Source organism: Falco rusticolus, chromosome 3 (assembly GCF_015220075.1).
Source record: "Falco rusticolus isolate bFalRus1 chromosome 3, bFalRus1.pri, whole genome shotgun sequence".
Classification (NCBI taxonomy): domain Eukaryota; kingdom Metazoa; phylum Chordata; class Aves; order Falconiformes; family Falconidae; genus Falco; species Falco rusticolus.
In genome coordinates, this window is record NC_051189.1 from 17358897 (window position 1) to 17480792 (window position 121896).

Sequence of the window (121896 nt, forward strand, 5' to 3'; positions counted from 1 at the left end):
CAAACTTGCAGAAGGAGAACATGAACGTACATTATATTCAATTACTTTCAAGGTAGGAATAACAAGTTAACAAGGCAAACCGAGCAGCCTGACATAATAATAAATTTAGTGCTGTTGGATCACCCAACATCAACCATTACCATGACATACTGAGGCATCAACACTCCTCTTACTGGCCAGCCTGGAAGTTAGACTTAGCTCTATCCTCCATAAGATAGTTACAAAAAAATATATCACTTTAATTCCATTTCAATGTGTCTAACATTATCAAGAGCTGAGCTGTAGAAGGGAGGCTCCAGTTCCCTTTCTCTGTATTGGAGGTGATCAGATTTCTGAAGGTTTGCTTCCCACTATGACCCTTCCTAATTTGTGACACCTCCCCCACTCAGCTGTGGTGTTTTTCCATGTTTGAAACTTCATGAAAGTTTTGGATTTTCAGCTGGTGTTTGGTTACTTGGCCACTTCTTACACACGAAAGAAGCTGGAGAGGTGGGAGAAGCCTGAGGGCTTTTGGCACTGAGCTGTGACATGAAAAATTTTGGTCATTTATGCATAACTGCAGTAGATGTGGGTCTCAGTTTCAGAGCAGGCTTCTCCTGGGGCTGCAGCATGGGAACAGAGTAAGAGAGGGTTTCTGTTAGTGCTGAGCCAATATCCCTGCACACAGCTAAAGAAAGCAGGTTTAATGAGCTCTCTTAAAAACTCAGTTTCCTCTTAGAAAAAAGTATTAACAGAAAAATTTCAGCCAGCCTTGAAGAGAAAATGCGTCTTAATAGTGCTACCATCTACACGCTCTGTCCTCCCAGAGAGCCCATAATGAAAGCTACAGGCATTTGTAACTATCGCACGTCCTGGTACAAGGACCCCTGAGTGGCCTTGATCGGCCCCATTTTGGACCTCTGACCTCTCCTGTGATCTGGTGACCGTATTAAACACAAATGGGGACACACCAGCTCCTGGTCTCGCTCTACTGACATAGGAAACCCTGTCTGATGATCACAGAATTGTAGAACAGCCCAGGTTGGAAAGGACCTTGAAACATCATCTGATCCAACCTTTTGTGGAAAAGGGAGCCTATATGAGATTATCTAGCACCCTGCCTAATCACATCTTGAAAACTTCCAGTGATCAAGACTCCACCACATCGCTGGGGAGGTTGTCCCAGTGTATGGTCGTTTTCACTGTAAAAGTTGTCTTTCTTATATTGAGATGAAACCTCTTCTGGTGCAACTTGTGCCCATGGGCCCTTGTCCTCTCTGTGTGGCTCCTTTGTGAAGAGAGCCTTCATCCTCTTTGTATTTTCCCTTTACATACTTGAGTACTGTGATAAGGTCCTCCACTAAGTCCTCTCTTCTCCAAGGTGAAAAGACCTAATTCCTTCCATCTTCTCACACAAGGCAGGTTCTCAAGCCCTTTGATCATCTTTGTGGCCCTATCCAGTCTGTCCGTGTCTTTTCTGAATTGTGAGGACCAGAACTGGTCACAGTAAATGATCTCCAAGTGCAGGTTCATCTTTAACTATTGTCCTTTTATTGTTACCCTGCTCTGACATTACCATCCATATCCAACTTTTCATACACAGACCACACAAGAATTGCAAATGGAGCTGAGGATTTGAAATAAGGTTCACTTGAAGGACTTTGGAAAGTTTGCAGAATTTGGGAAATATTCAGCAAGCAGTACCTAATCCCTCAGAAAGTTTTATGAACGATTATTATCCCTAGCTGTAAAATGACACTTCAGAATGAGAGCTGAAATGGCTGTAATTTTAATCTTAATGAGTGGTATTAAAAGATACACATAGACTTTTTGATTATTATTTTTATTTATAGTCGGCCTCATATGGTAACTTCTGATGAAGCTTCAGGATGCTCCTGATAATGCTTGAAAATACATTTGTCTCCACTGCAAAGCAGGAAGGGAGTGTTACTTGTGACAGCAGGAGAAAGCACAGAGGTGCATTTTGGCCATTTCATATAGCTGAATAATAAACTTTTATTCCATAAGAAAGTACCATTTAAAAATGTTCCTGAGAAACTATTTTTAACTTGCATGCCTTGAATGTAATGACAAAGATTCCATTTACTATAAAGCGGCAGAATCATGCACTTTATGAACATACACTGGTTTGAAAAAGATAATTTCTCTGGTCTGGTCAGTTCCATAATATTTTTGCTGCTGCAGCATCCTGTAATAAATCACTTCAGTAAGATTGAATGGCAGGTTTACTGCTTGTCCTTTTCTCCAACACAGAATTTGGTGTTTCAGAGCTGAGACTTTCCCTAATTAAAAGTTATTGATGTGACATAGAAATCTTGTTAACTAGGTATTTTTATAATAGATAAAAAAACTCAGTCACTTGTAACTTTGGCATTCCATTGTCCCCCAAATTGAGATGATTCCTCAGACTGCAAATTCAACCGTTTGCCTTCCAACCCTTTTGTGGCTTTCCCTAGCTCATTTAAGCTAACATCAGATGCCACAGACAACCCTTTTGTGCCTCTGCCTCTTTCATTTCACGCTTTGAGTCCTTGTTCCCCAGTATTCTCTCGACATCCAATTTCAAACTGCCACGGTGCTGCCAGAGTTATCAATGCAGCGAATATCAAGTAACAGACTCGTTAATCATGCTTATCTTTAATACATCAACATGTGGAATAGTGTGTGGGGGTCAGGTCGCCCTGTCTCCAGAAGGGTACAGTACCACTTGAAACAGAACCGAGAAAGGCAACAAGGGTGATCTCATCGCTTTAGTATGAGGAAAGGCTTTGAAAGACACCTCCGTCTGGAATGAAAACAACAGAGAGGGGATGTTGCAGAAGTCTGTAAAATTGTGAACATGGAGGAGGAAAGAAATGACTATTCATTACTTTTCATAATACATTGCACAGGTAGAACCCAATTAAATTACTAGGTAATAGGTTTAAAACAAAGAAAAGGACATACTGGTTAATAGAAGGGCAACTTCACAGCTGGGCTTCTTAAAGGAGGTCGAAAGTACAAACAAGCTCCAAAATGGAATAGATAAATTCACACAGTAATGCGCTGTCAGTAGGTATTAGACACAGTTATCTGGGTGAAGCTTCTGCCTAAGAGATCATCAAAGCAACTGTTTAAGGACATAATAATTATTTCAGGGTGGTTAATTTGGGCTAGCTCCACTCTGCCTCTGAAGGCCGAACACCCATCAGCACCCATCAGCAGTGGGAGTGCTTGGAGTGCTCCTGGAGCACAACTCAGAATTTACTTCAGCTGAAAGAAGTGCAGGTCCTGTCCAGCAGCGCCTGGGGACACAGACAGAAACAAAGTAAGTAAAGACGATCAAGAGGTTTGGTTCTGAAGTTCACTCTTGATGTGAACAGAGCACATGAAGGCTCACTGCTATACAGTTATGACCAAAGCACCTTGACTTCAGCGGGGTCACTTTCTTTGGAAGGGGAGAGTGGGAGAAAGATCACCTCTTCACATTAGTATGCAGATGGGGTAGAGGCATGAAATGCATTTAGTGCACCTAAATATAGGAAATGGCCTAAACATACAATAACACCATGAAGCACCCATGGGTTTGCTCATGGTGACCATGTGGAAAATGGCCTTTGATTGGAAAATGGGTTTGGCTCTCAAGGGTGGAAAATGGGTTTGACTTCCATGGCTGCCACCAAGGTTTCAAATTTTGTACCTGCAGGGACCAGTTTTCATGGTATATGTCCTCTCCTCCTGATCCAACAGCAGAAATTTTAAGGGTCATATATGAATATTCACTGGTTTACACTTGACTAAGGATTAGATTCAGGCTTTGAAATTCACTTCTTTTAAAGAAATGCAGCACATAAAAGCTGCCTTGCTTTGATACACCAGAAAAGGAGAAAGAAAACAGAGGAATGTGGAAATTCTGAAATTTGATCCTTTTTGGTGTGAATACATTCGAAGTTACCAGTGCCTAAGAACCAACCCCAGTCCATGCAGGGTGTCAGGGCACACTGCCCTTGACACTAACGCCTTTGTTCGGTCTGCCTGGTAGGTGACTGATGGAATGACACCAAGTATTTTTGCATGCCCTTTTCTGCACCTTTTGGTAGTACTGCTGGGTGTGAAAGGCCAGGTGACAGCTCAGCCTTGGAGGAGTTTCGCTGTTCTTGGGAGCCTTTTAGCTATCAGTGAAAGCTGCATACCTCAGATCATTGAAAAAGTGGGTCTTGACTTATTGTCAGCAGACAAATCTATAGTTTCAGTGGAATTAAATTTTTAAAAAACATCTGATTGTATCCTGTCCTTTCTGTGTCTGTTTCCCCATCTGCACAAGACACTTACATATCTTTTAATGCCTTTTTGGGTTGTGAAGTCCTGTGTCTAAGCGAAGCAGAGTGATTCCAGCATTGGAGGGATGGAGGGATGAACCAAACCTGACCCATCTGGCCTCCATGCTGCCCCTCAGCTGCTCATCCGTCGTCCCTTCTCATCATGTAATCTTGCTCAGAGATCCAAATGAGAAGAATGGCTGGGAAAACCAGGATATGTTTCAAAGGCTCATCAAATGATTGATGAAACTGCTTCGTCTAAACAATCCATTCAGAAGAGTGGGTTGATTTCTGAGTCATGATGTCTGCTGAGATGTATGAAGAACTTCAAACTATTCATTAATAAAGAATCGTCCGACCTGATAATTGAAGCCTTCACAAGACAGACAGCTCAAAGAAAACAATGAGAAGAGCAGCATGTCCTCAACAGGCACATATGTTTGAAAGGAAAATGTGAATAGCTTTATATTAAGACTAGTCGGAAATTTCAGTCTCTCCATTTGATGTCTAATCAGTGGGATTGCTCCAGCTCTTGACAGTTTTATTCTTTTGTCAGTTGTGTGAGTACATTCAGCCCTACAAATACACAAAACCAGGCCAAACAGGAGGAAACATGCAGTGTGACCCTGTCTTTCTACCTTTTCGGCTTCAGGTAGGAGAAAAAGCCTTCTTCCATCCTGTCAGAATGGTATTGTAATCCATTGTCTGAATAAATATATCCTCTGCTGGATATTCAACACTTGTAAGAAGAAGCCGAGGAAACTCATTTCCTCATGGTTAAAGACATCTGATGTTAACAAGCATCCACTCCCACAGTTACTGCACCCATGCTGTAACTTGCCAGACCGTAGAGAAAGACTTAATAGTTGTTGACTAACTCAAAGTTTTTTGAAGATTCATAATAAAAGTCTATGAAATGGAATGAACTCCTTCCAAGTGACTGTAAAAACCAGCAAAAAGGATGCAACCCCTTCCAATATTCAAAATCTGCACCTAGAGTATGTAATTCATCTGTGTAATGATGTGATCTCTGTTGCCTCTGCCAACGGAACGTCCTTTTCCAACTCTACACCTCTAATCTGAAGCACAGGGTTACCGTTGAGCTCTAGGGAACGTTTCTATGTATCTAATTCTGAAATGTAGATTTTAGACACACTACATGGATTTACTATGAAGGTTCCTGGGACAGTTTCATCTGGCTCAGTAAAGGTTTTTGGGAATCTTAATGTCTGTAAGTTTCTCACTTTTGCTAGTGCAGGATAGCTGGGAACTTAGTGTATCCATCATAGGCCATTAATTTCATAGGTTATTCCTGAACAAAACCCAATAATTTTTCTTTGAATAAAGCAATAACGTCATTAAAATCAATGTATTTTTGTATAAATGGTAACTTAGTGAAATAAGGTGGGAGCACCAGCAATAGCAGGGGTTGCTTCCACATGTGAAGCCTTACAAGGCTGGTGACAACAGGGAGGTGCTTTGCTCCCGACACTGGCACATCACACACAATCTCAGTACAACCCTTGGGGCAGCCTCTGCAGGGGTTTCTTGGGCAGCACAACCGATAGAGATGTGTAGACCAGGGGACCAAATGGAAACTCATCAAAATTCATCCCCCCCCCCAGCCACATACAACATGGAGGAAAAGACCTCAGCACCAAATAATCCGATCTACCAAATCACTTGCTAGTGCAGGCATTTCTAATATGGACTATGAAAAGTTTGCAAATGTCTTTATTTTTGCAACCACATTAATTCTTAGTTGTATGAAAGACTGAATGACCATAATGATGTTGTATAACCTCTTAATACCTTTTTTCCCCATCTGTAAACTCAAAATAGTAACACTAGAACTAACGTCAGATGTTGTGAGGCTAAATGAACCTCTGAGGCCTAGCTGTCATCAAAAGATAGCTTAGATCCACTGCCTTTGATGATACTGTGCTCATACTCATCGCTGGATCTATCCTGCTGACTGTTTTATCTGATCTCTTTGCTTTGTAGATGTTAGATATAAAATAAATGGGAAAATATTTTCAGACTGAAGGGTGAAGCCAGTATCAATTTTGCCAACTATTGCATAACCATGGAAGTGATAAACCCCTAAAAGATTATTAAAAAAAAACCCAAAAAACCCCAAAAAAACCCAAAAGCCAATGGATTTATTTACTTTTGTCATGTTTTTATTATTTAAATGCATAAATATTAAAACCAGCAAAGACTGTTAAATAATTTGTTGTGACAGTCTGAATGGAAGGAGATTAGATTCACAATACTTGTGACTCTTGGATGAAGCCTAACAGCATGTGTTCAAATAAATTAAGCCTTCCAGAAACACATGTGGTTCTGTTAAGATTTCCAGAGAGGCAGAAGAGTCTCAGGTCCACATTAAGATTTAGAATGGAAACTGCTTAAAGAAAATTTGATATTTTTTTCATTGCCAAATATGACCTACCTCAGCATCAAGGACTTTCAGAAAAATACATTGTAAAGCCACAGGAATTGGCAGCTGCAGGAATTTTAAATGACTGATGCTGACTTCTGGGTTGTTTGTGAACCATTAAGCAGATGCTTGCACTTTTAGTTCCATGAAGGCTTTCCAGTTTTGCTCCTGACTCTTCACACACATGATCTCTCTGACAGGGAGCATACAACCAAGACAGCATTCTTGGAGCAACACCAAGAACTCGTCCCTCATCAAATTCTATCCCTGTTTAAAAGCAAGTTGGTTTTATTTTTTCTCTATTTTATGAAAATAACCTCTGTCCTCAACATGGGGTGTGGATAAAAGAAGAGTAAAAAAAAGGAAGTAAAAAATCTTTTGGGAAGACAGATTAGTGCTATATCCTAACAGAAATGAAAAGCATACCCGTATATTTTATAACTTGCCCTGTGCCATGCTGGTGCAGATGGAGAAGATAACAGATCATTCATGACCCTTCTGCCTCATTCCCACCTCTGTTACAGCTACAGTGTAAGGGCAGTGGGACCATCTAGCATGAAAACAAGTGCTTTGCCACAGAAAGACTCACCTGAAATCAGAAGTGTCCTGATTTGGAGGCAAGGTCACACCTCCTGTTTCTCACTGTCAGCCCTGGGCTGGTTTTTGGCATGTTAACAAAGCATGGCTTTGTTATTCACTCCAACTGGTTGAAGATAGTTGCATGAGCAGGACATCCTGAGCTATTGAATGGTTGGCCCTTGCTCCAGTGAGCGGGACTGAAGAAGGCAAGAGGTACCTGCAAATTTTCCCCCTCTGAACTGGCTGACTGCGTGACTGTGGTGCCTCATATCAGGCACGGGCCAGTACAGTATGTGACAGATATTAGGTCCCATGCAAACAGAATGAAAAGACAGCACTGTATGGAAAGTGTATTCTAAATATCTTCTTATTTCGCTCTTGATCGGTCAGTGCTGCAGACTGCAAACATACCTATGTGAAGAACTCACTTCAGCCAGTGCTGAAACCGCATTCACTTGTTATCTTTGTATTTAGTGGTCTGGCTTAGCCCACACACAGATTACAAATTGTGTTATGTCACATGGCTGTTGTTGCTGATTGATCTTTGGTTCACCAATGCCACAAAACCTCTCCCTAACCTTCTTCTGCTGATCTATAGTGTGGAAGAACAAGCTGAAGGCGTATTCTCATTGGGAAATTAATTTTTATCTCATTATTCAAGAAGTCCTGTGCTTTTTCCATATCTTGCAAGGTCAGGAATAGCATGGTTTTTTTCTAAATATATGTTTGCCTCTGGCCAAGCCACCTCTTGGGGCTCCACATCATCAATCAAAACTTATGCCAGAAGTGGATTTTTAAATGGGTCTTTTATGTTAAGTTGTATAATTGTTAATAGGCTTGCAATGATGAGGTGGAAAAAAAAGGAAAAATTAATGTAAACCTGTTTAGAAATCTCTATTCCTTGCAGAATTTGCCTAATTTTTGGAATGCAGAGTAAATCCTTTCTGTCCACAGAAATGGAAAAAAAATTACCACGTGTTCAAATGGCTGTTGCAGGTGAAGGTTGGACTTCTCAGAATGACTGTCTGGCTCAGACAATAACCAAACAATGGAGATGGAACAAGTCCCCTCGGCTCTGCTGAACTGTAGTACCTGTCCAAGTTACTACAGTGAGGAGGTAGTAGGTCAAAATTCAGTGAAAGACAATACAGACCAACTAAGCACCAGATGAAAAAGCTTGTCACATTACTTTTGGACTGGTCATAGCTAGTAGCTTGCCCATAGACAGTTTATTGATAACCAAGTTTACTGATTGTCAAAATTTATACTTTATATGTACTTGATATGCCCACAGAACATCCTTGCATCTCAGTCTCTCTTGATAATCAATGAAGACAGGGACTTGTAAGGAAGGAGTCATTCTGTCTATTTAGACACCATTATAAAAAGAGACAAACTGCATATTAAATCTGCCTGGTCCACCCTGCTGACGCCAATGGGTGATGAGATGGTGCGGTTCAGGTGTAAACATGGGGAACAGAAGCCAATACCCACTCAGATAAATCTTGGCTGTGCTACCCAGTTAAAGCTCCTTAGCACACTATATATCTGGATCTTCAGGTGCTTAGGAGTATCCACTTATTTTGGATCAGCTGGTCTGCAAAAATAACAAAAGACTGGGTGATTTTCAAAGACCTGTCCAAAGACTGAAGAGTTCAACACAGGTCACACCAGAAGTTCCACACCCTTCAAAATGCTAAAGCCAAGTCTGTAAAGCTATTACCACAAGTTCATGCTGAATTTCAGCAGTACTGGTTATTAGGTTGAAAAGTACCTGGAAGATGAAAGTAATTTACTACTAATCATGCTCTGAAACCAAATTCGATTTCTGAAGGACTTTAAAAGCTTTTCTTTAAATTGGACTTTTCTTCCAGATTATGCACTTTAGTTTTACTTTTCGAAACGTGCACAACATAGTCCTGATTTAATTGCACAACCAATGCAGTCACATGCACAGATCACATATTTACTTGTGCAAGTGAGGCCTGATCTTGCAACCACTGAATGTGAATAAAAGGACCTATATGCCTCTTGTGGTGCACGATCAAGCTTATGGGGACCCATGAATGTGGCTTGTCATTTCTGCATTTTCCCCTACCACCATCACCAAGCTCCTAAGATTTACAGGATATATCTACACCTTGTTGTTTGGGGTTTTTTTCCCCATTGTAGGTGCTTCAATAAATTACTTTATAGTTCAGGCCAGCTGTCCTTTGGGTCTGTCCTCCTGCGTATTGCTAATCCCCAGGTATTTGGCATCACTCAGTGCCAAACACGGACAATACTGTGCTGCGCCACTCTCTCCAGCTCCTGAATCAAGAGTGTCACTCTTTAATTCAGCCCAAGACTACCTTCTTCCCTTCATCTTGTGTTTGAATCTCCAGAGCTTTTTGAAGCATGAAAGATGTTATGTTTAAAAAAACCCATCTTCCTCAATATTGTCTTTATTGCTGTATTTTGGTACGTCCTCCTCTTCCTATAAGAGGTAAAGCTATTTCACATGTATTATTTTAAACACCTGCTTCATGTGACCCCAAAATTCATTAAAGGAATAAAGTGGCAAGCAAACAGGCATCACACCAGGTTTTAGGTTTTTAAATTACATCAGGAAAATTCATACAATCTGGATACGCAGTGGTAAATTATCATTGCCTTCCCCTCATAATGTCTGTAGAGAAGAGATAGCTGTTTCAAAGATTTGGGGAAACTGTTATTACCAAATAATTTGATGAGGAGGCTTGCCCCATCCTCCTTGCCCCCAGGCTACCCTGCCTGGCACCGGGACTGCGAGAGTTGGCAAACACTAGCCCCTTCCTCGCCTGCGCAGCAAGTTTCAGGGGGGTTCCCAGTGTTTGCAGGCTTCAAGAGGTTCCACCTGTCATGGGAGAAAAGGACCTAAGCACCTCACATCTGTGCAGGACAGAGTACCACAGCCCTTTCCCGACTCGATTTGTGCTCCTCCTGCAGCTCCCATAGGATTTGACCTATCCATTCCTCTCCATGCTGTGTAAGCAGAAAGCAGCGTATGTCCGGGTGTCCTTGAACCTTCTCCTAACATATTGCGCAACCCTCGCATTACTGTGAGCCAGGAGGTACGTGATCTCTACACGTCTTGGGAAAACATTTGATCCTGCCCACATGCCCTGGCTGGCATGGTTAGTGGTGCCGATCTGCAGTCAAAGAGCACTTCGAGCTCCCTACCTGCGAGCAGTGGGGTGAGGTCGGGTGCCAAGGGGGGATGTCCTTCTGCAACCACCTTGGTGCAGGTCCAAGGGAGCTACACAGCTCATGTGTGGCAGCCTCCAGAAAAGCCTCTGAGCAGGAGAAAGTGCAGTCACGGATGCTGGGCTGTTCCTTTTGTTCATTAGATTCTCTGGGCTGAGAAAACCCAGATCAAACAATTATACAGTAAACACATGATGCCCGCTCTGCACTGCCCCAGACAGAGCTGTATGGGCTCTGAGGCTGGGTTTGGCCTGTTGTAAAGACAAGGATGGCCAGTGCCTTTGTGAAGCCAAGACCTTTGTATGTAAATTGGCTGCATTATGTCTTTTTCCAAGATGCATTTAGTCTTTAATATGTAAAAGAGACATCCCCCCTCCATGTCTCAAGACGGCAGGATGGGTTGAACAGCTGGTAAGGAATTCCGCTCTCAAGGACTATTAAGGCAGTAACATTTAAATGGCATAAAGGCCATTGAGTGCAGGCCAACAGAAGCTCATAGCTAGAGCCAAAAAAGCCTGTAAGAGATCAAAGGCTCGTTACCACCCCCTGCTCAGCTCCTGCCTCATTCTGCCACATTCGCTGTCTCTCTGGGCCATGCTCCTGGACACTGAGCGCTGCCCATGTGCTGGACACTGGGGACTTGGTGCCTCATTTTACTGTTGCAAAGTCTTAGTGGTTTGGTGCCGGAATTACTGGTGTTGCTGGGGGGTTGTGGACCTACACCAGCAACTGGACCCTGCAGGGGGTTGGGACAAGGCCATGCAAATTCCAGGGATGTTCATTGACAGCCGGCTGAACATGAGCCAGCAGTGTGCCAAAGTGGCCCAGAAGGCCAACAGCATCCTGGCTTGTATCCAAAACAGTTTGGCCAGCAGGACCAGGGCAGTGATTGTCCCCCTGTACTCGGCACTGCTGAGGCGGCACCTGGAACCCTGTGTTCAGTGTTGGGCCCCTCACTGCAGGGGGGACACGGAGGGGCTGGAGCGTGTCCAGAGACGGGCAACGGGGCTGGGGAAGGGGCTGGGGCACAAGTCTGATGGGGAGCGGCTGAGGGAGCTGGGGGTGTTCAGCCTGGAGAAAAGGAGGCTGAGGGGGGACCTTGTCGCTCTCTGCAGCTCCCTGACAGGGGGCTGTAGGCAGGTGGGGGTCGGTCTCTTCTCCCTAGGGAACAAGCGACAGGACAAGACAAAATGGCCTCAAGTAGCACCAGGGGAAGTTTAGATTAGATATTAGGAAAAATTTCTTCACTGCAAGGGTGGTCAAGCATTGGACCAGGCTGCCCAGGGAGGTGGTTGAGTCACCATCCCTGGAGGTATTTAAAAGATGTGTAGATGTGGCACTTAGGGACATAGTTTAGTGGTGGAGCTGGCTGTGCTGTTTATGTTTGGACTTGATGATCTGAAAGGTCTTTTCCAACCTAAACAATTCTATGGTTCCATGACCTTAGTGTTGGATTGGGACAGAAAATGCTATTACCAATTAAATTCCTATCTGTAGGTGTATTCTTGCAATTTCCCAGGGTGGTGGACTTGTATATCTAATGATATAGAATTATGCAGGACAGGTTTTGTAATAAAGGATCGTTTTTTCCCTCATTAATTCCTGTTTAGAAGACTCAGCTATCAGGATGGTGGAGGAAATTTTCCTTTAAACAGGGACTGAGCAGTAATGAGGGACTGGAAATTATTTAAGTAATGTAGTGAACATTAATTCCCTTCTTCTGTTCTGTGTTACAGATTATAGGTAGGCATGTAATCAGACATAAGGATAAAGAAATCACAGAGTTTGGGGAAATGAAGGATTAAGGCTTGGCTTGATTTAAGCCCATGTGAACAACTTCCTTTCAACATTTATTACTTGTCTTAAACACTGGGATTAGGTTGTGCTAAACACTGGGCAAAAAACCTAGACAAAAATCCCTGCCTGTATGAATTTACCATCTGGACATAAATGAGACCGAGCACAGGCCACATGCAGGCTCTCTTGTGCCAGTGTTCAGAGCTGAAGGTTTGGTCCTGGACTGTCTACGCTCAGGTTTTGACCTGGATTTCTAAAATTATTGGCTCTCACTGCATTTACAGAATCATAGAATCACAGCATCGTTTCATAGTAGGGGAGCCCAATTCTGAAAACTGTGCTACAAGTGTAAGGCTGTGGGAGATGCATAAGATAGGAATTACAATAAAACCAGGTTTAAAATGTCTTAAACAAAGGAGGTAGCATTTCATGGGAGATACATACACTTGTAATGGGAAATTATACACAGCACTTCCAAGTTCCATTAAGCTCCTTGAGCTGTTTTGTGTGCTGTGTGGTGCAGAACATGACTGAAGAGATCTGCAGCAGAGCATGGTCCTGTGTCCTGTGACCTGTCCTGGCTGCATGCTTTCCTCGGTCATTCGGAGGAAAAATAGATGTTCAAGCATAGTAATTAGAGAAAAAGCAAATGACTAAAAAATTTCAGATGATAAACGAATCTGTTGTTGACTTGTGCTAAAAATGCTTGCATTTATTCATGATTAACACATAGGACCATGAATCCTGGGTCATGCATGTGGTAGGCAGGGCCTAGTGTCATGTAAATAAATAAGCAATAATGCTCAAGTGACCTTTTGCCAGTGTATTAGGAGAGTATGTTGCTTGAGGTATAAATCATTGCAAAAGCTACTGAAATTTGCAAGCTAACACTGAACAGCTGTGGTTTTTCCACAATTAAGTCAAAGGCAATTAAAAACCACAGTAATCAAATATGAAGTTCTTATTTTAAATAAAGACAGACATAAGAAGTGTGTGTGGGGAAATAAAAATAGCAAGTAGCAAAATTCAATGTGCTCTGTAGCGTGGAGACATGCAGAAAGGATTGGGACTCATTTCTGAAATCCCTTATGCCAGTCATTTCCATGCAACGTGTATTGCGAAGGAACCAGAGAAACACCTTATCAAAAATGATAAAATAGCAACAAGACCACAATGTACAAGGAAACATAATCCAGAGCGCAATGCAGGGTAGAACTGGGGGGGTGACGGTAGCTGTGGTAGTTCCTTACAGAGAGGAATTCAGCCAGTTCAAAAATAGAAGTTGCCAGGCAAAACAGAAAGTCCTGGAGACAAGCAGGTGGCTGCAGCAGATTTTTGTTTGAAATGCTAAGGTGGGGGAAAATTACCATCTTCATCCAGCTTTTCTACTTCTTGAGATTCAGAAGGAGCCAGGAAAGCACGTGGAAATCTCTTGTCTTCCTACTGAGCAGCCCCTTTCATGGGAAAATGAAGATGACGTGCAATATTAACTATTGCCTCTTCTCCAATTAGTGCATTGATGTTCTCTTCAGTCCCACAGTTTGAGAGGTTACTTAGAGGACAGATACTCTTACAAATGTAATTTACTGTGTCAAAGCAGGTATTTTTTTAATTTTATTTTATTTTATTTTTTGGTTTCTCCAGGGCTCTGAAACACTGTTTTACATCCCTACTAATGCTTGCAGCCAGTTGCTTCTGGCAAGGAAGGGACCTTTTCCTAAAGTAACCAGATTATGTCAGAAATGGGAATAGGCAGAAGCAGACACACATCAGCCGGAGCAATCTAGCAATCATTCTCAAGGGGCCCTTAGCAAACAGCCTCAAAGCACTCTCAGTACAGGAATTTACTGGCAGTGTAACCAAATAAAGTGCAATGCATTGCAAGAAGAACAAAACATTTTTTGTTGATTATACGCTGCATGCAAACCAATAAACAAGATCAAAGTACATGCTTTTGTAGAGAATTAATTTTAAATGGGCTGGGCATAGACTTCTGTGTCAAAAATACCTCTGCTGTGATTAGATAGGGAAAGATATATCATACCTGTCTGGATAGCTGTAGTGCATGGATCTCCATCTGAGCTCCTCATCCTGAGCTTTTCCACTGTCAATGGAAAGAAAAACTAGGCAATTTAAAATATGATTTATGTAGTGTATTTTAGATACTGACTTTGGAGTGAGATAATGGAGTGAGATAACCCTAGTTGTAACCACTATTAAGTGAAGCCAGATAAATGTCTCTGACGTTCATTTCTCTACCTTTGATGAATCCTACCAGAGGAGTACTTCACCCTAAGAGACCTTGGCCTGTGCAGGCTGCCACTACTGCCCAGTAACTGTAACCCTCTACCCCATGTGGGGATGCTGGTTTATCTCAACCTACAGTATTTGACAGTCACCTGGGACAACCTCACTGATGGGCTAGGGCTAGTAGTGTCTGACCTTTGTCTGGGTACTCGCAGGCAGAGCACCTCCTGGGAGGATTATGATTATGGCTACCGACAGACCTATGCCCTTGGGTAGCACTTTCTGAAGCAGGTTTTTTTTCTGGACTTTGCATCTTCAGTGATGCCTGAGTACTACCCATTTCACTTCCTAGCTGTGATAAGGACTGCAAGAGCTGTACTTCGCAGAATACCTTACAGCATATTGCTAGGAGGACAGGCAGTCTAGTCTTTTCTCATCCTGCTACAACAGGTGTTGAACAGTAGTATATCAGTCTATAAAGATCTAATGCATCGATAAGATTCCCCCAGATCCTTTGGTCTTCAGTAGCACACTCGGGTATACTCTGGTATTTAGGTGACTAATTTCCACTTGGCTTCTGCTGTTGATCTATCCTGCTCTCCCTGTCTTCCTCCTGAAGCTTCTTGCCATATCTTTGTTTTTTCCACAGAATTTTTTAATTTTGAAAGTTTATATCTGCTCAAGGTGGATATGAAAAGTATGCAGTAGGCCTGAAATCAGAGTCTGGGGAGGATGTTCTTGATTCATGTCTGTCCTTCGAGCTCCTCAGGAATGGCAGTTTCCACCACTGGGAAACCCTAGCATTTCTGATCTTTCATTCCAAACTGGGGGAAAAAAAGGAAATCCAAAATTTTATACCAGTACAGACATTTTCAACTGCAGCTGTGTGCGCAGGAATTAAGGAGGAAAGTTTGAATTCTACTAAACAAATATTTTTCAAAAGAAAGTTGTTAGGAAATTTTCAGCCAAGCCTACCCCATTATTCAGTTCTGATTTTTTTACTTATTTCACTTGACAGGATACTGGCTTAAAAGAGATTATTTTGCCAGCATGCTGTTCTGTAACATTTGCTCATATTATTTGAGTAGCTTTTCCCCAGATAGCCCGTGGGTAGCTGGTATAAACAGTAACATATATATTGTGACTACCTTTCTAATTTCAAAGCAAGTTGAAGTTCATTTGCTACTGTGATTTCTGTTTGGCAAATGGCTTCTGGTCATAAACTATGATGTAAAAGATGGAATCACCTTCTGTGTTTGTGCAATTAAAAAGAAATGATCAGTCTTAAAAAGTCCTGTTGTAATGCCAGTAATGACCTTATGTGCACAATGAGGTAATGAGCATTTTCCCTGTAGTTCTTCTTATGCTAATGAGGTGACTTTGTTCTTGGTTTTGCCTTTTCTATGGCAAAGGTAGGAAATGCCAGATGCATCTCTGGTGTAAACCAATGCACCTAATAAAGGGACAGAGTTGATTAAGTGAATTTGAAGAGCTTTTCTCCAGCTGATAGAAAATATGGATATGAAGCACCAAAAAGAGCACAACAGGATGCAGAGGGATTTTACTCTGTGCATATGTTAGAGAAAACAATGAGTGCATATATTTGCATGCTCAGGAGGGGATTTTATATGGTGTGCACTTGAACGTGAGCTTCTTCAGTACCTTCTGGGTCCTACCTAAAATCAGCAGAGCACTACCAAGAAAGCCAGTCCCATAGGGACTGTGCAGCCATCACCTCACTTCACCTCTGTCCTGGCCTTCTAATATTTCCTCCGTGAGCAACAGCTGCACATCAGGGTAAGCTCTGCTCAGGCCAAGGCTCGACTGGCATCCTCCTCCCAAGCCCCCTGCAGAGGGATCTCACTGGCTAAATACCTTCAGCCTCTTCTCCCCTTCTTTTCTTTCTGAGCCTTAGGGGAGAAAATTGTCATTGTGACATCTGTAAGTGAAAAGAAAAATTGTGATACTTTATAGCTCATGTCCTTCATGTTTCTCAAAACACTCCAACAATCTGTAAGTTGGCATCTCATTTTTCTGAGTCAGAGGTCTCTGAGGCAGAAGGGGAAAATAAGGACTGTGGGGCAGTATCCATGTCAGTCTTTAGATGTCTGAAAGTCTGCAGGTTTAGTTTTAACTGCTTGCACATGCCTCCTCTATATCTATGGGCCACCCAACAAAACAATTCTTATCGAAGACTGGAACAGGACAGGACAGGACAGGAAAGGAAAGGAAAAGAAATTTCAGCTGGAAGGGATCTACAGTGATCATCTAGTCCAACTGCCTGACCAATTTGGGGCTTACTTAAAGTTAAAGCACAATGTTAAGGGCGTTATCCAAATGCCTCTTAAATACTGGCAGGCTTGGGGCATTGACCACCTCTCTAGGAAGCCTGTTCCAGTGTTTGGCCACCCTCTCGGTAAAGAAATGCTTCCTAATGTCTAGTCCAAACCTCCACTGGTGCAGCTTCGAACCATTCTTATGTGTCCTATCACTGGATCCTAGGGAGAAGAGATCAGCACCTCCCTCTCCACGTCCCCTCCTCAGGAAGCTGTAGAGAGCGATAAGGTCGCCCCTCAGCCTCCTTTTCTCCAGACTAGACAAGCCCAAAGTCCTTAGCTGCTCCTCATGGGACATTCCTTCCAGCCGTTTCATGAGCTTTGTTGCCCTTCTCTGGATACATTCAAGGACCTTCACACCTTTCTTAAATGGTAGGGGCCAGAACTGCCCACAGCACTCAAGGTGAGGCCACACCAGTGCTCAATACAGTAAGATAATCACCACTTTAGACATCTCCATTCAAACTAGTCACCCTAAGTTTCCTTTCCAGTCAGTGGAGAGAAGTAGAGTGTGATTCTTCATGTCTGTGATAGGGTGAGATGAACTGCACTTATTCCTCTCCATTGATCATAAAGGTAATTTAGTGATGACTAGCCTGTCTGTGTTTTAGAAGCTGATGTTCAGTGAGTCACACTGCAACCGTTGTGATAGATGTCAGTGTTTTCTCACATCACTTTTGATAAACCGTAAGACTACCGGCTGATCTGTGATGTACATCATGTCCAGACTCAGCTCCAAGGTACAAACAAGACTGATGTTGCTTGGCCTTAGGTGTAACATGTACTTCTTATCTCATGGATTCAGCAAACTTTAGAACTAAAAAGTTCTACAAAGTAGTTCACTACAATGGCGGTTTGTCAGCCTGAACTTGTGTAAAAGGGTGAGAAAACAAGATGAAAGAACTGGTTTTGTGGTCTTGGCATTAGTCAGCTTTATAAAGTTTTAGAACCAACTAGCCTTGACTAAGGAGGATAAAAAACAGGAAAAAAAGAACAACTGAATGAGAAACTGCTTTGCAGGCCGTTGTAGCTTCTGAAAGCCACGTCCATCCCACCCACCACATTCTGGTGTACATCTCTGAAGAGACACAGGTTTTTCCAAGTGAGGACCATTGCCAATCCCAGGTAGAAAATGTCCTGTTCTGAATTATCACAGGTTAGCAAGTTTACCCACTATTAGCTCCATCACCAGAACCTGCCTTCGATACTGCTGGTTGTTTTGGAAAACATTTGTAGGATTGGTGCAATGCATAGCCATGGTCTCTAGTTAGTATGAACACGTCATATTCCTTTTCTCTGTATTTTCAGGTTTATGATCTTGTATGATAAAACTAAAATGAAGTACTTTTCACTCATCATATATTCCAGTAAAGAAGACACAAATCATATCTCCTGAGTAAGAAGTGTATCTTACCTCAGCACAACCAGTCATCTTTAGCTGGGATGAATTACAGTCGTTCCATCTTTGCTGGTATAGCCACTGGGATGTACATCTTCTTGAGGAAGTTGTTCTCCAGTGCCCTTTGAGTCTCTCCTGATACTCTTAGTGCCACAGGAACCATTTATCCATGCCTGAAAGGGTCATTTTGATTTAACCAGAGGAAACAGGGAGATAAAATATTATAAATTCTTCCTGATAAAAAAAAAAAAAAAGATATTTCAGACATAACTTTAATGGAGTGGGAGGGTGGATGTGTTTAAAGTGTCATATCGATTTGGCTAAATTAATTGTTGAGATTGATATTTCTGGTATAATCAACCAGGAAAGATGAAATCAAACTGAGAAGCAGATACTGTATTCAGAAATCAATCCATTCATTTGCGTACAGGCCATGAGAGAAAGATTAAGGGGCAGACAGCTGCTTGATCATCATTTCAGTTTTCATCTATGACTTTTAAGTAATAAGGACTCCATTTCTTCTGGGTTAAGTCTTACACAGACATCAGCTTTGCAAGCCGGGCCAGCACAAATAAAACAGTAAAGTGAAATGTAAAGGAGGAATATGTTTGGCTTTTACAGCATTCTTGTGCTTCTCTGTGCAGGGCAGAATCAGCTCTACCTGAGCCATGCTGGGCTTGAAATCACATCCATTTCCATGAGAACTTTTATATAAGCAAAATTTCTGGTAATTGCAATATTGTCTTTTTCTTCGCTTAAGTTGAGCTGATTGAATTCATAGCTGAACAAGAAAACAAACAAGCATCACCCACCCACCCCCAAAAAAAAAAAAAATGGTGAGAGGAAGTAAAAAGCCCAGAAGAAATGGATTTTTAAGTGTTTGGTTCAGCCAAGTCTGAAAGTCATGTGCTGAGTGTCTGAGTGAATTGACATTTTCTCACAAGTCACATAAACCTTGTTTAGCAGGAGTAGCTCAAAACTGACTCACTGCCCGCTCTCTCATCTCACAGCGCTCATTAGCTGACACAGCCTGCCACCCCAGCCTCTCAGGCACTGTGTTTCTCTGCCACTCGGCTTTTACAAATCCACCGACAGTTTCTAGAGCACTTTTCAAACACCATACTACTTTTTCAGAAGTATGTGTGAGCTATAAATGACAAAACGTGTGTATTATGCCTCTGCACCAGGAAGGAGAGCTGCTTGTGCAGTCTTGCTTTCACAATCCACATTTTCCAGACATAGACCTTTTTGTTTTTCCTAGGATGACGCCTCTCTTTCTCTCTGCTCCTTTCTTGAGCATTTAATTGCCTTTCATCGAAACTCTCACTGATTTTCTTCCTTCTACCCTCAAAAACAAGAAAAAAAAAGGAGGTTGACATTTTTGATAGCTGATTTTTCTTGCTGAAGAACACAAGGCTGCAAACTCAGAGGAAAAAGTAAATTTCACAGATTTCAGCATCTCAGATACTGTTGACTGAAAGAAATTAAGTAATTTCTTACTTAAATTAAGTAAGAAATTAAGTAAGAAACTCAGAGCTATGACGGAGGTTTTATGGGTATTCTGTCCCCACCGAATTCTGAGCTGGAAAATTATAAGCTCTTGTGTCCATGGCAATACATGAGGGATTAATTTGGTCTTTCTTGTTAATTTATAATGTCATGTACAGTGGATGTCACATGACACAGACTGAAGTACACAGTTTGCTGAGATACAGACCCTGTGATTCGTGCAATTACCTGTCTCAGAGGCATGGCCCGTGCAATGCATGTTTGCAGGGAAGGACAACAGCCTTCTCCTTTTTCCACAAGCTCATGTGCCAAGAGAACAAGGATATCAGCATTGTAAACTACATCAAACGTGCTACAACAGAGCAACAAGGAGGAAGATGAAGGAGGAAAAAGAGTGAGCTCCAGAGTTGAGCAGTTCTCGAAGCCTGGGTCAAGTAGTGCCTGAGAAAACATGAAGGCACCTTGAGCAGTGGAGATAGGTGTGATGGTCCTGTGGAAGGTGCAAGTCAAGATCTCAAGGGGAATACAGTGGAGAGAGAGCTGGTGCAGACACCACACAGACGTCCTTGGGAAGACAAGCTTTCCTGTGCATGCCGTTGTCACATACATGGCAGGGAGCTGCGCGTCCCAGCTATGGAAACCCATGCTTAGAGGATGAAGTCCTTCCCTGAAAAACCCATTGTTACTTTGAAGTGTGGCCCAGTTTTCAAGCCCAGTTTCAAGAGCTAGAAAAATGGATTTTAACTTTACTCCTTCCATATTGTGTATTCTTAAAGAGCACTAAGCCATATTGTGGAGCATTTGTCACCTTGGAGTTTTCCACAAACCCATTGAGTCTCCCTGACACTCAGTATACAAATAGCCTCATGTGTATGATGTATGGTGTATGATGTATGACGTATGATGTAGGGATGGATGTATCATCTCTCCCTAGCCCACCCATCTCCAGGGAGAAGGGAAAAGATTTCTTCCCCGGCCATCCCACGTTTCGAGTTCATTGTGCTCTCTGTTTGAGTGTATCAACAAGCAGGTAGGCTTGGTGTGCATGTGTATGATCCCTGACTCTTCATAACTATACATCAAACCATCACTGGATTAAAAAGTGTAAGTTTTCTTGGGAGCACCATTTAAGCCCTTCTGGCTGAGGACATTCTAGACCTCATGTTTTGGTTTCCTGACAAAAGCAGCCATCAGCTACAAACATTGTGCTGAGGCACTAAGTCATTTTTCTTGTTTATATTATGTACCAGAAACGTATAGGGTCATATGTTTTCCTGTAAAGGTAGCAACACATTGATCACAGGTGATTTTATGGATGCTCTTGGCTCCTGCTCAATTTATCAATCACCCTCCTCGAGTTTATCAATGGGTGAATTGTCAGAGGTACTATCTGGGTTCATTTCATCTGGTTAAGTAGAATTCCATGCTGAAAGGGTGGTTATTGGTGTTTAAAAATAGTGGCATAATAGCAGTGTATGCTTTAATTAATATTCTTTGCCAACTCAACACCAACTGAGCAGTCTCTCCAAACCTACCCAGACCACACAGATGAAAGCTTGGTCCCATGCCACACTAGGGACATGAGCTGCAGCTCAGCCCATGCAGCAGAGCCAGTGCTCAGCTGTGCATTCCTGGTTCCTGCCAGGCTTTGTCAGCACAACAGCCACAGGGAAACACGCAGTAATTCTGAGAACTTCAATCATCACGTCTTCCTGTGAGAAAGAATAAACCAGGATCTTTTCTTTCATTTTCTCAGAAATAATTGGTACAAAGTTATATCCAGGAAGATCCTATTTAATAATGATTAATCCCAGTCACAGCCAATTTGGTCAGTTATATTAGAACAATACGTAAATGGATGCACAAGAAAATTATATGATTTCTTGTTTGGGGAGAAATTTGAACGTACTTTTTCTTCAATGCTAGATGAGTCTATCCAGTTTATAGTTTCATCAAGCCTCTTTTTCCATATGTTTTTTACTACCTGATGCTTTTCTGTCCTTCAGGAATCCCAGGTCCCACACACCAGGCAGAAAATCTGAAGAAAGAAAGATGTACCCTTGGTGGAAGAGGACCAGGTCAGGGAATACTTCAGCAAACTGGACATACATAATTCCATGGTTCTGAAGGGATGCACCCATGAGTGCTGGGGGAGCTGTCATATGTAATTGCAAGGCCACTCTCGATAATCTTTTATCAGTCATGGTGATTAGGAGAAGTGCAGGAAGACTGGAGGAAAGCAAATGTCACTCATCTGCAAGAAGGACAAGAAGGAGGACCCAGGGAACTACAGGCTAGTCAGCCTCACCTCGAACCCCAGGGAGGTGGTGGAGCAGCTAATCCTAGAAACCGTTTCCAGGCACATGAATATGATTCTTGGAGAATCTTTTTTAATAACAAGATAAAAAGCTAGGTGCAATTAATGTGAGCTGTTTCAGCCAGCTGCTGCCATAGGATCACATTAAATTGCACACATGACATTGTGGATTATATCACCTCCAAGAGAAATCTGGGTTGACTAGCTCAGAGGTAGAAATCTGTATCTCTGGGTATTAACACTCAGTTACTTGAACGCTGCCTTAAGTCTTAGGTGAGCTAGCAACACAGTGGGCAATCTCTGTGTGTCTACAGGATGCTCTAGAAAAGAGAAATATAGTGAGATGCAACACAGTATCACTGAGTAGTAGTGAAAGGTTTTCATGCCCAAGTACCTAATGTCAATATATGGAAGCTGCACTGCTGCCCTCATCCCAAGATCAGAATTTTTGCTGCCAAGGTTGTCTGTGCTTTATGGGATGCTCCCAGCACAGAGCAACGTTTGACATGGAAGAAGCTAGCAGCGCTCATTTGATTTTCTTGGCGAGTCTGGAGATTAGGGTTTCTCTTGGAGGACCAAGTGGAAGAAGCCTCTGATGGAACCAGAGGAAGTGGTCTGAGCCTGGATCCCCTCTGGAGCCGTGGATGATCCTTCTTTGCCTGCTTGGGGCTCAAAGAGCAGAGTCTGCCCTAGAGCCATGGTTAGGGAACACAGAGCAGGCTCTGAGGGACAAGGACTTTTGACACACAAACTTACTGAAGCTGAAAATGGTTTTTCACAATAGCTGATGCTTGCAATTTTCCACGTGCCAAGCACCAGAGGCAGCCGTTTTCCCTGTGGGTTGCAGATGTCAGATCACTTAGACACTTTAACAGAATTTCAGACATTAAGTATTATGAGCTCAGAAAAAAAAAAATTAAAAAAATTCTAAAGCAAAGTGAAAAGTTCAGAGGTGACAAGCCCACAGGGAAATAACAGTGGTGTGAGGATGAGACTCCCTGAAGTACCAGAAGCATTTGCAAGTCAGTGAGGAAGATTTATACTGGGGATTCTCCTCGTCTCTTAGGTCCATGGGAACATACTGCAATGTGAATACTGATGTGCTTGTTCTCAGAGCCTATGATTTAGAGGAAGTGTGCACTGGTCACTAGGCTTGCTCTGGCGAGACTGCAAACAAGGATGAAAAATAGGTATGAGCAAATTGTGGGTATTCAGCAGGGTGTTACTGAGAGAGAAATCATCTTTACATGCTCAGAAATGGAATCTAAACAAGACCTGAAAAAGTGCTGTGCTGGGATGGCTCAGGGAAGTTGCAAAGATTCCTTGCTATATTTCAGTGCTGTTGAAGAAATTATTTCTAAGGCTGCCTTTACAGCTTTGCAGGAGGTTCGTGATGGCAGAAGTAATTGGTGAGAAAACACTGGGGTCTGGGAAACTCTTGGCTACTTTCTGTTTCTTAGTGCATACTTGCAGTTCTCCACATCTGAGAATATGTATGGTGCTGTGTTCCCTGGGCACACGAGACTTCCAGGCAACTCCAGCAGCAGGGTCTGATCCGTCTCCAGAAGTGAACACCAAGTAGCAGCTCTAGTCCTTTTTCTAGTTGCCACAGGTTCACAACACGGCTCTGTGAAATGAACAGCTCAGCGACTGAAGTGACAGCTTCCTCACCCCAGGAATGAGCCTTGTCTGTGTCGCAGTCCAGTGAGGGATGGGTAGGTGGAAATCACAGTTGTGTGATTAACCATGGAATGACCCTTGACCAATATGTGAAGGAGAGCAGTTTCCAGGGCTGGAAAGATGCTCCCTTTCCTGGAGACCACGTGTTCAGCCTGTTCTGAGTGAAAGACCTGGGAAAAGCCCCACTCGTATCTCCTTACCACGCCTTTTAGAGGAACAGTGTGCATGTGCAAACCTACCCAGGCTACAGAGCGACCTGGCTTCCCTTATTATTAAAATAATTCTCATCACTGAGTCTAGTAATTACATTCAATTCCACATTGTAATGTTTGGAGTCACCCTCAGGCAGATGTAATATCCTAAATCCAATTAATTATGATCCCTTTCCTGGAGATAGACCATTTCTTTTAATGAAAGAGTCACATATAATTTTTATATAACAACCAATTCTTGGCCAGCTTGACAAAAGCACCTTAAAGAGGCTGCCACCATCACAGTCCTTGGCAGAGAGAGACAGAGGCAATGATCTCGCACTGGATTTATGGCAGCTGGAGATCCTTCAGATCTGGTACCTGATACCTGAGATACAGGTGTATGGAGATGTACTTCTCCCCTGTCTGAAGAACACTTTATGGAAATGCTTTTAGGTCATGGCTTCGACATTCAGTAAAAGCAAACCCAATAATATCAGGGTCCATAATAACAAGTGACCTTACAAATCCACTTGAAGCCTTACTTAAGACCATCATTCCTGTAAATATGATAATCATTACTCAAATATCCCTTTTTTCTGACAAAAGCAGTTTGATTTCAGGGCAATGTTCTTATTCCTAGGTACTACATATGCTGTCTCTCAGTCCTCAGTTGAAAGGGTTTATCTTTTACATATGTAAATAATCACTTAACGTGTCACATCATTGTTATAATTGGACAGGCAAAGATAACAAAGAAAACCCTAGAACCTTGTCATACAGGTTACATTAATTTCTTGTCAGATTAGGTAAAGCAGAATAACAAAAAAATATATTGTATATAGCAGGCATCCCTTCTTGCTCAGGACCTCACTGGGCAAGCCTCCAGCCACGGGAGGAGGGTAATTCCTATAACACGCTTGATGGTCCTTCAATCTTCACATCCCAGCCTCTCTTTTTGCTGTGTTTTCCTTTCAATTTAAAATATTGTTAACGTCCAGTTTGTTATCTTTAAATGTCTTGATATGAATGAATTCTAAATAAAGGGATTTCTGTCTACCCTTTAGGTCCTTTACTGAGAAATTTTGCATCTGTGATGCTTTGTCACTTGTTAGTCGCAGTATTACATATTTTCTTTTGCCTTGTCTTGCATTTATTTGTTTACAGTATCCCAGCAACAGCAATCAGGGGCCTGACTGAATTTACATCATTTCCTATTGTCATGGGGAGAGCAAAAATGACAAAGATATAAGGTAATATGTTGCCCAGTTGTTTAAGCAACACGGAGTCCGCATACAGAAAATGCATTAGTTTAGCTATATTCAAGCCCACAGAAATGGCTTTTTCTTATGAACCAAACGAGATTGCTTTATGACTGGGAAATTGGGCAAAAGGAAAAACTCAGATTTTATTTGCAACTACAGAAAAGAAAGAAACAAGATTTATACCTCAGGCTTCCCCAGATGAAGTGTTGCCATCATGGGGTTATTGCTCCATTTAGTGAGGGATGGGACAGGAACAGCTTCTTCCACCACTTTCCATGAGAAAGAGTAGTCCTGACTGAAGCATTAAGCCCAGGGAAAGTTTTATAGAGAAAGGTGCGTTTCACCTGTCTCCTCCCTGTCACATGCCCTGCTGTGGCTTAGGGACTGCACCACTCTTATTTACCCCTGTGGCGTTTGTGTGATATGATCCATGCATCACACTGAGACTTCAGGTGCTCAGCTCAGACTGAGACTTCAGAGATGTGGCAAGTCCCAGTCGCTGGGACGTTATGTGCTGCTGGTTCCCTTCATGGACCTCACTCACTCATCTTTAAGACTTCCATGGTGGGTCACTGCCGGGTCTCCCTTGATGTAATATCCCATTTTTTCCTTAAAAATCCTTTGTGTCTAACCCTTTAAACCTGAACTGATATGTAGCTATATCCTTTCAATATCCACTTCAAATTTCCTTCTAGCAAACATAGCATCCATTTGACAACCAGTACATGAATTTCTGCCACTAGTAGAAACCAGTTTCTCTTACACATTTCCTTTCTTCCAACCTCTGGCATATTTTTGTGCTGCATTGACACAGATAAGGGAACTGCAGTACTCTGTAGGAAACATGGGAAAATATTAATCTTATTAAACAAAAGAATACATTAAAACAGAAATAGACTGTTTGAAAAAGCTTCACTAGCTATGGTTAGTCGAGGTACAACCTCACACAGTGTAATGCTGCTGTAGTTCTACTGGATTTATAGCTGATTTACTTCGGATGGACTTATGTTACAGAAATAAGGATAAATGAGTGGAATTTTAAATGGATTCAACAATCTTCCATCGACCAATTTCTGATCCAAGCCTTTAATTTCTTTTCATTCACCACTCTTTGGATAGCTGAATCACTGCCTTGTATTGCACCAGAAGAGGGATCATGGAATAATTTATAACAATAATCAACCTTCCGCCCAGTCTGTCACAAGTAATCTACTATTAACAGGAGTGGGAGGCTGAGTTTCCATTGGGGGGGGATACTGCTATGGGGTACATTTTGTGTCTGATCCTCAAAGTTCACTTAATCGTGATCTGATCTGAGGTCAGGGTAAGACACAGAATTTAGATGATATGCAAATAAGCCACGTCTGCCCTTCACTTGATTTTTGAAGCGTCTGTGTTCTCTCTGAATCCTTACAGCAGCCTTTTTCTTGGTACCTCTTCTGCTCAGATTCTGCACGTGATAGTCCATAAGGTCACTCTCCATATAATGACACATAGGAGTAAAAAAAGTGTCATGATACAATAAGGCGTCTTCCACAATTTGATGTGTTGTGTGCATCTGTCCTGATGCTCTTATGCTCACCAGGCACCTTTCAACTGAAAAGTTTTAAGAACGGCTTTATAGAGCCGCTGAGATTAATGATGGGGAAAATAGTTTTCTTCCTTCTTCTGAGCTGGCTGCTGTACATGCCTGTGAAACACCTGACTCCCTCACCTTTCCCCAGGCAATACAGCTCAGCAGGTCACACCAGGCTAATTATTAAGGTGACTTTTGCAATTACCCTGCAAGGCCCCCGAGGTTTTCCTGCTGCCCTGTTCAGCATGGATGAGGTCTCAGCTGGAGCACTTGGGTCATCAGAGGCAGTGATACAGAAATATTAAAAAGGTCTTGAAATACACATCAGGTTCCTGTGAGGGAGAAAAGAGTAATCCCCATTTCCATCCCATGATGGGCAGGATAAGAAAAACCTTTCTGGGAGGTCAATAAATGAGGAGTGATCTACTTGCCTGCTCTGAAGGCAGGAAGGATCCTTCCAGTCGTACAATTGGCTTTATAAGCCTGTCTCCTATCACTTGTAATTTTGCTCAGGTGCAACTGAGCTGACATTTCCTAGCCTGGGAAATCTCCCTGGACCTGAGGTTTAGTGAAACTTTCAGCCCAAGCAGTGACAAAGTTTCAATTTCCACCACTTTTCTTGGCTCTATTGCTGACCTGGACTGGAAGGATTTGGTCTGGGAAAACTGCAGGTTTTGCTGTTCTCAGTCAACCACTCCAAACTGTAGGAGCTACTTTCAAAAACCCCAAACCTCTGTTTGTACATGTCCAGTAGAGACATCAATATTTTGTGGTTATCAAACAGAAAGGCTCTGTGCTCAGGGAAATGAGCTCAGCCCCTACCAGTTCTTGAAATAAGTGATGTCTGATCAGGTGTTAGAGAAGTTCCTTCTATTGCTACTTTGGAACTCTCACAAGATGCCTTTAATGTCTCACATGCAGCTTTCCACCCCCCAATAAACTACATGAAAAAGTGATGCTAGTGTGGCTACCTCTCTGAGAACTGGTATAGGACCTGTCTCAGTTCCTTATCTCTGCTAACTTTAAACACTCTCCTTGAATTTGGAAACTGAGATGAAGAACAAGCCTTTGCCATCTGCTTGATGTTAGTCTGCCAGGGTCACTGGATCAGTTGCCTTTGTGGCTGTAGAGCAGTACAAAGCCCCCACACCTTCATCTGCATCCTGCTGATACTTTCAGGGGCAGAGGACCATTCAGATCCTGGTAGAATTCCTGAGCAGGATCTGCTCCCTGTTGCCATTCATGGAAGCACCATCCAGCTTCTGGGCTGGTTTCATTATGAAATGGGCTTTTTTTCAATCAAACAACTATCTGCAGCGCAGTTTAATTTCTTTGCTAGTTAGCTTTAGTAATAGTAATTAGCAGATTGGAAGAGCATAATTGATTTCTGAAGCGTCTGCAGTTATTTTCCTGCTGATTACTTGAAGAACAGCAATGCCCTGAACCCCAGGCAGGATTACAAGAAACATCTGTGTCAGAACAGTTATGAAAATGACAATAATATCACTATATGAAGAAAAATAAACAGATTTCTCATATTCCCCAAAAGAGATTGATGGATAAATGCTATGATGGTAGAAGGATAATGGTATTTCCACTTGGCTGAATATGGGGATGGGATAGTTCCTCCTTTCTTTATAGTTATCTTGGATAGGGTCGTGCCCCAACGTTGGCTGAGAGGAGGCGATGCAGTCCATGTCAGGAAACAGAGATACCTGATGGGGCAGTTGTGCTGGGCCTGGGCTGTGACCTCAGCAGGATCAAAACACAGAAAATAAACACTGAGGCAGGAGAGTTCTGAGTGTTTTTGGAGAGTGCCTTGTGTAAAACTCCCCATTCCCTCAGACAAGTGAGATATGAGTGACAAGTGACAAGAGCAGACAAAGAGAGAAGGTCACCTGGGGCTGGAAGCCATCCCTCAGCTGCTGGAAAGGGACTTCTGTCTGGGAGCTGGTGCCAGGGAACACCACCTGATGAACATTAAAGCTCCGCAGAAGGCGTGCCATCACTCACTGCCCTGGGTGGCAGGTCCCAGCAGTGCCACCTGTGCATATCTCTAATTCACCTTGTTGTTACTGAAGTCTTCTCACTTCCCCAAGACTTCTAACACCAGGCAAAGCACGGATGGCAACGTGATGGGTTTATTTCAGCCAAGTCAAAGGATAGGTAGCTGCACCTCAAGTAGGAGAAAAGATTATAGAAGAGAAAGGCAGAATAAAGGAACCCAACCTCAGATCCTACCTGTGCAGAAATATTCCTCCCTGGTATTGGCTGAGATGCCCTACAGTTTTTCTCAGCTGGAGAGCAAAAAGCAATTCAGACATCACCAGTCACCTCCCTGCATGCTGCTGCTGTTCAGTGTTGAACCCTAAAGGGGTTCAACCCCTGAGGTCTTAGCCCTGACCAAACACCTTCCCCGTCCCTCCCAGGGTAGCTGTGGCTGAGCTCCCTTTTGCTCCTTTCACCTGTGATGGACCTCCTTTCCCAGCTGTGTTTGAATTTCACTTGCTGGTTCTTTCCTGTAACAGGGAAGCAGCCTTGGTGGCTCAAACTGTTGCTATATGGCACCATCTGCTCTGACACCTTCCCCTGTCATGTCTTTTGGAGACAGGCTTGGAGGTGTAACATGCAAAGGTAACAGGAGCTCCTTCATCCTCCCAGGTGGCCCCTCGGTTCTAGCATCTTCGTTGGCTGAGACCTTCCTTCTCCTGCAGTAAATCACCCTTTGTAAGATGCATTTATTGTGCATATACTCTAGGCAACCCAAGGTCCTACTGAGCTTTATCTCTTAACAGGGAGCAAGAACTACATCACTGATGCAGAGGATGGAGTTGTCTAAACTGCTCACTCCCACACCTGCCCGCACACCACTCATAGCGGGCTTGCTGGGAAGTCAGTATTTATTTATTTATTTATTGTGATGTGGGGTATGGAGGCAGCAGCTGAAGAGTTTTTCATTACTTTGGTCACTACCTGAGAGCAAAATATTTTCCTTGATTTAAATAACTATGAAGGACTCCATTGGCATATTTTCTGAGGGCCTCATGTTCTTTAAAGAGTTTTATCACCTCCCTGATATGATGTCAGATTTTACAGATGGAAAAAGGACTTGTAAGAATAAGTAATAATGAGGCCAACAGAGTTGTGAACTACATTGGAAGAGCATCGCCAGCAGGTAGCGAGAGGTGATCCTTCCCCTCTGCTCAGCACGAGTGAGGCATGTCTGGGTGCTGAACCCAGGGCCAGGCTCCCAGTGCAAGGGAGACATGGACATACTGGAACAAGTCCAGCAAAGAGCCATGAAGATAATTAAGGGACTGGAGCATCTCTCTGGAGCTGAGATTGTCCATCTTGGAGAAGGCAAGGCTTTGGAGATCTTATCCATAAGTACCTGATGGAGAGGGAGTAAGGAAGACAGAGTTGAGATGGTACCCAGTGGTACCCAGCGACAGAAGAAGACACAAAGAGCACAATTTGAAATGCAGGAATTTCAATCTTCATTTTACAAGGCCTTCCAGTTCCATGAACAGCACAGGGACTATTCGCTTCTGCATCCCCATAATAAATATGCTGAAAAAGACAACTCAAAACTAGGGCCATGTACCTGTTCAGAACACACAAGGTGAAGAAAAGCTGCAGTGTGACCATATATGAGGTCCCAAGAAGGGACACGATAATCACAGTTTAAAGTTTTCTTCAAAGGAATCACTAATGGCTGCTTAATGAGGGTACGTAGAGCCCGCTGTGAACAGTGTGAACAGATGTGAGTTGGCAGGCTACTGAGGTCCCTCCACACTGGCCCGTTCCTCCTGTGCCTGGGAGCAACCCATCCCTGTGCAGCAATTAGAGAATGCCCCTTCCTGAAAAAAACTACGGCCACCACCAAACTTCTCCTTTTCTTCAAAAATTAGTTCACAAAAATTAATTTCTGTAAAGCAAGTATGTTCCTTAAAATTACCAGCCACCCCAAAATCCTGTTTCCATCCCCTGTGCCCACCTCAGGCAGGCAGGTCACTGTGAACGGCCTTTCCTTACAAATTCTCAGTCCTTAAATGGTCTTGCAGGTACAAGTGTAAGCATACAGACTTGATATATTTTTTAATCTAGTTCCACCACAGTTAAATCAGCCACTCCCATTCCCAGTAGCCACACAGGGGCATTAAGTACAGCCTGCTATCCTAGCTACGTCCTCTTCAGCTCTTCAGACTTGACAATATGATGGGATATGGGAAGATGCTATTTGAATATACATCATAATTCAAGCAGTAGCAAAGTATACTGCATTCACACACACACACTCCTACTAAGGTATACTGTTATATAAAGACTTTAAAAAAATCTTCCTAAAATCCAAACTCTTCCTAGTTGTTTTCTCAAAAAATGAATTAAGGAAACTTACAAAACTTTTGCCAAACACAACCCTGTGAATTAAAATTCGTATCTTGTTGCGTACCACAAATTTGTGGCTCTGTAGCAATATTGCTTTTACGGTGCATGATTCTCTTCTTCCTGATACCCTCTCTGTGCTCCACATTCTCTACACTATCTTGCCTTCCCTTTCCTCAGGTGATATCTGCCTCAGCACCTTTCTTTCCATCCTGTTAGTATCTTTCCACTTGAGAGGTACCAACCACATTTCCTTCAGTGATGGTCTGATACACAGCTCATCAAACTGTGACAACTTTTCTCTGCTGTCGGTGCCTGTGAAGCTTCCTGCTTCTATTGCAGATCTGAAGAAGCTCTTGTGTGCCCCAAAACTTGCCTAATTCTTCCTTTTGCCCTGGCTGGTCTAAGAAGAGATGGTGTCTTAATTTACATACCTTGTCCTGTCTTAAAAAAAATTATATTCTTAATTTTTTTAAAGAAATGTTTACACAGGGATTTGCTTTAGGATGTCAGAGTGACTGAGCTCGGTGCTGGAGTCTGCAGTGTAGGGAGCGCCGCATTTGCATCACCAACATCCCCGTTAGGCCAGGTGGATTTAGAGTCCCTGCAGCACGGTAACTGCACTGCCGTAACAGCTTTTCTGCTAAAGGACTTGAAAAATATAACCACATATAACTCTGAATTACTTATTCTACAAACAGAAAATGAGAAAAAAAGGAACAAATGGTAACACTCTAGGTAGATAACTCACATTCTGCTCTTTAGTGAAACCGGTTGCTTTATGCTTTACCAGTCGGGTTATGGCAAGCCAATATATAAACCTGCAGGGAGCTATGATGAGATGAAAGACTTGTGGCATGAGTCTGTTCCATTTCAGTCAATAGTAAGAGGTGATCAGTGAAAGCACAGCACAGATTATGGATAAAAATTGACATTCTAATAAAAATGTAAGGAAAATGGTAGATGTGGTTGAAAATCACAAATGACATGCTAGAATCTTCTCTACCTCATTCATTTGGTCATATTCTGAATTTTTACTAATTTTCAAACTGAAATGTTACTTATTCTTTTGCCACAGCTGAGAAATTATTTAGACTCCTTTCCAGCTTTTGCAAAAGCCAGCACAATACGAAGGCAGTAGGTTTGTCTATTGGGCCCAGCGTTGCTCTGCTGAACTCTCTGGTTGTTAACCCAGCACCATCTCATAACCACGGTGGTTTGATAGCTAGGTCTGTTGAAACAGCTTGTTCTGGGTCCCTGCTGCAAAGCATTCAGGGAGGTTTCTCTCCACCATCGCTCCAAATCGCCCTAGTGTGTGCTGTACATTCCTTTTTCCAGCACTGAAATGCCCTTGACTAGGAAGGTTCAACTTTGCAGCTACTGACTGCTAAAAATGCTCTGTGGCATTGGCTGCCCCACCTCAGTATGTCCCTTAAGGTGTTATTTACATGCCACCCACTGCTTGAGAACTGCACCTGGTGACCCTGGATGCAAGAAATTGAGCTCCAGGGCTGCAGCAGTCACACTGCAGGAGTTTAGAGAAGCTTTTTTTTGTTTGTTTTGTTTTTAAAGAGAGATTTATTGGTTTGGGTTGGGTTTTTTTCCCCCCAGTCCTCATCTTCAGTCCTGCACAACAAAAGCTTGAAACTATGAAAACCGGAGCTACTAGCAGCTTTTTTATAATGGAGCATTTGATCACAGTGGCTCTATCTTAACTGTGTGTTCAGTTTCCTCCAACATACCAAGCTATCAGAAGCACATATATTTGATGAGAGGCAACAGAAGTTTTTTCCAAAGCTTTCAGCAGTAAAGTCACTTAACTCTCAATCTGCTGACTGCTTGAAGTCCAGCAATCTCAAGGCCCCCACACACATCCGAAACACAGCTCCCACTGTGTTCAGTGAGAGCAGAACTGCTTCCCCATGTGAAATGAGGGGCTACACACTGGCAGAGAGCCATTTCAGATTAATGTTTAAGCTGTGCTGTGGATGATTGACAGTGCAAACCATATCGTCTGTTTAGTAATTAGTTGAGCATGAATGCTCTGGCATGCCAATGTTTCAGGAGCTCTGTTCTGATGGCGGGTGTCACCATGACAGCTGTGCGAGGTGCGAGGAGGATGCTCTAGCTGCACACAGCTCGGCAGGTAACTTGCAGCTGCGCACATGCCATTCAGAGCTGCGCTCAGCTTGCTTCCCTTTCAGTGCAGTAGGTGAAGTAAAAACAACCCACAAGGAATCCTATGTAAAAGACCTTATGACCCTGGGATGGAAGGTAATTTGATGGATTAAAAAAAGGAGATCACCGCCATGCATTTTCATGTCAATAGCCCGGTGAAAGCTCTGGCTTAATGTAGTTATAAGCAGTGGGATCAAAGAGCTCTCACAGATGAAGTACTTGCAAGCTGCCTCAGGTTTCACTAACAAATTTGCCTTGCCCCCTCAAAAGCACTGACAGAACAATACTGCCTGTTTTTTCTGAGACAGGGATCATAATTTATTTAGTTCAGTTCCAAGAGAAACTGCCAGTGGTTTTGAAACGAAGGGAGAAGCTTGCATAAAGACCTGCAAAAATGCTATCAAAGCCAGAGAGCTGAGCTGAGTTGAAACCAGATCATGCAGGGGTGAGCTAGTGCTGAGTGAACTCTGATCCTGTCTGGTGCTGAGGAGCCTCGGCAGCCTCAGAGCCTGTCCTCCATCACACATCCCACAGGGCACCTTGGTCCAGCAGGTAAGTCTGCTCCTGTCATGCTCAAGCTGCTCTGAAACCTGGAGGTAGCAGGACCAGCTGTGGAATTTGGAGATGATTCCTCCTCTGTGCTCCTGCTGCAAAGTGAGATGCGCAGGAGCTGAGTTTCAGGTCTGGGTCTGATTTGCGCTGCCAAACCTACCTCTATGTAAAATGCACTTTCACTTATTTCCAAGCAGGCTGCATGTTTTCCAGTCCCAAGGACTGCAGAGATGTAATCCACCTGCTTTTATCCTTTGATTTGTAGCCAATAACTGAAGAAAGTCAGTAATAGAGGTTCCGTATATAACATGCTGTGGGTACTTTGCACCACACAAAGCAAGAGTGAGCCCCATTAAACCAGGCGTACATCTGCTTTTCATTGCTGGTGGAAGATGAGCTTGCTCTATTGGTATTTACGATGAAAGGAGAACGCACAAGGTTGCTTTCTTCCAAAGAGGGAATTACTTGTTTGCTCTGGCAGTACTGGGAATGGGTGGCACAGGGGAAAAGAGATGGGGTTTAGCTGATCATTTGGTGATGGGAAATGTTTAATTTTAGCAGTGAGTTGAAAGCTGATTTGGAAAGCTTGTTGTCTTGTGATCAGGAACTGCAGGAAAAGTCTTGTGCCCTTGAAGCATGCAGAGGAGAGGTCTGAAAGCAGGGAGTGACCGAAAGGTATTTAATGGGTAGGATTTGTAGTGCACACTCTGTTCATCCTTCAGCCCTGTCAGATGTGATCAATTAACAAAGCAAGGCATGATCAGCAGGGCTGGTTAAAAATTGATTTGATATTTCTCTCCCCAGGTGTCAATCCCCCAGCCTGCATGGGGGGTCCTGGGGATGCTCGTTGTGACTCTTGAGGAACCTCCTTGCAGGGGGAGCAAGATTAATGGGAGTAAATTTAGACTCAAACCCGACGCTTTTTGTGAAGCTACTGAAATGTAAGTGACGGCAGAAGTCAGTGTTTAGTTTTGTGTGCAGCAAGATAATTTTCTTGCCATGAATATATTAGCATATTTGAATACTAACCAAGTGGAACAACCTTTCAGGCAGATGTCAGACCTTTTTTATTCTGTTCCTAAAAAAGGTTTTGTGCTTGGCATAAGCAGTGGAGTGTCTGGAATCTGACACACACCCAGATGCCACAGGGAATCCAGTCAGCATCCCAGTGACTACAGGTGCAAGTGATTTACAGGTGCAGCTTCCCTTTTTGGGTCCAGTGGGAAGAACACCTTGGATGGCCTAACACCTGCTGGGAAGTAATTTGCCTGATGTAGTAAGAAATGGCTTTGGCAAGAGGGCATTCAGCTGTGCAAGATCTCGCAGTCTGGAGCGTGTTTGTGGTACAGGCCCCCAAGGACTGATGTAAGTACTCAGACTGGACCATGCCCCTTGTACAGCTCTGGGCACAGCTCTGCCACCGTCCCTGCCAGCTGCTGCTGGGTGGACAGCTGGCTTATTGATGGCTCATGGTCCAACCTGACACAGCAAGCCCCAGTTCTCATCAGTCTCTGCTTCCCTGTCCTTAAATCCAGCTAACTTCTCAAACCACTAAATAAGAATGGAAACACTAAAGCAAATCTATAAAATTTTAGCCTCAAAATTGGAGGTGATCTGGGGGAAAGTGAGGTTCTTGGAGATAAAGATGACTCTTAGTCAAGGGGCTGTGGGGGCTTTACGGCCACTGGAATTTTAGAGGGCTGTAGTGGAATTTGGACTACAAATATAGTTGTTGCCAAACTTTCCCTTTATAGCTGCCTGCAAAATCTTTCGTTTTATGAGCCAAAAAAAGGCTCTGACCAAAGCCTATGGAGTCAGTAAAAAGCGTTCAGCTTTTCCATCTTTTCTCTCCCCACCACAGATGTTATAGGGAAAAAATGCTGACAAAGCATCCCAGCTTCACTCTACAGGCTGAAAAACCTTTCATGTCAAAACTCCAACACATGGATGAGCTAATAAATTCCTATTTCTTCAGCACATGTGTTGACCCCTTACTGCACAGGTCTGTCCTAATGGGCAGTGAGCATCGCCAGTGAGAGATGTTGACCCAGGATCACATGGACAGCGCTGGAGAAGGCAGATATTCAACTCTGTTAAGGGTCTACCATGCTCCTGGGAGGGAAAAATCACAGTGCCTGGCTCTGAAACACATCCTCCATACCATCATGTTTTACACATCCAGTCAGTAAGTTATCCTCACAAATAGCTACTCCAGCTCCTCGTGCCCAGAACAGGAAGACCTGGCCCTGGTACATCAAAATCCACCCACACTCCCAGAGCTGTGAGCGAACCCTCTTTGTGGTCATAGCTGCTGCTGAGACATCTGCGTGAGCTGTACCCCATCAGGAATCAGTCAAAACAGAGCCTAGGACATGCAAACAATTGCCAAATAGAGATATTGAAGGAGGAGAAATGTGTGAACTGAGCAGAACAAGATGACTCTCATTAATCCTCTGATTAGCGGGTGGTTCTTATTATTACTGTTTGCTTAATATATTGACTTTACTGTATGATATCCACTGCAATTGTGTTCCAAGGCTCTAAAATAGCCTTTGAAGCTGCTATAGGGCAGCACTTTCACACAAGCTGTGCTTACCCATCTGCACTGTGGGTACCAGCTCTTGAGAGCTGTCAGTTTAAGGCAGAGCTGCTCTCTTGGGTGAAGCTATTCACACAGCACGAGCCAAGAACATAACGATGGTGTCAAGAGGCTGCAGGCTTTTGAAAAGTGCTTTGTTTAGTGTTTTGGTGAGGTTTTATTCTGACGGCTAATTAAAAGTTCATCACGTGCACCAAACACAGCCAATGTTTATTTGCTGTACAGTCATACTGACAGGCCAGTGCTTTGTCAGTATCTCAGAACTGTGTGCTTGTTTCTGGAATGGATTAACTATCACTTATCTGTCAGGAAAAAAAAAAAAAAAAGAGAAACATCACTAACAAATAAGTAAACAAAAAAATAAATCCTTGTCTCTCTTGACATGCCAACAGCCTTTGGAGTTGCTTTTGCATTTGGATCTTTTCCTAATATTTTCCTGAAATCTGGCATGTAAGTTGCAGTGCAGAGCTAAATGGCATGGACCAGCAGGCTCTGGGAATGACAAACCTATTTGGATTTCCTTGTGCTTGAAACCTGTCCCTTAGCCCAGCAGGGGCTTACAGCAGTAACCACTGCTGATGGATGCAAGGAGCTTTGATCAAGGATGAAAGTTTGAGAGGCAGGGCTTCCAAACGAGGCAGCAGGACCAGCTGTAGCCACTTAGGCTGCAGGTAACAAAAGTGGGTGAAGGCCTCCCTCTGAGGTGTGGTACTCCAGGGTGGTCAGCTGTCCTGCTTCAGGGACTGAGCACACACAGAGACCCTGCTGGATGAGAATGGTAACAAGTAACAAAGAACTGAAATAAAAGGAAACTGAGGAAGGCAACAGCAGTATGTCTGTACTGTTCAATCATCTCACCTAGCAATGTAGGTATCTGAAGAGTTCTTGATCTTTATTTCTAATATATTTATATATATCTTGCAGTAGCTCCCATCCTCTAGTGACTCTCAGTTTTGCCTATGAATGGATGCAAAATTTCTGTATGTGCCTGGGGCTGGACATGGAAACTGGAGATAGTTTCCTTCTCCAGTCTTCACTCCAGCTTCTGAGCCAGCAGTTGCATGCAGTGGATTTTCTGTTTTCTACCTGGCTCACTGGCAGGAGCTAGCTGCTTGCAAAAAAAGTACCAGCCACCAGCACAGCAAAAGGTGGAGGAACTGCTGGTAATGGTGTCCTCCTGTGCTGGCAGGTGAAGCACAGCCCTTTTGAAGAGCTGCAATGTGAAAAAAGTTCTGTGTTGTGATGAGCAGGTAATACTAAAAGAGGAGGGTGCTGGAATTAGCCTGTTAATTAGCTGTCAGCATCATCAGAGAGAGTTCAGCTAGGGCCACTCTTTGGTCAGTGGGAGAGAGGGAACAGCCAGAGATGTTTCTAGCTTGCTCTTAATGAAGGCGACCTCTGTTACTGCCGCACAGTCTTGGAGCCATGGCAGAGGCATCCAGGAAACGGATGCATAGTTTCTGCTAATTAATATAGCTCTGATTAGTCTCTGTTCCTGCTTGCAGAAGTGATTAAAAGAGATGCAGTCTGGAAGACTTTTTACAAATCATCTTTTCTTCATCAGAAGTATGTGAAAAGTTATTTGTTTGTTTTTGAGATGGAGACTTAATTAGAAAGTGGAAGGGAGAGGTGGTTGTCATGCACCAAATGTCTGGGAGCCTGGAACCAGATCTCAGGTTGAGATTTTCCCCGGTCACAAATAGCTGATAGAAAATATATAAATTAGTCTGGAAGGAGACAGCACTCTGCACTTTGGAGCCAAAGGCAAGCAGGCTATTCAGCCAAGCTCATAAATATCCCTTTTGGAGCTCACAGCCAGCACAAAAAAACCAATGAGCAGCTCCTCCTGGCAATCAAAAGCCGTTTTTGTGACTAACATGTGGAGGAAACTAATTCTTATAACACCTCATCAGGGGGGTTGTTTCTTCAAATGTAAAAGCCATTTTAAGGTAGTCATTAGTCACTATGAGATCAACCTGCTGGGTGCAGTGCAGTTTGCAGGATGGGAGTGAGGCATGGAAAATCCTGCAGGAAGCAGGACAGGGCAGACTCCTTCCAACCCTCCCCAGACACCGCTGGCTTCACAACCCCAACCAAGCCACCTTCCCAACAAACACCTCGGAAGCAGCAACTGCAATATCACAAGATATTTCTGTGCTTTGTGAAACAATTCAGTGCGCTGAGATGGAAGTTTGATTTATAATATCCCATGTAGGATGGATACAGCTGTCTAGCTACATGGAAAGCAGAGTGGTCATAGTTAAACATGAAGCTCTAGGGTACCTTTAGATGAGGAATAAGATTCAAAGGTCTGAGTAATGCCTTCCTTTTTCTGATAAGCCCTTAATATATCTTGGGCGCTGGTGAACATGTTCCTTTGTATTGAAGTCAGAGTGGAAACGGAGGACACTCGGCACTTACTGCAAGGTGCCAGGACTGGCTTAAGATGGTTTAATACATGCAGTGTAAAAAGGGAGACCCCCAGGTGTCGAACCTTCTGATAAACTAACTTCTGGAACTATGATCACATGAACATCAATCATAGTGCCTTCAAATCTTTTCTGAACAAGAAAGAAATCTCTTTACAGGTAATATGTCTTCAATTTGTCCAGAATCTTAACTTGCAAGAAAGTTTGTTGAGGGGGAAAAAAAACCCAAACCAAAATCCAACAAAACTAAACCCCAAACTAAATAAAAAGTATCCAACTCCTCAAACCCAGAAGATTCAGGCCATCTCATATTGGACTTAAAAACCACAAAGAATTAAGTTTGCAAAGAGGCACAGAGCTGTTGAATTTAGTTTCTCAGAATTATAATTGCAGGATAAAGATGTATACAGTCTATTTTGGAGCTTAGCTTTTTTCCCCTTTGCTTTGTAGGATAAATTGTTCTGCCAATCCACAAATTCAATACTCAATACAACATTAATGCAGCCTAGCTATCAACGGCCACTTTCAGTATGGTAATCCCACCAAAACTAATTGTGTTATCCACAATTTCTGCCAGTCATATTGCTATCTTCCCTTTTTGCTGTGTTAGCAAGAAGCTAAAAAAGTACAAAGACTAGGCTTTCAAAAAAGATATCCCTTCTTTACAGATTGAAAATTGGAGGATACATTTTCAAGAGCTTTTACTTTTATTACAATTTAGGCAATAGTTACGTGTCTCTACATGGGAATTTTTACAGATTTAGACAGTTACTGATGCTTTGTGTGGTTTGCAGGACAACTACTCTGTGGCCTCTCAAAAGGCAAAGAGGAGTCCATGGCAGAGGAGGAAATAGCATCAGATCTCTTTATTTGTGGTGCTTTTCTACACAGAGAATTCAAACACCAGCACCTGGCCTGACGCACGGTTACACCCCCGTGTAGGAAAGGACTGTTCTACCTCTGAGGTGAAGCCTGGTTTATCCTGAAAGCTTTAGTCTCCCTGAAACATTCCAGGGGTGCAGGCTGATTTTTTTTCGGTCAGTATCAATCCCCTTGGACTGACCTGCTGAACTGTCTATTTTGTGACGTTCCTGGCATTTTGGAGCAGGTATGGAGGTGGCAGCTGCGCCACTGCAACCACGGCTGTGCAATGGCTGCTCACTGACACCTCTGAGGGAGCTGTGGTTCAGCATGAGCAACCAAGGGTCCAGCTGCAGTGGGGTGCTAAAGGGCTGGGGCAGTCAGCAAATACATGCATTTCCATCTCTTCCCCCCAAAATAGAAAGAACTGCATATAAATGATAGCCAGCAAACCTTCTTTCTTCTGCAGAAACAAATTAGCACATCTCTGATGAGAAGGACAGCGTGAGTTGCTGGAGTTGCTCCCGTGTGTGAAAGGGTTCTTCTGATGTCCCTGCTTCCCTCCATGTCCTGCTCTTCTGGAGTCTGAGCAATTCAAGGACAAGATGCCGGGCTGGGCTGGTGCAGTGACTCAGAGCCTGCCAGCACCTCTTACAGTGGCTGCAGAGGTTCTTCCTAGTCTCCTGGCTTGTACTGGTGTGGGGAGAGAGGTGAGCATTCACCATGCTCGGAGTGTGATGTCTGCCAGCACAGGACCTGGAAACACTTGTCCATCAGCTAGGTTGTCAGAAAACCTCCACTTGGCAAAGCCCATTTATTTTGGGAGGGAGGCAGATGTGCTGCCTCATTCACAGCAGAAGCAAATCAGCCCTTTGCCAAGGTCATGCAGAGATGGGAGAGGGATGTACCTGCTGCCAAGGGGCCACACCGCAAAGAAAGGAAAACAGATCTCCAGAGAAGGTCTCTGAAGAAAGCGCTGCAGATGTGAGCGTAGCCGGTCTGGGGAGCCCATGTACTAGCCTGGTCCTGCATGCTGCCAGGACACACGTCGCCGTCTGAAATGCAGACTAATGGCACAGCACAGAGGAACTGACTGGGACCTGGTGAGTTTTGCAGAAAAGACTTTGTGGATGATGGTAAGCATCTCCTGGCTGGCACAGCAGGAACCTGGGCTTGAAACCTCCTCCTGCGGCACAGCCTCAGGGCTGCATCTTGCCAGAGCCAGGGCTGTGTGGGATGCTGCGGTTGTCCTGGCTCTGCTGGGTGGCTCAGCATCAGCAGGGGCTTGGTGAGAGCTTGGCTTACAGGGAAATCAAGTGCTACTTTTCTCTGTCTCACTTAATGGGCAGGGAGGGGGAGTTAGGAATTATGGGGCGTTTTCTCCAATCCTTTTTTTATGCTGTGGTAGTTCAGGCTCCCTAGTTGTGGTGGCAGTGGAAGTCTATGCTGGGGTTTTCCTGAGGGTTTGGTGATGGGCTGGGATGTTATGAGTAGGAAATAGCTGGTAATGGGTGCTGCACATGGCCCCATCCTTAACCCCTCGTGAGTCTGGTGATCATTTCACACTGTGGTATGCCCCAGGTGAGCACAAATAAACAGCTGGACTTCAGCAGCTGGGCTGGGGTAGCTTTTGCTTACACAGGTAAATGTTGTTTCTGTATTGCAGGCTTCCGTAGCAAGAGTCAGGATCAGCAAGTGTGTTCTTTGGGAGCTGCTACACTGTGCAGTGTGAGACAAGATTTTATTTTGTTCTAATTAGCTACTGGGTTTTAATTGCTATATGGTATGCAAAATTGTCAAAAAAGGTCAATAAGACCTTGTAAGACTCACCTTTTACTGTCATATACCTGATCATCAGGTAGCCAAATCAATGGTAACAGCTCCTTTCTGTTCCTACAGTAGGGAATCAGGCAAGATTGCAGCAACCCCCACTATGTACTGGTTACAGTCTGCTTCTACTGGCCAAGCTCAAAACTTCTGCTGCTGCTTAAGCATTTCATGCTCTTGCTTACCTGTAGTATTACCATGCCACTGTATGTTCCTGAACTGAGCTAATAGAAATGACAGAGAGATAAATTAATAGATATTTTGCTCAAGGACTTGCCATTCAGTAATCTGGTGGGGTTTTTAACTATTTTTCCCTTTTATGGGAGGCCCTGACAGAAAAGGTCCGATAGCAATTTTCTATCACTTTCCTTCTACTCTGTTAAAGCAAGTGGCTTCACATCTCTGTTCTTCAAAGGCAGCAATGTTTCTTCATTCTGGCTGATGTAATAATAATGTTTTATAAATAATTCATTTTAGTGTGCCTGGGAATATGCCTGGAGCTGAGATTTTCCCCCCCCCCCCCCCCCACAGAGAACCATTCCTCTTCTAGTGGTTCACATTGTAGATTAGGTGTTAGGTTCTTCTTTGGTTTTCCTGCTTAAAAGTAGACTTTCAATCTCCTTTCCTTGAATGTTCTTCAGCTGTATCACCAGAGCAAGGCAGAGGTCCATCTTCCTCTGTTGCCCCGTCTCTGCTGATGTGCTGTTTGGCATCTGCTGGTAGCATTATAAACCTGTACAATTCCTTTTGGTGCAAAGATTTGCCTAGTGATTGAAAATGCAGCACATCTACCTACAGCAGTGGCCACAGGTGTGGGTGACCACTATTTGCTTTGTGTCCTCATATGTCCTGTTGAAAGCAGCAAGGCTTTGGCACCAATGCATGTTTCCAAGCCAGAGCTGGCTTCAATATGGTCAGCATGATCCTCTGACACATCTGACCCCAGTCACCCACCTTGATGTGCCCGTATCGAATCAGCTACAACTGGAGCCTAGAGCAGGAAGGGGTGATCAATGCCCAACTTGCTCCACAACACTAAATCATGGATGGGAATCTGTTCCCACTCTGCTCCTTAAATGCCAGCAGGAGGTGAGTTTGTGTCTTAAAATCTGACACAGGGTACCTGAAATTGGGCATGCACTTGGAAATTATTACACCCCAAACACGAGTCTGTCTTCAACAGTTTAGGCATAGGTCTCTCCATCTTTCAAGTTTGCCCCCCAGAAGGATGACATCTGCTCCCATCCGAGAAGAATTTTGTATGCAAAAAGCAGTGTTTGTTGTTGCAAGCCAAATGTCTCAAAGCAGGACGTGCTTTTTTAGATCAGAAGTGGTAGGCTATTATTTCCAAATATTTGGGGGATTCCTGGCTAGCCTTCCCATTCCAAGAGTACAATCTTTTGTCCACAGATCTTGAATTTGCCAATGGTAGCACTCAGCTATTTAATGAGCTATTTGTGGTCAGAAACCAGCTGATAAAACTCCAAGTTCTACCAGCTGGCCTCAAAATTGAGCCAGTATAATTGTAGACTAATGTTGAGATAACTGCTCAGGACAAGGATCCCGTCTTCTTGTATGAAATAGGTAAGAGCCTTTGACAATAACAACAATCCTTGCTATAAACCTCACTCCTCACTGCCTATTAACCACAAAGCCCATGTCACCATAAATTCATTTAAGATGCAAAACCATAACATCTGTCATCTATATGAGTAGTCCAGCATTGAGTACTGCTATATTTCGTCTCTGTAATATTTACTGACAGCCCTACTTCTCCAGCTACTTTGCAGCCATCTGGAAGATGATGAAAAGGTATTTGATTTAGCTTTGTCCATATGACAATGCTGTCCAGCTCAGCCTACATTTGTTGAGCGTAATGATAGGCGGTTTGAGAGTTGTGGAAGAGTTATCTTGCTTGTGTTTCGGCTGTGTGGTACCCTTTTTAGCCCAGGCTGCAGGGCTATGCAGGGATAAAGGAATCTCTGTGTTCAGCAATACAAGGGGCTCAGGAATGATTGTGCTGCAGGGGACTGAAGACCCTAGGGGCAGCAGGAGGTGAAGGAGATGGCTCTTTGCACTGGGATGCAAGGAATGAAGGGACACAGGTCTTTGCATGGTCCCTGCTCATCCAGACTCAGACTAGGACTTGGAGGGAGATGTTGTTTAATCCATCTTGTCCTAAGAGAACTGCTGCCACTGCGTGCTTGTTGCTGGGGCCAGAGCCAAGGCTTGGGCCTGGAGCCGTGCAGGAGGACCCTCCGGCATGGGTTGGGTGCTCAAGCCACAGTCCTGGCAACAAGGGCAAACAAGCAGAGTAAGGACAGATGGACTCAGCAGCTGCCATGCAGGATCAGGCCTACTTCCCTGACACACTGGGAAAAAAATCAGAACCATTGCTTTTATGGCTGTCACAACATACTCTGGTTGTCATAATTTATCTCCCACCTTTTGCACCAAAATATTTTCTTTTGCTCTTATTGGAAGTTTTAAATTGCATTTACAATATTTATGGTGTGGTAAGACACATTAGGAGAAATAACGTTTTCTTTTCTGTTTCATACAGGCTTAGCTGCAAATAGGGAAAAATCGACAAACAAGTGGCTTCAGAGGAATGTGTCACACATGCTGTGTAAGCAGAGACTGTACCAGACGAGGGCACAGAGCAGAGTGATAGGAGACAGAGGGACTTGGGCACCTTTCCACATCGCTGCCTTGCACTGATACATTTGATGAGAGCAGATTCAACCATTTGTGTTCTGACTTCTTAGTCATATCAAATACACTTCTAAAGGTAAATAGCCTGAAAGCAAAAACCCAATGTGGCCCTTTGCCACATGTCTCGTTGTAAAGCAATTATTAACATACCCAAATAATTTAGTTATATTTATTGTATCCTTAGAATGTGAAATTCAGATGAAATACTAAGTCACAATCTGCTGGATGAGGTGGGGATGGGATGCTTTCAGCCTGCCTTTAGCCATCTGCCTCTACTGTCAGTGGAATGAGGCAGAGGCACTTTTAGAGCAATTCATCCCATCGAAACCAAGCTCTAAAATGCTTCTTAAACGTAAAATATTTACTCTGTGGAAGTTTCACTGAGATCCATTTTCAGAAAAATGCAATTACCTGTTTTGTAGGCCAGAGGGGATCACAGGAGCTCTTTGCATAGCCTTAACAGGCCAGGTACAAGCGGCCCACACAGGCTTCCCATAGAAGTGGCCTCTGAGAATGATGCAGATGCCTACATTTCTACTCCTGCACCCTGAGCTTGGCAGAACTATCAGCATTTCTAGGATTTCTTTTTCTTGCCTAAAATTTGCAAAGGGTACTCCCACTTTGTGTAAGTGGAGGGTGATAGAAAGCGTTTTCTCAAAGGTCACCTTTACAACATGTCTAACCATGGATGAGACTAGAGAAGATTGCTATAGCTACTTCAGATTCATAATCACTCATTTTAAGGCCAAGTGGGATCATTAAGTTATCAAGCTTTGCTTTGTGCATGACACAGGCTGCAGCGTTTTCTGTGTTCCTCAGTAGATGAGGATTTTCACATTGACAGCTGTGTAAGGTTTTGTTCCTTATTTTCTTTAATCTTCCATGGTTTGTTCCACTCTGCAGACCTTTTCTTTTTCATTCCTCTTTCCCTTTCTTTGTCAAGCAGCAAGATTCTCCCTGTTCCCTCTCCTTTACAAGGATCATTTGCTACCACAGTGCCTGTGGCTGAGGGATCTTCCTGATCCCTCCTGCGACCTTCAGCACTTTCAAACTCCAGCTGAAACAAGTTCTTCCCATCTCTGTTTCTACCTCCCCCATCACCAACACTTACCTCATTTATAAGTGCGTGAGCACAGAGCTCCTACTGAGAGGTGCAGGATGAATGCTGCACGTGACAGCAAATGAGACAATTTAACTTTAGCTTTTTTTTAATAAACCTTTTATCCCAAAATAATCATGCCTTTATAAGGTCATTGAAAAACAGTTCAAATAATTACAAAACTATGCAAAGACTGAACTAACATTTATCTTTGTATACAGATTTTGCTGTTAATATTTAATCACTTGTCTGTAATAAACACTTGACTGAGAAATCAGTTTCTCCATAGCATCGAGGAATTTACTTTCAAACTCAGTTTCAGGTGCAGAATCAAACTTCCATTTTCAATGAAGCTGCAGCAGTATATTAAAGAAGATGTACATTAAGGATGAGTCTGAATGAGCAGCCAAAGAAGACATTAAAATATTCCAAGAGAGTTCCAGTTTCTGGTAAGAATAGTTATGTTTTCTTTTTACAAGGAATGAGATGTTTCAGGTTGATTAATTCTGTATGCCTGAATTTTATTTTTAACTGGAGTGTTTGTATATGATTGGTTACAGTGAGAGCCATAACCTACGCTCATCCTAGAACTATCCTATGACTGATCGCACCTGGCAGTGTGTAGATGAAGAGCACCAGGAAGACAGTGAGTATAAGCAGAATTATGCCGATGATGATGTACTTCTTGTAATTTCTCCAGATCAGGTGATACAAACACTTGAAAGGATTTACAAACCAAGAGAAGGATGTGTCTGGTCGGCTAAGGGGGAAGGAGAAAAAAAAAAAAAAAAAAAAAAAAGAACTTTTGTAAAAGCAGATCCAGCTGTTTCCAAAGCTACCATGCTGCAAAATACATATTTGAGTCTGAAAAGGACCTTTAACTCCTAGGAACACACTAAAGAGTTTAGAGGGAACTTCGAGTTTCACATACTATTGGGTCAATCTTCTTCCATCCATTCCACAGCCCAAGATCCACAAACCACTCAGAATGAAATTCCAGTTCACTCTTCATAACTACTCCAATTTAAGGCAGGATAAGGGGTTCAAAATTACAGACAAGACTATGATAAATCCTTAAGAAGAAATACAGACATCTTGAACTTGAGAACAAAAGCCTTCTGGTCATTGCAAGGAATTTAGCATTTGAAAAGGAAAGTTGAAAAAAGCATTTGAAAAATGTGGCACTACAAAAACATCCGATTGCTCAGTGAGTCATAGTGCCATAGCAGTCAGAGCCAGCTCAGGTCTGCCATATGGGCCAAAACAGCACATTTTCAGAAGAAATTTAAAGCAGGCCTTCTGAAACAGGGAGCTGAAGGAAACCCAAAACCTAGGTAGTTTGCCTGGGTACTAAAGAAAAGCCACCTTCTTCTGGTGGAGAATATCTGCATCCATGATCCTAACTTTTTTCCAAATGTTACCCCATGTCATATTCTCCTCCTTAACAAGGAGTTTCTTCACACTGTACAGCAAAGCTGGTTGCATACAGAGAGGAAAACTATGTTCTCCTTAGGGAAAATGTTGGTGTAGTCTCTCCTGTTGAAGGAATTCAAGCAATGTCTTAGTCACCTGGAGAATTCAGCGTTTAGCCTGTGGAAGTGAATGCCAATGTAACAAAGTCTGTAAATCTAAAAAGACTAGCTGAATATCTTTTAAATAAAGACTGTGTGTTATTCTGAAGTAGACTCAGAAATAAATCAAGAAATAACCCTTCCAGGTTAAAAGGAATTATTAAAAAAATGTATGCACTAAAGAGTACTTATTGAATCGCAGCCTTGAGTAACAAAACCATTAGTCTGTGTGTTCAACTCCTTAAGGGCTTTTCATAACCTTTAAAGACGGGAGGGGGAGGGGAGAAGCCAGACTTGCTCATTTAATTTGTTTCTTTGCAACATAGGCAATAGAATTCCCTATCAGCTATAGCAGCGTATTTATTATAAAGACTGCATCTGCAAAAGCATCTTTTCTTGATTGGCAGAGATGAAGAGATGGATATCCTTGTGGTGCTTTACAGTCACGGCACTTTATTTTTCATTTGCATGTTTTTCTTTAGTTCCCAGACATTTAATTTTTGTCCACCTTTGCTCCGGTACATTAAAGAGTCTGTTACTCTCTTGTAGTTTCTTAAGGTAATTTTGGGTTTGAAAGTATTTTGTTTCTTAATTTAAAAAATTAATTATGTAAAACAATCTGAAAAATTTGATGTGTGAGCCTCCATGATTAGCAAAAAAAAAAAGTGAACCTTTAGTATTGGCATAGATATATGGACGTGCTGACACGAAGTTCCTTGAGATCCACTTCTTCCTGGAGAACTCATTTGAAGTTCAGAAACATTTATCTGTTCTCTCTGTTGATTCTGACTACTCTGCATGCATGAACCACATCATATTTCATCACTTGGGGGCAGTGAGATGGCAAATTTTAATACCAGCTTTATGGACCTGGGGTATGTAATGCCTTCAGCTATAGTTTATTTCCTTTCCAGTGAGGGTCTAGCTAAAATAGTATTTACTATCCACGTGCTGGTGTTGCTTTAGCAACACCACTTAGGATTTATTTTGCTTAACTTTAAAACTTGGGTGTTCAGCCTGGTGAGTTGTGAGCTGTCTGTATGTGGAGAGGAAGGACCTTCTGGAGGATAATTCATCTCTTTCCCCAGATCCATCTTAAGATGTGTGTGTTAAGTAAATGGGATGACTACCCCACCTGTACTTGAGCAGCTACAGAAGGAGCCTGAATGGCTTGCTTCTGAAACAGGTAATGTTAAGTGAAACTAATTTCAGTTGAGGCATACATCTCAATTAAGAGTAGAACTGGGTTAAGCCATGTGTTGGCTGTGTATTTCATCATAAAAACCTAGATGTGGAGCCTCTCTAGTGCAAGATCCTGAGGGAGGCTCTGGTTTTGTGGCTTTGGGTCAAAACACCTGGAGGCCAGCTGCGCAGCAGAGAAGGGACCTCCAAGGTTAGTGACAACCTCTTGGCCCATTTGCAGATAAAATGGCCCTGAGGTGCGTGGGCTGGGCCTGAAAAAATGAGAGGAAAATTACATGATGCCTTTGTGCATGCTGCTGACAACCTGCACATGTAATCCTCCTGTTACATACAACACTCGCTCTTAAAACTGCCTTGGCTGACTGCTTCCCACCACATGTATTTCAGAGCTACCCCAGTCCTCTCTCCTCTGTAAGACAGTGCTTTAGCTTCCATTGCTGGGAATCTTTCAGGCAGACATCTGTCAGGCATGAATCATCCTACTTTTGGATAAAGATGTTGGGTGATATGATTAATCAAAGTCTTTCCAAGGTTAATTTTCAACAAGCCTCTGATACCTTTAATTTACAGGCTAAATTTATAACCTTTGTACGAGTATTGGCAATTCCACCTTTATGCTATTTTATCCTTTTTTGTGTTTATCCTGAGATATATATCAAACCAACAAAATTAAACAGAACATGCAATGATTACCATTATGATTAGCAATTGATTTTTGGTAGCAGGAAATACAACATCAATTACTCTCTTTTTTCTAAAAAAATCTAGCTCGTTACTTTAGTAGGACAAAGTGCGTGAGCCAAAACAGATTAGAGATATGTTTTTTCTGAATGCAAAAATCTCAGCCCGTAGTATTTTTTTAATGTGACAAATATTGAAAGATAAAATGCTTCTTCTAGATCATCTGCCTTTGTTAAACCACTTAAAAAGTTTTATGATGAAAAATAAGCATCTTCATTCTTTGATTATGAAGTACAAAAAAATTAGAGATAGATTTGTTAAAGTTGTATCATTCCTGTATGACCTGATTTTCACGTTTTATGACCTTCATCTGCAAGTGATTAATTTATGCAAAGATAGAGAGATGTATGCAGAGGTCAGTTTTCCACTGACACACAGAAACTAAGACATCTTTAAATGTGTGCAGATAATTCTTAGAATCACAGAATCATTTAGGTTGGAAAAGACCTTTGAGATCATGGAGTCCAACTGTTAACACTACCAAGTCCAACACTAAACCATGTTTCTAAGCACCATCTCTACACATCTTTTAAATGCCTGAAGGGACGGTGACTCAGCCACTTCCCTGGGCAGCCTGTCCCTATGCTTGACAACCCTTTCAGTGAATTTTTTCCCTAATATCCGAGGTTCTCATAATTAAAAAGCCCCAAACAAACAAATGACATAGGAAATACTTCATACAGTCATTTTAAAGCACATAAACATGAAGGCTCTACAGAGGGCTCTAGACAGGCTGAGCTGAGGCCAGTTGTATAAGGTTCAAGAAGGCTTAGGGCTGGCTCCCACATTTGGGTCAACCAACCCCAGGCAGCACTACAGGCTGGGGCAGAGCAGCTGGGAAGCTGACTGGGGGGAAAGGACCTGGGAATGGTGATCAACTGCTGGCTGAGCATGAGCCAGCTGTGTGCCCAGGTGGCCAAGAAGGCCAACAGCACCCTGGTTTGTATCCAAAACAGTGTGGCCAGCAGGACTGTCCCCCTGTACTTGGCACTGGTGAGGCCACACCTAAAATATCTTCATTTTTGGGCCCCTCACTTCAAGGGACATTGAGGTGTTGGAGTGTGTCCAGAGATGGGCAACGGGGCTGGTGAAGAGTCTAGAGAACAAGTCTGATGAGGAGCAGCTGAGGGAACTGGGGGTATTTAGCCTGGAGAAAAGGAGGCTGAGGGGGGACCTTCTCGCTGTCTGCAACTCCCTGACAGGGAGCTGTAGCCAGGTGGGGGTCGGTCTCTTCTCCCAGATAACAAGCAATAGGACAAGACAAAATTACATCAAGTTGCACCAGGGGAGGTTTAGATTGGATATTAGGAAAAATTTCTTCCCTGCAAGGGTTGCCAAGCATTGGACCAGGCTTCCCAGGGAGTGGTTGAGTCACCATCCCTGAAGGTATTTGAAAGACGTGTAGATGTGGCACTTAGGGACGTGGTTTAGTGATGAACTTGGCAGTGCTGGGTTAACGGTTGGACTTGATGATCTTAAAGATCTTTTCCAACCAAAATGATTCTATGATTAATAAATAGAATTCATCTGATCTCTATAGGTGGCCAAAGTGAGGTGTTGTGTGTATGCATAAGTTATGATGGTTTAAGAGATTATCACGTGCCAGGTCAGCTATGGAATGAGCTCACATGTGAACTCTAGCTGAGGACAAACATTCAGCAATGCTATTTATTTGGGCTTGCAGAGGACAGCATTTAATCTAACCTGGAAGGTGGTGCCAGCTACAAATGCCAGCAGCAAGGCAATGCACAAGTTGGACAAATGGCTTGCTCAAGGTTACAGTAGGAAAGAGGAGAAAAGCCAGCAGAGAAGCAAGGAGACCTGACCTTTCACATCTCCTGCTGAATTCCCCTTCACAAGTTCATTTAATGAGTATGTTCTTACTCACTGTGGTTTTTCCAAGGGCTCGGGCTCCTTTCGAGCTTTTCCTACAGGATTCTTCTCAGCTTCTTCTGCTGTGACTAGGTGAAACTCAGCTTCCACCTTGCCCTGGATCAGAGAGATCATACATAAGCATCCAGTCCTAGGTTATTATTAGTAAATCACACCAGGATTTGGCTTGTGGAGAAATTATGGAACCAGCCAAGGGCAAAGGAAATTGATTAAAGAAAATAAGATAATTTTTTTGCAATTAAAGAAAAAGCACAAAGGAAATGCAGGCACCAAGTTCTGACTTATGTTCAAGGACCAAGAGGAAAGAGAGGTAGGGTGTTTTCTTCCAGACCTATAAATATGTTTTCTGTTTCCTAAACTATAACATAATTAATCCAAGAAGACCTGTCTTCTATCTATTGCACACCTGGGTGAGCTGAATTGCCGAGCTGGAAGCTGTGTTTCCAACATGGGTCAGGTGTAGCCCACCAACAGGGAGGAAATTCAGCCAGTCACAAGTGCTGGAGCAGTTGATCTGTGGGGTCTCAGCTCACAAAAGGAAGGTGGGTAGAAGTGAGATCTATGTGCAGAAAATATCATGCAGTCCTAGAGCTCTGTTCAGAGTAAAGGAATAGTGGTCTGTCAGATGGATTCAGTCAATTTTCTTGACGAATGGCCAGAAGATGATACTCAGAGCTGTGACCAAAGGAGAACTTTGTTCAGCCCCAACTTACTGATAATTTCTAGAATTCAGAAAAGTCATAATGTGATTTAACTGTTGATTTACTGCTTGTTTTCACTGTAACAAGCCATTAAAACTTGTTGAGTGACTAATAAAATATTAGCACATATAAAAGGTCATGTCTGCTATGCCTTGCATTAGAAATATGTAATATGAGTTATTTGGACTCATAGTATCAACTGTGATTTCTGCTATGGAAACTAGAGCTTCCTAAATATGGATTAAAAATCTGTTTTTCATTTACAGCAACAAATCTGTTTATATTTCTGTCTGTGTTAGGTTACAGGGATGTGCTCTCTTTTCCCTGTTCTTTCAGGTAATGTTCTTCAGTACTATTGCCACTATAGATTCAATTAGGCTAAAGAAAAAAAATAATAAAATATTTCAGAGATTTAAAGATTCTAGTAATGATTAAGAGTGGGTAAATCAAATCAGCTTCATAAAATCTGCTGTGATGGATGAAAACCAGACAAATGGCATTTCATTTGTTTGTTATTTTCCTACCCCATACCTTCGTGGATATCAAAAACTAGAGGGTTAATCTATGGCTAATGGCTGGGATTCAGCACAGAACTGGGCTGAAAGAAGGATGCAGATAAAAGGGATCAGTGTGGAAGACTAGGAGATCAATAGATGAAAGTGGACTGGGAGAAAGAATCAACTGTACTAGGGCTGAGAAAATGGAGGTAAAGCAGGGATTTGGGAGCAGAGTCCATTCACTAAGTATGCAGTCACCTGCAATCTGAAGAAGGCAATTAACTTGAAGATGGCACTTTTTATTAAAGCATTCTTCTTGCTGGAATGGACAGAAATATGAAGGAAGGGTGAGGTTTAGGAAAACCCTTGGAGAATCAATGGAAGGCTAGAGAGGGAGGGAGGGAGAAGGGCCAAAGCAGGTGAATTTGTAGAGGGCTATGCTACAGGAAGGCAGCTTGTAGCTCTTGGTGCGCATCCCCAAAGGGATCTGGATGCACCTAAAGAGACTTCAACCACACTAATCCCTGGACTGGACTGTCAGGATGCCTGGGTTCAGGTCCAAGCTCCCAAAGTACTCTGTGGCCACGTGAGCACACCAGCTTGGGTTTCTTTACTAGCTCACACAGCTCTGCTTCATGCTCTTTTTCATATAGACATACCCCAAAGATCATGTGCAGAGTTAATCATCAGAATGTACTTCATGCCTAGATATATGCACTCCACCTAGGAAACAGAGGATCAGAGTTGTCTTTCATTTACACTGAGAATCCCTATACTGCTGTAACAGTACAAAGAGGCCTTAAAGACAGGAAAAATTGAGAAGTTGTTTTAAACACTGAGAATTTCTGTATTTCATTATCCAATTCAGTATTCCAGTAGCTCCAGATTATACACAGAAAGCACTACAACATTATGAAGGGAAGCTGCAGCAGAAACCCCTGAGAAAAATGGCTAGGTACATGCTGAGTGAGATTTACACACTCCTGTAAGCCTTGTTATGCTAGAGATTTGGGGTAAATGAAAACTTCTGGGGCAGCATTTATATTCTTCCTAGGAGGATACTTCTAAACATAACAAGTCTTGTAGAGTTTGGGGGAAGCTGCATTGCCCTTTGCATTCCTTTATACCAATTGTATCCTGCCACTAAACCAGAAAAAAATTGGCTTATTGAGCACACAGGGGCTGTGCTCTTTCTAGTTGAGATGTGTCACTGTCAAGGAGAATAATGGCAGGTTCCAAAATCTGTTCCTTTGCCCTAGTTGGAGTGAGAAATAAATAGTAAAGAAATAAATACACAGGTGAGATTCCTCCCAGGATTTCCTCAGCTGACAAAGTTGTCTGTAAACACCTGATTTTCTACTCTACCCATCCACTGTGCTGGGCAATGAACAGTGGAAGAAAGCAAGGAACAAGTACGAAGTGCTCTGGTTGCCTGGGATGATCTGAACCAGATCTATGGGGAACCACTAAACCATTTAGAGGAGCCCTATGGCTTGCCAGTGGTGATTCTTCTTCAGATACCATATCCAAAATTAGCATCTGTCTGTTTCAGGACCTTAGCAGAGCATATCGGTCCCAGAGAAAAGCTGTTCATCTGTAGCGAGCTGCTTACCGTGAGCTCCCCAGCTTTGATAAAAGGCCACCAGCCCCTGACGCGCTTCTGCTGAAATATGGAGATCTTGTTTTCTGCACTTGCTGCCACAACTATGTCTAGGTCACAGCTCTTGGCTGTCTTTGCTGCTCGAGGGAATCCATTCAGGTTCAGTTCAAGCGTGCCTGGAGGGAGAAGGAATGTGACAAGACTCAGAAACCAGAAAGACACAAAGGCATTCAAACAGTGGCTTCCAAATGAGATACATGGAGCAATGCAGCAGCTTGGGCCCAAGCTTCAGAGCTGGGGATCTCTCTGTACTGTCAGTTGTTCATTTGTGTTGCCCTGGCATTGTCTTATCTGAGTTCCTAATTATTCCCTCTCCAAGAAATGTCTAAGTTTACAATGTAGTGCTTCAGAGAAAGACAAGCAAAAAGTTGGGTCTCAGACACCTCTCTGTATGTACCTCTACAAAACACAGGTCTGGCAGGACCTCCAGTGATGTTCAGGCAGATCTATTGCATACTTACCCAAGAAATCATCTGAAGAGAGGGTTTCAAAGTCCCACACCTGAAGAACCAGCTCAGCAGGTATTTTGCGCTCTGACTTTTCCAAGGAAAATATGTTTTCTCTTTTACTAACCACCACTTGTTTCTCTGCTGGGAGATAGTGGAACGGGAACACAAAGCGCCAGTTGAAGTTACCCTCTCCTGTCAAGGAGTTGTAATGTACATCTGTCTCCTGCTTGTCCTCTTCCAGGCCCTTTATCCATCTGTAGCAAGCACACAGTGGAAAGCACTGCTGTCACCAGGGGAGCTTGAATTATGGTTGCCATTATTTGGTTACAAGCGTGATCATTTACTAATTCCTACCTAATCAGTCAGAGGCAACACACTGTTCAGGACTGTGACATGCACCAACAGCCCTGGCTCCGGGATCTCAGCCACCACCTCCCCACCATGGCACAGGCTGCAGCAATGGCCAGTGATGACCAAAAGCCAAGAGTGAGAATATGATTTCTATTTTGATCAGACCCCAAAATACCAGTTGGAATTTGCTCTTGGCCAAAACGTCTGTCTTCTTTGGGACTGACAAAGACAGAATCAGTCATTTGCCCACCACTTACCACCCAGCATTCATGTTGTGCCACACTAATAAATACTGTGTCAGTGTCAAAGACTGATTTCAGTGCTCGGTATTAGAGTCTAAATTGTTTGCAGCTGCTGTTTGGGGGTATAAACATGGTGAAAGTATGGCTGAAAAGGTCTCTCTTTTTTCTTATGATTTCCTCTTGGTTTCTGCTACAGTGTGCACAAGATCTGATGTGCAATGCTACGGTACAAAAGGACAACACTTTCCTAAACATAATCTTCTCTTCTGGAGAGCTCCACTGAGGTAACGATCCAGCTAGATATATTTTAGCTGTAAAGATAGTTTATCACAGCTTGAGTAAAGATTAGCATTTTTTGGTGCTACATCCAAAGTGTGGCTTTTCCCTTGCAAGCCTCATTATTTCAAAAAGGAATCAGGAAAAACAGTAATAATCCCAAGCATGGCATGTCCCCCAGTGCAAATCCATGCCCGGGGACAGATCCAGTGCCACATGCAATGTCTGAACACAATGAGATTTGTGTCTTCATCATAAAGGCACAAAATTAAAAAGTTTTCCACTCCCTGTCACACTGCTCTGGCATTGATAGTGATGTCCTCATGTTATCACACAGCTCAGCCCAAAGGCTGGCTCCTAGTTATTCCCTCAATTTTTCACTCTCAGAGCTACTCTGCTACTGCTCTGAACACATTAGTTTATTGCTAAGTTGGACATATCTGTGTAAACACCAGTGATTTAAGAGCAGCTCCTCTCAGGGAACTACAAGGGGAGGTTTGCTCAGCCAGTGCATGCAGTAACTGCACTTGTGGCACGCTGGGGGCCGTACGGCTGTATTAGCACCTGCTTTACCTGGGTTAGTATCACCCACTCCAAAGGAGTGGTACTGTTCCTGGTGCCCCACACAGTTCGGTCAGAGCTAATGCAAGTTTGCCTGGTAAAATGCAGGTAGGTATACCCTAAACAGAAGTAAGAGCTGCTACCAGATTGCCCTGTCTTACGCTTACTTTGGATTTCTTATTGCGTTCACATGATTTTCAGAACCTGCAAGGTGGAAAACATCCTCCTTTCCCTGCTCCATCAGTCCCAGTGCTCCCTCCCCCAGCTCTTTGCATTTAGTCTTTGGCAATCCTGAAACAACTTTTTAGGGAAATTCATGTTGCCATATGCCTAGCACTCTACAAATTCAGATTTTTCCAGGACTCCACAATGACACAATTCATACTGGCATATTAATCTCACTCTCTAGCAGTGGAAACACAGCAAGAAATCTATGACCAATCTTGCATCTGAGATTTCCAATATTTCCTACTAACACTTATACCATAATTTCCCCCCAAGCCTTTCTGGTACCTGCATCCAAAGCCTGCTCAGAAGCAAAAGGTGCAAAGCAGTACTCCAAAACAGGCAAGTAATTTTAGGAAGTAACCTGCTAAAATCTCAGGAAAAAGCTGGTCTGAGTGTCAAGCTTCCCTTTTGCTCTCTCCCTTTTCATTTCTGTTATGTGATATGGTTTACTGATTATCCCAGTTACATCTGTGAAGCTGTGGCAGACGTTTTGTCTGCAGCAGGAAGGAGGCGGAGAGCAGAAAGCACACATGATGTTCCTCCCAGCATGGCCATGGTCATTCACCCACACATGCTCCCTACATGAAGTTTAGAAAATATTTCCAATAGAAATAACCTGGCAAACATCTGATTTCTCGTTTCTGATATGTTCATAATTCCCTTTTCTCTGATTATGCCAGATCTCCCTGCAGCTGTGTAAACTCTTACAGTTCAAATTCTCTAAGTATTTTATTTTGCTAAACTGTGGGCTTGGTTCTCTTCTTGTGCCATCTCTGCCTGAGCGGGAAAGAACAAATAGTGTCATTTTACAGTGACTTGATTTTAAGAACAGAAAAAAAAAAAAAAAGCAAAAAAAAAAGCAGTATGCAATACAGCTGAGTAATTTAGGCAGGCATTTAGAGCAAAATGCCCAGGTCACAGAAATAGCTTATTGGATATTCTCAACAACATAACTTTTTTGTCTGATTTTTGAATGAAATATTACATGTTCTTTTGAAAACAAGTCCTGAAGAACTTACCCTTTTACATAGATATCACTTGATTTTTGCCCCGTGAAGATATTTTCATCTTCTAGAATTACATCCTCTGTATTCCAGATTATTACCCTCAGTTCGTAGCTGGAAAAGAAAAGAGAAGAAAGTATGACTGCATATACTTAAGCTCTGGTCAGACACTAATGTAAACTTCTATCAAATCATGGTTTTATGAAGTGAGAAATGTTGTATCTGTGCAAAACTTTTAAAAAAAGAGCCTCAGGCCTCTTCTGTTTAAAAAAGTCTAGAGATAGAGTGGGGATAGTGGCTCCTCTCAACTCTTGGAATATGCTGAATGACAGCGGAGTCACTGCCAGCTTTGGAGGGATGGAAAATTCCTTGCTTTTTGTGTGCCTGTTCCTTGTCATTTCTTTTCACAAAAATGCTGAAGTGAAATAAAGCAAAGCTGATCTGAACAACATCATCGAATCAGTCTCCAAAACAGCCAGCAGTTTGCCAATAAAAACCAGAGTTCCCTCAGAGGTGCTTTTCTGAAGAAATGCCTAAAACCATTATTTTTGGTGCAATGCAGTGCATTAAAAGGCACTGTTTAGAGATATTTTCATGTAAGCAAGCACAATCATCTTTAGAAGCAACAGTAAAAGGAATTAATGTTTTCCCATCCTTTCCACTCCCTATATACAGACATTTATGGTGGCCATCCAAAGCTCTAGAAATACAAAGTGAAATACAGATGTTGCAGGTGAGATAAAAAAATTGATACTCAAAAATTTAGGTATGCCTTGAGTCATTGTATGGTCTGCAAAATAAAATAAAAAACCCCTATGTTTGAGAAAACCAACATACGGTTTTTCTGATGTAACGTGTTGTCTTGGAAATAGCCTCAGCCTCAGATGTGAAGCAGTTTGCCCTAGAAGTTACCAGATACCCTAGGTAATGGAGCTCTTAAGGAGGTGTCAACCATGAAAATCAAGCCTCTGCACTAACCAAAGAAACTTTCATCTGCAGTGCTCCGTCAGAGTCTTGTTCAGTTGAAGACTGTCAACAAGAAATGTTTTCACAAAGTGTCTGAAGTCTTGTGGAGCCTGGAGCCTGTTTTGCTGCAGCAAATATGCTTTTCCTCAGCAAAATGTGTAACTCATGTTTGCATGCTTACTTTCTTTCTCAAAATTAACTGTTTGACAATATTTTCCCCTGCTTGTGTAGACTACAAAAATGGCAGTGACAATTTGGTTTTGTGGGTATGATTAGTTCTAAAGCTTTTTGAACTGGAAAATGCTTGTTATTAAGGGTCTTTACAGAAAGTTCTGGTTTGAAGAAAGTAGTTACATAGACTTACTTTTGTCAAATCTTGGCTTTTGTGAAAGGAAAAAAGTTTTTATTACGTTGTTTCTTGTTCAAACATAAATAATACTTTAATAGTACCTGGTGCTGCTTCAGACATAAAATTATCAGGAAAGGCCTTCCTAAAATATTGGAATAAAGCTGACACAGGATGGGCTGAGAACTCTGTTGTAGTTTTTGTGTTTCATTTACAAACATTCACTCAGCTTGAAGAACTATGTGTAGCATTGCATATAAAGCGTCATAAGTATCTGTGTGAAATCTGACAGGTTATTCCAAACATATCTCTTCTATATGTTGCTGCTTTATGTGTTTCTTGATCTTATCTTTGAATGAAGTGCTGGGATCCAATAGATGTAATACTACTGCATCAGACTGAAGATCTCATCCAGGGTCAAATAAGTTATCTAGCTGAAAGAGGTAGTGAAACTGGAATTACTTCTTTCAGCTCAACAAGTGGATGATAGCATCAGAATTATTAAAGGACTCTTCCTTCTAGCTAGCTGAAATCTCTGTATGAAAAGGGGATCTTTTACAAAGAGGTGTGTGATATCCCAAATGTTCTTTCAGTAGTTCCACGGAGGAGACAAAACTACATGCTCTCATTTGCCTTGAAGTCACGTGAAGCTACGAAAACTTTTCTCAGGATCACAGAAGTTTGTTGTGATAGTTCTTTTATAGTTCTTTCCAGACATTTAAGGAAGACTCAGTCTTTGAAGACTTATGTCATTAGGCTGGGAGGAAAGCACATAGTATTACCCTTTGGGCTTTCTTGGTGAAATGTCCACTGGGGGTCCTGGCAGAGGCATGTCTTTAGGAAACATGTCGACCCACATCTGTACACGCCCCTTGAAAACAAAGAGAGAAACATCTCTGTAACCCTATTTTAGAGAGACTTTAAAAGCCTTTAACTGTAGTCCTGATGTCCAAAACCACCACTTCCTCTATAAACACCAACCAGCTCACTATCCTGTAACGATGATTTAATCTATAAGGTTACTATACAATGTATTTTTTTCATACACGTATTCTATCAGTCTCTCAGGGATTTGGTGAAGTTGGAATTGAGCTCAAACATTGGCAACTTTAAGGTAAAAATCATATTAAAATAGTACCTTATGAATGGGGAAAAAAAGATTCACAGAATGACAGAATGGTTGGGGTTGGAAGGGACCTCTGGAGACCATCTAGTCCAACTCCTTGCTAAGGCAGGTTCACCTAGAGCAGGTTGAACAGGATCGTGTCCAGGTGGGTTTTGAATGTCTCCAGAGGAGGAGACCCCACAGCCTCTCTGGGCAGCCTGTTCCAGTGCTCTGTCACCCCCAAGGTAAAGAAGTTTGTCCTCATTTTTAGACAGAACCACCTGTCCAGGGCTGCAATCCTACTTGTTGCCTTGCTTCCTCCATACAGGACCCTGAACTCCACTATCTCATGGTGACTGCAGACAAGGATACCCCAACCATTCCTTCTCTGTTTGTGAGTACAAGGTCAGGCAGCACACCTTGCCTCATTGGCTCCTCCACCACCTGTGTCAAAAAGTCATCAGCAATACTCTGAGGAACCTCCTGGACTGTGTGTCCTAGCTGTATTGTCTTTCCAGAAGGTATCAGACTGGTATAAGTCCCCCATGAGGACCAAAGCCTATGATCATAAGGGTACTTCCAGCTGTCTGTAGAGGGCCTCATCAACTTCCTCTTCCTGATCACGTGGCCTGTAGTAAACACTCACAACAGTGTCACCCACATTAGCCTGCCCCTTAATCCTCACCCATAAACTTTCAATGCGTTCTTCACGCGCCCCTAGGCAGAGCTCAATATGTTTCCATTTGCTCTCTCACACAAAGAGCAACTCCCAAGAACTAAAGTCTAAACACAAGCAGAGTTTGGGTTAACTTAATGCAGTAAAGCATTTGAAAGTATGAAAATGTGAAGTTACACCTTTTGTGATTACTGTGTATTTGGGTAACTGGCCGTACATACATGTGTGACAATTTCCAGGTTGATACGGTACAAAGTCTCATCTGTGGTACAACACTCGGATGCTCTGTAAGTTTGCAGGTGCAAATAGAAACCACAATAACTGGAGGAAAGAAAAACTGCTCCTGGGTCTACCAGAAGCAACTATCAGAAGGTGGTCCATCACCACCACCTCTGAGCTGCTCTACCTGTTCCATGCCTGGCTTATCCTTGTGGTAGAGAGGCCGAGTCTCAATGTGCTCTGGTACCAGTTTGTATCCAGCTCCAGGGATTTCTTCCCAAGCATGTAAAACCTTTAAGGAGAGATGTTCATACGATTCAACTGGCTCCTCTACACAAAAAAAAAAAGTCAAACAAAAAGAACAGAGAGAGCTGAATTACAATGTTGGACCCCTTGGTAACACATTCCATTAATTATTCAAGTTGGTCATTAAAAATTTTCTTGAGCTAAAAGGAAGGTTTTATGAATCCCAGCTAAGTAAAGAAAGGTCTTGAAATGCATTTAGTTCTTGTAAATAAAGGTACACACCATGGTAACTAGGAGATTAGCACTTAGGCAGCATTTTATCTGCAACACACAGCAAGTAATTTTGCTATTACAGCAGTAGTTTCTAACAGCAAGAAAGAAGACTGAACTAACCTTTTCACAGAAAATTGCAAATGTGAGGCTTTTTTACAGCTCATGAAAGACAAGGAGACTTGATTGTGACAAAGCTGACAGAAAATAGGCATTAGTAATTATATAATGCGCCTTATTTTGCCTCATGATGGCAGCAGTGAAAACCCTCCTGGACAACTGAATCACACCTCAAAGGAAAAGGGTTGAAGTTCACAGGCAACAACATGTCACCTCTTGAACATTTTAGCTTGGCCACTGGAGGAAGGGAGACGCCAGAGATAGCACCTCAAGGAAGGATCAGTGCCAATACTAAAAGTAGGGTGGATATTGGAAAGCAGAGACAGGCTTTTGATCTCTTGAGCTTCTCTTTCTTGTCATTTTTTGTGGGCTCAACACAAAAGGAACCCAGACTTTTGAAGAGGGGTATCTCCTAGATTAGAAGTACCCAAGTGAGAAGTTGGCTTCTTTGTGTCAGCAAACTGATATCACTTTTCCTAGGGGTGTTGCTATCTCCGAGTTGCTGATAGTTCACAAAAATGTTTGTTTGTGATTTAAACAGTAGATATTAAACACTTCACAATGGCTTAAAGAGTGAGGAAGGATGACCCTGTGGTTATGAGTCCTGGTTCCCTTTTGGGCACCAACGTGTGTTTGAGATGTGATGTATTTCATCTGATTTTAGCCAGCTAAAGGACAGATAAGGGAGTAGAGGTTTCCTTACACTGCCACATTGTCCACTACTGTCTCCAAGACCAGCTCCTTTTGTTCCCCCTTGAAAGTCTCCATCCTTTTTCCTTACCCTGGGTATAAAACTGAATCATAGAATGGCTTGGGTTGGAAGGGACCTTTAAAGATCATCTTGTCCAAATTCCCTGCTATGTGCAGAGACATCTTTCATTGATGGCTCTGTCCCACTCCACACTTAAGCGATACGGATACTCAACTTCCTGGTAGCTTTGACTTCTTTTTAATCTGGGAGCTCTGAAAGCAAGTTCTGTCCTACACCCTGGATTCATGGACCCCACAGATACCCAGCTATCCACAGCACTGTGTCAGTGCTTCAGAAGACCAGTCAGAGTGATAATAAAGAGGAGGAAAAAAACAGAGAGGAAAGCAAAGTAGGTAAGGTAGGACTGGCAGATAATTGGCCTAGAACTTAACTGGTCAGAGACTTAGTCTGACCCTGAGTAACTCACTTCACATCTGTATTTCCCTTCCCCCTTCTTCTCACTTCTTGGGCCTGCCTACACTAGTGTTTTAATTTAGACAGGGAATGCATTTTTGAAGACTCTCCCTGACTTCCCATGCTTTGACTTGCTGTGTGGAAGGATCTCAGAGCATGCACGTGGACTTCTTTCAGATGAAACAAAGCCAGAAGACATGTTCCAAGAGGGTCACCTGCACTCCAACCAATCCTGGGCATCCCATCCTTGGGATCAGGCAGGAGCTAGTCCAAAGTATCCCCCAATGCCTACCATGGGGGTGTCAGGTGATCAGCAATAACTCTCTCACCCTACAGATTCTCTGAAAATAAGCCATGGCAATAGCTAATGTAGACACAGCTTTCATCACCACAGTATTTCAAAGCAGAGGCAGGTTCCAGTAATCTGACTTTAGAGCACATAGCACAACAGGGCCCCAGCTACAGCTTGGGCAGGCTCTTGGTACGTCTACAATGCAGTTGAAGAACGATGAACTGCTTCATTACCATTGTCATCTTCTGTGAAGATTGTCTGTCCCTTAAAGACTTTCATTCCTACTTGTATCTCCCCTGGCCGCACGAAGGGTCCATTTATTCTGTAGTCCTTACACAGCTTAGTGAGGATCTCACTTGGCTTGGTTGCATCTCGCCATGCATTGTACCCTTCTCTGTAAGGAGGGAACAAGGAGCAAAGAGAAATGGGTGAGATTTTCCTTCAGCAAAGTCCACTTGCAAATCAAGACTTCCCGTACAGAGACTCACTTTGTGGTCAGTGGCCCTAACATCTGCTCAGGCAAACTGCTCTGAATTGTCCAGTGCTACGTCTTACTTGAGACACCCCTTCTGTCTCCTCAGGTCCTGGGGCCAAACACTCTTCTCTCTTAAAAAACAGGAAAAGTTGAAGCAGCCTCACCCACAGCTTAGGTAAAGTAGCCCAGACGTTGGCATGCTCCCCAAGAGGAAAAGGAGCAGAGCTCATTCAAGGACTAGAGCTCATTCCCTGTTCTGCCTAAAGGATTCATGTCTATATGTTCTACCTCCATTTAATGAGAAGTGTTCTGCGGCTCCCACATGCAGAGGAGAAGCTGAGATTATCTCGGACCTGGAACAAGCACATAAAGAAATACCTCGCACTGGAGGCTGAGCTGGCAAGGGAAGTCCTGGGGTTTGCTCTGCGCTCCTGGATTGCTTTTCCATGTTGCCCACTCTTTGTTTGTAGATAGAGGAACAACCACAGGAGAAGAGCCCCAAGCCCACATCTCCCACATTAGTGCCCCACCCCAGGGCAATGGAGTTATTTTAATTTGACTTTCTCTACATTAATTAATCTTTGTGCACAACGTCCTCAAGGCTGCAGCTGTATGACAGGGACCAGGAGCTCAGCACCATCGCCCTGTGACTCACCACTGTTGCAGCGGCCATGACAGCAGTCCCGCTCTGCTCCTGCTCCCCTCAGTGCCACGCCCGTCCCACCAGTTTTGCTGCAACAACTCCAGTTGCAGATGAATAGTGGAGAGCAGAGCCCTGTCATTACTTCTGACAGATTTTTTTCCCATTTGCCCTTTATGCCTGTCCAAAGGCAGTTTATCAAGCAGGTATATTAAACATAGGCTGGTTACCATCTAAAATACTTGGTGAACAAAGAGTGTTGTTAATTTTAAAATATCCACTTCCTACTGAGCCTGGCAGCTACCCAAAGCCACTGCTAAGTTCTTTGGTGAATTTTAATTAAAATGCCTCCTGTGCACTTTTGTGCTGGAGAAAGCACAATATTTAGCTACATCTGGAATTTCTCCTTCAAGTCAAGTAACTCACTGTGTGCTCTGCTGCTGTCTGAAGAGGTACTTACATTTCATATTGACTTTGTAGCCCACAGGTAGCTCGATGCCTGCTGTAGAAACGATTTTCCAAATCAATTTTAGTCTCTCCAATGAGATCATCTGTTCCCACGAAGTCATGGTCGTAGATCAGGACTGTGAGCAAGGAATCTTTGGGGAATGTAGCTTGTATTTCAAATGATCTACAGCAAAAATTGAGACCTACATGCAGTCAAATCAGTTTGGAAGCCCAAAAGACTGAGTTAACAAATACTGTGCAAACAACACGTGGACAGTGTCTCTTCTAATAAGAGACAGTGTGTGTGTGTGTGTGTGCGTGTGTGTATGCATGAGTGTTTGGTAGTGTTTTTTGTTTCAATGAACACACTGGAAACACACAGGGCAAAATTTTTTTTCTTTCCCCTGCTTCCGTACCATCCCCTGTACAGTTCTAAGATCCTTCCCACCTACAGCAGACAGAGCAATGGGACAGAGCTGGTCAGCTGCAATGGTTTATCCTGAATCCAATAGAGATGGAAGCATGGAAATTACAAGGCTAATGAAGCTCTATGTAAGAGTTCTCACATGCTTTTCAGAAGCCCCAAAAGGGACATCTGAGTCTTGGCTGTTTTCTTTCAAAGGCTCCAGGTTAAATATTGAATATAGGAATCTGGGGGCACCCAACAAAATGATCAGGCAACAGTTTTAAACAAGTCTCAAAGAAGCAAAGATCAGAACTCCCTTTTCACTGAGTGCATTTGTCAGGGATAGGAATCATTGTCGTTGAGATGTTTAGGGAAGCCAAAAATATAAAAGTGATTTTAAAAGGGATTTAACAAATTGGTGGAAGACAGGACATCCTCATCAGCACAACACTGCCTCCAGATTTCTCCAAAGCACAGGTAAAACCGAGCTTTGTCTCCTGAAAAACAAATTTTGTCCTTTTTCTCAAAGTGGCCAAAGTAAATTTTGTAGCAACAGCAAAGCAGTCTCTGGAGGACAGAGGGGTTTGGCAATGGTCTTTTATTGCTAGAAGTTGGTGGTGCCATGATGACCAGGGCTTCCAGGATGATGAGAGGTGGTTACTATGAGTGATGCTACTGCTGTGAAGGATTTGCTGGTCCAGCCACCCCAGCCACTGGCAGCAGCATCAAGGACCATCCAAATGAACAGCCCATTCCTAACCTTGTCTAAAATAAACACAGTGGCAATTTTCCATTCCATCTATATGCATCTATGATGGCTGTACTTTACAGTTTATCATAATGATCATTCACTTGGAACTTCTACTAAGGAAGAGTTTAAATCATAACAACTGAGATGGCGTGCTATGGAGGGACCGCTCTGTTCTTGTCTTTTCCCCTTAAACTTTTTTCTTTAAATCTCTGTTTTTGCAGACAGGACCCTGGCCTAGGGGGCTTTCTGTTCAACATAGTATAGTTTCTCTGTCTTAATGTTCTTACAGAAGAACATTTTTCGATCTTCCTAAAACATGGAAACTTACTGGCAAAAAAAAATCACAGCTATTAGAATTAACAATAGAAATACATATAAAACATTTATAATACAAAGTTGATGTTTACTGACAGCTTGCCCCTGGCTCCCCCATTCAGAAGGCTGTGTGGGTTCAAAAAACTAGGGGTTTTTGTCCTAGTCCTAAAATTAGGAGATTTATTTGGCTCTCTAGTCAACCTGAAATAGCAACAAAGGTTGTGAAATCACACTTTACTATGCTAATATTTTTTTCACTTTAAACTTAAAAATTACATTAATTTGCACAGACAAGATCATTTGTTGCCTCATTTCCTCTCATGCATCATTTTGCAAAACTTCTCACAAATTGTATTCTGCGATGTTTTTTGACTGGTATGAAAATGAAATAATTTATAATCATACAAGGTGACACCACTTTTCAACATTTTAACCAGCAGAATTGCAAAACATCCAAACAGGCAGGAATCAGCATATAACAAACACTTTGGAATAGTAACAGCAATAGTTGTGGCAAGTGATAAAGCAGAAACCACCCCTGAATAAGAAAATAAGCCACCACTGACCTTCCAAATACTGGATTTAGCTGCTTGGGGATGTAATTTTCCCTGTCTTTTATTTCTGTGTTGCCCAGTCTCAGCACAATGTAGGGATCTGACTTGCCATCTGGATCAGCTGGGCTGAGGTTGAACGCCTGTTATAAAGAAAGACTGTGTCCTCACGAAGCATGCTTAAACACAGCATGGTCACGACATAGGACCGTGGGTTTCCTGCCCAATCCTGGGTGTCCTGCAAATGCAGGGGCTTTGCTTGCCTCATGTAATATAAAATTGGGCATTTAGCTTTGCAAGGTACTGGGGAAAGATGATCTGGAGAAAAGAGTTCGCAAAGGTGGAAGGTTTAAATGCTGTCCCACCACTAAGATAGAAAAAAAGATGAGCGGGAGAGGCAACACTGAGGAAGAAGATGGCTGCACAAGTGCATGTAGGATTCAGGAAAGGTTTCCCAAAAATACTGGTCCAGATCACTGAACAGTGTAAAAGAACTTTTCAGACTGTATTTATGAGATAGCTTGGAAGTCTTTATATTCAGGAAACAAAGCAATCTCTTCCTATTCTTCTTCCTAGTCTTCTCTTCTGTTTTATTTGCCATTCTTTCCTTCTTACACCACCTGCAACTCTTGTTTCTCTGAAATACCAGCTCCTTCTACCCCTTTTCCTTCTCACATTGCACTCTCTCATCATCTTGTCCTTTGTATTTCCACCTCTTTCTCCATCCCATAACTTATTCACATCTACCACTTTGATTATATGCAGTTCATAGCCCTCAAAAATATGCTCCCATTTCCCCTTTACTGAGGTTTTGTTTGAATGTGTGCAATTTTGAAACAACTCTACTGATTGAAACTGGATACATTTGCATAATGTAGCTGGAACCGGTTGTCCATACTACGCTAGCTATGTCTCTAGCGCTTTCAGTTTGAACAAGTAGTGTGATTCTCCGATCTTGTGATTTATCGTGAGGAATATGTAACAATTTTTCTACTCTGAACACCCATTTCTACAACATGAAACGTCGTCTGAAATACGACCAAAACATTTCTACCACATGGATGAGGATTTTCACAAGCTTCACTGCAAAGATACTGGAGGTAAACTGAGTTGAAAAGAAACATCCAAGTTATTTCAAGGTTAAAAGAACATCTGCCTACTTACTGCCACAATATAAACCCTGATGAGGACTTTGACCGAGTGGTTTGGTGGTATTCCTTGCAGAATGCGGGGCTGCCCTCCATCCAACAAGCTGCCATCCTCAGGACTTGGGTATATGCAGAAAGAGCCCTGGTAATACAGTGCCTTTTATCTCCCTCGAAAACAGATGAAGTGCAATACAAAAAACAATCCTTTGAATGCAAACAAAACCTCATTCATGCAGCCTGCACTGCAGTACATACATATACACAACACATTTTGAGGTACCGCTCAAAGGGAACATAGGCTTCAGTGCACTAAATATAATCTTTTAAAATGTCTTTAACTTATAACATGGTACTATCATCACATCTAGATGACTGCAAGAAGTACTTTTATTCCCTTAACTCTCTATTATTTAAAGGAAAAGCACCTGCAGGTGTTCTAAATCTAGTTTTCTTAGTATTAATATTCTAAAATTAATATTTTGCCCTTAACTGTATATTTGCAAACTGAGAATTCCATTGGGTTAGTTTCACAACAGTGTGACTGGAATCCAACTGTATTTTTGCAGCCACCATACAATTCATATAAATCAATATTGACTCACTCTGCTGAGTAGCTCGTACTGCCTGAAAGCAACTAGCAAGTAATTTGAGCTGAAGTCTGCATTGCAAACTGATTGCAGTATCACTGAGTTTAATCAGTTCCTCTGAAGTACAAAGTGCTTGGATTCCTACTAATATTACTCACACTTTGAGCTGTGTTTTCAAATTGCCTAATGGTGCCCTGGATCAGGCTGTGCAGTTTTTTCTAACTGGAGCACTGTAAGCTTCATTTAAATTACTGAAAATTAAATACAAGGTGCTGTAACTGACAGTGCAGTAATCAAGTTGCATTAGTGGAACGTGGATTATATAACACATCTCTTATTTTCCTTCTGTGATTTAAAACTTTTTTGTAATACCTTGTTTCAAAATAAGAGTGAACACCCGGTGGTGGATGCTGCTTTCATCTATCAGGTAAAGGGAACGGAAAAATATGACTCTAGATCCCATAAAAGAGATAATTCTATTTACAACAGACTGTCAATTTCTTTTTCTTTCATCTTTGGTATACCTGAAATATGCATGAAAACATAAAGTCTCTAAATTATTACCCATTTATTCAACGTTAAGCTCACCTTAAATTTTCCTATTATTCTGTCTCCAGAGTCAGCATGAGCTTCGTCATTAGATTTTCCTCTTAAAAGCTGGAAAGTTTTCACCCAGTCCTCAAAGTTATTAAATTCACTCTCCAAGTCTCCTTCATAAATCTTTGAAAACAGGAGAATGCTTATTTTTTGTGGTGCAGGTAATATATTTATAGCAACTTTTTTTTATTACAGGATGACTAGAAATCCATTTTGACTCAAAATACAGATTTTAATAAAACCAAGGTTTTGCAAAATTCCTTGGGGGAGGGGGGGGTGCGGAGTTAATTCCCCACTTAAAACAGGAGCAGGTTTGTCCTTAACCGGTGTCCTTCCCAACTACTGGAATAACACATTAATGCAGCAAGTAGAAGCGGCTCTAGAAGGGCCTGAACAAACATTTCTAAGCACTGGTGTGGGTGAAAAAAATGTGGATGCACTGCTCTTTGCTTCTGTTTTCTCTCTGCAATGTGCCTTTGATGTGCTGACCCATTCTGGTATATTAATATGTCAGGATGTGAGAGCGAAGCAGACAATACAATAAAGTCCTGTGGAGACAGAGCTGTAGGATATGTAAAAACAGCAAATCCTTTTTAAAAGGATGGGGTTTTTTCAACACTCTCCCCCTGTAATTTGTTAAGAGTTATTCAGTGTGAAATAGAAGGGCCTAGACTAGTGCCACCTCTTAAAAAATGGAAGCAGCGGTTCCGAATTCTCCTTTATTCAGCTAGAATCTAATCCAAGCAGTTCTAATCTTTTCAAACCTCTTCATCTCTCCAGTCATTTTGCATGACCTATATAGTTTCTTTGAATTCCTTCTATCGTTACCCAATCAAATCTAATGCAAGATGAATATTACTTCCCCATCAGGGACGATGCACTAGTGATTACAGCAATGCTTTCATTACTCATTTTTAATTCATTCTTAATAGGCTGTATTATTTCCAACATGAAATTGGGTATTTCCAAATTCGGTGTTTTACAGGCAAACAACAAAACAGAATTTTCACTAAAGTCTCTCTAGGTGTGTCTATACTGATAAACTGACAGTCTAAGGCCACCTGCCCTATGAGGCCCTGGTTTCCTCTGGGGCCCATGTGCTGATGTGCATTATCACTATCATTTTGGTTGGTTTATTCCTTTAAGGTGTATGAAATAAATGTATGGAAGGTTTACTAAACTCACCTGCTGATGGCAAGCTTTGGGGAGACAGTGAATAACAACCTTACCTCAGAGCCTTACTTCTCACTTACCTGCAGTGTTGCTAGGTTTGGAGTTTCTTTCTGTTTCCTTTTCAATGTCTTATCCTTCTTTTTTTCTGGCTCCTTTTCTATGATCAATGCAATGTGGTCCAAAGTCTGCTTATCTGCAGAGATTTCATGACATCATGTAGGTTTTAGTGAGCAAAGCACACCAAATGCTTCAGATAAGGATGCAAAATACATTTGAAATGTTCCTTCTCCATTCATTCTTCTGCTGCGAAGCATGGGGTCCTCTATTTTCCCGCTGCTCCTCCCAGGCAGAGAGGTGGCATTTGATCGTCTCTGTGGCTAACAGTCTTCATGATGAGCTTGGTTGACAGAGTGTGATGGTGTCCAGCATCACTCCTTCCCTGCTGGCCATCTCACAGACCACCCTTTTCCTTCCTCCTCCCAGATAAAACTGACAGATCTTAACAGCTTTCACATAAAATTTAAAGCTTATTTAAAACTGGAAGCTGCTATTTAGGCTGACTGATCCAAGTCCTTCTCTGCTCAAAGGCATCACAAAATAGTGTATCTCACCTTGTGATAACCTACAAGTATGAGAAATGGGAGGTGGTATGACCAGCCTCAAGCCAGACTCCAAACACCGAGGGGACTTCCCAACAAAAAGAGGGTGAGCTCTCAAATATGGCACTGAGATGGTTGAGTTCATAGATTGAAATCTGGATTTTTAGTTCACTTTACTTTCATTTTTTGAGTAGTTCATGTATGTTTGATACCACTGTTTAGAAATATACGTATATGTATATTTTATATCAGTTCTGTCTCATCTGTACAATGATTATCGTAAGTGAAAATATGTGACAAAAATTATCAGAAGAGAATTTATGAGATCTGAAGTCAGTGGTCCAAAACAACATGCCACAGCTGCCTGAATAGCATGTGGATGGATGTCACAATAGCAAATAAATTTCTAATTGTAAGTGAACACCACACCTTTGTAGAACATTTTCTATCAATTTCCACCCTGTAACAAGTGAGTTTCAGTCAGAAACTGATCTCTGCCTTATCTCTCAACAGCCCTGATGATCACTAAAACACTGTCAGCTGCTATTCCCAGAATTATACCGTCTGACATGTAGGTCGTGTCTTCCATCCAGAGCAATCTCAACACCTCCTTTAAAACAGAAATCACCTCAATCACTGGTGAATGCAGTCAGCTCTGACATGGGAAGATGTTATAGCTTAATTCTGAATACCAGCTACTGTTAGGAGCAGTAAACATTTTTTTTCTTTCCCTGCCTGCTCAAGCAGTCACATTTGTCTAAAAAATTTTTTTCTACAGCTGTTTGATTGTGGGAGGACCTGCTAAGCCATGGAGTATACAGGTATGGAGACAAATATACATACACACACCAAAAGCCTATTTCTGGCCAACTTTTTTGAGTTCTTGTGCAAAAAAAATTCCGCTAGAACCTAAGCTAGACACAAAGCTTTTCAGCTATGGAAGTAACACACATGACTATGAAGTCGCCTAGCAGAAGCTGTTCCTACATCATCGATGCTGAATTGAATTCAAGATGGAGAGAAGCTGCTTTTTCTGAACCTGTTACAACCGCAACCTAAGATTATCCTAATCTCCACCTTCTATCATTTGGGACTTCGACTTTCCAAATCTCTGCACATGAGATTAGAAAGACAGAAACCTCATGTTAACCAACACTGCCTATGAAGTTTTAACCTACTCACTGTCTGACCTGTAGAGGAAAGAATCTGGTATACCACCAGTACTCCATTACCAGACAGTAAAATAGTAGAGAAGCAAAGTATTAGTAGGACAAGTAAATAGAAAAATGCAAACAATTTACTTACTGTCTTCAGGTTTTCCCTCACTGGAAAAAATTCCTTTTGCCTTTCAAAAGAAAAAGACGATGGACAAACTCCTCATTATGAACGTAATACCGAAGAGGAATCATTCAGCAGTAAATCTACTTTTACAACATTGCTCATCCATGAGAGTTTTAGGCATGCTGAGTGACTTACCTTTTGCATTTTGAGCACAGAAGCATAGTATTTGGACCACCAGTCAATAACATTTTCAGCTGATTCATCTGCAATTGTTCTTTTTTTCCTCTTTGTTGACCGTCGGATAGATTTTTTCATATCCTACCGAAGAACGGGGGAAACACTGTTGAACACTAGAACTGAATAAAACTAATCACCTGACTCATGAGGTCAAGCATGAACAAACCTATATGAAGAAATTATCAACCTCCAAAAGCTAAATAAATGCAATATGAATTAGTGTCTCCATCTTTTAATCCAAGACACTTCATCACAAACATCATATTATTAAAGCTATCTCTATTACCTACCGACGATGCCAAAACTTAGAGCATTTGAAATATTGTCACAGGAGCAACCCATACAGCAGGAAAATCTACACAGAGAAATAGGTAATGATGTTTTAAGGGATGGAAACATTCAGATACAGATTGGCTTCTCCCACTAAAGTCTGCAAGTATTTTAACAACTCCCATCATTACTTTATTGCCTTTTGGAAGAAGAAAGAGTCCCAATGGTTGCTGCAGTTCAGCTGTTCTCTTCTTACAAAAAGCTAAAATCTGAATCTGAAGATCACCTGCTCATGTGGCAAATCTTACTGACTTCATTTCATCCTACACCCTTACAGAAAGTTGTCAACTTGGCTGGGGAAGCTGGAGCAAAGATAGATAATTGGGAATGATATATAAGTGGGAATAATAATAAAAATGGTTAATTTACGGGGTTCCCTATAGGACTTTTTTCTTACTATACTTTGCTGTCATACTTTAAAATTTTTCTATACCAGATGAAAGATGCAGACTGACTGGTGTGTACATCTGGAGAACCAGACATCCCTGCAGTTTCTTTGACCTTCTAATCATGAAGGATGCTGGAAGCATCTGACCACTGAAACATCAAATAAAGAAGCATGCTTTATGTAGCTGCAGAAACAGCTTCTGAAATGGAACTCGCTCCTGCATCCTCTGCTTTTATTGTTGTTAATAAAAGAGTGATTGTGATGGGAGAAACTACAGAGCAAGGCGGAGCATGTGCATCTGAATAAAAAATAATGTGTACAATCTAAAGCGTATACTGTATTGTAAACCCCATGCTGATCTGAACTGCCTGTTTTCACATACTTTCCTTTCCTCTACCCATAGATTAACACCCGTTTTATATTTTGACTGCAAGATCTTTTGGAAACAGACTTTCTGCTCCGCATTTGTACAGCATCTAACACAAGGGAGGCTGTCATCCCTGACTAAATGCTATGGACACAGAAACAGTCATTCACAGTGGGAGTTTTGCAATTAAGTAGATCATTCAAGGTCAGGAAAAGCAAAAATCCTATTACTACAGTAGTACTTGCCCATGAGATGACAGTCTAGGACAAAAGGAAAGAAAGGAAGTATCTGTTAATGGAAATAATGAAATTATATGGGCTCAAAGCCACATTGCTACCTAGCTCTCTCAAGGGCCAGCAAGATAGCATGGGTGTTAACATCAGTACCCAGAATCTCTAATCGGGAGATAAGTAAGAGATTACCATTTTATAAGGAAGGGTTGAAGTCTGCAGGACTGCAACAGAAAGTAAGCTGACAGCTTCAGCTATACCCACCTTCCGTTTTCTCTCTTTTCCTGGTTCAGAGGCAGAGTACTCTGGTTCAGTAGCAGGACGTGTTGTGAGATATGGGTCTGGCTCTACCACTGTACATTTACCCTGCTCCACCTCGGCATAGATGTAATCAGCTGAAAATGGTTCTTCTTGGGGTAACTCAGCAGACTGGGATGACTCAGGTGAAACTGCAATTGAAACTTTGCAAGTTAGGTAAGATTTAGCCAGAAATGCTATCACCACATTTGGTGATCATCAAAAGATCATATCATTAAGGGTTTGACCCTACACTCAACACAATAAAGCATATCCTCGAAGTGTGTGCCTAGTGTTAAGCCTCCGAGTAGGTACTTTGTCTTTCTATTTGGGGTCAGGGTTGGACATTTACCTCTCTCAGTTTCTACAACGTCTAGTCTGTTTGGTGCAGCTTCAGGACCCAGTTGAGTTTTACACAGGAATTGCTTAAGGCAATTGATGTTATGTGTTCCAACAAGAGTACTCCTCCCAAACGCTCTCCAGTCAACCACACAGATGCTTAGTGGTGGATGCAAAAGTTCATTTTCAGGCAGCTCCTAGTGGAGGACAAATAGCAGCATGAGAATTGCTACAGAATACAGAACACATATAGAATATTTGTCTTGCACAGCAGTGAGGCTTTTACTCTTCCCTCCCTTCTCCTCAGCTATTAACATACTCAAGAGGCAAAATGCATACAGCATAGGCAACATAGTTCTGTTCATGGTTTTCTGCAAAGTCTGGAGAAAGCCTTGCTCTTAAGAACAGAGAGTGGACTGTGTGACTGTGCTACAGAGTTGAGTCCCACGCTGTCATTTAAGAGCATCTCTTGTTAGAATAAACTGGGAGAATCAGGAACATTCAGAAGGAATGAATGCTGTGTTGGAAGTTCTGAGTCTTAATGCCACTGCTGCTTTGTTGAGGGCTGTTAACCTTATCTGCCTCAGTTTGCCCAGCCATGAGATGTGAACACTGGGTGGTTACATGTCTTATAGGATGAATTACGAAAGGGAAAACAGCTCTTTGGACATGTAACATACAGTGGAAGCTAAATATACTTTAGCAACTGTATTTTAGTATCCAGGTTAGTGTTTTGATATCCTTTTGCCTTATAAATAAACTTCTCTTTTGGTGTTAGTAACTAGAGCAAATTGAATAGATTATTTTTTTCTAATGCTGACCTTTGTCCACTGAAAGTACCAGCTTTTATAACCCAGACAACAGGCAATGATTAGATTTACAGTCCATAACAGCAAATGTTACAATATGAAACAGTCCAAAGCTCACGAGCCAGAAATCATCAATCCTCTTAATGGCCCAGTAATATATGAAGGAAAATTTAAAAAATTGAAAGCAAATAAAGGAAACAGCACTACCCTGCAAAATGGGAAAGGAGGAGGAAAAACGATGAAAAATATCCCTGTTATCTGCCAACAAGTTCCAACCTATCAGTAAAAATCTGATTGCAGCATATTTCCTTGCGTACTTGGGACGTAACATGAGGAACATTACCTTCTTTTATCATATAGTTTTAGCAGAAGTCTTTTAAGGTATCTTCAAATCAGTAGTTTTTGCATGAGAACTGATGTCCCTTAGTATTTAATCAAGACACAGTGGAAATTATTTGACAAGAAAGGAAGGAAATTAGTAATTAACACCCTGCCTAACAAGAGAACAGAGAGGCAAGGAGCAGCATGCTCTACGTACCACTTCAAACCAGTCTGCAAGGCCACTGAAATTGGGATTTTTCTTGTAGCTTTGGATGACAGAGGATTTCACTCCTTTCCCTGCACATTCGATGAGAACCTGGGGGCGATCTACAGAGAGAAGCTGGACTTTCTTCAGCTCTCGAACACCCCAGAACAGGACCTGTGGTGGGCAGAGAGAAACATCAGCAGCCTGCAGAGACCCCTCAGTCTGTGGGAAGCCACTGCTGGGATCCCATCACCTTGTATTCCTTTGGGTATGCAGGACTACCAGGAAAAAAACCAACTTAAATCCAATATTCAATATCCATCAGGGTTAACGGTGGAAGTTAAAACAATTAATAACATCAAACAGTTATCAAGGAGTAATTGCCAACAGCAAGACATAATAGTGACATTTGAAAAAGTTGTCTTTTCAGCAGGGCCAGGGGACTACTCATCTGAACAGCAGGGGCTTGGTTTGTTTAAAGTGTCAGAGCTGTTGAAGGAGCAAACAAATCCCATACGAGCAGAGGTTTGCCAGCTGAGCTAGCCCTCAGGTCTGCAACGGATGACAGGAGGTCTCTGAGCAGCTTTCCTTCAAAAGACCATGCTCCTGGTCTGGAGGACAAGGAGACTGGGTCTGTAAAACAGAGGTCTGCAGGAAAAATGGGACTTTATACAGCACACGATGGGGGGCCATGAAGGAGAGCACTGGGGTTGCGAGAGATGGTTACGTTACAGTTGGTGAGAGAAGCCGTGAGTCTCATGAACCTAAAATGAAGACTGGAACCTTTCAAAAGGGAGCATGGGTGGCTTTGTGGACAACTGAACACTGGCAGGACTGGAGATCTGTGTGAGTCCGGGACTGGCAAGGGGCACTGGAGGGGCGTGGGGATTGGTGAGATCCTGCTCTGTTCCCGGAGGCTCCCGATTAGAGTTGGGGAACACTTCTGTGGCTCTGTGGCCTTTTCTACTAGTGTGAGATACAGTTTATAGTATATTAACGAATACAGTTGTGTTACATTCATTTTGTGTTATTTCCTTGCTGGATGCCCTCCAGAGTTCATATTTTCCTTTACATACATGCACTTCAACTATAAACCTGTTCTTGCAGCAATTTAACTGTCTGGATCTGGATGCAATTTCCCTGATTTCAAGGTGCCTGAGGTATCAGACTGAGAAGCAGACTTATCCTGTGCTCTCTCCAGAACCAAAGGAGACAGATATGCACTTTCAAAATGTGATTTAAGATCTGAATCACTCTGGAAGGGTGGCTGCTTTGCTCAGCTGTCCAAACAAGAAGCCTGCAGCAAGGATGCTTCTAAGCTGAGTGCCTTACAGTTAGTTAGGATGAATGTCACAGCAGTGTGAAATAGAAAATGTACAAGCAGCACAAAGCAATCATGCTGCAAGGGCAGGAGGAAGGCTTTCAGAGCACAAAACTTAGAGGAACACCTAAGTTTAAGGATTTAAGCATCAGCAGATTAGTTCATGGGCTTATCTACCTTGCAATATCAGGTGTAAAAAAAGTAACACTGCTAACAAAACCTCTTCCCTATGTACAGAAAACAGCAGCTTAACTAAATGATATAGCAGGGCTAATAACTGTTCTCTCCTTTTCAGCAGCTCGATTGCTTGATCTTTGAAGGCAAAGCTGGAACTGCTTCTGGGCTCCTGAAGGAGTATTTTTGTGGAAGAGCCACCAGGTAACGCAAGCAGGATCTGACTTGGCACAGTAAAATGGGCAAATAGGCAGGTGGTGTGAAGGCTGCAGGATGAGTGACAGTGAGTGGTGAGTCTGGGCAGCATCCAAGCATTACGCTGATATGAAAAGATGTCACATTTCCCTGCTCTCTAACATAAGGGGACTTTAGACCCAAATGGTGCAAGAGAGGAGGGTAGAGAAGGTGCAAACATTTGTATGCAGGCAGGAGACATTGCTTGACTGAAGTTTGGGACCAGAAAAAGCCTGGGAGGTGGCTGATGCTGAACTTCACCTCCAGTGAGGTCAGCTGCAAGGGGAATTTCTCCATCTCATGGAAACACCTCCCTGGGTGGCACAGAGAGCAGGTCTGCCAGCCACGCTTTGCCACTGGAGCCATCCCCTCCCAGCAGGTCAGGACTGAGATGTAGCCTTCCCTGGCCTCAGGTGGAAGCACTGCCTTGCATGCCCAGCCACAGAGAATCAATGTGATCTGAGCTTACCGCATGTAATTTGGGATCCATACGCTATTTTTAGGTGATTCCTGTTGATCAGGATTTTAAACTCATCAACTCTTACTGTCACAGTTCAGGAACAGAATAAAAGAAGCTGAGATTTGGAAATGGAAATATTCTAACTTGCTCACCTCCACTCTGTACTTGCTTAAAACTGGTCGGATATTAGCTGGGACTGTGTAAATCTGGCCAACATCTGGTGGATCAAGTGGGGGAAGTCTGTCTGGGCCCGACTCAGGAATCTGAAAAATGAAGGAGTCATAACTTAGGCTGGTTTTCAGAAGAATAAAAAAATCAGAAGTCTCTGTGAATGGCACGCAGAACACGTCAATTTAATGCAGTTTTATAAGACACATTGCAGAGCAGACAGGTTGTGCTGTGAATGTGACCTGGATTGCTATGTGTCCCGCTGTGACGCTAAAACATTTGGCAGGAAGAGTATTCCATAGAATTGGTTTATGCACCTTTCCAATAAAAAGGCTCCTTTGTCCTAGGCTGCCCTGAAGACATACATGTGCTGAAGCATAGCTCTATTTACTAAAAATGGAAAGCATGGTAATTCTGTTTAACAAAAAGTCCCAAGAAAAAGTGCTTAGAAGACTTTCATGGGAAAATTCTAGATCTGATTCTAGTTCAAAAAGGCTGGTGAACAGACAGCACACATCAGCGAAACCGCACACTTGCTAGGCAAGTGTGCCTTTGGCCGCTGCAGAAGCGCTGTCCTGCATCGTTGCATGCTGCCATCATTTAAGAACTTGCAGATCGCATCTCCAGAGTTTGGGCTGGGTCTTCTCAGTGCCATACAAAAATCTTGCTGCAGGCAGCACTTACATTCTTTGCCTGTGATCGCACATAAGCCTGCCCCACCTCCAGGAGCTTACTGGGGTGTATGGGAGCACTCAGTGCCCTGTGGCTGCAAGGATGGCAGGCTCCACCACAGCCCTGGGGCCTGACTGTCTCTTTGTCTCTTGCTGTGCTCCAGGCTCTGCTGCCTGTTCCTTTCACCTGCTGTGAGAAAGCTCCCTGGCTTCATTTCCCAATCCCTTCTAATGATCAACTATTATTCCATGACCTTCTCAGTCCTTTCAGGGCAGATCTGAAGCCTGGCCTGACTTAGCAAATTTCTACATAGAACAGCTGAAGCCAGCACATGCCGATGAGCCCTACCAGGAGCTCAGGCTGCAATAGCAGAGATCAGTAAGAACACAGGTTTCACAGGTGAGCTAACAACCTACAGACAGAGCTCTCCTCAGCTTTCCCAGGCAGTACAGTACCTAAAGTGTACTGTGCGTACAGCTTCTGGGAAAAAGAAACGCAACTGCTGGAGCGCTTCAGCGCTCCTAAGCTAACTTGTCAGTTTTGAAAGGTGAAGCAACTGAGGTGCAGCTTTCAAAGGACCTGTAAAGTTCAAGTCTTCTGCTTCATTTAACTAGGCCACCTGTCTGTTATCTGCAGTGATGTACAGTTGTGCGGGAGTTTAATTAGCATCAGGGAGAAAGGATGTGTGCCCTAGTACCTTGCAGGTGAGGGAGATGGGTGGAAAACATGTCTTTCAGCAGAGCACCTGCAGCATATATGAGTATTCACACAACTAACAGCAATAACTCACATGCACATGTTTAACACCTTTTATCACTAGAAATCCAAAGCAATTCACTTCATAGATTTCATGGAACTTGAGGCCAGAGATCTAGGTCTAGTTCCCCAATGTATCTGGTTTCTATCAGTCACCTCTGTCATACCATTTAAAAAGCCAAACAGAAACACACAACTTTGTTCACAATACTTGCCTGTCTAGAAATCCACCTGTTTAGCTTTAATTATATTCCAAGCTTACAACTCTACATTAACTGACATTAAATGCTCAAAGAATTTACCCCATAATAGATTAACTGGTACTTTAAATAAAAGAAGAGGCAAAGACCACCTGAACCAGATCACAGACCAGCTGCCGTGTCCCTGCACACAGTTCACATCCCAGGGTACCCACTTTCATTGCATTCTCTGACTTGGGTTCTGATGACAGGTGATCAAGAAAAATATATTAATCTGCACGTTACAGTGACCTTATGCATATGTAATTTCTAAACCTCACCATTTATTTAAAAAAAAAAATTAAACTATAACATACATAGCTAATTTTGTCTCCTCTTACAGCTGTGAGAAGGGACTAGTTCCAAAGGACATAGCTCAGGAGCGTAAGGCTAGTGAGAGCTCACATTTGAGGACAGAAGTGCCTCGTAAAGAGTTTTATTAAACTGCACTCTGTGACTGCAAAACCTAAGACTGATATCAAATCAAGATTACCTGGATCTTCATTTTTGTTCTTTTTAAGTACTGCAGTTAACTGAACAGTTCTTATTGCAAGGTCCCCAGTTTTCCAAAATCTAACAGCCATTAGTGGACGTGAGAGTGTTTCTGTATTACACTGTTAATTTTAGTGAAATTAGCTTGGTATAACTCAGAAAGGACTTTGCTTCATGGCTACAGTGAAACTGCACAGAGCAAGAGGTGAAGGCTGATCTAGCACTCAAATGACACTTGAGGAAAATACCCACAAGGTGTGTTTAAAAGGGGATTTTACTTTTTTGATTATAAAAAAAAATAAAACCAGTAAATCCTGAGCCCACTTTGAGCAAAACCATGACTCCTAGTATTCTTTTAAGCCTCCTATTTTCCTAAATGCCAGGGTGCTTTCCTATAAGAATCATTTTGTCCCTTCAGCAAGACATTATAGCATTCATTTTGAAAAAGGAGCATTAACTCACACAAAACTCCTTCAGCTGAAGCAAACGGTACCTGCAGATCAGTGTTATCAAACACGGTATGTCATGGGAAAGGTTATGGGCTTGGAATGAGAATAGATTAGTGATAAGAGATTTTTGTTTCCATCCTCACAGAGCATCATCAGGAATCTCCTGATGTTGGAAGAGGCCACCGGCACATCAGCTTTGGGAGTGCTTTGAAGCCTGGCAGATGTTTACATATGTCTTTACCTAAAAATTTCTATAATGTCCATATTGCTATTATCTGCTACGTGAGATGCTCTAGAGTGTTGTCACTGAGAATAATAGTACAGAGCTTGAAAATAAGGACTGTGGGGTCTTTACTTAAAGTTCTGGTCAACACTCTAGAGAAGTCTTAGGGGTATATTTGGATATATCCCAGAAGCAGTGCTGCTTCCCTTGTCCCAAAAGATCACCAAAAAAAATATACAATGCTCTCGTTATTCACCAAAAAGTTGATTTCAATTAAAAAACAGGGAAATTGTGGCTAAGCTGCTAGACTCTATCCCTAGGTACCCACCATAATGAGGAAATGTTCCACATGGTGTCGTATTTCAGGCTTTCATCAAGAACATAATTAGCCCATCATGCTTAAAAGCCTGTTTTACCTTGGGAATATCTGTAAAACGTGTCATGGAGTTCCACGTTTTTCCCATTTCAGATTTCCGAATAAACTGATATAGCTTTTCAGCAGAGAGAAGTTTCCTCTAACTGGTGGCTCTGTAGATTCCACTGAAATTCACTGAAATCCCAGGCATGATACACCTCACTCATGCATCTGCTGAATTTACCTTTTGCCTTGCAGTTGGAAACCAGTGTAACATTTCTCTTCAACGTGTTAGGGATATCTGAAAACTCAGTCTCCCTAATGCAATCCTTATTATTCACCACTTTCTTTTCCTTAAGAGTGAAAGCAGTATTGAGACCTTTGAGGCTGCTAAAGTCAGGGCCATATGCTACTCCAAAGAGGTCATTGCGACGGCGGTAGGATTTTCCCAGTTGTTTCACAGGCCAGAACCCAGTTTAGGGAAGGGCAAAGTGATGGGCAAATGACGCTCAGAGTATGCAAGGGGCTGGTGGTGGTGTGCATGGAGAGTGGCCCCTGGCAGGTTGGAGGGAATGACAGAGATTCCATGGGGACTGTGAGGTCCAACAGCAGAATGGTCCTGCTCCAGCTGCAATTCCCATTAATTCAAGAGTGCGATAGGCCTTGGTGCCATGACTGCTTTTGTGAGTGCGGGGTGTAAAGGTGTAACAGTCAAGAAAGTCTCGCTTACCTCCAGAAGCTCAAATGTAGCAAGAAGGTCTCCTCCTGAAATATTTCCACAATGCAGTGGGTGGTAAGAAAGTTTAGGTGGTTCATAGTTTTGATCAGCAAGTCTCACCACAGGGGCAGCCACTGTAGACCCAATATATTCTGCCTTACCCTAAAGGAGAGTACAGGTGTCAAAGGCATTTGACCTACACAGCTGTCATAGCGGCCAAGGTGATTCAGAGGTTAGTATTTGTGAAGAAAACAAACCCAACTTCCCCTGAAGGAAAGAGCAAGGTAAAACGCAAGGCAGCTATGAAAATGGAAGCTGACTATTTATTACCTCTTCAGAGCATCAAAAGTTTCTGAGCTCTATATTCAGTCAGTGAGACTGTGTCAGAGTTTGCATCATCAGAGATAAATCCGTATCTCCTCAGACTTAGATACAGTATTTACGGTTGTGTGCAAGGAATGTGGGGGCAAGATGCTTCTGATTTTTGTAAGCCGGTCTTTGGGAGCGTGATTCACTTGGGGGAAAAAAAAAAAGACCACAGCTTTGCAAGGACATAAAGTGAATCTCAAGGCTGTTTTCAGATGTTCAACTGCAAACCACTGTAAAACTGAGCTCCATTCAGCAAGATCATGCATTTAATACCTATTCAGTTATACAGCTTTGCTTTCACATTGGCAGTAAGATGTAAGAGCCCAGGTTTTTACTAAGAAGGATTTTGAGTTTACCACTGCATCATCATCATACAGCTCGATGACGATCTCTGGTGGAAACTGAGCAATCTCCTCCCGGTCACCATGAAGCACAATGCTGTTGAAGAGCAGCATCTGGTTCCAAGTGGGGGATAACGTCTGAGAAATGATCTAATGAAAGAGAGGAGAAGTTTAATGAGCTATGAACTGTTTGGTTGGGAGTCCTTCTGCAGGGCATGCTGATCTGCTGGTGACGTCCCTTCCCACAGCCAGAACAACTCCTTGCCTGAGACACCAGGTTTTTCAGCTGCTATTCCCAGCCAGAAGAATAGGATTCTTTCACTTTGAGGTCGGTATCTCCCATTTCCTTATCCCGTTTGCCTCACAGACCCCCCACAAGCATATCAATATACGACCCCCGGTCTGTGTAGACAAAACTCAGCATTAAGTTTAGAGGAAAGCTGTAGGCTTAGGAAAGCAGGCTCAGGTCCGATGATGATATTAAAATAAAGCTTTGCCCTAAACCAAGGCCAGTTTTCAGTTCTCCAGGGTACACTTTTTCAATCTTGCTTTTACTGCAGTGTAATGATGCAACACTTTATGGGGAAAAAATAAAAAGAGAAATATATTTAATAAATCACTCATAATAAATCAATAGTTTTTAATTTGTTGTAATTTGGCTTGCATGGATGCTTATGGCATTTCATCATAGACAATGTTTTATCTGTCTTGGCAGGAAATATATTTAACAAAGATAATATTTAAAGGAAAAATATGCCAACTGCAAAATAACTCATAAGCTGCTATCATTCTTTTGAATGGAAATAAATCTCTTAACTACAGTTTATTGGCACTTGCCCGACAGTCTTCTAAAAACATGCAAGTTGTTGACTGCAATATTTTATTCAGGTAGCAAATAATCTTAACACACTGTGCCTATAAAATCCTATTTTTCCTGGGCCAAATTCTACTTTTCTGAACCTGGTGTATCTAAACAATTCACCAACTTCTATTAGAAGATAAAATCACATCACAGGGAAAAAACAATTCATATCCTTGAGGCAAAAGCAGCACAAACAGGCACCTACAACTTAGAGCAGAGAATGGTTTTTGCTTCTTGCTCCATTTAGCACATGCTAGAGAACTTGCTTTGTAAAAAAAGCAGGTGACAGGAATTTTATATTTAACTAAATTAAGACAGTCTTCTGTGGTGGTTTTGGGGTGAGAGGATGGATGGAGGGGTTAAATAATTTTCCTGAAGTGAGACCATATTTGACACAGGAAATTCTGTTTGTGGCATGGGTTTCAGAACTTCCAGACCCATTTTAACTCCAGGGTAATTGTAGAGGCCTCAGGACCTGGGAAATTCAGTCTTCATGTTCTGTGAGGGACCATCTTCCTGCTTATTTGCCAGGGTTGTACTTCAACCCTTCTTGCTGGAGCTCTGTTGAAGATCCCCCTTCTCTTTAGAGGGTCAATTAAATGTCCACAGGAGACCATTCTCCCCCTGGAGATGCCTGCCTGAGGGAGATGTGAGATCACTCCTTATGGGCACATTTTTGCAGCATTTAAGTGGTGCAGAAAGTCTCACACCTCTTTTTTTCAGCTTATTTCAACTTTGCCACTCTAAAACCATCAGTATGCGTTGCCAAATTCCATTGCAAAGAACCATGCTGGCTCACATGGCTACAGAAGCTATATAAAGGTCTTCACTCTTTGCTCAATCATTGCACGCATAGACTGTAGGAAAAGAGAACTCTGGGAGTTCATCCTCATACCAAGCAGTGACAACAGCCCAAATTAAAAACATACAGAAAAAGACATAGACAAAGGTAATTCACTTGCTACAAAGTCCCAGTAGCCCCAGAGAATGTGACATCTGGCCAAAAATAAAGCAGTACTACTGCACTTCATGTTAGGAGAGTAGCAGGTTATGCTTAAACTTTTGCCTTGCTTGCAGTGGACTGTCAGGAGTTGCCCTTTAAGAGCACGCATCTAGGTTTTCCTGCTAGGTACCTCCTTGCAAAACCAAGATTTTTCCTTTTCACAGCTTAATTGGAAAAACAATGTGTTTTCATTTACTGAAAGAGACTTTGGAACTTACCTTTGTGGTCTGGCAGCGTGATGTGAAAGTAACTTTTGCAAATGGATCGGAAAGTCCCGTGCTGTCAGCTGCAATGAGCCCCCTTGCCTGATACATGTGGGCTCTCAGCTGGAAGAGGTGCGGGGCTATGGCATTGCAAAGAAAACAGTCATGTCAGCTTCATGGAAGTGATGCAGGACATAGGTAGGAAGGGAAGATTCATCATCACCTGCCATCCAACCAGTATCTGACAAGGGGAACTGTTGCTAGTGCTGGCTCACTAAAGAAACACCCGAGACATTCAGAAGTTGTGTAAGACTTCTGTATTCACTTAAAATCAATGCCCAATCTAAGTCTCTACTGCAAGGTGGTTAACTGCCACTTTTTATCTCCCATCACTGATTTATTTACTAGGTGTTCAACATGGTAGCTTCACCAAGGCAACTGGAGGATACTCCTCATTACGAGGAGACAGACCCATGGGACGGGGAACAGAAATTGCAAACAAATAGGTCCTTTCTTTCCCTCACATCTGCAAAGTGTCAGTGGCAGGACTGATGACTTTGCAATAAAGCCAGCCTTTTCTGATGAAAAGATGCTAAGTCATGATCATCTTAAACAGTTACTTTAAACAGAGGTTGTGCCACCCTCCGAACTAGAGCTTTTGGGGCCACATCTCTTAGTTACTAAAATGGAGAAGAAACAGTGCCTTACTTTTATACAGCAGGCAGGCAGGTGAGGGCACCGCACTGTGCCCTGAGTTGGTCTTAGATGATAATTCAGTCTCATATCCTACAGGCAAATTCTCCATGATGCTGTAGGCATAGCTGGCATGTCCAAGCCATAGGTAGACGTCCACCTTTGCCTGCACAGTCCAGCCCAGCGGGCGCTTGCCTGGTAACTGATGAAAAGAATCCACTCATCACCAACAAGCTCAAGAAAGAGAGATGGCTAGATGTTGAGTCCTACCAAGCCAGAGTAAAATAAAGGAGCATTCACTGAGTTGATATACTGATAAATGGTATTTCTCCACAGTGAGTGGCCCTGAGACTCATTTAGCACAAGGAACTTTCGTGGTTCTTAGGGAAGAAATGAGTAGTTTGCTCAGTTGAAAGTCTATGTAAATGGCATACTGCCATATATGCAGAGGTTTGTGCAGGCTACCCTAACAGCTGCAAGCATATCAGTGCTAGCTGATACCCTACTTTTCCCAGACTTCAGCCTGTTTTCCATTCCACACAGTTTTGCTGGTCTCCAATAGTTAGTCCCATGTATTACCAGAAATACTATTCCATTGGGCGGGTCAGAAAACATATTCCAGTATAAAACACTACTAGTCTTGACAAAGAGTAGAATTATTTCCTTCCTCTCCCTTCCCACTTCAACTAGATATGCTAAGCTAAATATTTAGCATTATCCATTCCTAAGGTAATTATTGATATTGAAGGGGCTGGAGGGTAACTTGTGGTATTTTTTGTTCATACAGGCAAAGAGTACTGTGCTTAACAAGTACCCATGGCCACGATCAGGAGCTTAGATATTTCTATCTGTTCTTTAGTTGTGCTTTATGGGAGTACTCCCAGCAACTCCAGGTGGAAAATGACTAAAATGTTATTATATGAAGGTATCATTGTCTTGTGAGTTTGGGCTTTTCCAGATGGCCATAGTAACAATTACATTGCATAATATTCCACTGCCAGGTACTACCCAGCCACAGTGCCTTTGTAGGAGTATATCCACTAAGACTTTCCTTTCAGATGAATAATTCCATAACAATATTTTGAACATACATTGCACAAACCTAGGCACATTTGAAATAGCAAGCATGAGTAAGTGCTGTATTACCTCTGAATACCTAGGTTTCCTTGTTATCTGAGTTGCTGCATGCTGATGTCCTACCAGTCTCCTCCCAGACTTTCATGTGCTGCATTCTGACATCTTTGCCAGTGAAGAGGTTGTACCTCTTCTGTTTATGTATACAGATATAGATAAACAATGTTACATACTTGCCATAACAAGTAGTGAGAGGATTAATTACTCATACACCAAAAACCAAGCAATGAAACAGTGCTTAAAGAAGGACAAGCATAAATGTAAGAAGAAAACTAACGGCAGATACAAATGTATACACATTTTTACTACATTACAAATATGAGCCTGTAAAATACAACCCCTGGAAGAAATCTGAATACCGAATGCTCCCCAGGCATTACCTGTGTTTGCAGAGTGCCCCAGACTTACTTTCAGGAAATGAGTTTTAATCTTCCCACAGTCCTTGCCTTTCTGTTCTTTCACTGGGGAATAGAGTATGTTTTTTGCTGGGACTCTTGCATACGCAAGTCTCTTGTTGTTGCTGAGCATCCAGATGAATACATCAGGCACTGTATTCTGTGGCTGTTAAATGATGAGGAACACTGAACTAAAACTGAATTCTTTCTATGAGCCATCACCGTTATTTTTTGTTAAAACACTCCCTGCCAAGAGCTGATTCCCTCACAGCTCCTATGGAGTGGCAGATGTGCACTCGGACTAAAAAAGGCTGTCTCTTCATGCTTTGCAGTCCAAACCTCCATTCCTAAGCACAGCTGAAGGTAAAGAGCTTTGCCGAGTGATTAAGGAGCACCCATGCCATAAACCATTTCAGGAGAAACTGAAACTAAAAATCTGGGTCTGATTCTCTCTCAGGAAGCAACTTACCCATACACTGCTTAAGTTGAAAGTACCTACCATGGAAATGCCATCAATTTCATCTATACCAGCAACCAAAAAGGACTGGGGCCAAACTCAAGCACTGGCATCTGACCATCTATTATGCTTGTGTAACATTTCTGCAAGCAAAGCCTGAGCATATTTTGAAGCAAAGACCAGCCAGGGGCTGTTCCCAGGAGGCACTGTGAGCAAGGTCACTGTTTTGGGAAGGAAAGGAATTTAGCTGTAGGCTGCAAACCATGCCAGGCTGTACCCCTTGCTCTCTGAGCCAGGGAATAGCCTTGGCCCTGTTTAGTTTGCTAGCAGAGAGAGCTCTCAGAGGGACAGCACTGCACTGACTGCATTTTGGCCTGATGAGATATGTCTGTTCTGTTATTTTCAGGCTTAATAGCATGTCTAAGCAGTGTCTGCACAATGAAGTATAGCACAGAGACCCTCGAGTTCACGCGAGTCCGAATCACTGTGTCCATACAAGCGGAGACATGAATTCAGATCAGAAAACAAGCTGTCTCCAAACCACTCCCAAAGAGGGCATATATGAGATGACCTTATTTAAAAAAAAGGAAAAACTCTCCATACCGCATCCTCTCCACACCACACAGCCCAGTGTTTCCTACCCCAGTCTGCTAACAGCTCCATTTAATACAAAACAGGATTGGGTCCAGATATCCAAAGACGACCTCTTTGAATAACCAGGCCAGGAGTTATTATTCACACAGGGTGATGAAAATCAAAGTCAAGGCCTAGATTTTAAAATTATCTGATTTTATGTTGGATTACCTCATCAACCAAGAATCGAATTTTATCTATAAAGCTCTGAGTCTCACGCATCATTTCATCCAGTGACATCTTCTTTTTCTGTTGCTGAACAATTCCCTTGGCGTCACTGGACATTGCTTCCTGCAGCCAGGAAAGAGAATACGTATTTTTATGTATTATCAAGTAGTTTGAACTGGACACAGCAGGAGAAAACAGTCTTCAATTCAAGTTGAAAAGAAAAGATGGAGACACCTGGTTCAAGGTAACAATTACCTTCTTTCTCACAACAGACAGTGATCAATTCTTTGGAGCTGAGTAACATAAAATGTGAATGTCCCCCATTTTCTTTGTATGTATACTGCATGTATGGAAGTCCCAAGAGACATGTGATTACCACCTAGATTTATCAGGCCTTGGTCCTGACAGAAGTCACAACCAAATTCTGTGAAAAAACAGTAAATAAAGCTAATAAATACTCAGATGACCTCCACTCAATTCAGATTCTTCTCACTGGTTCCCTGCAGGAGGTGATTAGGTCCAGGAATACCAAATGCCAGACTTTACTAGTCTTGAAGTTGAGCCCCACCACAGTAACTAAATGCATAACAGCATGTTAATTTGGTGGTTTTCCACTGAACTCAGCATCATCTCATCTTAAAATGAGAGGGCGAAAAAAATCAGCTCAATATTATAATGTCTTATTTGTATTTAAAAACAACAGGTTCTGAATTAATTATTTTAGCATAACTTACAACTCTTTATTAAGCACAGCAGGGTTTATTGAAAAAAATATTCTTGGATATTACATTCATACTAATTGCAAAGCATTCCAGTATAATGAAATCAAATAGAAATGAAAATGTATACATCCAGTGTGCTTTCAGCTAATATCATTGCATCAATGCTTAAAGGAAAAAACACACCTACCAGCTGTTGCTTGAACAGCATGAGTCTCTTTTTGTCCAAAGCAGTGTAGTTCAGCCCTTTGGGCTTCTTTTCAGAAATGGTAATGAAGGCCCTAGGACAAAGGAGTAACAGGGTCTTTAAATATGCTATTTTTTTAATGTGAGCTGCTAAAATACTTTGGAATGAAATGTTCTCTGCCTACTGCAGTACATGAACCAGAAAACCGATGATGAAATTCTCTAAAATAAGTATTGAACACCTCTAAGATAGGGTCCAAAAACTTTGCATCACATTTCACAGAAACAGGGTTTATATCTAGAAATCAGGGTTTGTATCTATTTTGAGCCCAATCACGTCAGCTGACACAAAGCCCACTGGGTGATTTATCCCAGCATGTGAAATCCTTTGTTTTTATCTTAACCTTGTCCTTTTTTACAGTATGTCTATCACATGCTTTATTAAATCCTACTTATCCCATATACATTCTAGTCCAGAAAGCCAAAATAATATGACAATCATTGGCAGTAGTCTACTGCCAATACTGAATATTAAAAACAAGACAATATTTTCTCTGTATAAACAGAAACTACAACTGGGGAAGGCCTTTGCTTTTATAGCAGAATAAATAAAATTTATATCTCAGTAAGTTTACTGTACTTTTTTTTATTATCATCAGTTTCCTTGTCTAGCCTCAAATTTGTAGCCAACATATAAAGTTTATTTACTAAAGTAAATGTAGTTACCTGCTTTGATTGATAAAATAATTTAGGGTTGTCCTCATTTTCTCCTCAGATGCTATCTCTGAAACCTTGAGCAAGTCCTTTACTTGCTCTAATGATTCTTCCTACGAGAAACACATGAAAAAGCTGTTACATAATGGATGGCACTTTGTCTTTCTGCCAGTCTTATAACACCATTATTCACTGTATGACTAGCAAGAATGAGGGAGGTGACTTTGTAACCTGACAGAACAGGACCTTTGATATATCACTATGCTTGAAGTGCACAGAGAGGACTCCAGCAGCATAATTTATATTCACCTTTGCCCAGCCTCTCCAACTACTAGTCCAAGCCACTACTGCTTGGAGCAGCTTTGGTGTCTCACTTCTTTGGTAAAGATCAGCCATTGGGAAAGATTCTCCACTAGGTAGGAGGAAAAACTGTAGTTCTCCTTGGTTCTGTTTCCAGCCTTGCTGCTTAAATTTAGCAAGTTGCTAGAGTAAACTTCTTAAACTTTAGTGGGCACCTGAATCCACGTGCAAGGTCTACCGCAACACGTACTGTCATCACTGAGAAATGGAGTCTCTTCTTGCAAGCTAAAATAAAAAGCTGGATTTCCAGCAAGGCGTGTGGGTGTTCAGGTACACTGACAAACACATCTCTCTATATGTATAGTCAAATGTTTGATTTTCAAATACCTGGGTTCAAAATATTGGCCCGTAAGCCACTGTCTTCTCATGATACAACCTTGCGTAAGTATGACTTCAGTGTTGTGCTCATGAGGTATATAAGGATAAATGAGGGATGAATCAGACTCTTAATCTGAGTGCCCCAAATTAAAATATCCAACATTAGAAGTCACTTCAAAAAAAAATACAACTACTTTCTTGAGACTTGATAGTCAACTTCAAACAATGGTAGAAAAACCATCATGATGGGAAAATGCTATGACTAGGGCATTGCAGTGACTGCCCATGGGACGATATGCCATTTTGTCTTTATCAATGTTTTTAGGAATACTAAAACCAAAAAGTGTCCTTTAAAGAGTCTCCAGCATAAACACAGGTTAAGCCATGTGGTCTGAGGATGAAGACATCAGAGGAAGAGCCATAGGAGACAGATTATTCTTATCTCATATTTTAATTGTTAGACTGTTCTTACAAAGAAGAAACTGTTTCTGACAAAACAAGACAGCCCTACAGCCAAAAAAAAAAGAACCTGTGGACAGGAATACTTCACTAGCTCTAATAGATCAAAGTAATTGGGAGTGGGGGGGGGCGCGGTGAGAAGAGGCTAATCTTTCACAAAACAAACAGCAAGGAATGCAGTCAAGGGAAGTTCTGAAGGGCTGTTTTGAGGAACGTGGCCTCTCATTGACTTACCCTGCTGAATACGTGAGCCTGGGAACACAGTTGCCACTTACCAGGTGATCTGCCATTTTCTCCAGAGTGTTGGCAGAGTACAGACGGAAGGTCTGGTCACCCCAGTAGCTCTTGACACAGATACAGGGCTTCCTCTCATCATACGGTAGGTACTGATAGTTCCTGTGAAAACAAAGTACAGAGCAGATCATAAAGGTGAGAGAGGAGTTCAGGGCAAGGTGTGGGAAAGAAAAACTGTTTGGTGCTCTCTCACAGCGCAGAAAGTGAGGACACAACAGGATGTGTTCACATGTGCTAACCAGTAAATGCTGGGGAGAACAAACACGAACCTCACTTTTGCCACATGTGAGATCCCCGAAGAGAAACGTCTTGAAGTCAATAGATCTAATTTCAGTGCTTTCCAGGGTCGGAGAAAAGCTGGGCAGAGAGCCATGCAGAGAAGCTCTGAAATACTGTTAATGGCAGAAAGCAACATGGGAAAAAGGAGCAAAAATTAAAATCTGATCACCTCTTCAAGAGCAATGGCTCTGCATACTACACAGCAGGAGAGGCATGGCAGAGTCTCACCACCACATTACTTTCAAAAGTGCTTTTTTTTTCAGAAGCAATAGCTAGCAGAGATTGACATTTCTTGGCAGAAGCTGATCTGCAGGACCCTGCTTAGTAAAAGGGATACCAAACTTATAATAACTCTGTGATAAAATGCACCTGCTGATCTCCCTTTTCTCTTTTTTTCTTAGGTCCAAGTTGCCATATTGACTCTTTTTGCAATGCTACTTTCTTTGGGTGTCCAGCTGTATGAATATCTTGTACTGAAAAGAATGAGCAAGATGACAGCATAACCAGAGGCTCTGATGACTTCAACGCACACCGGCCACAAAGACTGATGTTTGATTGGAGTTGTGGTATGCACTATGTCAAAACCTTGAACCTGATAAGCACGTTGTCCTCCCTTTATATAAATTCTCTAGCCCTATGAAACACCATGCTCAGGCATACTGGATTTAACACCTGAGGTCTCATAATTTTCCTTACTAATGGTGGCACAGTGGAAAGGTTTTTAACGGAAATGAAGATCTATATAATCCTTTATGTTCTTCTGGGAATGGCTCTAATCCAATACATGCTCTGCAACTGAGAACAGGCTACTGGAGAGCTATTTTCTGGTGTATACTTCTGTTGTGGTTTAACCCCAGCCAGCAACCAAGCCCCACGCAGCCACTTGCTTACTCCTCCCCAGTGGGATGGGGGAGAGAATCAGAAAGGGTAAAAGTGAGAAAACTCATGGGCTGAGATAAAGACAGTTAAATAAGTAAAGCAAAAGTTGCATATGCAAGCGAAGCAAAACAAGGAATTAATTCATCATTTCCCACAGACAGGTAGGTGTTCAGTCATCCCCAGAAAAGCTGGGCTCCATCACACGTAACAGTTACTTGGGAAGACAAAAAAACCTCACTCCAAATGTTCCTCTGCCCCTTCCTTCTTCTTCCCCCAACTTTATAGAATCATAGAATCATTATAGGTTAGAAAAGACCTTTAAGATCATCAGGTACAACCATAAACCCAGCGCTGCCAAGTCCGACACTAAACCATGTCCCTAATTGCCAGTCTACACATCTTTTAAATACCTCCAGGGATGGTGACTCAACCACCTCCCTGGGCAGCCTGGTCCAATGCTTGACAACCCTCTCAAGGAATAAATTTTTCCCAATATCCAATCTAAACTTGGCACAACTTGAGGTCATTTTCTCTCATCCTATCACTTGTTAGTAGGGAGAAGAGACTAACACCCTGCCTACAACCTCCTGTTGTAGCTGTAGAGAGCAATAAGGTCTGCCCTGAACCTCCTTTTCTCCAGGCTAAACAACCCCAGTTCCCTCAGCCGCTCCTCATGCGACTTGTTCTTTAGACCATTCACCAGCTCTATTGCCCTTCCCCGGACACACTCCAGCACCTCAATGTCTTTCTTGTAGCAAAGGGCCCAAAACTGAACACAGGATTTGAGGTTTGGCCTCACCAGTGCTGAGTACAGGGGAACAAGTGCTGCCATGATCCTGCTGGCCACACGGTCTCAGATACTAGCCAGGATGCCATTGGCCTTCTGGACCACCTGTACATACCGCTGGCTCATGCCCAGCCGGCTGTCAACCAGCACCCCCAGGTCCTTTTTCCCCAGGCAGCTTCCCAGCTGCTCTGCCCCAGCCTGTAGCACTGCCTGGGGTTGGTGTGACCCAAGTGTGGGACCTGGCACTGAGCCTGGTTGAACCTCATGCAATTGGCCTCAGCCCACCGATCCAGCCTGTCCAGATCCCTCTGCAGAGCCTTCCTACCCTCAAGCAGATCAATGATCCCACCAAACTTGGTGTCATCTGCAAACTTCCTGAGGATGCACTCGATCCTCTTGTCCAGATCATTGATTAAGACATTAAACAAGACTGGACCCAGCACTGAGCCCTGGGGAACACCACTTGTGACCAGCCACCAACTGGCTTTAACTTCATTCACCACAACTCTTTGGGCTCAGCCATCCAGCCAGTTTTTTTCCCCAGCGTGGAGTACACCCATCGAAGCCATGAGCAGCCAGTTTCTCCAGGAGAATGCTGTGGGAAATGGTGTCAAAGGCTTTACCTAAAGTCTAGGCAGACAGCATCCACAGCCTTTCCCTCACCCACTAAGCAGGTCACCTTGCCATAGAAGGAGATCACTTTAGGCAAGCAGTACCTGCCTTTCATAAACCCATGCTGGCTGGGCCTGATCACCTGCTTGTCCTGTATGTGCCATGTGATGGCACTCAAGGTGATCTGCTCCATGACACTCCCCGGCACCAAATTCAGGCTGACAGGCTTGTAGCTCCCCAAATCCCCCTTCCAGCCTTTCTTGTAGATGGGCAGCACATTTACTAACATATAGTCCACTGGGACATCCCTAGTTAGCCAGGACTGTTGATAAATGATTGAAAGGGGTTTGGTGAGCGCTTCTGCCAGCTCCCTCAGTACCTTTGGGTGGATCCCATCTGGCCCCATAGACTTGTGTGTGTCTGAGTGGTGTAGCAGGTCACTAACCATTTCCCTTGGATTATGGGGGCTTCATTCTGCTCTCTGTCCCTGTCTTCCAGCTCAGGGGGATGAATACCCTGAGAACAGCTCATCTTACTATTGAAGACTGAGGCAAAGAAGGCATTAAGTACCTCAGTCTTTTCCTCATCCTATGTTTCCAAAAAAGGATGGAGATTCTCCTTAGTCCTCCTTTTGTTGCTAATGTATTTACAGAAGCATTTTTTATTGTCTTTAATGGCAGTAGCCAGATTAAGTTCCAAAGTGGGGCTTTGGCCCTTCTGATTTTCTCCCTGCACAACCTCATGACATCCTTGTAGTCCTCCTGAGTTGCCTGCCCCTTCTTCCAAAGGTCATAAGTGCTCCTTTTTTTCTTAAGTTCCAGCCAAAGCTCTCTGTTCCTCTGTCTTCCTCCCCTCCAGCTTGTCTTTTGGCACATGGGGACAGCCTGCTCCTCCACCTTTAGGATTCCCTTCCTGAAGAATGTCCAGTCTTCCTGGACCCCTTGGCCTTTCAGGACTGCCCCCTTTCTCCCTGAGACTCTGTCAACCACGCTCCTAAACAGGCCAAAGTCTCCCCTCTGGAAGTCCAAGGTAGCAGTTCTGCTCACCCCTCTCCTTACTTCTCTGAGAATAGAAAACTCTATAATTTCACATTCACTGTGCCCAAGATGCCTCCAACCATCACATCACCCACAAGTCCTTCTCTGTTCACAAACAACAGGTCCAGCGGGCACATTCCCTAGTTGGCTCCCTCACCAGCTGTGTCAGGAAGGTATCTTCCACACATCCCAGGAACCACCTGGACTGCTTCCTTCCAGCAGACATCTCGTAAGTTTAAGTCCCCCATAAGAACAAGGGCTAACAATTGTGAGACTTCTCCCAGCTGCTTGTAGAATATTTTGTCTTCCTCTTCATCCTGGTTGGGTGGTCTGTAACAGACTCCCACCATGATATCTGCCTCATTGGCCTTCCACCGGATTCTTACCCATAAACACCCAACCTTATTGTCACCATCATTAAGCTCTAGACAATCAGAATGCTCCCTAACATACAGCTCTACCCCCCTGCCTCTCCTTTCTCACCTATCCCTTCTGAAGAGTTTACAGCATCCATTGCAGCACTCCAGTGTGCAACCCATCCCATCATGTTTCCATGATGGCAGCTATGTCATAGATCTCCTGCTGTACAAAGGCTTCCAAGCTCCTCCTGTTTGTTGCCCATGCTGCGTGCATCGGTGTAAATGCAATTCAGCTGGGCCTGATCCTACCACCTTTTTGGAGGGAGAAGCCCTCATTCCTACATGACCATTCTCAGGCATTTCTGCGGTTTCTAACACATGAATAACCCTTGCATCTTTGCACATGGATCTTCATCCCCTACCTCCACTGAAACGGAAGATCCAAGGACCTCACCAGCACATCATCCCGCAGACACTGGCATGCTTCCCCCAGGCTTATCTCTAGCCAGCCTGGGTATAACTCTTTTCCCCTTCAAATCCAGTTTAAAGCTCTTTCAATGAGCCCTGTTAACTCCTGCGCTAAGATCCTTTTCCCTCTTTGAGACCAGAATACCCCACCTGCCACCAGCAGGCCTGCTGTCGTGTAGACCAGCCATGATCAAAAACCCCAGAATTTGCCAGTGACACCAGGCTCGGGAGCCAGGTATTCATCTGCTGGCTCTTCCTGCTTCTTCCTTTATATTGCTGACCATAGTGTCATATAGTATGGAATATCCCTGTGGTCAGCTGGGGTCAGCTGTCCCAGCCGTGTCCCCTCACAACAGCTTGTGCCCGCCCAGCTGCTCGCTGGTGGGGTGGGGTGAGAAGCAGAAAAGCCCTTGGCACTGTGTAAGCGCTGCTCAGCAGTAACGAAAACTTCCCTGTGTTATCAGCACTGTTTCCAGCACAAATCCAAAAGATGGTACCATACAAGCTAGTATGGAGAAAATTAACTCTATTCCAGTCAAAACCAGCACAACTTGCCTTCAGTATTTCTCCACAGAAACCGATTCTCTAAATAATAAATAAAACTACCCAAGCCTCCTGCTCTTCAGAACGTTCAACAACTAGCTGCAAAAATGGTTGCATTTTCTATTTCCTCTACCCTGGGAAAGGCTGTGGTATCCAAGAAAGGAAAGTGCACTTGGTATGGAGAGAAGACTTGTTCTTCCATTTCAAGGTTTCTCTGTCTGAGCACAGCCAAATTTTTAGAAAGTCCTGCTCACCTGCTCCTGAAATCCAGAGTCCCAGTAGGCTGAGTTAGCCGGGCATGGTCATTCACCTTGTGGGACCAGAAGGGGCTGGGATTCTCATGTTTGCTTGTAAGGATCCCTCAGATACTCTAAGTCATTTCAGATAGAACTGGGCACATGTGTGTAACCACTAAGCCAAGCCCACAGAAACCAAATCACTTGTTGCTCTTGAGCGTCCTATCCCTAACTCCTAACTTCACACACGCCTAACAGGTTTATGCAAGAATGTTTCTGTTTAAAAAGATTAAGATTTTCTCTATAACTTCATTTTACTGCCCTATGGGATATCAAAAGAGAAACAGAATTTTCCATTTACTTTCTCCTCAATAACCTACAGCAAGGTGAGCATTACCCATTCTACTCGGTGCATAGCAGAGCTACACGAGTCTCAGGCAATCATTAATTTTGGTGGTTTCATAAGAGGGAAAACCACTTCAACTGTCCCCCAATGCCAGAACGTCTTAACCTGAAATTCATAGAGCTTATGGAGTCTTCCTACAGGATTTACTAAGAAAAATATATAGCCATGAAATAACTCACATGGAAGACTGAACTTCCATGTCTCTTATTCCCACTGTGAGAATTCAGAGGAACCACTTTTTCAATGTTAGCTTACCCTTGCTATACATTTTGACATAAATGTGGAAAATTCCTGGCAATTTCATGATGTCTGCTTTACAAGTCTTACTGCTCTGCCTTCTCCTTTAATTAGTTAGTGTTTTTAATCTCCAAAATGGACCCTTGTTATCCTTTTCTACTGTTCATTTATGATTTTAAAATGCAAAGTTTATCTAAACTATTGGCTATCCCATTAAGTACTGATTATACTAAAAACATCCAGCGATGAGACCAGTATGATGCCAATATAAGATGACAGTCATAAAGTCAGTAGTTGGTGTCTGTGGCTGGCCAAACTGTTTTAGATAGCACAGGAGGGAAAAAAAGATGCAGCATTTTACATAAATTTGAGGAAAAGAGATCTTCTTTAATGAGAAAAAAAATTGTTAATATTGGAGTGAGCCAAGCAGTGAATAGAAGATTTGAAGAATGATTCATTCTTTTACAGCAGTTCTTTAAATCTAAATTCTTGTTAAGGGAAAAACTAAAAATCCCACAACCTCCCAGAGAGGATAATCACCCAGCATGTACCCAAATCTGCAGTCCTTTAATGAGGAGAGACAACTTTCTGTCAAATATTGGGTTTTTTCTCCCTTCTCTGTTCATTTGCTGAAGAAACAAAAATTTCTGCTATGGTATTTTCAGTCTTTTTTTCTTCTACTAGCTCTGATTTAATCTGAGCCATTGATTGCAAGAAAGGATGAAAGTACTTTTTTAACTGAGGGAGGTCCAGAAACCAAACAGATCCAGGTTGGTATTTCCCACCTGGTCCTTAGATCTGTAAACTGCTTGGCAGTGCCTGGCCTGGTAAAGAAAGAGGTACTGCCTAGTCTTGGCACTCAGCAGTACAGGGATCATTACACCTACAAAATTAACAAAGAAAATATTTATTTTTATTAGCATCTTTGAAATTAATTAAACCTTTACACCTTAAAACCTTTAAACCTTAAAATCAAGGCTATTTAAAAAAACTGTTCTGCATGTTTTAATCCATTGCTCCATTCCTTTTTTCAAGGACTATTTCCTCCTACTTCTGTTACTTTTTGCTATTTAAGTTTGCATCTATAATTATGAGCTCTGGGAAGTGTTCTGGGAAGCTGACTTTGTTTCGACTAGATTTCAATATTTTTGATGTGTTATTCTGCTTCTGGAGTGGTCACTGGGTGGATGTTACTTGTGATCAGACTACGGGACCCTACACCAAGGACAGCACTGAAAGGAGTTGCACTTGCCTATAGCTTTCTGATCTATAGCTGGTGTAACACCTCCTTTTTAGAAACACCAGAAGTTCAGGAGCTCATGAGGCCAAGATTAGAATATGAGTGTAAAATAGCTCAAAGCCCATTCACTTCAGTGGAGCCTGCAAAATTTACTGTTGTGAAAGATGTAATTGAGGATTTGAAATCCTCAGTTGCACACTACCTGTTTAGTGCTGCCAGGGTTCATGAATGAGTCCTGCAGGATCACAAAATAGAAACTAGAATCCTGCACAATGAAGTTTTGAAACCAATTCTTACCTGTTCCCACCTGTGATCAGTGGCTTCTCGGGGGGGGTGGTGGATATCAGGGGTACTCCAAGGTTGTACGAAATTTCACCCTCCACCTCATGTAGCAAGCTTTCTTCTGCTTCTCCATCATGTAACTTCTTTTTCCCTCCAGCTCCTGCTGACACCCCATCAGTAATATTTCCAAAATTACCTAGAGACAGAGAGTTACAAGTGAAGAGATGACTAGCTTGGAGGCAGTAAACCTGAATGAGGTTTAAAAAAAAGAGAAAGACCAGTCATACCAGTGGAAAATCATTATCCCCTCCTGTTCATTAGGTGTTCCAGCCATAACGCAGTTTATAAAGCTCCTGACGGGGTATGTCGGTCCCAATGACTTTTCAGACTCCAGGACTGTGCTTCCTTACCTGCCCTATGTGATATATACCTGGTATACTACCCCCACCACTAAGTGATGTGATCTTCTGATTGCTGGCCCCCAGGACCTTCTGCTTTTGTTAAAGAAACTCAGAAGCGAAACAATACTGCTGTTGATATTTCTAGACCCAAGAGCCCAAATTATGTGTTTGATTTACACAGCAAATGTATGTCTTGTTTACAACATATGGATGATAATTTCAAAGTCTGATCTCAGAAGGGCTAAAGCTCATTTTCAGACAAGCAAATCTGGCATAGTGGTGTTGCAGAGTTAGTAATAACAATGCTTTGAGGCCCCAGCTTCAAGCCTAACACCAGACAACTCTGCTAACAATACAGCCATCTTCTCTCATAGGATTTTGCCTTAAAGGGCAATTATCAGCACTGGGAAAGAGGTGCATCCATCAGATGGGTAATTACAGATTTTATTACAGACAGGCAGAAACCATTCCCTGCTGGAGAAGAATCACCCCATACATCTTGATCTGGACTTTTGGTCCAGCTTTTCATGTAAATAATGGCCATTTGCCAAATTCGGATCCAAATTTCAACTGCACAGGTAGCTGGTAGATGTTCAGGTCCAGAATTCAGAGCCAGATTTATCTTTAGTATTAATTCTGACAAGAATCAGTATAATTTCTTGCCTAACTATACAAACGAGCTTCTTGTCATTCTCAGCTTAGCTTCCTGCTAAGTTTCAGCAGGAATCTATATCACTCATTGATTGTCTTGTTTGTCACAGACATCTCTCCCTGCACACATAGCCTTACAGCTGAGCACACTAAGGTACACAAGCACAAAGATGGGAAGTGCCAGGGTGCTACTGTGCACTCGGATTCGAAGTGGGGTTTGTACAGACATAAGCAAACTTCTATATGGGAAATGAGACAAATTCAAGCTTCTCTCAAGGGAAATGTGTTCTGCTTTTGAAAATACCCACTCAATGTTCATGAAAGTGTCTTCATTTTCTCTTTAGTCTGCTCTTGGGGACAATTCAGCTCCTCCATGAGGGTATCACTCGCATAGTACAGTCCTGCTTTACTCAGAAAGAGGACAAGCCTTACCAGAGAGATCTTAGAGGACAAGCTGCTGCATGCATTTTGAGGCTTGGCTCTACATCACCCCCATGCCCCACTCACAGACTCACATGCAGCTCAGCAGGGTTGGCCAAGATGGTCCACATGGATCTTCTGTGCAAAGGGGGTCCCTCACAGCCAGGGACTAATTGCAGTGGACACTACAGAATGAACTCTAACCTAAAGTAAATTACTTGAGTTTTGTTTGCCAAGAGATTAGGAGGCTGAATATGGGGTAACTTGCTCTATATAGTGGGTGAGAGGATTTGTATTAACACTGGGTATCTGGGACTAGAGACAGATCAGTATGCCTAGTTTGACTACTATCCAGTGAAATTATGATCAGGGTTTAATTCAAATGTAAGCCCGACTCTGAAGCTGACTCCTGAGCCCTGAGACACAGCCGTCAGTAACACAGAGCCTTCACTTGCTCCTGAGATTCCCTCTCTCCTTTGGAGAAGAGCTTAACACACTTACCAATGGAAACCTCAAAGGTTATTGGCTTGTCTCCGACCTTCCTATCAATCATCGTGGCTTCAAAAAATGTCCCAAAGAGGAGAAATTCCTGAAATTTCTCTTCATAGATCTATTGGAGAAGAAAGAAGCAGGAAAATCACATTTATTTTACCTTCTACTCTTTTTTTGCAGCACAGAGGAGTCTTTATAAGCCTTTAGCAGCAGTGTTACTGTCGTAAACCTATTGGTCTGAAGTGGTTGGCGAGGCACAATTTGTAGGAAGTAATACGTCTTCTCTGAGAAATAGGTATGACTGGAAAAAGAGATAAGCCTATGTGCTTTGGCCTTGTCAATATTGTCTAGTTTATATCAGAACTGGTTACATAAAAGTCATTACCCCTCACTTCATACTCTGCCTCACCAGTGGTCGCTGCTAAATGGTTTCAGCACCTTCACATACTCTTGTACCATCATTCAAATTATACATCTATGGCCGTTCAAGGGCAGTTTAAGGGCACTCTTTTAGCGCAGCAGTAACAAACTATCACCATCCGAATATGTCATTTATCAGTGAGTGTGGCCGTAGTCTTCCTTCGCATTGCAATAGTAAATGCTGCCACCATACTGCATCCAGGCAGGGGAATGCTCACCCAGCTCTGCTTTCCCCAGGATGACCTTGACCTACTGCCCATGTGTTTGTACTGCCAAGACTCTGACCTTGCCCAAAGTCAAGACTTTGACACTCAGCTCCCAGTGACACCAGTAAGACAGAGAGATTTCTGGTATCCACATTTTAGATGGCAGCCCTATGCCAAAGCCTACTGAAACCAAGCAGTCCTCCCTTTTTTTTTTTTTATCCTGCTGTGTTTTAAACCATAGAGCCAAAGGTGGGATCTAAGGGGCCAAGGGGAGCACATTCCTCCACTCTTTGCCTTCCCTGGTATCACTAGCCTCAAACCAAGGCTAAGCTCAAAGGTGATATGTTTTAAGTTTTGAGTTTTCCCCAGATTTACACCCTGACTGCCACAATCTCTCCAATGCAAACCCTACTCATTTCACAGTATGGGCACCAGTGTGCTGAAGCCCATTAGGCAAGATCACCACTAGCTTATTTTGCAACCGAGTGAGGCACTGAATAAAACATCAGCTGTATATGAATATTTGTTTCCCTGACTTTGCAAAGCAGAAACAGCTTTTGACACAGCCCATGATCTCTTAATTTTGAAAAACATCTGCTATAGACAGTAGAAGGGCATAGGTTTAGGTGAAAGGATTAGCAGCATCACACATCAAAGATAACACCACAAACAGATTGCAGCTCTGGAGTAACTTTGGCTTCCTTGCATCTTGATTATTTTCAGCATGAACCCAGAGCATAGGGTGTCTAATAAAGCTGAGGCTCAGAAACTATGACACAAACATCTATCTCTCATTATAAAGAAAGCAAATTGCATATGTTTTACATCATCTTGCTGCCAGAATAGGTCAAAAAAGTTGTGCGGTGGGGCTGGGCAATTTGCCTCTGTTGCCTCAGAGGCCCTATGAGACATTTTTTGCCTTATTTGTAATGTCCCCAGTTCCTGCTTTTCCTTTCAGAGAGCTGTAATACAATTACTGTGTCTTCTGTAGCATGAAATATTGCTGAATGTCAAAAACAAAAGAATATTAAGCATCACTGTATTATGCTGTTGCCTTTTATTCATTCTGTATTTAAAACTGAGGCAGAGTAGCCAGAAATAAATCCTTTTTACTACTATTAATATTTATTGGTGTACAAAGGGACTTGTTCCTCTACTTGGAGTATTTAGCTAGCACCTTGGAGTATTTAGCTAGCACCTAAGACCATAGTGTTTGAGCCCCTCACAATAATGGATTTCTGCCATATAAAGGATAATCTATATTATAGAAATAAATTTCTTCTCATATCACCTTGATTACAATCTTCAGAGACGAACCGAGGGACAGAGGCAATTTACAACTATATGAGTAGGTAAAGCAAGACCAGTGCACAGGTTTGCCCAACTGGCTTGCCATTTCTCCGCTAACATACTCCTTGATCTGCTCCAGCTAGCACTCATGCTGGCAATGCCAGGGCACAGGCCAGGGAAGAGCACTTCTCAGGGCTGGGCTTCAAGACCAAAGGACAATTTCCTCTCCCCTATTTACGTGTAGAGGTGGAGTCAAAACACTAAGAATCAGATATAATAAAGGAAACGAACCCTGTGTTCAGTGCTGGGCCCCTCACTGCAGGGGGGGAAACGGAGGGGCTGGAGCGTGTCCAGAGACGGGCAACGGGGCTGGGGAAGGGGCTGGGGCACAAGTCTGATGGGGAGCGGCTGAGGGAGCTGGGGGTGTTCAGCCTGAAGAAAAGGAGGCTGAGAGGGGACCTTGTCGCTCTCTGCAGCTCCTTGACAGGGGGCTGTAGGCAGGGGGGGATCGGTCTCTTCTCCCAGGGAACAAGCGACAGGACATGACAAAATGGCCTCAAGTTGCACCAGGGGAAGTTTAGATTGGATTTAGGAAAAATTTCTTCATTGAAAGGGTGGTCAAGCACCATCCCTGGAGATGTTTGAAAAACATGCACACATGGTGCTTAGGGACGTGGTTTAGTGGTGGACTTGGCAGTCCTGGGTTGACAGTTGGACTCTCAAAGGTCTTTTCCAATCTAAATGATTATAGGATTCTATTTATTGGGTAAAAAAAAAAAAAATAAATAGAGCTTGCATATACATGTACCAATGTGCTTTTGCTTCCGGACAGTGATGTGATGGAGCAGGGAATTAAAGCTTAAGTGTGGCTCAGCACCTGAGCCCACATGTCCTGCCACAACTGCATGACCTTCTCAGAGCATCATAGCACAGATCTGCCTATAATGTAACCCAGTACAACAGGTGGAGTTAGGAAAGTAACACCAGTTAATGCCAGCTGAGACTGAGCACATGATCTGCAGCCCTTCTCGTAAAGAGACTAGCAATCTAAAACTATGTTGAAAATCTAGGGTTAAAGGAGGAGAGTAAAACAGGCTGGGATGCATCTCTCTGCACTTGCACAAATTCCGTGTCAGGTATTCCCTACTGACTTCAACTGACAAAACTGACCACTACCGATTTTGTCAAATGACTGCAGGAAATTAGAATTTATAATTAACAGCTGCTGCGATTGGCTTTCTGTCAATTCTTTATCAGATTTGTATTTAGCAGATATGACAACATGTAAGTTTCTACCAGGAACACATGGATGCAGCTAGTGCAGAAGGGACAACAGGACAGGAGACTAAGTTTTATGGAAACCAAGTCCTACTTGCGATGTTTTTATGAGTTACAGGTACACATTAATGCTCCATTTTTGCTGCATTATTAAGGGAAAGTCCCAAGACTATGGAGGCATGCAAGAAGCTGTAGGGAGCACATAAAAGCAGTATTACATGGCCTGAACCCAAATACACATATCAGTGCCATCCTTGGAGGTTTAAGGACATATGTCAATCAATCTCTTAATATCATACTGACCTCTGAAGGCACATCGAATGGCTCCACTTCCACTTCAGTTGAGTTCATCTTATCTGAAAAAGAAGGTGACTTTCGATCCTCTCCTGTTTTCTCAGTTTTGTCTTTTCCTTTGGGTGCTTTGAAGTCTTTAGATGGCAATTTGATGTCCTTGATAATACTTGAAAACTTCGACTCACGGGCTCCTCCTGAAAGTATCTCCACAGCAATCTCAATGAAGAGACGCCCCCTGAAGGAGACCCCTTCTCCAAAACCTTCATTAAGCTCCTGGTGGTCATCCATGAGGCTGTGGTTCCTGGGTGAACCATAGAGATTGATCCAGGCAGGCCCAAAGGTAGGCAAAAACCCTGGAGATAAAGCACCTTTTGTGGCATTTCTGCTAGGTGTTAGCATGCTTTCCTTACTGTCTGCTCCAAGAAATCTTGCCTCTTGCAACCAAAAGCCAGACAGGACTCATTTCTGTGCAGGCTGGGATACCTCATATTCAGCATTATTTTCAGAGCAATTCTTTGGCACCAAAGAGCCTCTGCCAATACCCAGCCAGGGACTCTGCTGGTGTGGAGCTCTTTCTCAGAAGGTGTTCATACCACACGTGCTGGGACATGAGGTCTGTTGCACCTCTTGAAAAAAAGAACTTTCTCCCACAGACTGGGGGCTGGGACATGGTAGGAGAGGAACGGAGGCTTTTTCACCCAGTTCAAACTGTTCCCAAGCCCATGTCACTACTCAGTTTACATGGTTTATCTTTTATTTTCTGATCAAGGACTCAGATACACATTTGAATTGCCAAGTTTAAGGAGTTACTATGCCTTTGCTGAGCGGTGATAACTGACCATGTTCCACATGTAGATCGCAGAACGTCAATAAGGCTACACATGTAGACTCAAGCATCAGTAAAAAGACTCCAGGTAGCGAGCTTTACCTCACATAAGTGAGGACAAACACACTAGTCCATCATACCTCCTTGGGATGCGATAGCACCCAGCTGAGCCTTACCTAAACGCCTTGCTCTTACTGGGTAGATCAAAACCACAACCCTACTCTGTCCATGATTTGCACTTTGTGCTTTCATCACCCAACTGAAACTTGCACAAACTATAAGCTTATATCAGTCATCCCTAATGGACTAGAGCAGACTATTGCCAGTCACAAAGAAGGTACCAAGTTATGTAGCAGCTCTGTAACAAGACAAGCAGTGGCAGACCTCCATGCACCAAGCACAATGTAATGTAGCTTCAAATTAAGCAAGAAAAGGTCTCTCAGAACCAACAAAAACTATATGGATGTTCACTTGAGCTCTGGGCATTCCTAAAATGGGATTAGCCAGTGCCCAGATACCAAGCAAACAGATTTTACCTTAAGGGCATATTCTAGAGCAGACATTTTCCCCTTTACCTTTGTCACCGTCTTGTTCATCTGATATTTTCTTCAAGTCAATGAAGTGGGTAGCTAAAGCCACATCATTCATGCTGCCTTCATCCCAGACCTGGATTTTGACTCTTCGACAGAGTGGAGGGAACATTTCCTTGAAAATAATCTGTTCGTGCCATACTGGATCTGCACAGCTCTTTTGCACTGTCGTTCGACCCTGAAATGAAAGTCCAGCAAATTTAACCCCAGAGGGGTCAGACTCTGGAGAATAGCAATGAGTGTAGCACAAATTGCACTTGGCAACATCTCTCCGGACATTTTTAAAGCACAAATTGCTGTCTTGAAAGTACTTGGGCTTTTCTATCAGCTTGTTTATTTTCCCCTCCATATCTAATAAAAGACCACATTATGGCTAAAGAATTCTCACCTCCACGCGGCAGAGCCTGGAATAAGATCTAGTTCTTCAGGGCCCTTATGCACAAAACATAACTAGGAAGCCAGGCTCTGGCATTTCTGTTACAAACTGCACATCTTCAAATGGCTTTTGAAATACCCGGGTAGTGGTAATGCAGCGCAATTTGTCTCATAAAACGTGAAATTCATTACAGCTGCCAGACAGCATGTACCAATGAAACTACCTTAAATGAGGCAATTTATCTAGTATAAAATATGATTGCTGCAGCTCACATTCTGGGCATATGCCTGTGTGCTAGGGATGTAGAGACTGGAGCCATGCCTCCTAGCCTGCAGGAGACAGTAGGGCCATTATCACAGTCTGTGCAGCCACAGGCTGTGGGAGGCCTTCTACTTTCACATTGGTGGGGAGAACAGAGTCAGGGAACACACTGACGATACCTCTAAACCCATGTTTTATACACCAGCATGTAAACTCACATCACTGATCCATTCTCATGTCTCCTTCAGCCCTCTATTAAACCTGCAGCAGCTGCATGCATCCGACCGTTTTAACCCATACTGGTTTGGGATGTAATACTTTGCAGTTTGGATTCACAGCAAAACACAAAATCAGCACTGAGGCACTCATTCTCATGCCTGAAACATCTGTAAATTACTTGCTGGAGTTCTCCCTAAGGCTTCCTTGCACACAGAAAGCATTGCTGGCTTAAAATCATTTCCAGTTTGATTCTTTCCCTATTTACACCAATAATCAAGACAAACTCGCTGACACGGTGCTTCACAGGTGTACCCCAGAGGACCAGGTCCCTGGAATTCCTCTGTACTCCTCTTGCACCAAAGTCAGAAGGTCCCTCTCGGCAGGTCTCTGTAGCACCATGTTTGATGTTGAAGGAGCTCTGGGAGCAATGAAGACAGGCAACACTGAGACAGTCTACTCAAACACTTCTGCTACCCACAGAAAAGCTACAGAAGTCCTGAATCACAGCAGAGTAATTCAGAAGTCAAAACACAGCCCTACAATCCAGACTGACCCATCTTCACTGATTTCATCCCTGCTTCCCTTTTTCACTCTAGGAAGACCAGAACATAGCACTTAATTAATACCACACTGGGTAGTTCACTGTCTTGTAACTTGATGTTTTAATAACAGATCTACAGAATTCTCCTTCCCCTCCTGCTGCCTGACTCTAACCTACTGCTGTGAGGCTGATATTAGATCAGCTGGCATTAAGTGTTTCCATCACTTTGTTCCTGCATAATTTAAGAACTGAAAATTTTCTTTCAGATTACAGAAATACGCTTTTTACTTAATTTATGTAACTATAAAGGACATAAGCATAATCACATGCCTGCAGCACAGCTAATAGGAAAGAAGGCCTACATTTGTAATCAAGAGGATCCCAATTACCATTTGACCTGCAAACATGACCACCACATAGGGATCCACAAGGTCCTTACTGTCACCTACGAAAGCTTTGGTGACATTGGCCATGATACTAGAGTTCATCTTTGGAAGTCCTTCTGCTTTGTAAATTCTCACATAAAACCTGGCCCATGGTCTTTCAGATGGAAAGCCTTTGGGGATCAATAGGTTCCTGAAAGACAAAAAGAAGCCATTTCCTTAAAACTGAAAACTCAAACAATGAAGTAGTATTTTTTCCAACAAAATTGTCATCTCTAGTTAGCTTGCACCCTGACAAGACAAAAAAAGGTGTAAGAATTTGCTTCTGCATCTAAACCAAAAAAATTTCTGGTTACCATGAGAAAATCATAGAATCGTTTAGGTTGGCAAAGACCTTTGAGACCATCAAGTCCAACCATTAACCCAGGACAGCCAAGTCCATCACTAAACCATGCCTTTAAGCACCACATGTATGTTCTTGTTAAACACTTCCAAGGATGATAATTCCACCACCTCCCTGGGCAGCCTGTTCCAATGCTTTCATGTAGGATACCCCTTTACTTGCTCTTCTTAAGGCCCAAGAAACCACCTCACACACACATACACACACTCCTTTCCCTGTAGACCATGTGCTCCAGCCCTCCATCATCTTGGTGACTCTCCATGGACTTGGTCCAGTATGTCAGTATTGACCAGAAACATTGATCTTGTAAAATTTGAAGTATGCTGGCAGCATACTTTACCACCTTGAAGGAGAATGCTAATGCACTTGAGTTTATCTAAGGGTATGGAAAATATCCATACACACACATCTGATAGAGGAGAAGGAATAGCTTTTCCTCATATTTTTAATTCATATTGCACTGCTCTTCAGAAATATTTAGCTGGTTTTAGACCAATGAACCTTCTGTCAGGGGTAATCTGGCACTTAGCCACAATGCATGGTCAACTCCATCAGCTGCAGAGAAGTGACCCTAACATGCCCTTCAATTTAATTGAGGAGATTGTAAAAGCTCTCTTTGAGCACATCAGAACAGCCAGGTGTACAATGCCACCCTGCTATTAACCCTAAGTTAGCAAGGAAAGGACTGAAAGGAGCACAGAGGACCCCCTTGAGGTACTTGGTAAAGAAGAAAGCAGTAAAAAAGAAACTATTGCAGTACTTTTCAATCTGCTCCTCAGTATCAGCTGTTTTCTGTGCAGCTTGTATTGCATCACCTTTCCCAGTCACACTGATGTCACACTTCAGGTATCCCTTGGCTCCCGTCCTAATGTCAGCAGGGTCTGTGAGAAGCGCCCACTTGTCACAAAACTGATGACCTGTAAGAAGGACAAACTTAAATATCCAAACAGTAGATGCAAAAAATGTAAATAATTCTCCTTTCCACTCTCAGAAAGGGCACTGCAAACAACCTGCCTGCTTTCAGGAGGGTCATGCTGAAGCACACTTTTTTACCGGGCACATCTGGAGGGTCCAAAATGTTGTGTGACCAAAAAGAACGGATCTAGAGCTCATCAGGAACAAGCTCATCTTCATCAAAGGTTACTGAGATCAGGGACTAAAGACCAGTGGAAGGTCAGGTGAGATTTCAGCACCTGTGTCATTGTGGGAAAATCACCTTCAGGGGGGGAAATCAGGGAAATTTGGGTCCTAACAAGTGCAGTATTACAGAAAGCTTTTTTAGGCTAAAATCCAGGTATCACCTTCAGGATGGGTGGTATGCACAGAATCTACATCACCACAGCTCCCTAAGCCACACATCCTGCCAGCTCAGCACATGCTGGTAGGAGTGACGGAGAATGGAGCAGAGCGAAAACACTGCGACCATGCTCTGTTGTGCTCCCTGCAGGAATGGGAACTCGATAGCACCATACAGCTGATAAGCTGCATACCAGTTGTTGCATGAAGAATCCATGAGATACCTGTGGCTGAGCCAACTACCGTGGTACAATTACTTTCCTCAGATGAAATAATCTCATAATACTAATGCACACTCCATCTCAAAGTTATCTGCTTCCAAGGTACTTCTACACCTCACTGGGCACACGATACCAGTTAGTAAAAACAATATGTATGACTAGAGTCACTCAAGCTCCACCTAAATGTGATGGAAATGGACTAGTCCTGGACTGAAATAAATCCAAAGCGGGGGAATTATCATCTAAACTCCTGGATTGCCCAACTCTGATTCAGTGTTCACAAAGCTAGGTCAAGCTGAATCACTCTCTAAAGTTGTTATGAAGGGACTTCTAATCAAGGTAGTCGCCCTTGGGGAGGATGAGAAACAAAGAACAGACAGTGAAAAGAACACCGTTATCTAAGTTACACAGAAAGAAGCCTTCAAGTGAGGGAAGTTCTGGCTATGAGAAGAAACAGGATGATAAGGTGTTGCAATCCACTGACATCATCAGAAAATTAGTTGAAAATAAGACAAAGATAATTGTGGTAGTGGGAGATCATGACCTCCAACTCAAATAGTCCCCCTGAAAGAGGGCAAAACCCCACTTGAGGAGCATGCATAGTTAGTAGAGAACTTCAGTAGCCCTATCTGAAGATGAGTACTAATTTGCATTGGAAGCGAGAAACTTGTAACCAATCCTGTGTATGATGAATGAATATGCAATGTACTATGAAGTATAAAAAGTGGACAGATGAGGGGAGAAGTGAGGGAAGACTCCATCGTAACTTCTGGGATCAGTCGACAGGCTGAACCTGTCTTCTCCCCCATAGGGATGCGTTGACTTATGCATGCTAAATAACTAACTCACAACAGCTGTTATTAGTGATTATAATTTAGTTGTATGTAATTTAGTTGCATATCATTTCAAGCTTGTTTTTGCAGGCAGTCCCTATCATCGGCAATCACAAACCTTAATTTGTCATGATGTCATACTAATAAAGAGTGCGATTCCGTAAATTGTTGGTGTTGGTCCTTTGTGGGCACTAGCAGTTGCCAGCAGTGGGTAACACATCCAAATTAAGTGGGAAGACCAGCTGAGGGGTCCCCCTCATGCTGTTGGCGTGTTTCCCTGAACAAGGCAGTTGAATCGCCCTCCGATCCAGCGGGACTGTTCAGCAAAGGGTCCCTGTAACGGGATGCTGACAGACTGGCCCGGCACAAGGGTCTGGGCTTTCCTGGGGTGCCAACAGACAGATCAAACACCTGGGGTTGAGAGGATAACACACACACACCACACACGCACACCCTTTCACATGACAGTCATGTTTTAACCCCAGCTGGCAATTAAGTACCACAGAGCTGCTCGCACACTTCCCCCTCACCCAGAGAGATGGGGAGGAGAATTGGAATGTAAAATTTGAGGGCTGAGATAAGAACAATTTAACCACTGAAATAAAATAAAACCAAAAGAACAAAAATAGTTACAATAAAAAGGGAGAAGGGGAGAGGAATGAAATCCAAAGGGAAGGGAGAAAAGAAAACAAGTGATGCACAATACAGTTGCTCACCACCTGATGACTGATGCCCAGCCAGTCCCTGAGCAATGATCGGCAGCCCCTGCCAACCCTCCCCTCCCCCAGTTTATACACCAAGCATGATGTCCCATGGTACATCTTTGGCTAGTTCAGGTCAGCTGTCCTGGCTGTGTCCCCTCCCAGTTTCCTGTGCCCCTCCAGCCCTCTTTCTGGCAGGGCCCAAGAAACTAAGAAGTCCTTGACTTGGTATAAACATCACCCAGCAACAACTAACAACATCGGTGTCCTACCAACATTGTTTTCACACCTAATCCAAAACACAGCAACAAAGCACTGCCCCAGCTACTAAGAAAATTAACTCTATCCCAACTGAAACCAGGACAACCTGAATTAAGGCTGAGGCTTTATGAGGGAAAACCAACTTTTTGATGAGAACTGTCTGAAGATCTCAGAACTCTCCAGCGGCAAAACCCTTGCTGAGAGCAATGGCAAGGCATAACACCGGCAGCCAGCTGAGAAAGGAGGCTGGGCAGCTATCAGAGGAAGAAGCAGCAGCCAGAAGCAGGTTTGGCTCCATCTTTCCAGTGGGAAAATGCACAAGACAATTCACCCACAACAGCCCTTGCTGCAGTCCTGCTTCAGCAACCCCCCTAAAACTTTACGTAAAGTCCTTGGCCATCACCTTGGGTGTGTAAGGGAGTGGGAGGGAGAGACCAGAATATACCAGGGATATGAGCTCAGGATCACCCCTCAGACACCACCCTCCTGTAGAAGTGTGAGCAGAAGATACAGGACAGACTTCAGAGACTAACGCAGTCTGAGTACGGACGTAGGTTGCTCACTCCAGTCAGGCCAATACTCTCTTCTGACTCTTGCAGAAACCCTGAAGGCAGCATGGGGCTTGAATGACTCTACACTTCTGCCATAACTGGGTGACATCTATAGGAAGTGGCCTAAATACATTCATTCTTAAAGACTGAGAAAAGACTAGGTCCTTCAATAACTATAGAAGAAAGATACATGTTTTGTGGATGGCTGTAAAAACAGACCAAAAAAGAGACAAGTGATCTTTTCTTAGCTTTAGATTTCCAAAAGCACTGGACAGCTCTGAAGATGGCAGGTCAAGTGGACCCATGATCACATCTTTGTCATCTCCTTCTTTTCTCTCCCATTATGGGCTGCTCCTCCTCTCGTCTCATGCTCTCCTCATCATTCCTTCCACGCTCCATCCCACTCTCCCTCCCTCCATCCCTTCTACCCCAACACACGCTGCACAGTTTTGGATGCTCTGCTACCAATGAGTGGAGTTAGGTTTTGTAGAGCATTGAGCTGCCCTCTCTACCCCTGAAGAAAAGCTGTTCTTTGTAAGTGCTTCCCACCAATGGGCAGATTCTCAAGGTGTTTCCAGTGTTGAACCTGTTTCCAAAAATGTGGCTGGTATCCAAATGGAAAAACAATCTTTCCAAAAACCTTGTTAAGTTTATCCCTTGGCATAAACCACAAGCATCTAAGTGAAATAGCAGCACACCTCCCTCTCCTCTCCTTCCCTGCCTCACATCTCATTTAATAGCCAAAAAGGGCAGAAAATGCACGACTTACCTGGCTGACTATAGACTGTCCCCAGATCTACTTTAAAGGAGCCTATCAGCACACTCCCAATCAGTTTATTGTGCATAACCTGTTAGAAAAAGGCTGGTTAAAGAGTATCATTATCTCTCTTCCCAGTGAGCATAAGCAAAAGTAATCCAAACAAAGGTCTCCTTTGGTTCGGAGGTAATAAGCCGTGACATCCAACACCACCCAAAACTGGGTGTACACAACCACAGCAGATACAGCAAGCATTTGAAATCTGTTCTTAACCCAATATTGTGCCAATTTAGAAACTGATATAGTTGCATCCAAGTGGAATCACACAGGTTCATCCCAGGTCCCAGGATTATACAGTGCAGGAATCAGATGGATGCGTCTTCAGAGGATGCAGTTGTTATTACTTACCCTGGCAGGTTTAAATAAATTGTGATGAATATAAACACATGGGGCATAACTGGTTTCACACTAGGCTGCAGAAACCATGTAACTCTCTGTGCAATATCCGAATTGCCATAAGAACTGAGTACACCCAGAGGAGGAAGAATTAAAATGTTTCTTTGCAATATTTCAATGTGCATATAAACTAAGAGACTCAATTCTGATTTACCTCTCACAACATTAATGAAATCAGAGAAGTGATATAGATGTAAATGAGATGGCAAGCAGGCCCCAGTGAGTGTGTCTCTGTCAAGCACAACCAGCACCGACCCTTTCCTGGCGTATATTTTGGAAATGGACAAAGAACTTCAGGGGGAAAGCACCTTTCCTGGGGCAACAACTCAGTGCTCATTTCTCTGGCCAAGTGGTGGGACTTTTGGTATTAAAAATGCAAAAACCAGCTCATGAACAGCACAGCTTGTGATATTTCTAAGTAACACAAATACAGCGCTGTCCACAGTCTCAGGACATCTTCCTTAATTCCTTAGCAGCTTTGCTGAACGTGGTGATGAACCTCAGGAGCCTCTGGTAAGACAACTAGCATGGCTCCATAGGCTTGGCCTTCCAAACTGCAAGAAGTCCAAGAGCATGTGTGTCTTCCATCAGGGCTGTTCTAAGATGTCACATAGCTTCACCAGGACTTGCAGCAAGCTGCGGGAGCAGCACTGAGCAACCGGAGCCCACTCCCATGCCAATAGCAACCAGCCACTGACACTTCCAGGCAGCCTGGGAGCTGCTGCTGAGGGTAAGGTACCTGGATAGTTTAGGTAGAAACAGTTGTACCTGAAGAACTGAGGTAAGCCAGAAGTTTCAACTCGGCCATTTGAAACAAGTGGTAGCTTAAAAATTAGAGGGATGGAGACAATGCTGAAAACACTTAACTGAGCTGAATTTTCTCATTCTACCTCACAGGTTGCCAAGCCAGCAATGAGTGTCCCTGAAAACACACAATCTTCCTTTAGGGTTATGCTCCTTCAAATCACTGCCAGCTGCCGCCTTTCCTCCTTTTTCTGTTCCCTATCCTTTCTCTTTCCTATATTTCATGCTGACTTTATAGTGCCCTTGGTACCTAAAATTATTTCTCTTTTCAATTACATTAAGAAGAATCATTTAGAGCCAAAGTGACACCATTGACCTTTACTTACTGTGCAAAGCTTTCCTAAGTACTTACAGAGATGTTGATTATTTTGTCAAACAGGAACACCTGTGGTCCAACGAAATCAAACACAAAGTACTGTTGGAAAAGGGAACAGTAGATCAGAATTGTCTTTGTGCTGGTAGCCAGCACCCTCAGCAGCATCATTTAGCTTTTTGGGTTACTGCTTTAAAAAGTCCTGGTGTAGGGGTGCTGAGGAGGCAGTGATGGACATAGAAAATCCCTTTCCTTGCTCCCTGGCTCATGTCTGCCGTAGCCCAGACCTGTTTTCCACTCTCCTCCTTGTGTGGCTGCACAGCACTGCCCTTTGCAAATACCCACAGCCCTCACTCTGCATCCCAGGATACTGCCCAAAGGGACAGGCGGCACAAGGAAACCCAAAGGACTGGTTGGTTTTGGGGGTTGCTTTGGTCTCATTTGTTACCAGCTGGGACAAACATATTTCAAGGAAACGCTGAAATGGTGAAATGGTAGAAACGGGAGGCTGAAGGGGGGCATTTAAGACAAAGCTCCCAAATGGGCCATCTGAAAAAATGCAGAGGCAGTTGTATTAGGGCGGGATGCAGTGGACGGGGTGTGGAACAGGATGGACCGAATTTGAGAAGAGAAAGAGCAAACAGAGCTAAACCCAAGGGAGCTACTGGTGGTGCTTGGCCAAGACTGAAACTCAAGCAGTTCCTGCACAGATCTCCCTGCTCAGACATGTAAGTGCTACAAACTTAGTTCATCCCCTTTTGAGCTACCAAGTGGTGGAGGCTACCCAGAGCCATTGAAGAAAGTGTCTTCTTCAGGAGCAAGCACCTACCTCATTGTAGAAAGGGGCGTTTGTGCCTTCCTTTACTGTCGTTTGCTTCTTCTCATCACCTATCTCGATCATCACCACAGGGTCAATGTTCTCACCCACCAGCTGTCTGGCCTCAATGATGGTGATGGCAATCTGTGGGGTACAAGGACACAGCGTGCACTCCTGGGATCAGGTCTGGCCTGTCCGAGAATTTCACAGGCACGTAAGGGCAGTCAGCCCCTGCTCACCTGGTAGTTCTGGGATTTCAGCTCCTCTCCGTGAATTCGGGTCACCAGCTTCGCCCTGATTAAATAACAAAACAGGTAATTACGAATGTCTAGGCAAAAGCTGGTACTTGGACACATGTCGGAAAGACTTTGTGTCACTAAACAAGCATTGTTTATGGCAGGTAGCTTGGTTGTGAACTGTTAGGCTGGATTTCATCAGCAGAGACCACAGATTTTTCTAATATACTTGGTGATAGGGAAATATTTTGCATCCACACTGACCAGTGCAGCTACCTGCCATGCATGAGAATTATTTCATTTGTTGATCCTATTAAACCTGACTCCATTCCTCCCCTGTATGGAAAACACACAACTACACAAACTCTTAGCTATAGAGATTGCTGGCCCCTTTGACTCATTTTCATTAGCAGAGTTCATTAGCACAATTGAGGCACTCAGACTCCATTTCAATCTCTCCCTGAACTGAATAGCACCTGGTGACAATTGGTCTTGAGCTGATAATATTTTGCTGACAAGTACATCCCGCTCTATCATGTGGGAGAGCAGGAGTGAAGGGATCACTGCTGTCAGCAAATGGATTTTCTGTCAGCAGATGTATTGTCCTGGGGCAATGCCACTCCCAAGAATGATGGTAAAGGTTTTTTAGAGGATGTTAGGTAAGGTACACCAAGAAATACCTTTTCCTCTTTGGGCTTGAGGATCCCAAAACATTGGACCGTGCATCACTGTTCATTAGGTCTTCCTCTCCCTCTTCTTGTCTTCTGAGAGTGTCATGGTGAAGATTTGCACTTTCATCATGATCACCTGATGAAGAAAACAATCAAGAAAGTAAAACCCACCTCCGATTTCTGCTTGCAAAAAGCTAACTTGGAGCAGAGCCACAAACTCATCAGCATGAACTGAATATTTTATTTATTCGGGTATCACAATTAGAGATACAGTAGTGGTTTGTATTGAGCAGCGCTGATTACAGCAGCAGCTCCCCTCCTGTGCAATATCACATACCATGTAAATTGCAGCTATAGCAGCTCTCTTCACCCCATGTGCACACACAACAGTCACATGTACACCAGTCACGTCTGACTGCCCCACCTCTCATCTGCCAGAAAGACAGCGGGACAGATTATTGCTGGGTTTTGCAGGTATTAATTTGCAGCAGTGAGCCTGCCATTCATGGTTTGTCTTTAACAGTTTGACACACCTCAGTCCCTTCCAAGCAACCAAAGCAGCAGAGCCTAGCTTAGAAATCATTTCTCACCTTTCCTCTGTGCAGAGATGATGAACTGGAGAATCAAAGACAGAAAAATAGAGTTGAAGAGCATGATTTATGGGTTTTCTTGTAGAAAGTTATATTTAAATGAGAAAAATTGCTTCCAAAAATACTTGGTTTTCTTCCCGACCATAAAGAAAATCTCAGCAGCTAGCTCAGATGTACACATCTACATCTGGCCCTTCCCATGCTGCTCGGCTTTGTCCTCGTGGTTTGACAGAAGTCCTGCCAGGATCTCTCCCTCTTGCTGAACATGTCTGTGTTCAACACTTGCCTTGGGAAGGGAGCTGTGCGCTTTAGGTGAAAGTTTAAAATTTGGGTGCCTGTAGTTCATTCCAAGAATTACATTTTTAAGCCAGAAATGTTCGGTGACTCTGGATGTGTAATTTCAGGTCTAGAAACTGTCAGGTGGTAGCTGCAACAGTAAAGATGATTTGCCCAGCAATATCCAGGGGCCTAGGTGACCTTATGGATGATCTCACATCAAAGGAAAGGAAACACATCCAAGTGCATTTTCTGCAAGTACTCTACAACACTGTGCTCCACTACAAAACTAGACAAAGAGTTGTAACAGTGCTTCCTTGTCTCTTTGGTCACTTGAGGGGTGTTTAGAAACTGGTGATGGTAGCAAAGGACCATCCACTGTACAATAAAATTCGCATGGATAGCCCTCATCAGGTGTGAATGTTCCTCTTTGAAGCTGGCTTCCACAAGCCCCTACTCTGAGGCAAATCACCCGTCAGGTACAGGCAGGCACAACTTTTGCTTGTGTTGCAAGGCAGCCAGGCAGGAGTCCACTCAATGAAGGTTCCTCCACTAGCAACCTCATGTAACATATATGCTCCCTGACTGCCGCCCTGGCTCTTGTCCAACTTCCCTAGAGCACAGGAAAGGTGAACTTGCCTTCACATCCATGTAGGCATAGCCTGATTTTCAGCCCTTGAGGCAAAGGCGTCTGTCTATGGGTTTGCTTCTGTAGCACCAAGTTCCCATGACTACCCTCCATATCCTATTTACTCTAGAACATGCTGTTTGATTATGGGTGTGTAGTAGTCTGTATTGTTTGCTCTGAGGCCAAAGCACGTTAAACTTCCCCCCATGACATGTCTGGGGGACAGATGTGTCAGTATGACATCCTGTCTGGGCCACTTTTTGTGAGTTCCATGTGGTTTCTGTTGAGATGGAAACTCTTTCCAAAGCTTCTTTCCCTTTATAGCTCCATTTTCCTGTAACTTGAATATCTGAATTGCTATCCTTTCCCCCTTCTCAATAACCATATGTATGTTGTGCATAACCAACCAGCAGGAATTATTCCCTTGTATGGATCCAATGACAGAAAATGCAGATGGTTCACTGAGTGACAACATTCCCCTACTGCACACTTCCCCGATAGATCTCCTAAGCCCAAATCCCAACAAAGACAAGAGAGAACTGGTGATTGTTTTCTTTGCTACTTCAGATTCTTCAGCAACAAAGACACTAATGAAAAGATGAAGATGCAGCATAAGTACCCCAATCTATTCAATGATTCAGTCATTTGAGATAAACAGAGATCTGAATGCTCACATGGAAGACAAGTAAACTAGAGTATACTGTATCTTGTAGAGCATGGTATTTTTCATGGGGCATAAGATAAACTCCAACATATCTGTAATTGGTAAGAAGTTTGATGGTCCAGAAGTCTAAACACCTTGCTGTAAGGACCAGAGCAGAATCTTTTCAGAAGTAGTGTGCCCTTTAGGTAAATAATGCTTATGGCACAAAATAGGTATCCCTGTTTCTGTCCAACAGTGAGCACAGACTCACATGGCTGGTTTATTACAACACTGTGATTCAAGGGCTGTACTAAATACATAGTAGTCCATGTTTTAAAAATTCCATGAAATCTGAGGCATGAGAATGCAAGATAAAGCTATAGAAGGTGAAGACACGGCTGAACTACAGATTTTGATGCTTGGGAGGACTGTGGTGATAGGAGAAAAAATTACAGTGGTTGGATGTGCAAGGGAATGTGTCCTTAGCTTGGAAACCAATGGTGTATTAAGGGAAAGAAACAGGAGACCCTGCATGTCATATGGATGTACCCACATCTGTTAAAAATAAAAAATAATTAAAAAGAAACCTGCCGTACACTTAAGAGGAGAAATGCTACTAAGTAAAGCTCCCAACTTTACCAAGCCAGCCCATCCAGCCATCAGAGCCTACTCAGGCTTTGTTCTTATGGTTTCTAGAAGCAACAGATCTGGAGGAATTACATACCTGTAATGAATTATCTATCTCTAGAGCAGAAAAAAAAACTTCCAAAAATGTGTCATCTCTCTATGGTAAGAGTCATGCTGACATTTTTGTTTTACTCTACCACATACAGCAGTCCAAACTCACAGAGTCTGAATGCAGACTTAATGAAACAGTTAATACAAAAAAGAATTAACACTCTGTTTACTTGGGAGTGCCAAGGATTTATTGCCCGTTTTATCAATACTAAGCCCTAAGACACAATTCAAATGAGTTCACATGAAATTAGATATAATATAATCCCCCACCTGCTCTTCCAGTTGCAATATTCATTTATGAGGCCTTACCCAGTGCATCTTTGTTTGCAATAGTCAGCCCTTTCTCGCCTTTTTTCTTCTTCTTCAGCTTCATGCCAGCAAACAGCCCCTTTCTAAAAAAGTAAAGAAAAGCAATCAGTAAGGTATCTTCAGCCCTTTTCTGAGATGGACTCTAATTTAACTCAAGGAGCTGTTAAGATGGAGTCTTGATTTCCAAGTAAGATCATTATATTTGGATTTTTCTTTTATTGAAAACAAACAAAAGAAGGCTCTGATTTTATAGTACATCTAACTTTGTTTATTTTTAAAATTTGGCTACCGGCAAACACACTGAAAGAAGAACCGAAAGTTCTTTTCAAACCAAAACAGCAAGAGGCAAAGAAAGGAAATCCAAGACAAGTTTCCAACCTACTGACTTCCCACACACGTAATTCTTATACCTGTGACAAGATCAGAGATAAAAGCTTCTCACAAATTACAGGTTCCAGATCAAAAGCCATTTTCCAGTGAACTAAGCAAAACATAAAAGCAATTGTGTTAACTTTCTTGGTGAGCACACCCACTGTAGCAGCAGCACATACACCACAACAGCTTTTGCCATTTCTTTAGTTAGTTCTCACTCCCTCGCAGCAGCAAAGCCGTGAACAGGACTGGACAAGGGTTTCTTCTCAAGCTGTGTTAAAGAAAGGCTTCTGCCCAGCATCAACCCCAGCTACCACTGCGTGGGGCTTTTTTGCCTCCCACTTGTTCCTGTACTGGATTAGGGAATTGATCCAGCTTGAAACCAACTAATGCAGTTAAAGCTTGGTGAGGTCATTTTTCAGATCATAACTGACTACGGTGGCTCTACAGCCTCGTTAGGCCTTCCTTATTCTTCTCATTCAACTCAGTTTTGGCTACAGCGCCTTGCTGGGAGCCTACCATAGTCATCCAGGAATGAGGTGTGTTCATGGGATGAGATGTAGGAAGGGAAGCATGGCCCCCATCTGGTTGCCATCACGGATAAAACATGCCAAGACATTCAGCAAGGACTCACAGTGCAGTCCTGCTTCTTGGGAAACTGATGGCAAAACTCCCCATGACCCCAAGGCAGTACAGCTGCCCAGCTAAGATAAAGCACCTCTCCCAGTGACAGCACAAGCCCAGGGTGGCTGTTCAGAGGTCTGTGCTGGTTTTCCTTTCCTACTTTACTCTTCTACTGGTCCTTCACCTCTTCAGCAAGTAGACAGAGTAGAAAGAACAGTTGTGTTTTGTAGAGTTGGTTTTAAAGAGGGAGGTGAAAGTATCTCTACAAATGCCATACAGTATTTTCCCTTCAACAAAGGGTCTCTTCTTTTCCTCCCATAGCCCCCAGTCCCTTCTTGGTTGCCAGCCAGCCTCATCCCACCGAACTTTGTTTGCCCCATGTGAGGATCCAGGAGCACTTGTCCTGCAATAGGACACCGATGCTGTTCTGAGATTTTGCAAGAACAGAACAAAGCATGACTACAAGACTAATACCTTTAGCAGTCTGCAATTTACACCTGACCTACTGCTCCAACTTCTGCTCTTCCCAAGAGCTGAGGCAGGGGCTGACAGAGAGGGAAACCTGTGGGAAGAAGGTGGGACTTCTCCCCCTTGCCCCTGAGCAGGGCTCAGCACAGCATCCATTCTTAGCAATGTGGAAGAGAAATACCATTTTCTGTGTTAAAGCTGTGCCCAGAGAGGCCCTTTCAACCCAAGGTTTCGGAAATAGGGTGGGAAGCAGCCGGCTGTCCTGCAATTGCCTGCCTGAGAGTTTAAAGTTGGCAGTTTGCACAGTTATCCTTGCACTTCGGGAAAGGACTGGCTACTTTCTATCATCATGACTTTCTTATCTTTTCTTCCTTTTACAAAGTGTGTGTTTTTAAGCCACATGATTCATCATTTGAGAGGGTGTTGGGGAATGGAAATCAAATCTCTGAGCACTGGAGCGTGCAGTTTAATTTTTCCAGGTTTCTGGAGGTTTGAACCAATGTTTAATAATGACCCTTAGAGGCTGCACATGTTTTTTCTTGCTGTCAATCAAGATCTGGTAAAACAGTCACAGTAATGCAGGAAACATACACAAAAGTTTTTCCTTAATGGTAAACTGGGCAGTGGTTGGGAGAAGAGTGGGCGATAATAGACTCTTGGCTTTGAATACCTGAACTAAAACAAAAAAAGAAAAAATGGGAAAGAAATCAGTAGAACCAATCCCAGCTTGAGAAGCTATTTTCATCAAATAAAAGCCTGTGGACTTACTGTCTTGAATTAAGCAGACCAACCTGACTTATACTCAGAAATCCAAACTGCAAACAGGTCACTTGGCTTTCTTTGATGGTGAAAATATAAACCCCACTGTTGCAGATCTTAACTGCTTGCTGAAATGAACATAGTTCAGATTTCATATTGCATAGTAGTGAAATATGTGATTCTGTTTGCAGGCAATTTGGTCCTTTTCAATTTGAAGTGTCAAGAACACTTCAGAACACCTGAAAATTTCATTTTGAAATCTTGACATTACATGGGTTTATATTTTGAAAATATATACTTCTATACACCTTGTTTTGAGAGCTGAAAAATATTCACTAAATCCTCTGCAAATTTGTGAGCAGTGATGGGTTTTAACCCATCTAGAACTTCACTTTTATTAATATATTGCTCTGTACTTTTTTCCCAATTATTGGTCACATAATTTAAAGAGGAGGTCTCTGGGCATGATTTCATTCTACAGTTTTCCCAAGGAAACAAATATGCCGCCTATTTAAAAAGGAGAAACAACCTATGCTGCGTGAGAATTTTGTGCTATGAACTCTACTGACAAACAAACCAGGGGATGTGAGTGGAAAAATTAAGGATTTAGTATAAAGGCACTATTTTTCAGGTTCTCTGTTAGCCACAAGCACACAGTGATAAACATTCAGCACATTTTCTGCCCTCCCCCCCCCCCCATCATCAAAGAACTTGTTTGCCTAAATTGCTGTAGGAATAAAAATCCACCTGGGGAAGTGCACAGCCTGCCTAGCCCAAACAAGCAGGCACCTACAAGCTGAGCAAACCTGATAGCAACCAGTGCTCAGACATCTGAAATCACCTGCAAACTCAAAGTGCATTTAGCTATAGAGGAAAAGTTACTGCATACTGGAAAGGAAAGCTGATAACGTTCAAAGTTGTATTCAGAGCAAGCAAATTAAGTTTACTGACCAGGCCTAAGAGGAATGTCAGCAATGCTGGGCACAATCACAGCAAATGCACAACTACATACCAAAGAATGCCAAAACTGGACCAGTACAAGTGGCAGTGTAGTACCAAAACAAAAAATGTCTTGAGCAAAAAAGAGTCAGATGACAACTGAAGGGAATGGCCATTATTAAAGCCTGATGTGGAAACTGGGCCACCTTCCATGATTTTCATATTTACATAACACTGAAACTTCTTAAAAACAGAACTGCAGTGGGTGCCATAGAGCGACAGAAAGAGCCAAGCTTGAGATCACTCCACAGGTGCCAACAGCAAAATCTGTCTTCAAGGAAAATCAGATTTCAGTCTCAGCTTTTTAGTCTACCAGAGGTTTGGGCACAGAAAGGCACCAGGGTGCACCTGAGCTCTCCTGCATCCCTGGCCCCACTGGTTACCTCGGCCAAGGGCAGTTGTGACCATGCAGAGAAGTGCCCCTCAAAAGCACCAGGGAGGCAGCAAGCACAAGCCACTTGCAAAGCTCAGCTATGAGAAAGGAGAAGAGCACGGGATTGTTTGCTGAGATGGCAGGGCAGCATTCATTATACACAGGATTTGCCAGAGAGAATTTTCTCTGTAAAGGTCTAAGCTAAGTAAATGAAGATTTCAGGGAATGGAGGGTATCAATCCCTCACAACAGAGATGTTCCATCACTTTGATAGGTAAACTGCTTGTCATCCAGTGACAGTGTACTTGCTCCAAATATTGTGTACATAGGTAACATCCATGATGCTCAAAAAAATCATTTAGGCTTCTTTAAAATGTTCTGTGGATACCCTTTTTGCAATAGAAAGTCTGTTCTCTTGGAAAGCAAAAAAGA

General features: G+C 42.8%; 1 protein-coding gene across 1 annotated transcript; it reads right to left on the reverse strand.

Moving 5' to 3' along the window:
* Window positions 1-45717: 45717 nt before the first annotated feature.
* On the reverse strand, window positions 45718-120247 carry FER1L6 (fer-1 like family member 6). The gene is made up of 42 exons (XM_037379053.1): window positions 120125-120247; window positions 120004-120008; window positions 117870-117952; window positions 114695-114821; window positions 114018-114072; window positions 113791-113922; window positions 113001-113063; window positions 111401-111479; window positions 107529-107685; window positions 106372-106558; window positions 104571-104763; window positions 103179-103522; window positions 99691-99799; window positions 97733-97913; window positions 90334-90454; window positions 88934-89034; window positions 88212-88302; window positions 87306-87425; window positions 86058-86210; window positions 84531-84717; window positions 83838-83962; window positions 81770-81904; window positions 81057-81206; window positions 77125-77235; window positions 74796-74957; window positions 73462-73645; window positions 73077-73261; window positions 71456-71578; window positions 71285-71324; window positions 69461-69573; window positions 68199-68330; window positions 67040-67165; window positions 65891-66018; window positions 63866-64036; window positions 62524-62684; window positions 60385-60527; window positions 58980-59068; window positions 56901-56999; window positions 54236-54477; window positions 53727-53890; window positions 50912-51012; window positions 45718-46268 (listed from the first exon to the last, which is right to left on the reverse strand). The coding sequence occupies exons 1-42, from the start codon at window positions 120245-120247 to the stop codon at window positions 46088-46090; spliced, it is 5676 nt and encodes a 1891-aa protein (XP_037234950.1). The 3' UTR covers window positions 45718-46087.
* Between the last annotated feature and the right edge of the window lie 1649 nt (window positions 120248-121896).

Bases quoted from the DNA above. Each gene is read 5' to 3' on its own strand.
- FER1L6 (XM_037379053.1), bottom strand. From the start codon at position 120,247: ATGAAATCTGAACTATGTTCATTTCAGCAAGCAGTTAAGATCTGCAAC. The intron at 99,800-103,178 runs GTCAGTATGATA...CTTCTCCAATAG, and splicing joins CATTCGATGTGCCTTCAGAG to ATCTATGAAGAGAAATTTCA. The intron at 81,207-81,769 runs GTAAACTCAAAA...ACTCTCCTTTAG, and splicing joins TGTATGATGATGATGCAGTG to GGTAAGGCAGAATATATTGG.